The sequence below is a fragment of the Lissotriton vulgaris genome, chromosome 4_1 (assembly GCF_964263255.1).
Source record: "Lissotriton vulgaris chromosome 4_1, aLisVul1.2, whole genome shotgun sequence".
Classification (NCBI taxonomy): Eukaryota; Metazoa; Chordata; class Amphibia; order Caudata; family Salamandridae; genus Lissotriton; species Lissotriton vulgaris.
Genome location: NC_141691.1, coordinates 2,135,940,001 through 2,136,084,179, shown reverse-complemented (window position 1 = coordinate 2,136,084,179; position 144,179 = coordinate 2,135,940,001). Strand labels below are relative to the sequence as shown.

At 45.6% G+C, this 144,179-nt stretch overlaps 1 protein-coding gene across 1 annotated transcript; it reads right to left on the bottom strand.

Moving 5' to 3' along the window:
- Positions 1-24,421: 24,421 nt before the first annotated feature.
- On the bottom strand, positions 24,422-132,676 carry LOC147725229 (vomeronasal type-2 receptor 26-like). The gene is made up of 3 exons (XM_086918215.1): positions 132,467-132,676; positions 98,226-98,349; positions 24,422-25,323 (listed from the first exon to the last, which is right to left on the bottom strand). Exons 1-3 carry the CDS (start codon positions 132,674-132,676, stop codon positions 24,422-24,424), a joined length of 1,236 nt encoding a protein of 411 aa, XP_086774341.1.
- Positions 132,677-144,179: the final 11,503 nt, after the last annotated feature.

Genomic DNA, 144,179 nt, shown 5'->3' with positions numbered 1-144,179 from the left:
GCCCTGCGAAATGCTAGTAGATCCTCTAGAAGGCGGATTTCCAAAGGAAGCGAATTCCAGAGAGCCGCAGCTCTCACACGGAAGGAGCGGCCGCCCATCCGGCTAAGCCTGAAACGCGGGGTAACCACAAGGGATTGCCCTAGGGATCTGAGAGAGCGAGTCGGGACATAAGGGGATATAAGATTATTGAGGATCTCAGGAGCCGATCCTTTTAAAATTTTAAAAGCAAGGCTGAGTACCTTAAAATGGATTCGGCTTTTCACTGGTAACCAGTGTAGGGACCTCAGAGTGTTGGACGTGGGACATGACCTCGGCAGGCCCACCACAGCTCTCGCAGCCGCGTTCTGGACGCGCTGCAGGCGGACGATCTCAGCTTGGTTAGCTCCCAGCAGGAGCGAGCTGGCATAGTCCAGCCGGGAGATGATCGTCGCTTGGATGACCAACTGTCTCGTCGGGGCATCGAAAAATTTAAGCACCGGCCTCAGTCCGCGTAGGACACCAAAGCAGCAAGCTGCCACTCTCTTAGTGTGGGTGGTAAAACATAAGGTGTGGTCGAGCCATACTCCCAGGTTTCTGAGCTCCATCACCGGTATGGGGGCAGGCCCGAGCTCCTGTGGCCACCAATTGTCCCCCCAGCAGTCCGTTCCTCTTCCCACGATCATCACCTCGTTTTTTTTTGCGTTCAGCTGGAGACAGTTGTTATTCATCCAGCTGGCCACCTCTCTCAGCCCATCACGGAACCTGGGGGCATCTAGTTCGGCGTCCCCGCTGATCGTTACCGTGACCGCTAGCTAGCTTTTGCAAACTCGCTATAAGTGTACTGGGGATGCCCAGACGTGGGTCCCAGGCACTCCACACCACTGGAGTCAAGCTAGCCGGGCTGATGAGAGGTGTTACCTCGAAACCGGTCCGGTCCTCGGATGCTTGATTCCGTTCTGGGAAGGACATGGCTTTTGTAGTTCGGACTGGACTGTTCCCATGGGGCACAGGGTCAGAGCTGATTTGCATATCGCCATTGTCTAACCCAGGGTGGTGTGGAGTGCAAAAAAACGATGGATTAGGACCCAGATCTTTTGACTGGGTTGAATGTGTGACATTGATCCTCATTCGGTCCATCACCTGTTGTTTTTGCAAACTCGCTATAAGTGTACTGGGGATGCCCAGACGTGGGTCCCAGGAACTCCACACCACTGGAGTCAAGCTAGCCGGGCTGATGAGAGGTGTTACCTCGAAACCGGTCCGGTCCTCGGATGCTTGATTCCGTTCTGGGAAGGACATGGCTTTTGTAGTTCGGACTGGACTGTTCCCATGGGGCACAGGGTCAGAGCTGATTTGCATATCGCCATTGTCTAACCCAGGGTGGTGTGGAGTGCAAAAAAACGATGGATTAGGACCCAGATCTTTTGACTGGGTTGAATGTGTGACATTGATCCTCATTCGGTCCATCACCTGTTGTTTTTGCAAACTCGCTATAAGTGTACTGGGGATGCCCAGACGTGGGTCCCAGGCACTCCACACCACTGGAGTCAAGCTAGCCGGGCTGATGAGAGGTGTTACCTCGAAACCGGTCCGGTCCTCGGATGCTTGATTCCGTTCTGGGAAGGACATGGCTTTTGTAGTTCGGACTGGACTGTTCCCATGGGGCACAGGGTCAGAGCTGATTTGCATATTGCCATTGTCTAACCCAGGGTGGTGTGGAGTGCAAAAAAACGATGGATTAGGACCCAGATCTTTTGACTGGGTTGAATGTGTGACATTGATCCTCATTCGGTCCATCACCTGTTGTTTTTGCAAACTCGCTATAAGTGTACTGGGGATGCCCAGACGTGGGTCCCAGGCACTCCACACCACTGGAGTCAAGCTAGCCGGGCTGATGAGAGGTGTTACCTCGAAACCGGTCCGGTCCTCGGATGCTTGATTCCGTTCTGGGAAGGACATGGCTTTTGTAGTTCGGACTGGACTGTTCCCATAGGGGGACAGGGTCGGAGCTGATTTGCATATCGCCATTGTCTAACCCAGGGTGGTGTGGAGTGCAAAAAAATGATGGATTAGGACCCAGATCTTTTGACTGGGTTGAATGTGTGACATTGATCCTCATTCGGTCCATCACCTGTTGTTTTTGCAAACTCGCTATAAGTGTACTGGGGATGCCCAGACGTGGGTCCCAGGCACTCCACACCACTGGAGTCAAGCTAGCCGGGCTGATGAGAGGTGTTACCTCGAAACCGGTCCGGTCCTCGTATGCTTGATTCTGTTCTGGGAAGGACATGGCTTTTGTAGTTCGGACTGGACTGTTCCCATGGGGCACAGGGTCAGAGCTGATTTGCATATCGCCATTGTCTAACCCAGGGTGGTGTGGAGTGCAAAAAAACGATGGATTAGGACCCAGATCTTTTGACTGGGTTGAATGTGTGACATTGATCCTCATTCGGTCCATCACCTGTTGTTTTTGCAAACTCGCTATAAGTGTACTGGGGATGCCCAGACGTGGGTCCCAGGCACTCCACACCACTGGAGTCAAGCTAGCCGGGCTGATGAGAGGTGTTACCTCGAAACCGGTCCGGTCCTCGGATGCTTGATTCCGTTCTGGGAAGGACATGGCTTTTGTAGTTCGGACTGGACTGTTCCCATGGGGCACAGGGTCAGAGCTGATTTGCATATCGCCATTGTCTAACCCAGGGTGGTGTGGAGTGCAAAAAAACGATGGATTAGGACCCAGATCTTTTGACTGGGTTGAATGTGTGACATTGATCCTCATTCGGTCCATCACCTGTTGTTTTTGCAAACTCGCTATAAGTGTACTGGGGATGCCCAGACGTGGGTCCCAGGCACTCCACACCACTGGAATCAAGCTAGCCGGGCTGATGAGAGGTGTTACCTCGAAACCGGTCCGGTCCTCGGATGCTTGATTCCGTTCTGGGAAGGACATGGCTTTTGTAGTTCGGACTGGACTGTTCCCATGGGGCACAGGGTCAGAGCTGATTTGCATATCGCCATTGTCTAACCCAGGGTGGTGTGGAGTGCAAAAAAACGATGGATTAGGACCCAGATCTTTTGACTGGGTTGAATGTGTGACATTGATCCTCATTCGGTCCATCACCTGTTGTTTTTGCAAACTCGCTATAAGTGTACTGGGGATGCCCAGACGTGGGTCCAAGGCACTCCACACCACTGGAGTCAAGCTAGCCGGGCTGATGAGAGGTGTTACCTCGAAACCGGTCCGGTCCTCGGATGCTTGATTCCGTTCTGGGAAGGACATGGCTTTTGTAGTTTGGACTGGACTGTTCCCATGGGGCACAGGGTCAGAGCTGATTTGCATATCGCCATTGTCTAACCCAGGGTGGTGTGGAGTGCAAAAAAATGATGGATTAGGACCCAGATCTTTTGACTGGGTTGAATGTGTGACATTGATCCTCATTCGGTCCATCACCTGTTGTTTTTGCAAACTCGCTATAAGTGTACTGGGGATGCCCAGACGTGGGTCCCAGGCACTCCACACCACTGGAGTCAAGCTAGCCGGGCTGATGAGAGGTGTTACCTCGAAACCGGTCCGGTCCTCGGATGCTTGATTCCGTTCTGGGGAGGACATGGCTTTTGTAGTTCGGACTGGACTGTTCCCATGGGGCACAGGGTCAGAGCTGATTTGCATATCGCCATTGTCTAACCCAGGGTGGTGTGGAGTGCAAAAAAACGATGGATTAGGACCCAGATCTTTTGACTGGGTTGAATGTGTGACATTGATCCTCATTCGGTCCATCACCTGTTGTTTTTGCAAACTCGCTATAAGTGTACTGGGGATGCCCAGACGTGGGTCCCAGGCACTCCACACCACTGGAGTCAAGCTAGCCGGGCTGATGAGAGGTGTTACCTCGAAACCGGTCCGGTCCTCGGATGCTTGATTCTGTTCTGGGGAGGACATGGCTTTTGTAGTTCGGACTGGACTGTTCCCATGGGGCACAGGGTCAGAGCTGATTTGCATATCGCCATTGTCTAACCCAGGGTGGTGTGGAGTGCAAAAAAACGATGGATTAGGACCCAGATCTTTTGACTGGGTTGAATGTGTGACATTGATCCTCATTCGGTCCATCACCTGTTGTTTTTGCAAACTCGCTATAAGTGTACTGGGGATGCCCAGACGTGGGTCCCAGGCACTCCACACCACTGGAGTCAAGCTAGCCGGGCTGATGAGAGGTGTTACCTCGAAACCGGTCCGGTCCTCGGATGCTTGATTCCGTTCTGGGAAGGACATGGCTTTTGTAGTTCGGACTGGACTGTTCCCATGGGGCACAGGGTCAGAGCTGATTTGCATATCGCCATTGTCTAACCCAGGGTGGTGTGGAGTGCAAAAAAATGATGGATTAGGACCCAGATCTTTTGACTGGGTTGAATGTGTGACATTGATCCTCATTCGGTCCATCACCTGTTGTTTTTGCAAACTCGCTATAAGTGTACTGGGGATGCCCAGATGTGGGTCCCAGGCACTCCACACCACTGGAGTCAAGCTAGCCGGGCTGATGAGAGGTGTTACCTCGAAACCGGTCCGGTCCTCGGATGCTTGATTCCGTTCTGGGAAGGACATGGCTTTTGTTGTTCGGACTGGACTGTTCCCATGGGGCACAGGGTCAGAGCTGATTTGCATATCGCCATTGTCTAACCCAGGGTGGTGTGGAGTGCAAAAAAACGATGGACTAGGACCCAGATCTTTTGACTGGGTTGAATGTGTGACATTGATCCTCATTCGGTCCATCACCTGTTGTTTTTGCAAACTCGCTATAAGTGTACTGGGGATGCCCAGACGTGGGTCCCAGGCACTCCACACCACTGGAGTCAAGCTAGCCGGGCTGATGAGAGGTGTTACCTCGAAACCGGTCCGGTCCTCGGATGCTTGATTCCGTTCTGGGAAGGACATGGCTTTTGTAGTTCGGACTGGACTGTTCCCATGGGGCACAGGGTCAGAGCTGATTTGCATATCGCCATTGTCTAACCCAGGGTGGTGTGGAGTGCAAAAAAACGATGGATTAGGACCCAGATCTTTTGACTGGGTTGAATGTGTGACATTGATCCTCATTCGGTCCATCACCTGTTGTTTTTGCAAACTCGCTATAAGTGTACTGGGGATGCCCAGACGTGGGTCCCAGGCACTCCACACCACTGGAGTCAAGCTAGCCGGGCTGATGAGAGGTGTTACCTCGAAACCGGTCCGGTCCTCGGATGCTTGATTCCGTTCTGGGAAGGACATGGCTTTTGTAGTTCGGACTGGACTGTTCCCATGGGGCACAGGGTCAGAGCTGATTTGCATATCGCCATTGTCTAACCCAGGGTGGTGTGGTGTGCAAAAAAACGATGGACTAGGACCCAGATCTTTTGACTGGGTTGAATGTGTGACATTGATCCTCATTCGGTCCATCACCTGTTGTTTTTGCAAACTCGCTATAAGTGTACTGGGGATGCCCAGACGTGGGTCCCAGGCACTCCACACCACTGGAGTCAAGCTAGCCGGGCTGATGAGAGGTGTTACCTCGAAACCGGTCCGGTCCTCGGATGCTTGATTCCGTTCTGGGAAGGACATGGCTTTTGTAGTTCGGACTGGACTGTTCCCATGGGGCACAGGGTCAGAGCTGATTTGCATATCGCCATTGTCTAACCCAGGGTGGTGTGGAGTGCAAAAAAACGATGGATTAGGACCCAGATCTTTTGACTGGGTTGAATGTGTGACATTGATCCTCATTCGGTCCATCACCTGTTGTTTTTGCAAACTCGCTATAAGTGTACTGGGGATGCCCAGACGTGGGTCCCAGGCACTCCACACCACTGGAGTCAAGCTAGCCGGGCTGATGAGAGGTGTTACCTCGAAACCGGTCCGGTCCTCGGATGCTTGATTCCGTTCTGGGGAGGACATGGCTTTTGTAGTTCGGACTGGACTGTTCCCATGGGGCACAGGGTCAGAGCTGATTTGCATATCGCCATTGTCTAACCCAGGGTGGTGTGGAGTGCAAAAAAACGATGGATTAGGACCCAGATCTTTTGACTGGGTTGAATGTGTGACATTGATCCTCATTCGGTCCATCACCTGTTGTTTTTGCAAACTCGCTATAAGTGTACTGGGGATGCCCAGACGTGGGTCCCAGGCACTCCACACCACTGGAGTCAAGCTAGCCGGGCTGATGAGAGGTGTTACCTCGAAACCGGTCCGGTCCTCGGATGCTTGATTCCGTTCTGGGAAGGACATGGCTTTTGTAGTTCGGACTGGACTGTTCCCATGGGGCACAGGGTCAGAGCTGAATTGCATATCGCCATTGTCTAACCCAGGGTGGTGTGGAGTGCAAAAAAAACGATGGATTAGGACCCAGATCTTTTGACTGGGTTGAATGTGTGACATTGATCCTCATTCGGTCCATCACCTGTTGTTTTTGCAAACTCGCTATAAGTGTACTGGGGATGCCCAGACGTGGGTCCCAGGCACTCCACACCACTGGAGTCAAGCTAGCCGGGCTGATGAGAGGTGTTACCTCGAAACCGGTCCGGTCCTCGGATGCTTGATTCCGTTCTGAGAAGGACATGGCTTTTGTAGTTCGGACTGGACTGTTCCCATGGGGCACAGGGTCAGAGCTGATTTGCATATCTCCATTGTCTAACCCAGGGTGGTGTGGAGTGCAAAAAAACGATGGATTAGGACCCAGATCTTTTGACTGGGTTGAATGTGTGACATTGATCCTCATTCGGTCCATCACCTGTTGTTTTTGCAAACTCGCTATAAGTGTACTGGGGATGCCCAGACGTGGGTCCCAGGCACTCCACACCACTGGAGTCAAGCTAGCCGGGCTGATGAGAGGTGTTACCTCGAAACCGGTCCAGTCCTCGGATGCTTGATTCCGTTCTGGGAAGGACATGGCTTTTGTAGTTCGGACTGGACTGTTCCCATGGGGCACAGGGTCAGAGCTGATTTGCATATCGCCATTGTCTAACCCAGGGTGGTGTGGAGTGCAAAAAAACGATGGATTAGGACCCAGATCTTTTGACTGGGTTGAATGTGTGACATTGATCCTCATTCGGTCCATCACCTGTTGTTTTTGCAAACTCGCTATAAGTGTACTGGGGATGCCCAGACGTGGGTCCCAGGCACTCCACACCACTGGAGTCAAGCTAGCCGGGCTGATGAGAGGTGTTACCTCGAAACCGGTCCGGTCCTCGGATGCTTGATTCCGTTGTGGGAAGGACATGGCTTTTGTAGTTCGGACTGGACTGTTCCCATGGGGCACAGGGTCAGAGCTGATTTGCATATCGCCATTGCCTAACCCAGGGTGGTGTGGAGTGCAAAAAAACGATGGACTAGGACCCAGGTCTTTTGACTGGGTTGAATGTGTGACATTGATCCTCATTCGGTCCATCACCTGTTGTTTTTGCAAACTCGCTATAAGTGTACTGGGGATGCCCAGACGTGGGTCCCAGGCACTCCACACCACTGGAGTCAAGCTAGCCGGGCTGATGAGAGGTGTTACCTCGAAACCGGTCCGGTCCTCGGATGCTTGATTCCGTTCTGGGAAGGACATGGCTTTTGTAGTTCGGACTGGACTGTTCCCATGGGGCACAGGGTCAGAGCTGATTTGCATATCGCCATTGCCTAACCCAGGGTGGTGTGGAGTGCAAAAAAACGATGGACTAGGACCCAGATCTTTTGACTGGGTTGAATGTGTGACATTGATCCTCATTCGGTCCATCACCTGTTGTTTTTGCAAACTCGCTATAAGTGTACTGGGGATGCCCAGACGTGGGTCCCAGGCACTCCACACCACTGGAGTCAAGCTAGCCGGGCTGATGAGAGGTGTTACCTCGAAACCGGTCCGGTCCTCGGATGCTTGATTCCGTTCTGGGAAGGACATGGCTTTTGTAGTTCGGACTGGACTGTTCCCATGGGGCACAGGGTCAGAGCTGATTTGCATATCGCCATTGTCTAACCCAGGGTGGTGTGGAGTGCAAAAAAACGATGGATTAGGACCCAGATCTTTTGACTGGGTTGAATGTGTGACATTGATCCTCATTCGGTCCATCACCTGTTGTTTTTGCAAACTCGCTATAAGTGTACTGGGGATGCCCAGACGTGGGTCCCAGGCACTCCACACCACTGGAGTCAAGCTAGCCGGGCTGATGAGAGGTGTTACCTCGAAACCGGTCCGGTCCTCGTATGCTTGATTCCGTTCTGGGAAGGACATGGCTTTTGTAGTTCGGACTGGACTGTTCCCATGGGGCACAGGGTCAGAGCTGATTTGCATATCGCCATTGTCTAACCCAGGGTGGTGTGGAGTGCAAAAAAACGATGGATTAGGACCCAGATCTTTTGACTGGGTTGAATGTGTGACATTGATCCTCATTCGGTCCATCACCTGTTGTTTTTGCAAACTCGCTATAAGTGTACTGGGGATGCCCAGACGTGGGTCCCAGGCACTCCACACCACTGGAGTCAAGCTAGCCGGGCTGATGAGAGGTGTTACCTCGAAACCGGTCCGGTCCTCAGATGCTTGATTCCGTTCTGGGAAGGACATGGCTTTTGTAGTTCGGACTGGACTGTTCCCATGGGGCACAGGGTCAGAGCTGATTTGCATATCGCCATTGTCTAACCCAGGGTGGTGTGGAGTGCAAAAAAACGATGGATTAGGACCCAGATCTTTTGACTGGGTTGAATGTGTGACATTGATCCTCATTCGGTCCATCACCTGTTGTTTTTGCAAACTCGCTATAAGTGTACTGGGGATGCCCAGACGTGGGTCCCAGGCACTCCACACCACTGGAGTCAAGCTAGCCGGGCTGATGAGAGGTGTTACCTTGAAACCGGTCCGGTCCTCGGATGCTTGATTCCGTTCTGGGAAGGACATGGCTTTTGTAGTTCGGACTGGACTGTTCCCATGGGGCACAGGGTCAGAGCTGATTTGCATATCGCCATTGTCTAACCCAGGGTGGTGTGGAGTGCAAAAAAACGATGGATTAGGACCCAGATCTTTTGACTGGGTTGAATGTGTGACATTGATCCTCATTCGGTCCATCACCTGTTGTTTTTGCAAACTCGCTATAAGTGTACTGGGGATGCCCAGACGTGGGTCCCAGGCACTCCACACCACTGGAGTCAAGCTAGCCGGGCTGATGAGAGGTGTTACCTCGAAACCGGTCCGGTCCTCGGATGCTTGATTCCGTTCTGGGAAGGACATGGCTTTTGTAGTTCGGACTGGACTGTTCCCATGGGGCACAGGGTCAGAGCTGATTTGCATATCGCCATTGTCTAACCCAGGGTGGTGTGGAGTGCAAAAAAACGATGGATTAGGACCCAGATCTTTTGACTGGGTTGAATGTGTGACATTGATCCTCATTCGGTCCATCACCTGTTGTTTTTGCAAACTCGCTATAAGTGTACTTGGGATGCCCAGACGTGGGTCCCAGGCACTCCACACCACTGGAGTCAAGCTAGCCGGGCTGATGAGAGGTGTTACCTCGAAACCGGTCCGGTCCTCAGATGCTTGATTCCGTTCTGGGAAGGACATGGCTTTTGTAGTTCGGACTGGACTGTTCCCATGGGGCACAGGGTCAGAGCTGATTTGCATATCGCCATTGTCTAACCCAGGGTGGTGTGGAGTGCAAAAAAACGATGGATTAGGACCCAGATCTTTTGACTGGGTTGAATGTGTGACATTGATCCTCATTCGGTCCATCACCTGTTGTTTTTGCAAACTCGCTATAAGTGTACTGGGGATGCCCAGACGTGGGTCCCAGGCACTCCACACCACTGGAGTCAAGCTAGCCGGGCTGATGAGAGGTGTTACCTCGAAACCGGTCCGGTCCTCGGATGCTTGATTCCGTTCTGGGAAGGACATGGCTTTTGTAGTTCGGACTGGACTGTTCCCATGGGGCACAGGGTCAGAGCTGATTTGCATATCGCCATTGTCTAACCCAGGGTGGTGTGGAGTGCAAAAAAACGATGGATTAGGACCCAGATCTTTTGACTGGGTTGAATGTGTGACATTGATCCTCATTCGGTCCATCACCTGTTGTTTTTGCAAACTCGCTATAAGTGTACTTGGGATGCCCAGACGTGGGTCCCAGGCACTCCACACCACTGGAGTCAAGCTAGCCGGGCTGATGAGAGGTGTTACCTCGAAACCGGTCCGGTCCTCAGATGCTTGATTCCGTTCTGGGAAGGACATGGCTTTTGTAGTTCGGACTGGACTGTTCCCATGGGGCACAGGGTCAGAGCTGATTTGCATATCGCCATTGTCTAACCCAGGGTGGTGTGGAGTGCAAAAAAACGATGGATTAGGACCCAGATCTTTTGACTGGGTTGAATGTGTGACATTGATCCTCATTCGGTCCATCACCTGTTGTTTTTGCAAACTCGCTATAAGTGTACTGGGGATGCCCAGACGTGGGTCCCAGGCACTCCACACCACTGGAGTCAAGCTAGCCGGTCTGATGAGAGGTGTTACCTCGAAACCGGTCCGGTCCTCGGATGCTTGATTCCGTTCTGGGAAGGACATGGCTTTTGTAGTTCGGACTGGACTGTTCCCATGGGGCACAGGGTCAGAGCTGATTTGCATATCGCCATTGTCTAACCCAGGGTGGTGTGGAGTGCAAAAAAACGATGGATTAGGACCCAGATCTTTTGACTGGGTTGAATGTGTGACATTGATCCTCATTCGGTCCATCACCTGTTGTTTTTGCAAACTCAGTATTACAGACGTGGGCGCTGAGGCAAAGGAGCTCTCAGGAGGCACACTGACAGTGCACCTCCTGATGGCAGACCTCTGGAGGGGTAAATGGGAGTCCCATGGACCCCCAGACATCCCTTTGCAGGCAGGTACAGTCACTCACTGATCTCTATTCCCCCTTCAAACCCGACTGTACTTTGAAAACACAAAGTGACTTTGAAGCAGCCGCTCTGTTTTTCACATAAACATGAGTTCACGGCTGCCATGAGGGCAGTGCATTCACTCTAATACGGCACATTTTCAGTGTTTGTGCAGGGTGCACCTCTTATTAAGTGAGTCTGGCGCAGACAGTGAAAATGCGCCTTTAGTTTCATTCAGCCCAAAGAGTCATATAATCAAATTATATTATTAAAGAGCTCCTGGCTTCCGTTTGTTGCTCGCACTTGTGTCAATATGAGAAACACAATTTGTCTCTGTCTCTTCTTAGCCTTATTTCTTTGCCTTATTTTTATGAACTCTTCCCCCCACAGCTCACGAATAACCCGCTTAATTTAACCCACCTGCTATCTTGTTCTAAGTTTTTTATCATGTTATTGTCTCTCTCAGCCTGTCTCCTATACTGTCTCTCCTCCCTTTTAGTCACCTAACAGAGTTCTCCTATCGTTAATTGATCATCCTATAAATGTATCAAGTGTGGTTCCTTCGACTCTGAAGGGAAAAAATGTAGTCTGAAACCTTTCTGTAGAAATAGTGGAACCTGTAAGGACACTCCTGTGTCCTTACTGATGGACTGACTGACTCACTACATTTTTTTAATGTAGTGTGGCTCAATGGTTAGAAGAGGCAGACCATGAAGCAGAGGTCAGACCCGGGACCAGGGTTCAATTCCCGACGCGGCAGGGTCTTGACCCCAAAATGTCCACGGACTCGATAATTCTCGCTTCGGTGCCTGCTCGAATCACGGGTTCACACTCTGCAACTCTGGGCAATAGCTTGCTTAATCTCCACTATGGCCCCCGCAGGGGGATGCCTGGCTTTCACCTTGGGGGTGCCCAGTACGGGTTATCTCACAGGGAAAAACCAGGACGGGTTCCCAAAGCAAGCGCTTAGAGACCGTTGCTGATAATGCGCTATATAAATATAAATTACAATTACAATTACAACACACACAGCTGCTGAGGTGGCCTTCACACACCTTAGGTGGTAGAGCCTTCAGCGCCTTCTTTAAGGATGGCGTAGACAGCACTTGGATCAGTTTGATAGGAAGTGACACAGAAGCTGAGGAGCCCAGAGTAGAAGCAGCCCTGTCTTATTTTGAGATGAGCTAGCCCCGAGGCACTATGGGGAGCTCAGGATCTAAAGACCAATGATCCCTGCTTAGTACTGTGCAGTATATTTGCACCCTTGTAAATGTAGTTTAAATTGGTGCCACCTCTCCTGACGTGGCCTTTTTCATTAAAACCAGGACCATCCCCTGCTCTGGACTAAATATCGCCATCCCCACTGTTCCAAAGTCATCCTCAAGGACCAACCGACTACCCAGGAGTAGGCATCACGTAACAGACCTCAAGAACTTCAGACCGATCTTTCGTCTCCAATTTCCCGCCGAGGTCATAGAGAAGGCCATCAATGCCCAACTCTCTGAGTTTATCGAAGTGAACTACATTCTGGACACGTCCCAATCCAGCTTCCAAGGCAACCACAGCACAGAGACTGCACTCCTCGCTGCCACAGAAGACATTTTGCTCCATTCTTGACAGGTGTGAGACTGCAGCGCTCATCCTACTAGACCTCTCGGCCGCCTTCATCATTGTCTCCCACTGCACCCTATTCACAAGACTCGATGACTCCGGCATCCACAACAAGGCGTTGGAATGAATACAATCCTTCTTCACCAGCCGGACCCAGCGAGTAGGACTAACTCCATTCCTCTTAGAACCCACAGTGATCAGCTACGGAGTTCCAACCTCTTTCACATCCACATGGCCCCCTCGCAGCCATCTTCAGAAGCCACAATCTCAACATAATCTCCTATGTCCACGATACCCAGCTGATCCCTTCCCTCACCAATGAACCCACAACTGCCAGAACCAACCTCCACAGTGGAATGAAGACTGCTGCTACATGGTTGAAAGACAGCTGCCTCAAGCTCAAATCAGACAAGACCAAGTACTTTTCCTGGGATCCCACCTTCAGCCTTGGACAACTCCTTGTGGCCCGCCGCTCCGCGATCTCCCTCCACCCAAACGGATTCCGCTTTCAACCTCGGCATCATACTAGACTATCACTCTGAACCACTAAATCAACAGTTTCCTTAGCCTGCTTCTACACTCTCAGCCTGCTTTGAAAGAAATACAGATGGATCCCCACAGAATCCAGAAAGATGGTCACCCACGTAACCATCACCAGCAGACTCGACTAAGGCAACACTCTCTATGCCGGCATCACCCAGAAACATCTCAAGAAACTACAGAATATCCAAAATGCCACAGCCAGACCGGTCCGCTACATCCCCCGCCACAGCCACTTCACGCAACACCTCCAACAACTCCACTGGCTCCCAGTCAACAAGAGAGTTACTTTCAAGCCCTTGACTCACGTCTACAAAGTTCTATGTGACGAAGGACCAGTATACCCGAGCCACCGCCTCACATTGCACCTACTGGCAAGTCAACTCTGATCCTCTCAGCTCGCCCTCGCCTCCGTCCCCAGGATCCACAAGACCAGAACAAGAGGAAGGTCATTCTCCTACCTCGCCACCAAGACCTGGAACACCATGTCTCTGCACTTTAGGCAATCCGTATCGCTGACCCAATTCTTAAAGGACCTCAAGACCTGGCTCTTAGAATGATTATCCACCCAGACTGACTAGCAGCCCCTCCTCCAGCACCTTGAGATCCTCACCGGTGAGTAGACACACTTTACAAGTCCCTGATTGATTGGTTGATTGATTGATTGATTGTGTCTGCTGTGCTCTCAAAGCCAGTGTGGGCTTCTTCTGGCTGAAGTGATTCAGTGTTTTATTACCACAGGAACAATATGGTGCCTATCAATTTTCACTCACCTTATATCAAGCAGATGATAGACCCAGCTCCTTCTGCATTGCCTCCCTTGCTCTTAGGTATTAAAAGTCAGTTGTCTTCCAGCAGAACTCAGGTGTTCAACATAAGCAGTAAACAAGCGCTATGCATGGCATTATCTATGATGAGTTCTTATAGAAAATAGAAAGTGCTCGTGTTTCTCTGGGGCATCATAATATCAGTCTTTGGGCCCAACTTATACATAGATGCAAAGCTCAAGGGTCTGGCACAAGTAGCAACTTTTAAATTCAGGAGAAACAGATTCTGTTTATCTTATTTCTGAATTCTGAAGGGAAGGATCCATAAAAACATGTTTATAGTCTGTCTTTCAAACCTCCGAGGTGTTCAAAGTAAGACTGATGTGAAAACACTATAATGGGCACAGCAGACGCACCATCCCCAATCCCGAACCTAACATTATGTTGGTCTCGTAAACATCGTAGACAAGATCAATAAGGTTGTCTCAAGATAGGTTCAAATTACAGTCAGAAGCTTTCTTTGGGGCCAGCAATTTAACCTGTTAATAGATCTTTTAGGTCTCAGCTGCAGACAACGTTACCCAGCTGTTGTCAGACCTGTTGTTTCCAACACATCTCATATACTTACAGTGGGCTTTGGGTTACCCCTTGCTCATGATTAGATAGCTAAATTGTCTATCTGAGTTGTATACTCTTGATTCAATGTCTTTCTTCCCAATTCTTGTGTTTGTCCTATCCTCCACTAAAGACAGCTTTAGGTGTCTGTCTACAGTTTCCATTTTTTTTTTTTTTTCAAAGTTTTTAATTTGCATCAAAGGATCACATAGGCAATAAACATTTCATTTTTACAAAAAGAAACAAAAATATAACAGTACTCCATGGCTGCATTAAATAAATATATAACATTACTTAAACCGTGCCACACATATAATTAAGAACCGATAGACATAAATTTTAAGAAAAGATTACTAAGACATAAATAAACCCCATATTCTGTCAATTTTTCGTCTGGCCTGCAATCCCCTTGAATCTGCAATAGCGGTTTCCATACTATAAATCTCCTTAACTAAACTCCACCATTCTAAAACTATTGGTGGGTTCTTTTGGATCCATGCTCTGGCAATAGTTAACCTTGCACAAGTGATTAGGATATTCAAAAGATCTCTAAACCTTTCACCCCCATTGATGCCTACACAAACATCAATATTTGAGAGTAAGAAGGGTTGCTCAAGCCTCTCAGAGATAACCTTAGTTATTCCTTCCCAGTATTCATTAAGATGAGGGCAAGAAAAAAACATGTGGACAATATCCGCGCCACTCATATCACATTTAGGGCACTTCGTTCTATCAAAATAGTTATTGTTCGTTGCCCATTTGAGTATCCTTTCAGGCGTGTAATATAATTGACAGACAGTTTTAAACATTTGCAATTTTAGGCTGGAAGATTGAACTGATGGATTTAGGCTTTTAAGAGATGTGGTAATTAGATCTGTTGTGACACTCACTGCCAGTTTCCTATTCCATTTCTCTGTTAAAGTAGTAACATCGCCGGTCCTAAGATCAGAAAAGAGCTTATAACCCAAGCTTATGATAGATTTATCTACATCTCTATAGATACAGTCCCATATCTCAGATTCTGAGACTGCAGTGAGTTCTAATTTTTTCACCATACAATCTCTAATCTGATAGTATTTAAACCTTGCCATTTCAGGTAGATTATAGCAAAGTTTCATTTTATCAAATGCCATAAAACCATGATGATCATATAAATCCCCCAGAAATCTAATACCGGAGTTTAAAAACATTTGACAAGCTGGGTCATGAAAAATAGTTGGGAAACCGGGATTGCCCCATAAAGGTGTTATACTGTGAAAAAGAGAGGTATTGCATTTAGCCATAATAGATCGCCAGACACTCACAGTGTCCCGTATGGTCTTAAATGTAACCCTTTTAAAATAGTTGGGGTCATTTATCCTATACAGAAACATATTGACATCTAATCCTAGTAGGAACTTGTGAAAGTATAAACATTTGTCCATAACTGTCAAACTGCAGATCCGAGTCATAAATGCTGACCAGTAATAAAATTTAAAGTCCGGAAAAAGCAGTCCTCCTTGACTAAAGGGGAGTTTAAGCAGTGATACAGCGCGCCGGGCTTTTTTATAACCCCATACAAAACTGCCAATGATACCTTCTAGTCTGATGAAGAAGGAATTGTTGACCCGTAGAGGGATTGTTCGGAACAAATATAAAAATTTAGGCAAAATTTTCATTTTTATTAAATTTATTCGACCAATCATACTGATTGGAAGTTTATGCCATTTCTTAAGTTGCATGGCAGTTTCTTTTAGTAAAGGTTCGTAGTTTAATCCTATGATAGAATCAATATCCGAGCAGATTTTAACACCTAGATAGGTGGCTGCATTACTTATTCCAGGAACAGGAGTGGTTGGTTGATAATTCATGACGACTTGAGTTTTGGTGGTGTTGAGTCTGTAACCAGAGACAGAGCCATATGTGCCTGCTTCTATTAAAATACCTTTCATGGTTTTAACAACATCTGGCGAGAAAACAGCAATATCGTCAGCATATACAGTTATATCTAATTTATCTGATCCATTAAAAAAAGGGCAAATTAGCGTTTGGCGTTGTAGGGCAATTAAAAAAGGTTCTATTGCAAGAGCAAAAAGCAGTGGTGATAAAGGACACCCCTGCCTTGTCCCTCTTTTAATGGAAAACAGAGAAGAGCATTTCCCCATATATGAGATCTTACCCATAGGATTATCATATATTGATTGGATCCATCGTAAATGTTGTCCTTTAATACCAAATGCCTGTAGAGCTGCCCAAAGAAAACCCCACCCCACCCGGTCAAATGCTTTTTCAGCGTCTAATAAAATCATACCGAGTGGGGTGTGTTTAGTCCGTGCTGCATCAAAGGCTGATATAGCCATGTTAATATGCGCTGTGGTGTCACGCTTAGGAATGAATTCATGTTGTTGGGGAGAGACAAGTTGGGACATGTACGGAGCTAGTCTAGTAGCCAATATTTTGGCAAAGATTTTTGCATCACTATTAATAAGTGAAATAGGCCTGTAAGATCCCCTCTCTTGTGGTGCTTTACCTTTTTTTAAAAAGAAAATAATTTGGGTTAAGTTCCAGGATCTGGGTGCTTGTTGCCCTTTACCAATAGCACTAATCACATCAACAAATAGTGATATTAATTCTTCAATACAATATTTATACAGTTCCAGAGGAATAAGATCTTCCCCTACAGCTTTACCCATTGCTAAAGATTTAATTGCGCCCCTAATTTCTAAAGGCGTGATATCGGCCTCTAATTGAGCCGATTGTTCTGGCTCTAAATTATTGACTTTGTTAGCATTAATATATTTATTAATACAATCATCTGAAATAGCAGCTTCCGGTGTATAAAGGGTTTGATAGAAGGAAGCAAATTGTTGTAGAATCGATTTTGGATCATAAAATAATTGATTATTGTCCCCTTTAATTTCTTTAACCATATTATTAGAACGATCTTCCGCGACTTTGTAAGCCAAAAGTTTCCCACTTCTATCTCCATTTTCATACTGTTCTAGATGATATTTTTTAAGTTTATTAATACTTTTGTCCCTCAGAAGGTTTTTTATTGCGGCTTTAAGCTCAATTAGTTTGAATTTTAATTCTTCTAGATTTGGAGCACTATTACAGATAGCATCAGATATCTGGAGTTCAATATCTCTGATTTCATTTAGCCTTTGCTGATTTAAAGTTCGGAGTTCTTTGTTTTGTCGCCAGATGTATTGCTGGGTAAATCCACGTATGCTAGCCTTACAAGAGTCCCAAACTATCCATGGTAAGCTGGATTGTCTGTTGATATCAATGAATTCTTTTATATGCTCTTTAAGTTGGTTTATGAACATCGTATCAGAAAATAAGTAACGAGGAAAAGAGAAGGAGCGGATAGTAGTTTCCTCAGTTGTTAGTGTAAATGTTATAGAGATCGGGTTATGATCAGATGTCACCCTTGGATGTATATCCATTGAGCATTTGCCAAGAATCAAGTCTGAGGCCCATATCATGTCTATGCGTGAGCATACCTTATGTGCAGCAGAGTCAAAAGTATAACCAGCTTTATCAGGATTTAAAGATATCCATACATCTTTTAAAAGATGTATTGCTGCCAAATCCAAAATTGCAGCTCTAGTTTTCCTCATTCTTTGAAAGGCATTTTTTCTAGTGATATTCATTATACAATTAAAATCTCCTAACACAATATACTCTCCACCCCATCCAAGTAGTTCCATATTTATTTGATCAAAAATTATAGTCTCATCTTGATTGGAAGCATAAACTCGGCATATTGTAAGTTTAAAATGTCCTAACTTTATCTGCGCTGTCGCCCATCTGCCAGCTTTATCGGTTAGAGTCTTGATTATTTCACATTTCAGTCCTTTATGTTTTAGAATCGCTACTCCCCTAATTGAAGCATTAAATTCCGTGCAAACTAAGGGATCCTAATTGTTTGATCAGTTGTTTGTCTTTATAAGCAATATGTGTTTCAGTAAGAACTACTATTTGCAGGTTATACATCCTAAGCTCTTCATATACAAGACGACGTTTAATTTTATTGTTTAATCCTGAAACATTCCACGTTAAGCACTTTATTAAATGCATTTTAAATTGTATATTTCCTTATCCATGCAACCACTATAAACAATCATCATCAGTGCCTTGTAAAACTTCTTAGTTTTTTTTTTGTCATTTTTGTGTCCTTTGATGCAGTTTTTACCCCAAACCATAGCTTCTCTTAGCCCACCCCACACTCTGCTACTACCTCCCCCCACCCCGTGTTTACCTGTGGATCCCCCCTTTCTGTTGACTGCCGTTCACCTGGCAGTAGGTGAGCGGATAGAACGCTAATCGGGTCCAGGTATTTATAATTAGTCAATACGACACAGTGCTACACACTTTCTCATTATTTCAATTTTAACCTAATCATATAAGCAATCAACTAATATCCTGTGAAATTTTAGTGAGGCTGGGATCGGCTTCAACAGCAATCCGCTGGTTGGGTCTGCGTTCCCCCACGGCACCGGCTGCAGCCCAGCCAGAGAGAGCGAGAGAGAGCGAGCTTCAGCGGGATGGCGCCGAAACCTCCCACACGGACAACGCGCAACACAGCAGTGAGCGGGAGAGCAGGAGCCTCGGCAGTCTCGCTGTCTGTCACCGCAATAAACAAAATTTTGGCGAGTAAGAAACCTACCGTGGAAACGGCTCAGAGCACTGAACAGCAGATGCAGCAGATACAGCATGGAGCAAGCGGGAGAGCAGGAGCCCCAGCGGCAGCGGAGAATATTGCTGAGATTGCTTTGAAAGACAGGCAACTGCTGGACGGTGTATTCGAAGGAGGAAAAATCCCACCTCACTTGAAAGGTAACACAGATGATGGGGGTCAAATGGGAGGCAATGCTGCAAATGTAAAGGCTGCAAATGAAGGAGAGCAGAATAATTTAAAAGAGACTGTGAAGCAATTCCAAAATGTTGCTACCACAGCTACCACAGCTACCACAGCTCAGGATACTATTAATTTAGTGGCCTTAGAGACAGCTCAATTGGAAAAAGGAGCAAGTGATCTAACTCCTACCACTAATAGCACTAATAGCACTTTTGCCGATCACACTGATCCCCAAGAACTTCAATCTTCAATGCCGAATTCATCCAATATTGATACTAATGATAAGACTTCATATGCTGAATCTTCTAGCACTACTAGCTTGCCCCTAGACAAAGGGTGTGCTGTGGGGGTGAGAGAAACTGAAGGAGGTGAAAATGATGATAACCTAGACGTAGGTGAAACGGATGAAGAGTATGTGGATGTTAATGAACAGGGGAGTAACACGCCCTTAAGTATGATCAAAGACAAAAATAAAACTCTTCCCAAGAAATCGAAGGGCAAAAGTAAGAACAAGATGGTAAAAATGACGGGCAAAACTAAAACAAACGCCTTGAAGGCTATTGCTGAAAATAGCCCTATCAGACAATGGGTACAGGCTAAGGGTGGTGTAAAAACTATGGCGCTGCGACTTTCTGGTAATAGCCCCAATGATTTAACCACTATGCCCACAGACAAAAAAAAGACTGATGCTCCACTCAGCCCTACTCAACCCATCATTTCTGATAAATTAAAGGCTACTGGGGATAGTACATTGGATCAACTACATCCACACTCTTCTGCACCTACCCTGATACTTATTGGAGATAACCCTGCTTCTGCTTCTGTGTCAATTGACTGCAGCAATATCAGCAGTAACAGTGGTAATAATGGTAATGACAGTATAATCGAAGATATGTGTGACATTCCTAGGGCAACCACTCCGGAGGTATCAAGGACCCCATTAGGTGAGCCTATACAAGTAATGCACTTGGGAGATACTGCTTCATCTTCATCTATTGGGCCAACTGAGTGGATACCGCAAGGGGAATTGACTGCTTCTTTTCAGACAATCTTACACCTCTTAAATGAACAGAAACAAGAGGCCAAAACCCACTATCATCAAATGAGAGACAACAATAGAACTCAAATTTCTCTACAAGAGATGGCATGTAAATTGGGGGCAGTGTCACAGGACATAGAGGAATTGCAGCAGAGAGTGGTTGCTACAGAAGAAAAATCGAAAAGCTCTGAAGCTGAATTGAATAGGCACGCCTCACAAATACTCCAGATGCAAGCCAAACTGGAAGATTTGGAGAACAGGAATATAAGGCAGAATCTCTGTGTCTTTGGTATTGCTGAAGGAGCGGAGGGGCAGATCCGAGGGCATACATTACTCATTTGTTTCAAAAGGCTTTTCCTGACCTTTCAGACTGGGACTGGGATTCTCAGATCCAACGTGCGCATCGACTACCCCTATTCCAGAGAGATAAGAGTGGCAAATTTCCAAGACCTATTCTGATCTATATTGGCAACTATCTGCTCCGACAAGCCATTTCTTTAAAAGCGCGCCCTAACACACCAGTTACTATTGAGTCTATCACCTTTTTTGTGAGATCAGATCTAAGTAAACTGTCGCTAGAAAAGAGATGGAAACTAAAACAATTCATAGATCCGATCAAAGAACTCGGATTTCAAGCTTATTTGCAAGAACCTGCAAAGTTGAAAGTGATAAAAAATGGCCGCTCATATTTTTTTCTGGATGTAGATGAGGTCGAAAAAGCAATTATCTCCTGGAAAGCTGGGAAATGATTGAGCTAAGGACTAATGTCAAGTATATAGGGGTGCTATGTTTTTTCCGGTCTTACTGGTCTTACTGGATATATTGATGTTAATATCTTTTTCTCCTTGCTACTCACTAAAATTTCACAGGATATTAGTTGATTGCTTATATGATTAGGTTAAAATTGAAACGTCTGTCTACAGTTTCCAATGCAAATCATACACTTACAGTGGGCCGGGGCTCATCTCTTGCTCATGATTCGATAGCTAAGTTGTCTATTCAAGTTCAATTCTGTTCCTCCCTATTCTTGTGTTTGTTCAATCCTCTCCTAAAGATGGCTTTAGATGTCTGTTGAGAGACCTATTATTATTATATGCAAATCATATACTAACCGCGGCTTCTCTTTCTTTCCATGTGTTTGCTCCACATAGGAGCATTTGATTCTCAGAGTGTTCTAGCTGGAGGACTTGTGTCCTTGCTCTTTCCAATATCAGCACTCCCCTCCCACTGAAGGAGGCCAATGAAGAGAAGACTTGCCCCTCAGATAGAGGATCGGATAACCCCCTTTAGAAGGGGGAAGAGCTGAAGAGCATCATGAAAGGGATAGACCCTAAAGTCCCTCAACCAGGTCCAGCATACAAGGCACGGTGGAGGGTTCAGCAGGTGGTTCCAGCCCCAGGCAATGCTGGCCTGATGTGTTGTTCCAGGCCCTTGGTTATGTACCAGGTTAATGGGCCAGACAGGCTGATTTATTACAGGTGTTCCTGTTTATGATGTGACGTGATGCCCTAATGTTTTTCCCTTACAGGGGTTGGGTTGGCGTTATTCTGCATGATGTATCTCTATGCTAATGTAGAATTTTGCAATTACAGCCTACCCCAAAGGATGAGAGTCTGAGCTGGCCCCACCAGATTGGCCCCAGATCTAACGTCATTTTGATCCCATCCTTTTTCTTCCTTTCAGCATGGACTACTTCCTATGTAAATAATTCCCCCTTTTATTCACTTGGCTCTGGCGCCAATTGGCGTCCTGTTGTGACACTACTGTTGTGCATTCTTTTGCCTTGCAGGTTGGGAACACTAAACTACGTATCTTTTTCCAACTCAAACTGGTGTCCTGCCTCTTTTGTGGTGTGCCTGGTGTGTTGACTGTGGGTGCTGCGTGAATGCTTCACATGTCCTTGAAGTTTGGCCTGCCCGCTTGATGCCTTGCTACCCCTTTGGAGATTTGGGTAACCCCCATTTCTTACAGCCATCATGAATTTTCATTTTATAAATACATGATAGAACATGACATAAGTTGTGTGGCATGTGCGAAAAGCTTTCCTTTCATTAAACTTGTTTGTTCAGAGTGAATTAGGGAGGCGAATATTGAAACTAACCTGATAGCTAATGATTTATCATAAATTGTACAGTTTTGCTAGTATGAGCAATACTAGTTGATAATTAGAAATTGAAGTATGATTCATTTGGGAAGAACAGCAATAATCACTTATTTGAAAGAACCCTTAATAGTAGTACTAGATAAAAATCATGAAATAAAGAAAGAATGGACAATAGTTGTTTCTCAATGTTTTATGGAAATCAGCTGAAATACCACCTGGACCAGGTGTTTTTATTGAGTTTAGGGGTTTAATTGCTAAAGAGATTTACTGCAGACGAATAGGGTTTCCTAACGTACATCTATCTGCTGTAGTAATTTGAGGCAATTTACTCTATAAGAGGAATTTGTTAATATCATACTCCTAATAGACTATCAGACTCTCATGAAGGCTGGACTAAAATGATAAAAATTAATTTGCGATCTACTCTAAGTCAGGCCTTTTGTCTCCTAGGGAGCGATTATCATACGGCAAAGGCTCTGACCTCAGGGGCTGCGTCGTAATTTCCCGTCTGGTTTCCTTTCCCACTGCCTCATTATGTTGGAGGCGGTCAGAAAGGAAACTGGCCTGTCATTCCTGCAGGCTTCCGACAGGCCAGTGAGTTCTTCCACTAGTGGGAAGCTGGCAATTAATCTCAAGGACGGGTCTTTCTGCCCTTGAGATTATCCTTCACAGCTTACAACATGGTTTCCATGCCGGTCAGTCCAACATGGATATCATGTAAAGCGTGTTTGAGGGTCCCTAGCAGGTCCAACTTTATGCTCAGCCTCTTGTTAGAGGTCGAGGGGGCACCTATAGTGTCGCCCTGTTGATCCCTGCTCCTTGTAGCAGGCACCTTGAGGTACAGGGTACTGGAATGAGCAGCATCTCCCATTTCACTATGAGCGCATGCATTTCAGCCGGCTGTATGCTCCCATAGTAAAAATAGGAAGCATCATAATGAGCCCCTAAATGAGAGAAATGTGTAATGAAAGGTTTTATTTGACTGAGAAGAGGAGTCATTTTGCTGATTGCTGCTGCATTATCTCTGATTAGTATCTTATTATCAGGCACTTTCATGGAGAGAGTAGTAATTTCTCACAGAACCTGTGTAATATCGGAACATATCATATCAGTATTGTTATTGAATTGCTTTTATTTGCTCAAGATTGCAGTGCTGTCATACTTCTTGTGTTTCAATAACTTTGGATTTCAAAGGAGGTGTTCGGGCTACTTGTTTTCTTTTATTTGAAAGGAATGCTACTGATTTGGGCCATAATTCACATAAAAACACATTAATATTTGGTAATGTTTCTTGAGCCAGTAAAAATAATAATATAAAAGTATTATCACAAGCAGGTATATAATACCAAAGAAGGAAACTGTGAAGTCAAGGAAAATTCCTAAAAAGCATGTTAATAAATGAATCAGTCAAAAATATTATTTAAAGACAGAATAAAAGCCAGCAAAGTCAAAACATTGCAGCAGCAATACCTTTAGGAGGGGCAATGCATTGAAGAAGAACTGTAACAGAGAAGGACCTTAAAGACAACACTTTCACCAGTCCCACATCTTAGAAACTCCAAGTATCCTTGACACCTGAAAATACCTCAGGAAAGATCGCTCAGCAGAAGATTGAATGCAGTTTCACTGGACTTCCAGAAAGCTGCAGAAAAATATACCCAACCTTCACAAAAAGCAATCAATGATTGCAGGTATGGCGGAGAACTATACCTCAGAAGCCTTCTTGGTTCATATGCTCCCGCTATGCTCTTGAGCAGTTATGATGAAGAAGACTCAGCAGTATATGCAGAGTGAGATTTTCAGAACTAGGTATATCGCAGAGTATCTGTGTACATATTATTACATGTTATAGAATGACAGCTGAACCCTGCATGCCTTAACACGCAGGAAATTACAACAAGTATAAATTATGCAAGCATACATTTATAACAAATGTTATTTTGTTGTGAAGGCAAAAATAGTAAATGCATATTTGTTGTAAAAGGTTTAAAGGTAAGTATTAAGTGTCCATCTATATATCCCTTCATTCTGGTGTGGCTAGCAGCGCTAATCGACAATGTTTCGTCAGTGTTTATAAATTGCCTTTCAGAACTAAACGTTCTATGCTATTGCAATCCATCCTAAGAATGCTATAACATTTGGGAAAGAATATACAGCCCAGCAGTCCAGCGCTAGAAGCCAAGATGGCAAAGATCTCCACGGCCACCATGTTGCGGCCCTTAGTGCTGAGGTAGGCAGGAATGAAGGAGACCCAGACGCTGCAGAACACCAGCATGCTGAATGTGATGAGCTTGGCCTCGTTGAATCGGTCAGGGAGGTTCCTGGCGAGAAAAGCCACCATGAAGCTGGCAAAGGCCAAGAGTGCCATGTATCCAATCACACTGTAGAAGGCAGTGACAGAGCCCTGGTCACACTGCAGGATTATCTTCCCAGTCTCAGACTGCGTGTCAGTGCCAGGGTGAGGGGGAGAGGTGAGCAGCCAAGACAGACAGATTGTCACTTCTCCCAGTGTGGACAAGAGGACAATAGAGCCGGACACCCGTGATCCCAGCCATCTGCTTAATCTGCTCCCAGGCCTGGTGGCATTAAAGGCAATGACAACGGTGATGGTTTTTGCTAAAACACAAGACACAGCAATAGTAAAAACAATCCCAAATGCAGCTTGCTGGATCAGACAGGTCCATGTCATGGGTTGTCCAATAAATAGGAGGGAGCAGAGAAAGGCGAACATTAGGGTGGCAAGCAGTGTGTAGCTGAGATCCCGGTTATTGGCCTTAACTATGGGTGTGTCTCGGTGTTTAATAAAGATTCCCAGCACTGCAGCTGTGGCTATAGAGAAAGATACAGCTGTGAAGACCAAAACCTCACCAATGATATCGCTGTATGAGAGGAAAACAATGGTTTTGGGGATGCAGCCGTCCCTCCTGTCATTGGGCCACTTGTCCTCAGGGCACTTCTGGCAGTTTTCCATATCTAAATTGAAGCAGATAAAAATAGAAGCCATAAATGTTCCATCAATGCTAAATGCAGCAGTATGTTTACAACATTGTTAATGGCATGTTGATATGTAAAGAATAATTATATTGAAGGAGTTTTTCTTGTTGTGATTTATTTACATAATATTATGTGTTTGTGATGTCTCATGGCTTTTGAGACCTAAATTCAGATACTGAGGGACATAAATCCATTGGCCCTCTCTGTTTCTTTTTATTTAAACATCAATTTATTCATAGAGGATAAACAAACCTTAAGCATTCTAATTCTAATCCAATTCTAGTCAATAAGGCGTTAACAACCATGAGGCAAAGGTCAGATGATTTATAATTAGGCTGTCCAGTTTTAGGTTTAAACCTATAATAACTGACAAAACCCCACTGAAAGATAAATAGCCCACACCAGTACAAATATATAAACACTGAGAAAATGCCTGCACAACCACAAACTAAAAGCCATTCAAAGAAAGGAAGAAGGGAGTGAAAGAGTTATTTTTTCCTTTCTGAAGGGGCCAATACAATGTAACTTTGTTATACAAGCTAGCAGTAAGAAAGTGTGGGCTAATATTATTCTGCTTGAGTTGTGTTGTTTATAGATGCCTCTAAAATATTGTTAGTTCTTCCTTTTGTTTTTTTCAGTTCTGTGGTCTTTGGTCTAAAGATGCAGAGTTTAGAAGCATGTTTTAGGTCTTGTTTGATTATTGTATAAACTGTAGAGAATCGGGAAATATCAAAATCATATTTGATTCTGTCAGTGATAGATAAAATGGCTGGTTCCATAAGAATCTTTCCTAATGTGTCATCACAGTCACCCACAGAGAATGGGTTAAAACCCTTGATACATCAGCCACCAGTTTCTAGTGAGTCAGTATTGATAGTAGGTGAATTTCCAACACCTCAGGCTATAAACATTCAATGCAAGGTATAGTGACAAGTATATGTGAAAAGAGCGCTATCGCCAAACATCGGGGATAGTGGTTGTTGGAACTGGCCCTTCTTGCAGGGTTATCCCCAAACTTTTTGCTTCTCCCTCCCCTATTTTTCCTGACCCAAAGCTGTTGGCAATAGGACTCTGGGCACTTTACCACTGCTGATCAGTGCTAAAGTTCATATGCTCTCTGTGTAAATTGTTATTGTAATTGGTTACCCATGATTGGCATATTTGTATTACCAAGAAGTCTCTAGTAAAGTGCACTCAGTGTGCAAGGGCTGGTGATTCAAATGCTACTAGTGGGCCGGCAGCACTGGTTGTGCCACTCACAAGAGTAGCCCTAAAATGGTGTCTCAGGCCTGCCACCACAGTGCCCGTGTGCAGTCTGTGAACTGCCATGTCCTCCTGGTCAGTGCCCACACTGGCCAGGCCTTGCCCTTCCCTTTCTGTACACATTGGTCACCCCTATGGACGGCACAAGACACCCCCTTGGGCAGGGTGCAGTGTATGGGAAAGGTAGAGCATGTACTAGTGCAGGTGACAAGCTCTGGTAGTGAATTACATCCATTTTCATTTTCACTATTGTAAGGCTATCTTGCCCCATAGGCTATCTTGGGGGATACTGGCTACAGTGCTACCAGCATATCTTCCCATAGGAGCAAGATAGGACATAAAAGTCTGGTATCCCTAAACACAGAATTTAATAATTCTTCTTTTAGGAAAGGTAGTTTTTAAATCCTGTGTTTGAGAACAGCACTTTTAGAAAGTTGCTGTTCTTTTGTCTGACCTTTCTGTGTGCCTTGGCCTGTTTAGAATTGACTGTCTGGTTTGAGAGTGACAGGGCCTGGGAAGCCCCCAGGAGGCTGTCTGAGTCAGCCCTAGGCTGGATGACTGCATCTGCACCAGTGGTGGGTGGTGATCGCACCGGGACCTGAATAGGACTGTGCCTGCCCCCCACAGTGTTGGCTCCACCCCCTGTGGTGCATCTGATGGCTCTGCCCTGTACTGAGAAAGGAGAGAAGGAATCATGTCAATAAAGTGCTCCAGGGCTATGCTCTCCCTGCACAATGCTTTCTCCACCTCCTACTGGGTGGCTGACGACCCTGCCTCTCTCTATGAAAGGAAAGGAGAAGCCAGGAAAATAAAGTGCTCAAGGTACACCCAGAACTGGTTCAGACCGGGCTCGGAGCCCTCCTGCACAAAGGGAACAAATAATTTTAGGGTTATAAGTACAGGACCCCTGACTACGGAAAATTAGATCATCCTGGAATCAAGAAGGAACCTCTGCCAAGGATAAAACTGACACTGAAGAAGGAAGACTGTCTTGCTGTTGCTCTGCTGGACTGACCTGCTGTCGCTTTGCTGCCAAGGAGAGGGGAAGGACTTTGCTTTGTGCTGTGTCCCCTTGCTTGAAGGAATCTCCAAGAGCCTGAAAAGAGCTGGTTTCTGTTTTTTAAGTGCCCAGAAACAAAAGGACTTCACCCCCAGCTTCCCTGAGCTAAGCTGAGAGAGTTATTTCCTTCCTAGAGTGCTTGGGCCAGTTGTGGTGCCTCTGGAAGTTGTGCCTGTGTTGGGAAGCTGGAAACAAAGATTTGAGAAACTTGCTACAGAAAAGTTAGCGGATCGCTTGTTTGCGGAGCGCATCCCTGATAGTGCGAAGAAATTCCCGCTGCTATGGAGGTCGAGATCGTCGCAGCGCCTGTCGCCGCTGCCAGAGACGTCGCACCCTTCCTTTGTGGGATGCACCAGACCGGTGCGGAAATATTACCATCGCTGTGAGTGTTGTCACAGAGCCTGTCGTAGCTGGATGAGCTCATATCAATTCTTGCTTGCTGACCACATCACTTTGCTGGGTCGTTGCAGAAGCCATCGCATCGAGGAGCTGCAAGAGTGAGATCACCTCTGGTCCATGCATGGTCGCCCCGGAGATCATCGCAACCCCACAGATCATCACATCGTGCCTTTGCGAGAAAAAACTTCCTACGGAACCTACGCACCGGAATCCATACAAGTCAGCCTTCCTCCCCATACAGACCGGATTCACTGCAGCAGGGTTGTCACATTGCCTCCCCAGGGTCTCAGGAGCAACGCATCACTTGTTTTCCACTGCACCAGCTTCTGCTTTGGAACTTTGTCGCTTTTAAAAGGTACTGTGGGCAAACGTGACGCAACTGTGAACTTTTCACGCAACTGTGGATTATTTTATCGCAACCTTTAGAACTCTTTTGCAACCATATTCTTGAACTGTGTATGTTGGATTTTTGCCATTTGGTCTTGTGTAGTTTAGATTAAATACCTTTATTTTTCTAAACTGTTTTGGAGTCAGTTTGTGGTGTTTTCACTGTGTTACTGTGAGTGTTGGTACAAATACTTTACACATTGCTTTTGGATAAGCCTGAATGCTTGCGCCAAGCTACCAAGAGGGTGAGCAGAGTGTTTCCTCCTTACCCTGACAAGAAGCAAGGGTCCCTATGTGGACAGTGGTACCTACCTCTGCCAACTAGAGACCCCCACTTCTAACAGTGGTTAAATCATGACACCGGAGCTTTGGAAAACATGGAATGCAGTGTCACTTTGAATGATCTGCAAAAAAGGTTCTTTCAAGTTCAACAAAGATTGGAGTGATATTATTTGTATTTGCAGTGATTCAGCTACGTATATGAAAATGTTTTTTGATGACTTGTCAACATTGATACCTGAGCTGAAGTGCTTCCCTGTAAATGTGAGGATCTTTGGTCACATATTGATAGTGATGTGGAAAAAGTACACTGTACTGCATTTTCAGATTTTTACAGGAATATCTAAGAACTTGGGAGAAGGAAAAACCATTATCGAGACCTCCGTTAGCTCTCTAGAAGCAATGCTCTTTTTACTCACTATGGATATTAAGATGGGGTTTGAAGTATCAGAAGCAAATCAGAGGGAGATACGTGGCTTCTGTGAGGCCTTGGAAAAAAAGATGGACCCTCTGTCTGAAAAGACTCAAACACTTGAAACTACAGTGCAGGAATTGAAAAAATATGTAAATAATAGTAAAATGGAGCTTCAGGTGATGCGTTGGAATGAGCAGGGGCTGCAGGAGAAAGTGGAACAGCTGGAAAATAACTCCAGAAGGAACAACTTGCATTTTTTTCACAATCCTGAGGGGAAGGAGGGGGATAATTTGAAAACTTATGTAATGTCTTTGATAAAGGCTTTAGTTTAGATCAAATAATGTGAGGCTGACATTGCGAAAGACATTCAGAGAGTACACAGAGATCCCTTTAGCAAAAATCTAAATAGAGTCAAGCCAAGGAAAATCCTCATTAACTATGAGACACATGCCCTAAAGAAAAAATCCTCCAATGTGCAGTAAAATCGAAAACTCAAAGGGGGGTAGACTTTCCATTGGAAATTAGATCCGAGCTATCATGGGTGACCGTAGATTGCCAATGGGGGTTGGGAAAAGTTTGGATGAATTAAAAAAAGTAGGGGCAACTGAGAAGTTTAAATTCCCTGCATACCTAAAAGTAATGCAGAACAACAACATGCACAAGATAAGAAGTTCAAGGGAGGCAGACGATTTATTTAAAGCCATTAAGATGGGAGGAGTGGGAAGCTGAATGAGATGTATATAAAAGGAAGTTACAGTTTAGGATGATTTTCTTTGTAAGGCGTACACACATTCACATACAGAACACATATAGTGACATGTATAGACATATATGGACAGGCAATGGTCCTTGGTATTGGGTGCTTGCGGTGTGGGTGTAGAAGTTTGGGCTAAAATTAGGCCCAGGAAGAAGTATGGGTGGGTTTTCCAGGAAAGGGTGGACGGAGGGAGACGGGGGAGCAAATGGGAAAAATTTGAAACATTTCAACAAAAACCTCTGAAAGATATAAAATATTTAGAAGAGTAGGGCCATGTCTATTCAGATTTTAATGTGGAATGTTAATGGGCTACGCATGTAGGGAGGAGGTACAAGATATTACAATACCTTAGAGACTCTCCTTAGCAGATTCTGATTTTGCAAGAGACACATCTGGTAAAGAAGGAATGTGGGGAGTTATTTAAAAAACAAACATGGGTATAATAGATAATATGTACGTACCAGAGTGCAAACATAAGAGGGCTTGCAATAGTGGTGAAAACACAAGCAAAAATATGGATATCAGATATGAGAGCGGACATGGGGGTAGATGGATTTTAGCAAGCATAAAAATAAGGTATAGGCCACTAATTTTAGTAGGATATTATGGTCCAAATCACAATTACTACGAGCCACTGAAAAGTATGTTTTCAAAGTTGTTGGAGTTTTCAGACACGGTAATTGAGGCAGCAGACTTTAATGTGGTAATGGACCTAAAGTTGGATAAGTCAAATAAAAGTACAGCTGCACCTATGCTCGAATCACGAGCCTCTTCAAAGATATGATGAACCAACATGCTCTCTATGATCTCTGGAGAGAGAGAGTTGGAACTCTGCCGGGCACCACATGCCACAATAGGAAATACGGATGCAGATCAAGGATTGACTATTTTCTGGAAGATTTGAGTCTTAGAGAGGATATCCTCAATATTGGATATATGGCGGCCCATCTATCAGATCATTCGGCAAAATTAATGTTAATTAAAGATACTAGAAAGTTAATAGAAAAGAAGTGAACTCTAGATCGTACCATACTGGCAGAGATGGAAATAATTGAAAGTTTAATGGCAGAAGTTAGTGATTCCATTAAGACTATTAGTGGTTTTTCTCCGACTGTGAGTATCCGGGACACTTTAAAGGCATTTAATAGAGGTAACATTACGAGTGCAGCCTGTTACAGAAATACACGTTACTGAATGAAATCTCCCGGTTAGAGTATGAAATGCAAAAAATAGAAACTGAAATAGAAAGAACCCTAATAGATGATGCTAGGATTTTGTTAGAAGGAAAATTGCTTCTATTGAAGATCCAGGTGAGGAAATCCCCCAAACACGGTTTAAAAAACAGATGGGATGCTAGTAAATTAGCACAGTTCGAGTATGGGGAGGGCGCAGGGAAGCTTTAAGCTTGGAAAATCAAGATGGATCAGAATAGGAACTAGATTAAAGAGATCAGAGAGGAACAGTCTGGGGATATTCTGAGGAGTGAGGAGAAATTAACAGAAGTTTACTGGGTTTTATATACTGAGTTGGAGATAACATCAGAACAGGAGATTGAGGGATGGTAAGCAGACTCTATCCAATCCTTTCATATTAGTCAGCAAAAGATCTTAAACCAGGATATTACACAGGGAAAAGTCAGTATGGCGAGTCAGTCAAGCAAGGGGGGGTAAAGCTGCTGGGTCGATGTTATTCCAGTGGAGCTGTATAAAGTTTTATGGGAGGTGTTAAACCCATTCATGACAGGAATGATAGGAGAGATACTAGATCAAGGGGTGGAACTACCTAACCCTTGGAATGAGGCTATAATTACCCTCATCTTGAAACAAGGAAAGGGTCCTGCCAGTTGTGAAGCATATCTCTCCTGAATTCGGACTATAAAATCTTTACAAAAATCTTGGAGGGGAGACTAAGATAGTTGAAGATGTGATACACAAAGATCAGAAGGGCTTCTTAAAAGGAAGGTAACAACACAAGTTAACGGGTTCATAGAAGCTAATAATTTGGCAAGAACTTATGCAACCCCTTTAGCAATAACGACATTAGATGCCTCCAAAGCCTTTGATAGAGTTTTAGTGAATGGGAAGCCATCTTCATCTTTTAAAAAACTCAGAGGTACAAGACGGGGCTGTCCCCTTTCCCCCCTTTTGTTTTATTTCATATAGAGCCCTTTGAACATATACTTAGAATAACAACCAACATCCCTTCCTTTCTTCAGGGGGAATGGGGGAGAAAGGTAGCGTTATATGCGGATGACCTTATGGTTTTCTCTTCGGATCTTGAGGCAGCTCTGTCGGCTATTATACAGTTGGCTTTAAAATTTGTCAAGGTGTTGGGTTACCTAGTAAATGAGGACAACACAGAGGTTATGGTATGAAATCAAAGAAAGGAGAATCAGTTGATCAAGAAGGAAATGCGATACCTGGGGTTAAAAATTGATCAAGATATAAATGAAATCCTAGAAACTCCTAAATAACCCCTGCTGAACCCTGTGGTTATTTGGCAGTAGCAGGAAGGCTTATCTCAGAGGCAGTTTGTAAAGCATTTGTTAACACATACAGTAATACAGTGAAATCACTACATACGGATACCACACAGGTTTTATGATAATAAGTCATCTTTATATAGACTTAACACAAAACCCAAATGACACTCTTCTCCGATGATGCAACAGCAACAGCTGTCACGGCGTCGCGCTTCTTCTCATTGAGTCGCTCTTCCAGCTGCCAACAAATCGCAGGCTTCTCCAGACAGAATTCCCAGCAAGGGAATTTAGGGGGGAGCTTGTGGTGATGCCATGTATCCCTGAGACTTCAGCAGGAGGCAATCACAGTTCAGTTCAAGCCCTTGGAGATTCTTCTTCAACAGGGTGAAATTTCAATCAAAGTTCTTTCCCCTTTCCTTTGCAATTAAGTAACCACTGCAGGCCAACACCAGAAAATCATCGAACACTGGCACAGGGGCAGTCAAATCCTTCACCTTCCTTGGTTTCTTCTCCTTGGCAAAGGTCTGTCTTGATTGCCAGAAGATATCTAAAGTCTTGGGGTCTGGGCCCCAATATTTATACTAGTAAATCCTTTGCCCTCTGAGGGCAGAGGGTGCCTGTACCTAGCCGAAACCAGTTCTGTGCAGCTTCCTGGCAGGAGGTGGAGACAGCATTGTTGAAAGCAGACTTGGCCCAGGAAGCGGAAATGAAATGTCCTCCCCCTAATCTCTATTCTATGAGGGCTCAGGGGAGTGAAAGGAAATCTCAGCCCTCCACTCTCTATTCAGCCATGGTCCTATTCAGCCAAGCCCTGACTCATCAGACTGCTGGAGCTCAAGCCCTCCTGTCACTCACAAACCAGACATGCAATACACAACCTAGCAGAGGCAGGCTGGATGGTTAAGCAAGAGCATACCCACTTTCTAAAAGTAATATTTTCCAACGCAGAATATTAAAACCACTTGCACTAAAATGAGTATTTTATCATTCTGAGTTCAGGCCTACAAAATTTGTTTCTCTACCATGTTCCCTGGGTCAGTTACGATCATTAGATGTTATAATCAAACTGCCCATTCTGGCCTATAGGGACAGGTAGCCTTGCAATAGTGATAAACAAAATTGGCTGTAATTCACTATCAGGACATGTAACACATATCAGGACATGTCCTACCTTTTACTTACAATTCACCCTGCCCTTGGGCCTACCTTGGGGATGGATAACATGTAGAAAATGCAAGGTTTAGGGACTGGTAAATGGGTGAACTTACCAAGTTGACGTGACAGTACTAGACTGCACACAGGCTCTGCAATGGCAGGCCTGAAAAATACTTAGCAAGCTGCGTCTATGGGTGGCACAGCCAGTGCTGCAGGCCCACCAGCAACATTTGACTTACAAGCAACATTTGACTTACAGGCTCTGGGCACACATGGTGCACTGTACGAAGGTCTGACAAGTAAATCAAATGAGCCAGTCAAGGACTCACTAATCAATTACAATACTTTACAATAGAGAGCACTGTGTTACTGAATAGCAATGGCACAGTGCCCAAAGCATCTAAAACCTGAAAAACATTTCAAAAATAGGAAGACAACAGAAAAAAAATGGTACCAGGTCTAAAACTGTGGTTTAACCCGAAATGTATATGTTGGTGGCTGTGACAGCTCTGGGTCGAAATTTTAATAGAAAACTAGATTAAATGCGGCATCAGAGATAAAAAGATGATAGTGTAGTTCAGTATAGATCAGGCACTAGCTCCTTGGATTGTGAATTTCGGTGGAGAACCCGCCGTATTTCTACGGTTAATAGCCTGTATTCCCACGTACTCTAACTTTGTCACAAATGCCCAACTTATGCGATCTGGGCGGTATGTCCGCAGTTGGTCTGGTGTATGGATTAGATTAGCATTGAACTCACCTGTTAATATTATATCCCAGAGAGGATGCTTAACTCTGAGACTGTTGTTATTATTAATAAGTTAAGTACTTTTTTTCTTATTTGAACTTTGGTTCATGTAAACATCAATCAGCAATACTGATCTAGATTCAAGATTCCTCCTATACGTGAGTTTGATTAGTTGCAGGCTGGGTCTAGGGCTTTTAGTTGTTCGGATTTATGTTGAGTGTTGTTGACACATAGACAGCAAATTCCTCCTTTTGGGCATTCATTTTTGTTAGCTTCCACAAAATAATGAATAAAACCTTCCAGAGGCAGGTTATCCAAGGCAAATGTCTCCTTAATAATAATAATAATAATATAATAATAAAGGAGTTTGTAGAGTGCATGATGACGCCATCCTGGCGTGTCACCGCGCTGTGGAAAGAGAGGAAGCGGTGATCAAGGGACCAGAACTATAGGTTGTACAGGTAGGTCTTTAATAGTTTTCTAAACTTAGTTTCAGTATCTGCTAACCTGATGTTCACTGGAAGGAAGTTCCATTTGTTGGCCGCTAACACTATAAAAGAGCGGCCTCCCATTCTGGCCTTTTTTACACGAGGGATTTTAAGTAGGCCAGTTCCCCTAGAGCGGAGTGTTCTGCTAGGCTCACAGGTGAGGGCTAGGGCCGCCAGATAAAGAGGGGCTTTGTGCGATGTAATCCTGTAGCACATTAAGTGCGCTTTGAATAAGATCCTTTTTTTATAGGTAACCAATGTAGAGCAGATATCAACAAAAAGTGTACAGAGTTCCCCACATAGGGTAGATTAAAGTAACTCAAAGAATCCTCTCTCTCTTGGAGTGTACGTGGCAGGGAATGTAATGATCCCTTAGCGGAATTAAGGATGCCTCACACAATTCAAAGGTTGGACGGCTGTTGCCATCCCACCCGATGATCGTACCGTGTCATCATTGGCTTCCTGCTCCTGCGGCAGGCTGGCGATGCAATGCCTGTCGGGTAGCACTAGGTGCTACGCTTTGGCGGAGTTCTTTTATTCCTTAGCCAATGGGTGCATGTGTGTGAGGGGCCTAAGGGAAAAGTGCAGTAGTGAGCGTGAGTGAAGTTAAAAGAGGTCAGTGGAGTCCATTAAGAAAACTTTAATAACATGGCTCACTGCCTAATTAAAATTTGTGAAGTGAGGGGTACTGAGGCGTAACAGTTAGGGTGATCTGGCCTCATTCAACCCTCAATCAAGGTGTGGTCGACATGTTATGGACCAAATGTCATCAGGACCAAAGTGCTCATCAACTTGCTACAGATTCCCCCCAATTTAGAAGGAATCAAGTATACGACCTGTAGTGTGTCGTTTGATCAAACCCTTCGACGATTCCCACCCTAGGACTGGAAAAGGAAGGAAAGAAGGGCAAAGTCAATAATATGTCTGTTCTGAGTATACATTTGCAGGTAATAATCACATGCTTACAGAGATGTGGCTATGATGATCACAACTCCGGTTTAAGGGATAACACTCGTGTCAGAGAGGATTCTTAAACTAGGTGAAAAAAGAAGGAAGTTTGGTACTGCAACTACCATATGCGGTCAATAATGGGGATGCATTATTTCTATATATACATGTGGTAGGCCACATCATGCTAGCTCATGCGTGTGTGTCATGCAGTAAAAAGAAGAAGGTGTGCGCATTCACACACAATCAACATTGACAAAATTGCCATTTAGACAAACTTAATTACTTAGGAGCTGTGTATATCAAAGCTTGCACCCGTACTGCTTAGATTATCCTAATGTGAAGTATTTTGAACCGGATCAACCCGGGTAAGTGTCATCAAGAAGTTCTTACCCGTAGTCCCTGATCGATAGTTCTACAGACTGTCCTCGTGGGGCCAGAGCTATGTGAACGTCACCTAAAAGGAATCGGTGATACCGCCGGTTATGGTAGTGGTTAGAGGTACAGTTTGCGAGTGTTTAGGTACCAGCCGGTATAATACCATGGCGATCGTGGGCCGATGCCATTGGACAGATTCGCATCAGTACAGCGCACCTTCCTTGCTCGCTTCTGGCTTAGGGCACGTAACCACCTACCCAGCCCACAGCGGTAAACTTGCAGGACAGCCGGTCGATCCATTGTGTGACCCAGCAGCTTAAGTTACTGAATTACGCGGGCGCCGTGGTGGGCGTGTGCGGCGAGCGTTGCTAGGCAACATGATGCGGCAAGGTGTAGAAAGGCATGATTACCACGAGTCAGTGGCTGTGTATGGGCAGGTGCCATCTTTGAACGGGGTTAAAGGAGAATACTTCAGTGTTTTTCGGTGAATGTTAACTCGGACATGGTTGGGGAAGTCCGAAGTTTGGTTATCTGGCTAGCATAGTCCAGGGCACAGCATCATTCAGGCCGAGTTCATCAGCATGCAGGCGATGTACCCATCTTTGTTCCATTCTGAAGAGGGCCTGTTGATTAATGGAGGGGTGGCATTCGAGGATAGTCCATTGCATATTCTCTGCCAAGTGATTCTGTTCTCTACAGTGATCATATAGTCTTGTGTGGGTCTTTTTACAGCGGATGTTGCTGTTGTGCTCCATGATGCGTTGTTTCACTGGCCGCATCGTCATTCCGATGTAGATCATCCTGCAGGGGCATATTAGTACATAAATGCACCTAGAGCTATTGCAGTTAGTGTGTTTGTTGATGTTCCAGGTAAAGTCCCTTGGCAGTTCTATGGTTTTACCTTGGATAGTTTGAGGGCAGACCACACAGGATCCACAGCGGTAATGTCCCGTAACTGGTGGTAGGTCCCATAAGGTATTGACTGGGTGGGTACTTGATTTTTTGGGGCGGGTGTGGATTAAAGTATCTTTAAGATTCGCTGTCCTCTTGAATGCAAACCGAGGGCGAGGTAGTTCCATGCCCGCTGTGTTGAGAATACCCCAATGTGAACTCACAGTCTTCTTTATGAATGTAGAATTCCTAGTATAGGACGTCACACACGTGATCGTGTCGTCTTTTTCTTTGGTGTGGACTTCAAGCAACGAGTCCCTGTTGTTGTTAAGGGCTCTTTTTAGTGATGTCTTTAGGAGACGTGTTGGGTATCCCCTGTCCTGGAGCTTATGTTGCAGGATACTCGCTTCTTGTTTGTAGTCTTGTACTGAACTACAGTTTCTACGAAGCCGGAGAAATTGCCCAAATGGCAAGTTCTCCCTTAGAGATCTCGTGTGGTGACTATTATACATAAGTAGACTGTTCCTGTCGGTGTCCTTCTTGAACAGGGTTGTGGTGATCGTTGAGGGATCTAGCTGAATAGTCAGATCTAAGAAGGGTATTGAGGTTTCGGAGATTGTACCTGTGAACTTTAAGAATGGATCCTGCTGGTTGATCCAAGTGCAGAAGGCCTTGCAGCTAGTGCGATCACCTTTCCAGAAAACCAGAATATCGTCGATGTATCGACGCCAGAGTGTTAGGTTGTCTCGAAAGGGATTTTGTTCCGGAGGATAGATATGATTCCTTTCAAAGGTGGCCATATAAATACAGGCCAGGCTCGGTGCTAATGTCGAACCCATCGAGGTTCCGCGGACCTGGTGATACAGTTGCAGTTCGTATCTAAAGAAGTTTTCAGTCAGGGCTATGTGAGCTAGCTCCATGATGAAGGCTATCGGGGTTGGAGAGGTCCATTCTTCCTGTCGCATCAGTGAGTCCACAGCTTCTAATGTGGCTTGTTGTGGAATGTTGGTATACAACGCCTCTACGTCTAGGGTTAGGAGTAGATCGACGTCTTCTCTCCCATCAATGTCATTAATAAGACGGAGGACATATCTGGTGTCTTGTAAGTACGAGGGAATCTGCTTCACCAAGGGTTGGAAGAAGGCGTCACAAAATTGGGACAGAGGCTCCAATAGTGACCCAATGCCAGAGACAATAGGTCTCCCCGGGACTGGAGTGGTCCCCTTGTGAATCTTGGGGAGGGTGTAGAAATAAGGTATGATAGGGTCCGTTGTGGTCAGGAACTCAGCTTCCTTCTTACTGATCCACTCATTACTCTCGGCTTCAATTATGAGGCTGGTGATGGTTGTAGTCAGCCGTTTCGTGAGATCCTCCACGAGTGGTCTGTAGTGTGTGGTATTCGACAATTGTCGTCTGCATTCACGGTCGTAGTCCTCATAATCTTGTATAACCGTGGCTCCCTCTTTGTCTGCCTGTTTGATGACAATCGAATCATCCCTTCCCAGATCAATGGACGTATGTTTTTCTGCAGCTGTTAGGTTGTGGAAGGGTTTGATGTTTGGTTTATTCCGCAGGCTCGTCAAGACTGCTCGCTCAAAGGTTAAGACTTCAGGTGGAACCATCCCGTCCATTGGGGTGAAAGTAGAAGGTTTTCTCAAGCCAGTGTCTGGACTGGTAGGCTCAGGTTGATTATCGAAGAATGCTCGGAGGCGTATTTTCCTGAAGAATTGTTTCATCTCAATCATTTCTTGGAAACTATCAGGGGTCGGGGTGGGGAAAAACCCGAGACCTTTTTCCAAAATACTCTTCTCCGTCGGTGAGAGGGTTTTCTTGGACAGGTTGACGATCAGACTCGTCTCCCCCTGGATGTTGTGCTCCTGGTCTCCATTGTTGTTGACGTTGGCGGCTGATCTTGCCATTGTACTCCTTTCGGCCCGCCTCGCTTTCGCCCTCTTCCTCTGCCCCAACCTCTGACTTGAAAAGGTGGCGGATTGAGGGGGTAAAATTGCGGGGGGCCTTGTGGAAAAAATGGGTACTGCCACGGTGGTGCCATATGAGGTGGGCCATGGAATACTGGGCCTTGTTGGTAACCTTGTTGCCAAGTGCGTGGTGGGGCTCGTGAATTCCTGGCGGGATAGCCACCACTGGAGTCACTGCTTGTCGAACCCCGCCTGTTGTCACTATCTGAATTATCATCAGAAGAATAGTTATTCTTTTTCCCTTTGAAGCCGTCCTTAAGATAGGGGTAGACCTTCTCTTTCTCAAACTTGGCGATGTCTTTTTCAAGTTTTGTTGTCTTCTGTTTTAGTAAGAACTCATGGTGGTCAGACATCTCTTGATTGATCTTGGCTAGCTTTGTGGTGAAGGCTGTTTTGTTATTTTTGGAAATGGCGCTCTTCATTGTAGCCTCTAGGGCTGAGATCTTTTCTAACAAAGCGTCAGAGAGGCGCTTCGCTGTTTGTGAGATCAAAAATAGTAGATCTTTAGTACATTTCCAGGATACCTGGCACCAATCAACTTTAAATCGTTTGTCTTCCAGGAAGAGTCTAGGGATTATGTTGACAATAAGGCCTTGTGGGGCTATGTTGCTCCTCAGGTATTCCGTCATCATGATCCCGTGGATCGTAATCCTTATAAGTTCTTTTTTCATCTCCGTCAGGATTGTCCATTCATCGGAAGATGTACCCGATGTGGAGACAGGAGGGTTAGTCAGTATTGATGGTGTTGTTCTTAATGCCTCGGCTATGGTGTTCTCATCGAAGCTGAGACCAGGAACATCCTCCATGTTGGCAGTTGGATGTGCGGTGTATGGGAGAATGTGGCGCAAAGGACTATGCCAGCCAGAGCAGTACGAGTATGGTAGTAATTACTAGTCAGTAGTCACTGACTCAGGGTGGACCAAAATTGGTGGAAGATTCTTCACCGTTGGTGACCTCAAAAGTTCCCGTGCAGGGTGCACGCTAGGAATTGTAACAAAAAAGGGGGAACAGAAAACGGACAATATTTATCGGGGTCCAGTGTACATGTCCTGTAACGTAGATATCAACAAAAAGTGTACAGAGTTCCCCACATAGGGTAGATTAAAGTAACTCAAAGAATCCTCTCTCTCTTGGAGTGTACGTGGCAGGTAATGTAATGATCCCATAGCGGAATTAAGGATGCCTCACACAATTCAAAGGTTGGACGGCTGTTGCCATCCCACCCGATGATCGTACCGTGTCATCATTGGCTTCCTGCTCCTGCGGCAGGCTGGCGATGCAATATCTGTCGGGTAGCACTAGGTGCTACGCTTTGGCGGAGTTCTTTTATTCCTTAGCCAATGGGTGCATGTGTGTGAGGGGCCGAAGGGAAAAGTGCAGTAGTGAGCGTGAGTGAAGTTAAAAGAGGTCAGTGGAGTCCATTAAGAAAACTTTAATAACATGGCTCACTGCCTAATTAAAATTTGTGAAGTGAGGGGTACTGAGGCGTAACAGTTAGGGTGATCTGGCCTCATTCAACCCTCAATCAAGGTGTGGTCGACATGTTTCATGCCTCTCGGGCAATTCATCAGGACCAAAGTGCTCATCAACTTGCTACAGATTCCCCCCAATTTAGAAGGAATAAAGTATACGACCTGTAGTGTGTCGTTTGATCAAACCCTTCGTGGATTCCCACCCTAGGACTGGAAAAGGAAGGAAAGAAGGGCACAGTCAATAATATGTCTGTTCTGAGTATACATTTGCAGGTAATAATCACATGCTTACAGAGATGTGGCTATGATGATCACAACTCCGGTTTAAGGGATAACACTCGTGTCAGAGAGGATTCTTAAACTAGGTGAAAAAAGAAGGAAGTTTGGTACTGCAACTACCATATGCGGTCAATAATGGGGATGCATTATTTCTATATATACATGTGGTAGGCCACATCATGCTAGCTCATGCGTGTGTGTCATGCAGTGAAAAGAAGAAGGTGTGCGCATTCACACACAATCAACATTGACAAAATTGCCATTTAGACAAACTTAATTTCTTAGGAGCTGTGTATATCAAAGCTTGCACCCATACTGCTTAGATTATCCTAATGTGAAGTATTCCGAACCGGATCAACCCGGGTAAGTGTCATCAAGAAGTTCTTACCCGTAGTCCCTGATCGTTAGTTCTACAGACTGTCCTCGTGGGGCCAGAGCTATGTGAACGTCACCTAAAAGGAATCGGTGATACCGCCGGTTATGGTAGTGGTTAGAGGTACAGTTTGCGAGTGTTTAGGTACCAGCCGGTATAATACCATGGCGATCGTGGGCCGATGCCATTGGACAGATTCGCATCAGTACAGCGCACCTTACCTTGCTCGCTTCTAGCTTAGGGCACGTAACCACCTACCCAGCCCACAGCGGTAAACTTGCAGGACAGCCGGTCGATCCATTGTGTGACCCAGCAGCTTAAGTTACCGAATTACGCGGGCGCCGTGGTGGGCGTGTGCGGCGAGCGTTGCTATGCAACGTGATGCGGCAAGGTGTAGAAAGGAATGATTACCACGAGTCAGTGGGTGTGTATGGGCAGGCGCCATCTTTGAACGGGGTTAAAGGAGAATACTTCAGTGTTTTTCGGTGAATGTTAACTCGGACATGGTTGGGGAAGTCAGAAGTTTGGTTATATGGCTAGCATAGTCCAGGGCACAGCATCATTCAGGCCGAGTTCATCAGCATGCAGGCGATGTACCCATCTTTGTTCCATTCTGAAGAGGGCCTGTTGATTAATGGAGGGGTGGCATTCGAGGATAGTCCATTGCATATTCTCTGCCAAGTGATTCTGTTCTCTACAGTGATCATATAGTCTTGTGTGGGTCTTTTTACAGCGGATGTTGCTGTTGTGCTCCATGATGCGTTGTTTCACTGGCCGCATCGTCATTCCGATGTAGATCATCCTGCAGGGGCATATTAGTACATAAATGCACCTAGAGCTATTGCAGTTAGTGTGTTTGTTGATGTTCCAGGTAAAGTCCCTTGGCAGTTCTATGGTTTTACCTTGGATAGTTTGAGGGCAGACCACACAGGATCCACAGCGGTAATGTCCCGTAACTGGTGGTAGGTCCCATAAGGTATTGACTGGGCGGGTACTTGATTTTTTGGGGCGGGTGTGGATTAAAGTATCTTTAAGATTCGCTGTCCTCTTGAATGCAAACCGAGGGCGAGGTAGTTCCATGCCCGCTGTGTTGAGAATACCCCAATGTGAACTCACAGTCTTCTTTATGAATGTAGAATTCCTAGTATAGGACGTCACACACGTGATCGTGTCATCTTTTTCCTTGGTGTGGACTTCAAGCAACGAGTCCCTGTTGTTGTTAAGGGCTCTTTTTAGTGATGTCTTTAGGAGACGTGTTGGGTATCCCCTGTCCTGGAGCTTATGTTGCAGGATACTCGCTTCTTGTTTGTAGTCTTGTACTGAAATACAGTTTCTACGAAGCCGGAGAAATTGCCCAAATGGCAAGTTCTCCCTTAGAGATCTCGTGTGGTGACTATTATACATAAGTAGACTGTTCCTGTTGGTCTCCTTCTTGAACAGGGTTGTGGTGATCGTTGAGGGATCTAGCTGAATAGTCAGATCTAAGAAGGGTATTGAGGTTTCGGAGATTGTACCTGTGAACTTTAAGAATGGATCCTGCTGGTTGATCCACGTGCAGAAGGCCTCGCAGCTAGTGTGATCACCTTTCCAGAAAACCAGAATATCGTCGATGTATCGACGCCAGAGTGTTAGGTTGTCTCGAAAGGGATTTTGTTCCGGAGGATAGATATGATTCCTTTCAAAGGTGGCCATATAAATACAGGCCAGGCTCGGTGCGAATGTCGAATCCATCGAGGTTCCGCGGACCTGGTGATACAGTTGCAGTTCGTATCTAAAGAAGTTTTCAGTCAGGGCTATGTGAGCTAGCTCCGTGATGAAGGCTATCGGGGTTGGAGAGGTCCATTCTTCCTGTCGCATCAGTGAGTCCACAGCTTCTAATGTGGCTTGTTGCGGAATGTTGGTATACAACGTCTCTACGTCTACGGTTAGGAGTAGATCGACGTCTTCTCTCCCATCAATGTCATTAATAAGACGGAGGACATCTCTGGTGTCTTGTAAGTACGAGGGAATCTGCTTCACCAAGGGTTGGAAGAAGGCGTCAGAAAATTGGGACAGAGGCTCCAATAGTGAACCAATGCCAGAGACAATAGGTCTCCCCGGGACTGGAGTGGTCCCCTTGTGAATCTTGGGGAGGGTGTAGAAATAAGGTATGATAGGGTCCGTTGTGGTCAGGAACTCAGCTTCCTTCTTACTGATCCACTCGTTAGTCTCGGCTTCAATTATGAGGCTGGTGATGGTTGTAGTCAGCCGTTTCGTGGGATCCTCCACGAGTGGTCTGTAGTGTGTGGTATTCGACAATTGTCGTCTGCATTCACGGTCGTAGTCCTCATAATCTTGTATAACCGTGGCTCCCCTTTTGTCTGCCTGTTTGATGACAATCGAATCATCCCTTCCCAGATCAATGGATGCTGGATTCCGCCCAGGCGGACCATCTAGAGAGGGACATCCATGTTGAGGAAGTCATCTCCGCTATAGCGCGACTGAAGCACGGTAAAGCCCCGGGCCCGGATGGCTACACAGCTTTGTTTTATAAGACCTTCTGCACCGCTGTGGCCCCAATCCTGGCTCGACTGTTTAACTCCTTCTCCGAGCCTGGCGCTATCCCACCGGACCTCCTTAACGCTACGGTGTCAGTCATCCCGAAACCCGGAAGGACCGGGCCTTGTGTGGTTCGTACAGGCCCATCTCACTCTTAAATGTTGACCTCAAGCTATATACAGGGATTCTAGCATCCAGGCTTGGTCTACACCTACCGGGACTGGTGGAGGCGGACCAGGCTGGCTTTGTACCTGGTAGACAGACGGTAGACAACACCAAGAGAGTGACGCATGTACTAGAAAAGGCCTCGCGTATCCCGGGGGAGCGGATGTTGCTATCAGTTGATTCGGAGAAGGCCTTCGACAGAGTTCATTGGCCGTACCTTGAGCTGATTCTCGGGAAACTGGGTATCGGCGAGAAGTTCCGCACCATGGTCTTCAACTGTTATAAAAGTCCATCGGCGTCGGTGCGGGTCAATGGGTGTAGCTCCGGTAGTTTTGCCATCGAACGCGGTACGAGACAAGGTTGTCCCCTCTCGCCGCTTTTGTTCGCCCTCTACATGGAGCCGTTTGCTCAGAGGATTCGCAATAACCTTGACGCCATTGGGGTTAAGATGGGCCAATATGTCCACACAGTCAGCCTTTACGCGGACGATGTCCTGCTGACCCTAGACGACCCCAAGGGGTCACTCCCTGCTTGCGTCCAGGAACTGGACGCCTTTGCGCGTGTGGCCGGCTTCAAAATTAATATGAGCAAGTCGGTGGCGTTGGATGTGTCACTGGCCGCGGACACCAGGAGGGACCTTCAGCGTCTTTTTCCCATGCAGTGGTCCTCGTCTACGGTGCCTTACCTGGGGATCCTGCTAGCGCCCACACTGCCTGAGATGGTGACAGCCAATTACACTTCCCTCAGCAGGAAGATCAAGGAGGAACTTGGCCGCTGGAGCAAGGGCCTGCTGTCGTGGCTAGGTCGTATCGCGGCGGTTAAGATGACGGTGCTGCCCCAGATTCTGTACCTCTTTCGCGCTCTACCTCTCTAACCCCCTGTGGGCTGGATACAGCAAACGCAAGCTGACATCTCCCGCTTCGTTTGGCAAGGCTGCAAGCCGCGGATGAAGAGGGTCCTCTCCACGCTTGCTCCGGAGGCGGGGGGTCTTGGTATCCCGGACCTCCGGAAATACTTTTAGGCGGCGCAACTGCGATACTTGGTGGAGTGGAGCAGGTGGGAATCCGACAAACACTGGCTTTTTCAAGACCAGGCGGTGGCGGGCCGCACCCTCCAGGAGGTTCCGTTCTTGCGCCGCGCGCATCACCCTGCTAATCTCTACGCCTCTTTTGTTACGCGGGTCCCCCTGCGGGTGTGGGATGCGGTTTGCGAGGCTCGTGAACTGACCACCTTCCCCTCGCCGTTCACGCCCATAGTGGGTAACCCGGACTTTGTCCCAGGCCTGGAGCCGGGAGCGTTTTCCCATTGGGTGAGCGCGGGCTGTAGGGCGCTTTTCCAGATCTACGGGCCGGAGGGTGTGATTCCTTTCCAACAACTTCGACAGGAATTCGGCCTGACGGAGATGGACAGACTGCGCTATATGCAGGTCCGACACTGGGCTCTCCAACCCCAGGTGCGCGACACCGCAGCTCGCCAAATCACACCATATGAGCGGTGGTTGGTGACCCGGACCTCGGACGCCAAGCTAATTACCGATTTGTATAAATTCCTTCAACCCCTGACGTTCCACTATCATAACCCGGGTAGAGGGAGCGCTGGCACAGAGAATTGGGTAGGACACTTAGCCATAAGGAGTGGGACAAAATTGCATATCGGGCGAGGCACTCTGCATACCACACTGGACTTACGGAGACCTTCACTAAGGTGTCTACTTATTGGTATTACACCCCGGAGAGGCTATATGAAATGCATAAACACACTGACAAGGGGTGCTGGCGGGGTTGCGGACAGGAGGGTACCCTCTCACACATTCTTTGGGCTTGCCCGGTGCTGACTGCTTACTGGAAGGAGGTCTTGGATGAGGTAGATAGGCACTTTGAGATTGAGCTGCCGCGCTTCCCAGCGTATGTTTTGTTAGGCCTTCCCAACGATCTAATGTACCCGTTGAAGTCCCGCAGGGGTAGACAGATTGCTATTGCGCTAGGCTCAGCAATCCAGAATATTCTTGTCCACTGGCGCACCGCCACTGTCCCCTCCATTACTGGTTGGTTGCATAGACTCTGGCAGGTGTTGGGTATGGAGAAGATGTCGCTTACAGTGGCTGGGGATGTGGATCAATTTGAGGAGCTATGGCAACCCTTCCTAGCACTACTGTCTACGGAATTCCGGGAACTCACCTGCCCGAGGTACCTTCGACTTCTTAGGCTGATGCCACCGGCGACCCCGGTGGATTAGAATGCACAGAGGATAAGATCTTAGGGGATGGGGTGTGGGCTGTTTGGGGCGAGTTATCCTAATACAGGGCCATTGGACGGGGGAGTTGGGGTGTTGTTTCCTTTCTTTTTCCTTTATTGGGGGTGGGGGCTCGAAGGGACTGGGTTGTGCCTCGATGGATCGCTGATGGCTATTCGCGCTCGGCTTTGGGTGGGGTGTTGGGGTGCACGAGAGGGTTACACAAACTGCCTAATTGCCTTACATTTGTTGTATTTTCCTTCTGGACCACCGAACTACTTTTGGCCAACGCTCCTGAGATACGCTTCTTTCTCACTATACTGTATGTAACCTTAACCTCCTATTCCCCTACCCCATGTTTCTTTTGTCTTAATAAAAATGCTTTAAACCTAAAAATTAAAATCTGTGTAAGTTGTGTGGTGGGTAAAGTGTGAGTGTATAAGGCAGAAAGCAGGGACTGTGTGGGAAATCCTGTGACCTAGTAGCAGTTGTATTAGAGGAAAGGATCATGGACATGTTCTTTTCCCTTTTTATAGATGGATTGGTGGGTGTGGGTGGGGCTAATATTTGAAGTTTTGTTGGCCTAATTTGGTAGTGCCAATGCTTGTTTTGAATATTTTTATTAGTTTCTAATTATCATTTGTGCAACCAACCGACACAGTTCGTAAACTGTGTTGGGTGCATCGTCTTCTGTTCCCTGAAGTAAACAGAGTCTGATTTAATGCAAGAATGCTATTCTTCATCGTTACCGAACGAGTATTTCATATAAGGCTTATATCTGGATAATTCGGTCATGTGGATTGGTTTCCTACCAACTCAATGGGAGTTTAACATGCAATCGATCAGCAAGCTCATGGTCGAGTTGGTGGGAAACCATTCCGGAACCAAATCAGTAGGAATTTTATCCTAATGAGATATTAATCGGACCCTAAGACGTGATTCTTCAAAGAAGATCAATGACTACAACCTTGGCCTTTTGTCTATGTGGAAGGCAAACATGGACCATCAATTTGTTGCAGATTATTCAATAGCTAGAACTAGATATGTTACATCATATTTATAACGTCTGAAAAGGTAAAAATGAAAAAGGTTTTAGAAGATGTCTCTAGAACATTTTAAAACATAGTTGTACAGCTTCAGTTTAAAAATGCTTTCTCACTAGGAAATCGGATCTTTTGAAGCCTGTGATCAGTTGATCTGGTTTAAGGCTGGCTTGTACATGCAAGAGTGGTGATGTCTTTTCCAGGGACTGAGGGGCAGATTTACCAGCCCATTGTGTTATTTTTGCGCCGCCGTTGAATCATTTTTGAGACGCAGAGGTGGGGTAAACAATGAAGCCAATTTACAATGTGACGCATCCAGGGAGATGCATCACGTTGTAAAGCCCTGCATCACAACATACCTGCGTCAGGTTTAATGTATGCAGGGTGGGCATTACCATGCAGGAAGGCTTCATAGAAGTAATGCAGTGAAATCTACAAGACTTTTCTGCACCATTTCTAGGATGACACTGCCTCAAAACCTTACACATGTTTCAAGAATGGTTGGGCTACCTGGAGAGAAGAGTGTTGCACTGACTACAACTCCAAACAGGCACTTTCCTGTGTGTAGGAAAGAGCCTTATGGGAGTTTGTGTCATGGAAAACACTCTTACCCCCACCCAGCACAACCACTTCATTGGGGCCTCTGGGTATCTTACAGTGAGGGGATGTGTACTAGCAAGATGGCTGACACTGGGGACTGGAGTCTGAATCTTTCACAACTATCATATTTGCCTTTGTGCCATACACACCAGTCACCAGTGACAACCGTCTTGCAAGTACACTTACCAGCGTTGTCTGGATCACACTCCTCCTGATGGCATGGTTGGGCGGGGTGGGAGGAGGAGTGTAAGTCTACCAAATCGAGCCTAAGCAGGCAAACCTCCGTTCGTTAAAGTAGTCTGCCACAAAATGGACGAAAGCACAGTTTGTGATTTCATTTGACTATGAAGTAAGTGTAAAAATACATGATTGGTTTAGAAACAAAGCTAAGCAGCCACACATTTTGCTGACCACAACCATTCACTTGTGTATAATGACATGAAAACAACAAGTACATCAGCCACACTAATTCCACATATTACTGGGTTAATAAACAGATTTTGAGTGTGTAGACAGCCTAACACATGTGACTACCAAAGACATGGACTAAGCCCAGTACACAGGCTTAATAAATACCAACATTGGGAAATAAAAAATATGTGTGTCACAGTGAAAGTACAGATGTGTCATACACCAACCCAGCAGTGTCATTCACTGGGTGTCACAAACCAGTCAATGTCTTTTGACATGTAATGCAAAATAAACACCACATGCCCATGCATGCACATAGGTAGACATGTTCACCAATCCCCATCGTGTCAGAGCTACATTGTCCACCAAAGACATAGGCCAGCATCATGGCTGAAGGAGGACAATATATGTACATTCATTCATCATTAGGCTTAGTAGTGCATGTAATGGGTATGATTTGAGGGGCTGTGGACAGTCACATCAATCATTGTGTCTTTTACGTACCCACAGGGAGCGCTGGGAACATCTCCGGAACTAATAAGGACAGCCAGTCCCAGACCTCAGTCGACCACGAACTCTCTGGCATTGATGTCCCTCAACCATCCTGGGATGATGTAGAGCGACCTGGCACATCACTTTTGGGTAGGCCCGCAGCACCAGCAGCGGCTACAGCAGGATCCTCTGCAACCACTCCCAACTCAGCTGACAACACCCAGATGAACCCTACCCTGGCGGACACCGAAGCCCGAGTCACCACTGATAGCACAGCAACACAGAGCACTCTGGAGTTGGCGGATACTGGATAGCAACACCCTTGTCAATGAGGAAGGAGGCTCAGTGGTGAGTGTGCCACCAACAACTGGTCCTGCTCCGGTGGGTAGGGGTGGTGGGAGAGGCAGTGGAGACCTGGGCTGTCATGCAGCTGGTGCTGATGATGAGGAGCACCCAAACCTCTCCCGGATACTCAATGCATCTGATTGGGTGGATGTATTGTATTGCTACTTGGTGGATCAGCCATGTATTTTGACTTCATTTTCCAGTGTGGTTTCTACATATTGTTGGTTAATTTCAAGCTATACAGAGTAGATAATGTGTTTCTTGCTATGGTGTTGGGGAACTGGCAAGGTAGTTAGGATAAATGATATCACTTCGTGAAATATGACTTCCTATGACATGAGATGTTGTATTCTTTGTATGAGTTTCAGATATTCAGATTTTGCCAGTGCAAATAATGCATGTAGGTGTGGACACGGTGGAAGTGCAAATGTCTCTGTGGGCATACTTTTATAAGTACATTGAATTTCTGTTGCCCTGTGAGGTTTTGTTGTGTGCTGTAGTGTACTCATTCGTTCATTATGTTGTACATGCATATATGTAGCTATGAGCCTTCCTGTTCCATTATAAAATGTGTGTTTCTCCCTTGATTTGACTGTCAGACTGTAGATACCTGATGTTGACATTCCCTCATTCTCCATGCACAACATGCTACAGAAAGCCATTTTACATTTAGGAAACAATTAAAAACGGGCTCTTCCAGAAATTGCAGTTAGACCAGAAACGTCTTGTGGTTGCAACGAGCGCTGGGATACCTAAGAGTAGCCATGCGCTCTATCAAGAATGAATCAATAATAATAATAATAACACTTTCTACTGTACTGACTTTCGCTCGGTAGTTAAGTTAATCTGGAGGGGTATAGTAGAGGGATGACATGCACAATGGACTCTACAGCTGTACAGGATCAGTTGCAGGAAACATGTTGTGACAAGATTTGGAGTCGGAATACACCCTTCTACCTGCTCTGATGAGGTTGTTGGCCTGACAGAGTCAGCTTGTCAGAAGTATTCTTCCTAATAGAGCTGGTGGTTTCGGATTCGGAAGAGGCTCTGAAATGCTCCATTCGGTGTTTCCGATGGTTTCCCAGTCGGAATATTCAGTCGGATTTGGAGTAACCGAGTCAGTCGGTAAGCAATTGGTTTTGGTCATTATAATGTGCGGTCGGAACAACTGCATCTGAGGTCGGTCGGACGTTCCGCCTCAGTTCAGGCCCTCGGATGCCCTTCCACCAACATCGTAATCAGCCCCAGAATGTTAACAATTTGCCTGCCAATGGGGATCGCTCCACTTTTCCCTTGCTCTCACTGAACTACTAGCCCCCTATCTGAAAGCTAAGGAAAATTTCCTTTTACTTGGAGATTTCAATTTTCATAATGACATTTCTGACCATCAGGACACCAATACATTTCTTTCTGACCTCGCGTTGCTAGGTTTACACCCCAGAAATAGTGGCCCCACTCACTCTGGTGGTCACACATTAGACCTGGTCCTCACTACCCAACCCAACGTTCACTGTCATCCCCCTAAGCATATTAATTGGTCGGACCATAAACGTATTGATTTCTCCATACCTCACCTATCCAATTCCACTAACCGCCCGGCCACCCACTCTATTAAACGCAGGCCATGGCACAAAATCACTCTCCCCAAACTCACTCAAGTCTGGGAACAGCCTTCACTTACCAATTTCGATAATATTGATACTGCTCTCTCCATGTTTAACTCTACGCTAACAACAGCTATTGACTTTCTAGCTCCACAGAAAAATGCCAAAAAACCTACTATAGCGAAAAGGGACACATGGTATACGGAAGCTCTCAAAAATGAAAAGAAGAAATGTAGAAAAATGGAAAAATTGTGGAGACGTACAGGTAATAGGGAAGACAAGAGATGCTACCTGGAGGCTATGTCCTCCTACTACAAAAATGTCAAAAAAGCTAGGAAAATGAGTCTGGCTACTCAAATTACAGAAGCAGGCAATTCTACTAGAGAGTTATTTAAAATCGTTCAAACCTTCACTAGTACTTCACTGAAGTATGTGAAAGTCCAGACACCTTCACCCAAGAACTATGTGATGATATATCTCAGTTCTTTGAAGAAAAAATCGATGCAATATATTAAAAAATCACTACAGTCTCTGACACTCTGGGGACTGAGGCCCCTGAAACTGTTCCACAACTGACATCTGGTGAAACTCTTCTGGACATCCCCAAAATTACTACTAAGGACTTGACTACTCTCATTAATCAAACTAAATCTGGTTCTCCCTCTGATTTGATACCAGCTAAATTCATCCCTCCGCTAATCGAGATATTAGGTCCTCATATTCAGAACCTACTTAATTTGTCTTTTGCCAAAGGCCAACTTCCATCTGCCTGGAAGGAAGCGGTAGTGAACCCTATTCGCAAAAATTCCACCATGCCCTGGTCTACACTCTCCAACCTTCGCCCGATTTCTCTCCTCCCCTTTATCAGCAAACTGGCAGAGAAGCACGTCAACACCACCCTCTCCAGTTTCATCGAAGCGACAGGGGGCCTGGACCAATCCCAATCTGGGTTCAGGCCCAACCACAGCACTGAATCAGCCCTCCTCTCTGTGACAGATCAGATCAAAATGTCACAAGATAGAGGGGGCTCTATGATTCTAGTGCTGTTGGACCTGTCCGCAGCCTTCGATACCGTGTCTCATAACACCCTATTGAATCGGCTGCAGGGAGTAGGAATCGGAGGCGTTGCACTATCTTGGTTGAAGAGTTTCCTCGCCGGGAGATCACAATCTACCAGCCTGGGCCCCTTTCGTTCCATCTCAAGGGGGCTCACGAAGGGGGTGCCACAGGGCTCATGCCTTAGCCCTACATTGTTCAATGTCTATGTGGCCCCCCTTGCTGAGATTGTGCGAAAATATGGGTTCATACCGGTTTCCTACGCTGATGACACTCAGCTCCTCTACCCTTTCAGCTCCCTTGACCCTAAAATCAAGGGGAATTTTGCTGAGGGTATGAGAGCGGTGTCACACTGGATGGCGAGGAATTGCCTCCAGTGCAATGTAACAAAGACTGAGGTCTTGCTCTTTGGCAAAGCAAATATCCTCTGGACCCCTGACTGGTGGCCACTCGACCTTGGCCCAGTTCCGGTACCCAAAACACACGTTAAAAATCTTGGAGTGAAGTTTGACCAAAAACTGACCATGAAAGAACACACCAACTACATCGCGGGTCTGTGTTTTCACACCATTGGTTTACTCAGGCGTGTCTTTCCTCTCCTTCCTGCTACATGCAGAAAGACACTTGTACAGGCCTTGGTAACCAGCCGCCTGGACTACTGTAACGGCCTGCTGACATTAGCCAGTACGGATGCAGTTGGCCGTTTGCAGGTGGTCCAGAATACGGCAGCCAGACTGGTTATGGGTGCACCTGCCAGGACTCCTTCCAAGCCCTTGCTGAAAGAACTGCATTGGCTTCCCATATGACAGCGCATCCACTTTAAGATCTGCTGTACGGTACACAAATGTCTGTATGGAGTAAGCCCTAAATACCTAGCCCAGTCCCTTGAACTGTACCAGCCTTGCAGGTCCCTGCGCTCCTGCAACCAAGCCCTGTTAAAACCCCCCATTACAAAGAAGACTAGACAGGGTGACCGTGCCTTCTCCGCTGTTGGTCCTGCACTTTGGAACAACCTTCCCACTGACCTAAGAACCACCATAAACCACCTGTCCTTCAGAAAGGCATTAAAAATCCTCCTTTTCCAAGAAGCATTTCCACCTACATAAACCACTTAAAAAGCTGCTCTACCTAATAAACTGTCTTAGCTGGCAAAGCGCGGAGATACCCCTCTGGGATTGATTCCTGCGCTATACAAGAAATTAAAATAAATAAAATAAATAAAATAGAGGATTGTACCACCTGAGGTACAATTTCTGCCACTGTATGCATCAGAATTGATGGTACCCCATCAATAGCAGTTATACCTGAGATATTGAAGCAAATACAGAATGAGTACGGGGCAGAACCTACCTTGGACTTGGTGATGAAACTGATGGGCAGCTTAGCCCAAGCATCAGCAATCAAGTTAAGTATACAAGGGGAAGCAGGAGTGGTGGCTATACGCCAGCACTTAAGGGAATGAACTCCTGGACAACAGGAGCAAGCACTACCAATCATTATCAAAGAAAACTATGCTTCACTGCGTAGAGATAATTTGTGATCCAAATCTAGGAAACCACAAGGGGCATTAATTCTGAAAAGGTTAACTTGAAGCAGGCACCCAATTCTTGTAAGAAGAAATGGGATAATAAACAACAAAAAATAATAATAAACAAAGTTCACCAAGATCGCGGGGTGTGTCTCCTCAGCAGGAGCCCCCTGAGAAGAGGTATAACCTTAGGAACTCTGATAACATTAAAAAACCTGATATCAGGATATTGAAATACATTACTCTTGCTCCTTTCAGGGTTCATCAAAAAACTCAGAGAGAGAAGGACAGTTAGAACAGAGATCGGAGAGTAAGTCATATAGAAGATATAGGCACATCGCACTTCAGACTAACAAAGAAGAACGAAAAACGAGAACTATGCCACAATTTAAAAAGAAGAAGGTAGCAGGCCTTAAAATGAGACATGCCCAGACTACTGAGGACTACCTGATGGAAATTCTGGTGACAGCAGCGTTGAAGGAAAATATAACAGTGGAAACCCCTGATACAAGTGTAAGTGTCCCACATCGTTTACACAAAATTAAACTCCAAATATAGTGGAACGTACCCAGGAAATTGACACATCCTTTTGTCTGAAAGAGATTGGTCACCAAAGTTCATCATGGATTGCCCCAATGTTGAGGAAGTCATGTTACCAGCATTTTCCGACCTCATTCCAGAGTCCCTGAAACATTAATTCGCGCAGGAGTGGGCGTTAGCACTAGCTCCCGCACTCTACCCTAATCATGTAGAGTGGAATGCTGAATCACCTCATCATGAAATCTCATTAAAATCTACTTCAACTCCACAGAGGCAGTAGCCAAAAAACATGAAGCAAAGAAACAAGTCAGGGAGATCTTCGATCAACTTGAATACCAAGGTGTCAATGAAAACTGTGGGCATTATTTATGAGGCTTTGCAACAGTTTTGCACTGTTGTTGTGTCACTTTTTGTGAGACATTGGCGGCATAAAACATGCCCCCTGTTGTGCCCTAATTACAAAGTGAAGCATTCGCAGGGGGGTGTTTCCACGCAAGTAAGCCTTGTAGAAGTGATACACTGAAATCTATGAGATTTCAGTGCAAAGTATTGCACTGTGTAAAGTACTTGTACCAACACTCACAGTAACACAGTGAAAACACCACAAAGTGATTCCACAACAGTTAAGAAAAATAAAGGTGTATAATCTAAACTACACAAGACCAAAACGAAAAAAATCCAACATACACTGTTCAAGAAGATGGTTTCAAATAATTCTGAAGGTTGCGTTAAAATAATCCACAGTTGTGTCCCGTTTTAGCCAACAGTACCTTAAGATGCTGCAAAGTTCCAAGTGAAAAGCTGTAGAGGTGAAAAGCAAGCGATGCGTCACTCCTGAGACCCTGGGGCGGCTACGTGACAACCCCGCTCGATGTAGCAGGCGTGTTGCATTGACTCTGCTCTGTACGGGGAGGGATGCGATTGTAAAAGGGGCACTTTCAGTCAATAACTTGAGTATTGCCCGGCGTTAATTGCCTCTCACACCACTCGATAATTATCAAACAAAAGAGGCAGGCGCTGGACACTGGAAGGCAGGAAACAGGTTTATTCCGTCAGAGCAAAACACATCAGATCAGACAACAAGGTATCGTCTCGAGGTGCTCTAACCGCATCTCTGAGGCCTGGCCTCTTATACACAGGTTTATGGCTTTATTGCATGAAGCACATTCTTGTTAATACTTTGATGTACGGAAAGACATCCCCGGAATCCCCGCTTCAGGCCCGTTCCCACACATATCTACAGTAGAAGTCCCCACCCCAAACACAGTAGGTGACGGCTATCACGCAGCTGGACATTCCGCTGGTTCCCGGAATGCGTGTCACTGATCGGATCTCATGGGGTGGGGGACTTTGATCAATCGTAGCTCCTTGGAAGAGGGATGATTTCCTACAGTAGGGAGCAATAACTGCATCCGCAAGACTAGGTGATGGCCTGAGATCGGCTCGGACAATTGGGCACAGAGGAAGGGGGTCTTCAAAGGATTCGTGGTGATGAAAGGGATGGAGGGAGGCGTTAGCCGGGTACGGGATGTGGTTCAGAGGCAAAGTCGCACAGGAGGGGTGGTTTATGGCCCAAGCATGTGAGTGCGGGGGCTGTCAGTGCGCAGGGGATACTTGTGAGGTCAGAGAGACGCGCTGGCGATCGGCAATGAGCAGAGAGGCCATGGAACACAAAATGGCTGCTGCTTACGCACACGTATGAGCCTGGAAAAGGGACAAGATGGTGCCAATAATGTTTATGCTGCAACCTAGATTTTTAACAGTCCTCCTTTTTCAACATATCTAGCCAGCTTGTCAATCTATATCAATCCCCATTATGTTACAGATTTCCACTTCATATAAAGCTTTCATTCGTTCAGCTTCGAAGTCCAGAGTCTTAGGGCAGATACAGTTCGCAAAAAGTGAGCACAGAGGCGGCAAGCATTGAACACCCCGGCAGAATCCACATATTATTACAATCGGTATCAATATGATCATAAGCAACTTCCACCCCCAGTCTTTCACAGTACTCCAAAACTAGCTCCCAAACCACCATCCTGCTTGTTCCTGGTGAACCTCTGAGGAGAGTCTGTGGAGATGTTCAATGGCCTTGTAGACTGAGGGCGAATTGTCCGGCACGTAGGTGCAGCAGCTAGATCCGATGATGCAGCATGCTTCTCCACGATCCGCTAGAACCACATCTAGAACAAGGCGGTTCTGAAGAGCCACCAGGCGGACCGCCTGAAGCTTGGCTGTGTTGTTCGTGAGGATGCCAGCTGTTATGTTCATAGTCTTTTCAACGGCCTGGGCCAGATGTCGGATGGCGCGGGTGTTTGCCATCGGGCCACAAAATGGAACGAGTCCCTTTACTGCATCTAGGAACTGCGCTCCAGTGGAGTCTGCTTGTTCAATGTCCTTTGCTCACTTTTGTCGGTGATGATTTGCTGGTGCCACATATGTCGGAGGAAGGACAAAAGCGATGTAGCAGGTACCTTCCCAACCTCTTGGGAGCCAGGTGTAGGCTTTGGTTCCACAGACAAAGTACATATTCGGGGAGGCAACAAAAGAGGGTGGATCAGTTGTGTGCAAGATCTTGGTGATGAGGCAGGAGCTGTGACCAACTGGTTTTGTCCCATGACCTTCAATGCAAACAAGGCCTGAAACATTCACCACGGAGAGGGCCACTGTCAATGTGGCGGCAGTTCACTTCCGGAGATAAGAGAACGTGGGTCTGGCTGGATTGTTAAACACCTGCATTTCAATTTGTTCCTTTTCAGGGATGTTCAATTGAAAGGTAGTGTTGGATGTCAGTGGGCAAAAGGGAGCAGAAGTTTTTCCAGTCATGTTCAGCCAGAATTCATCGTAGAAGTACGAAATGGTTTCGCCAGACATTGCATTGTCCCTGTAACTCTCTTGCAAGAGTATCAGCCAGGCAAGGCAGGACCCATGAACGGAAAAAGGCGAGGGAATGAAAGGAATAGAATGTTCAGTTGCATGTGGCAGCAGCCTACAGATCCAGCAGTTCGTGGCATTGGTAGCAAGGTTATGTTGATGCAGTAACTGCACAAATGAATTGTTCCAGAATTCCTTGCGTCTTTCTCAGGGCTGGGGTGAAAATGAAATGAGGTAATGTTCTTACATAGTGGTAGGCTGTGCAGTGGTTAACAGTGTCTTATGAGCGGGTGCGTTTTCTTCTACAATCCAGAAGGTGGCCATGAGGAGGAGGCAAAAGGGAAGGGCGATGAAAAGGGCAATTGTCTTTGAGCTGTGTATTTTGTCAGTCTTTGGGTTTTTGTAGTGGATCTTCGGAGGTCCGGTTGCTTCCATCACCTTCGTATCGGGCGCTTCCATCATCTTCAAGGGGCTCGGTAGCTGGCAGAACCACAAACTTCGTTTAGCCTCTCTCCTGGTAGCCTTAGTAGGGTTAGGCTACCTTTCTGTGATTTGTAACTTAGTCAGTGGTCTGCTTAGCCGAAGCTCCCTCCTTTCGTCGCAGGTTATACCCTTCTCTGGATGGCACAGTGGGATCGGGAAACTTTGCCAATTCGAGTGTCTCTGTATCAGGATAACAGCTCAGGGATGGTCGGTCTTTGTTCAGGAGCTCCTCTTGGGTGGCAACGTCTTCAGTCATTGTCAGAGCCGAGGATATTTTCTTACAGTGGTGAGAATGGAGCCAGTTCCACTTCCCCTCCACTCGAAGAGCTGTTCGGGTGGGGATCAAGACTTGCCAGGGGCCCGTCCACCGGGGTTCCAGACTCTTTGCACGCTGGAAGTTCCGTATCAAAACAAAATCCCCTGGTTGGATGTCGTGTCCGGTGCCCCTGGAAGCATCGGGGATGGCCTGCAGCACCTGTTGATGGATAACAGACAGTGTTTTGGTCAAATTATACAGATAGTCAGATGTTAGGACATCCGGGACGTCGTGAATGGATGTCGGTTTTGGTGCGGGCCAAACGCTCATAGGTCGGCTGAAGACGACCTCGTAGGGGGTCAAGTGGTGTTTGGTGGGTGTGGAACGCATTGAAAGAAATGACAGAGGGAGAGCGTCTGGCCAGTTCAGTCCTGTGGTAGCCACTATCTTCGCTAGTTTTAGTTTCAGTGTGGCATTGTGTCTTTCAACCAAGCCTGCAGATTGGGGGTGAAAGACCGCATGAAACTTTTGTTTTACACACAACCCCTTCAAAATGAGTTGGATAACTTCGGCTACGAAGTGGGGGCCATTGTCACTCCACAAAATTCGACAAAGGCTGTAACGAGGGAAGAATTCTTTCAGTAGTACTTTCACAGTGGCAATGGCAGTAATGTCTCGGTTGGATAGGCTTCTACCCACTTGCTAAATGCGCATACGACCACAAGTACATACTTTAGACCTTGGCACCTTTCTAAATCTGTGGAGAAGTGTGGCTCACTGGTTAGAGCAGGCAGACCCTGAAGCAGAGATCAGACCCGTGACCAGGGTTCGATTCCCGACGCGGCAGGGTGTTGAGCTCAAATGTCCACGGACTCGATAATTCTCGCTTCGGTGCCTGACCTAATCATGGGTTCACACTCAGCAACTCTGGGCATTAAGCTTGCTTAATCTCCACAACGGCCCCCGCGGCAGGATGCCTGGCTTTCACCTTGGGGATGCCCTGTAGGGGCTATCTCACAGGGAAAAACCAGGACGGGTTCCCAAGGCAAGCGCGGAGATACCCCTTCGGGGGTCGATTCTGGCGCTATATAAGAAATGTAATAATAATAATAATAATAATAATAAATGGATGTAGTCCATCTGTAGGACTTCAAAGGGATGATCGGTGACCCCAAACCCTCCCAGTGGTACAACAGTTCCTTTCCCTGGGTTGTGCTGCAGACATATCAGACATTGTTGGACCAAACGCTTAGCTGAGTCTGTGATCTTGTCATTGTGCCAACCTCTGGAAACAAGTTCGGCCATGGGGGCAGATCCTATGTGTGCAGGGGAGTGTGCCATGGACAGTATGGGGATCAGGTACGAGTTGGGTAGCAACCATTTGTTCGTGTCTTTCGTCCGCCAGCAGCCTTCATCGTCTTTCAGTCCCACCCATGCCCATTCAGTCAATTCGTGTGGTGAGCTGGCCATTTGGATGTCTCTAATAGTTTCCCTAGCGTCCTTCCATTTGTTTTCTGCTTGTGACCTGATCACGTACATGCGTGTTGTTGTCCTATTTTCGGCTGTGGTCCGGGCAGTGATGTCTGCCAGTGCATTCCCCTGTCCAATGATGTCCGTCACGTTTTTGTGTGCCTGGCATTTGATTACAGCAAGTTGTTTGGGGAGGAGGACTGCTTCAGTAAGAGCCGAGACTAGATCTCCATGTAGGATGTGTGTGCCGTGTGAGGTCAGGAATCCCCTCTCCTTCCATAAGAGCCCAAAATGGTGAACCACCCCGAAGGCATACTGGTTGTCTGTGTATATATTTGCCGTCGTCCCTGCTGCTAGAATACACGCTCATGTGAGGGCAATCAGTTCCACCACCTGTGCGGATTGATGTGTGATGCGGGCTGTCTCAACTACAGTTCGGGCTGTGGTAACTGCATAAGCAGCTGAGCCTTCAGGGAGTTTGATGCAAGAGCCGTCTACCCATATCTCTCCGTCAGGGTCTGGGAAGGCGGTGTCTCAGAGGTCAACCCTGCTCCTAGTCTTTTCGTCCGTGAGGGTCACACAGTCATGTATAGGGGACACATTGGGGTTGTTTTCAGGTAGGGGTAACAGAGTGGCTGGATTCAGAGTGGTGCATCCTTTCAGGGTGATGTGGGGTGCAATCAGAGTCAGTTCGTACCCAGTCAGTCATGCACTTGTCAGATGTTGCGTCTTAGTCTGGTTCAGGAGGATGTCAACCGCCTGGGACACTAACACTGTAAGGGAGTTCGAGAGCACCATTCCCTCACTTTGTCGGATAGAGGCAGCAGCAGCAGCTACAGCTTGAAGGCAGGCAGGCAAGGCTCTGGCTAAGGGGTTCAAGAGTGGCAGAGAAGTAGGCACAAGGGCGTTGTTTGGGGCCGATGGACTGAGTCAAAACAGACTAAGTGCACCCCTCCCTTTCGTGAGTGAAGAGGGAGAAGGGCTTGGAGTAATCTGGGGTTCCTAGGACTGGTGCTGAGCAAAGGGCATCTCGTAACTCTTTGAAGGAATATTGGCATTCGTGGGTCCAAGGGAGTCGGAAGGGGACATCTTTAGCCAGCAGGGAAAGTAGTGGTTTTACAATAAGGCTGAAATTTGGCAACCATTGTCAGCAGAAGTAGGTGAGGACTACCAGAGAGCGGACTTGCTTCTGAGTCTTAGGGACAGGGGTTTCTAGAATGGTCTGAATTTGGTCGGGCGTAAGCTTCCTCCCGTCTTTGGACAAGAGATGGCCTAGGTAGGTCACTTGGGGTTGGCAGAATTGCAACTTCTTCTTTGAGACCTTCTGACCATTTTCCACGAGGAAGTGTAGGAGTTAGATGGTGCCTGTGACTGCAAGTGGAGTGGTGTCGGCCGCCAAAAGGATATCATCGACGTTCTGTATCAACACCACTCCATCCGGTAACTGGACTGCATCCAGCTGTCTCTTGAGGGCCTGGCTATAGATGCTGGGACTTTCAGTGTAGCCTTGGGGTGCTCTAAAAAATCTATATGAACAGGCTTTTAAGGTGAAGCCAAAGAGGTAGCGGCTGTCTGGGTGGATGGGGATGGAAAAGAATGCGTTCTTGAGGTCAATTACAGTGAAGGTGGTGGTAGTGGACGGAATCAAGGTCAGAATGGTGGTGATGTCTGAAACTACCGGGTACTGAGGTACAACTACTTTGTTAACCTCTCATAGGTCAATGATGAAACGGTACGCTTTCTCATCCCCCTCACCCTGCTTCTTTACAATAGATAGGATAGGGCTGTTGCAAACATTGCTAACTACTTCCTCTACCACTCCTGCATCCACTAGGGACTGGATAATCTTTACCAATGCCTTCTCGCCCTCGGGCGATATCCGATACTGGGGACGTTTTGGGAGCACTGTGTCCTGTCGAACAGTTATATGTACAGGATCAATCATCATGCGTCCTACGTCCGAATCAGTTTTGGCCCATAAGTACAGAGGCAGAGCGTCGAGTAGGGACAGGTCAGCATCAGTCATAGAAAATATGCGTCGTGTGGGACAGGGTCTGAGCAGATTTGGGTTGTCGTACAGAATGACTCGAACTCCGTCCTGTGAACATCTAATAGTAGCTCGGAAATGTTTCAATAAGTCAAGTCCCATGATGTTGTCGGGGATGTTAGAGGAGAGCATAAAGGTTGTGTCAGTGGTGTTATTCTCTAAGTCAAAGGAAATCGGTGTGGACAAGGGATTAGTGGAGGGCGTTCCATCAAAACCTATTGATGTTACGTGTGAGCCAGACAAAGGTGCCCTTGGAATCAGTCGTTTAGATAACGCACTACGTGTCGCTCCAGTGTCTACCAAAAAAGGAGACTTCATGCCTAGGACCTTAGCGGTGACGTAAGGTACTTGCTGGTCAACATAGAGCTTGACTGGATCCCTCCCTTGCCCTTGGCGGTCCTATGCAAAGTCATGGGTGTTTTCGCAGTCAGACTGTTGGTACTGGTTCTGTCGGGGACGGTCAAATATATTCGGTCTGCCTGACCTGTCGTTGTTGGTGTCGTTCGTGTACCCTCATCCCTGTCCTCTATTTCTTGGCCCGCCCGCTACATCTCTGGCTTCCCTATTTTTGTTCATTTCTAGCAGGACCGGACACTGGGACCTCCAATGACCGAACCCTTTACAAAACACACACTGGTTCTCATCTAAGTCTTTACGTTCAGCGTAGGGTGCGGATGTACCGTCTCTAGGGGGTGGATTTCTAGGAGCATTTGATTAATAACTTCCCTTGTACCGATCCTTTCCTATAGTCACCCCTTGCAACTGTGCGATCATCACCCTTCCCTTCAGGTCCTTTTTCTTTTTCTCAGACGCCCTATTGTTCTCGTTCTTTTGATGCTCATAGTACTGGGCCATCTGAAGGATAGCCGCAGGTTTGGAGGCCGCCCAACTACTCTCACTAGTCTGTCGTTTCTGTGAGACTTCCTGCGATAGACCTTTGACATAATTCTGGACAAACAGATGATGTCCGGTTGCAGTGGTCATGTCCTGGCCACTGTAATCGGAAAACACCGTCTCGAACCGAGAGAAGTATTCTGAGGTTTGTGGCAGCAGGCCGTTACTATCGACCAGTCCACCTTCTTTTCTGGGATCAGGGTATTCAATTTCTGGACGATCTTGTCCGGGAGTTCTAAAATGGCTTTTAAGGGTTTCTGTCCGGGCTCTTGTTGTCTATCTATGCCATCGAACTGTGACCAGGTATGTCCGAACAGCTCAAGGTGGTCGACTTTCCGGATTTGTTTCCACACAACAGCTGGCAGACATAGCCCGAAAAACAATTCGATGTCCGCTAGGGTCATAATCGTCGAACCCAAGGCTGTACCTAGTTCAGTATAAAAGGCAGTGGGGTTCTTTCGTAAATCGGGTAAGGATTTTCGGAAAGTCAGGATGTCTTGTCGATCCCATGGTTGGTAGACCCAGTTATAAACAACCCTTCCCCTCGCATCTTGGTGATTAATGTCATCATGTGTTCCCTGACCTCGTGGGGGAACCCAGTAGGGGGCGGCCTCCTTTATAGACATCATTGTGTCAGTTTTTTCTGCTCGGGGTTCAGTCGCTACTGGAGTTGTAGTCTTAGCTTCTAGCCTTTGTTCAGTGAGGTGGCGGAAGACTTTAAGCGTACCCGTGAAGAGGTCCATCACATCGCACTCGCCTCCGTCTCCGATGTCGACTTTCCTATATAGCGCCGCTAGGCTCTAAGGACCCTTATCCTGGTATCTGTCTTCATGGACATTGAGGGTGTGATAACAAAATCGCACAACAAAATGTCGTCTGTGGCTATCAGCATATGAATTGTACATATCCGTTACATATTCTTCGCTCTCCTTCCGTTCCACCAGTGTTTTCACTATCTTATCGATCCCTGCTCTTTCGTCTTTGCTCAACCAGTTCATTCTCGTGGAATCTTTCTTTCTAGTCTCAGGGTCATCTTATGTTACAGTTAGCGCTGAGTTCAGTACAAGGGGCTCGGCCGGCGCGGAGGCCGTGAGGACCGAGGTCCTGGTACTATTCTCACTTGCATTTGGGGGCTGTGAGTGCTGTACTAAAGGTTGGGAGGGAGCGTATGGAGGGGGCATATAGATGATGGGGGACCTAGTAATAAATCATCGTTCGCTCGTTGTTTTGAAGGTAACTCAGGGTCGAGCATAGGGGGTGTTCTAACGGTACACTGGCCTGATGTTTCCGACTCTTGTTTCTGTTTAGCTTCCTCTCTCTCCTTTATCTCTTCCTCTAACTTTTTGGCGGCAAGGTGAACTGCTTTTCGCAAATCTTTCTCTGCTCTTACTTCATCTCTCTTTTTCCGTTGCACTGCTTCTTTGCGCCACATGCCGATACTATCAAGCATGGTAGGCGTTGTCTTATTGTTACGAATGACTGTTTCTAGCACTTCTATTTTATTGTCATCAAAGGATCCTATCAGTGGCCACTGACTTTCCTGATCCTTTTTTGTATATTTATGCCATAGCTTACTATAGGCTACGGCGACTAATCCGTATTTAGTGAACATGTCCTTATTAGGGGTGCCTTCCAGTGGAGCTGGATGGTTCATCTCTAATAAGAGGTCCGGGCTGAACCAACTACCAATCAGTGGGGAGAAGATAGGCATGACAGATTACAAGGGGTGGACAAAGGTTCGCACTACCTATCCTTCACTACTTGCAAAGACTAGACAGAATATTTCTATTCTACGTTATTTGCAAACAGGGAATATCTCAAAAAGAACCAACTTCGAACAAACAATGTTCGGACAATCAATCAATCAGTGGGGAGAAAAATAGGCACGACAGATTACAAAGGGTGGACAAAGGTCTGCGTTACCTACCCTTCACTATCTGCAAAGGGAGAGATAATATTTTTATTCTTCCCTGTTTGCAGGCAGAGAATGTCTCAAAAAGCAACCAATGAACAATACTAGTATTTTTAGACAATCAAACAAACGTTTCGCAATTCGTCGTGTTACATGACCTTACCCGCATGAACAGTTTCTCATCTTCCGCTTCCAGTGCCCGATCGTCCTCTATTCTCTGTTGTTGCCGCGGCATTCCTGATGGTTCCCAGTCAGGACCGTAGATCACTTGAGAGAGGTCTGCTCGGAACCAGTGAAGTTCGGATGATCGGCTGCCAGACGAGGGTCTATCGGGCAGGAGCTCTTCCAATCGTTGCAGTCATTCACTCTGTCGTCAGGACCTCTCCCACTGGATCCACGTGTCGCTGATGGGCCCCACGCTTGGGACGCCAATTGTAAAAGGGGCACTTTCAGTCGATAACTTTTAAGTATTGCCCGGCGTTAATCGCCTCTCACACCACTCGATAATTATCAAAGAAAGAGGCAGGCGCTGGAGACTGGAAGGCAGGAAACAGAGGTTTATTCCGTTGGAGCAGAACACATCAGATCGGACAACAAGGTATTGTCTCGAGGTGCTCTAACCGCATCTCTGAGGCCTGGCCTCTTATACACAGGTTTATGGCTTTATTGCATGAAACATATTCTTGTTAATACTTTGATGTATGGAAAGACAACCCCGGAATCCCCGCTTCAGGCCCATTCCCACACATATCTACAGTAGAAGTCCCCACCCCAATCACAGTAGGTGACGGCTATCACGTAGCTGGACATTCCGCTGGTTCCCGGAATGCGTGTGACTGATCGGATCTCATGGGGTGGGGAGCTTTGATCAATCGTAGCTCCTTTGAAAAGGGGTGATTTCCTACAGTAGGGAGCAATAACCGCATCCGCAGGTCTAGGTGATGGCCTGGGATCGGCTCAGACAATCGGCCACAGAGGAAGGGGGTCTTCAAAGGATTCGTGGTGATGAAAGGGATGGAGCAAGGCGTTAGCCAGGTACAGGATGTGGTTCAGAGGCAAATTCGCACAGGAGGGGTGGTTTATGGCCCAAGCATGTGAGTGCAGGGGCTGTCAGTGCGTGGGGGATGCTTGTGAGGTCAGAGAGACTCGCTGGCAATCAGCAATGGGCAGAGAGGCCATGGTACACAAAATGGCTGCTGCTTACGCACACGTATGAGCCTGGAAAAGGGACAAGATGGCGCCGATAATGTTTATGCTGCAACCTAGATTTTTAACACGATACCTTGCGTGGATTCCGGTGCACAGGTTTTAGTGAAAGCGGCTCGCAAAAGGGGACAATGCGATGATCCTTGGGGCAGCGACAATCTCCGGTGTGGTAACGATGCGTGGCTCAGTGACGATCTTCGACTCTTGAGGCCCCTCAATGCAATGGCTCTGCGACGGCTCTCGCAGCGACATGATGCAGCCCACAAGCAAGCGGTGCGACGATCTCACCCAGTGACGGCAGGCGCTGCGATGATACTCGCAGCGATGGTAATCTTCCAGCACCGGACTGATGCGTCCCGCAAACGAAGGATGCAACAACTCTGGCAGTGGCAACAGGAGCTCCATCGATCTTGGCCTTCGTTGCGGCAGGAATTTACTTGCACTGACGGGGATGCGCTCCTCAAGCGAGTGATGCAATAAACTTTGCAGAAAGTTCTTTAAAGCTTAGTTTACAGCTTCCCAACACAGGTACATCTTCCAGAGGCACCACACATGGGGTAAGCACTCCAGGAAGGACAGAGTTCAGGGAAGTTGGAGGTGAAGTCCTTTTGTTCCTGGTACTTCTTAACAGGGAGCCAGCTCTTCTTCAGGCCCTTGGAGATTCCTTCAAGCCAGGGGACACAGCACAAAGCAAAGTCCTTCCCCTCTATTTGGCAGCAAAGCAACAGCAGGTCAGTCCAGCAGAGCAAAAGCAGGACAGTCTTCCTTCTTAAGTTTCAGCTTTTTCCTTGGCAGAGGTTCCTTCTTGATTCCAGGATGATCTAATTTTCTGTAGTCAGGGGTCCTGTTCTTATACCCCTAAAAGTCTTTGTCCCCTTTGTGCAGGAGGGCTCTGAGCCCGGCCTGAACCAGTTCTGGGTGTTTCTTGAGCACTTTGTTTTCTTGGCCTCTCCTTTCCTTTCAGAGAGAGGGGCAGGGTCATTAGCTGCCCAGCAGGAGGTGGAGCTAGCAGTGTGGAAGGCAGGCACAGCCCAATTCAGGCCCAGGTGCTACCCCCTCCCACCACTTTCGGTGCAGATGGAGCTATTCAGCCCAATGATGGCCCACTCAACCTCTGGGAGCCAACCAGCCACTGATACTCACAAACCAGACAGTCAATTCACAAACAGGCCAGGTACTAATAAAGGTCAGACAAGAGAACAGCAGCTTTCTAAAAGCGCTGTTCTCAAACACAGTATTTAAAAACAACCTTTCCAAAAAGATGTGTTATTAAATTCTGAGTTCAGGGATACCAGACTTTTATGTCCTATCTTGCTCCTATGGTAAGATATGCTGTTAGCCACTGTAGCCAGCATTCCCTATGATAGCATATGGGCCAAGATAGCCTTACAATAGTGAAAAACGAAAATGGCTGTAATTCACTACCAGATCATTTCACCCGCATTAGTACATGCTCTACATTTCACATACACTGCACCCTGCCCAAGGGGGTACCTTGGGCCTTCCAAAGGGGTGGCCAATGTGTACAGAAAGGGAAGGGTTAGTGGGGACACTGACCAGGAGGACATGGTAGTTCACAGACTGCACACAGGCACTGCGCTGGCAGGCCATAGACACAACATATTAGGGCTACTCATGTGGGTGGCAAAATCAGTGCTGCAGGCCCACTAGTAGCATTTGTCATCACCAGCCCTGGCACACCCAGTGCACTTTACTAAGGACTTCCTGGTGACACAAATATGCCAATCATGGATAACCAATCACAATAACAATTTACACAGGGAGCACTTGCACTTTGACCCTCATCAACATTGGCAAAGTGCCTAAAGCATCTATGCCAGCAAAAACAAAATCCAGCACAGCATCAAATATACAGGAGTTAGAGGCAAAAAGATTGGAGAAACCGCACCAAAGGTGCCAGGTCTAACACTTTCCCTCATAAAAAAATTTGGACTAGCTAGAATTTTGAAGTGCAAGTTTGAAGTACCGGGTTTTTAAGAACCCAGCGGTGCCAGGGAGAACACCCAAAGACTTCCAGTCCTTCCTGTTTCAGACTACAGAAACACAGAGTCCACTTGGTGAAGTCAAAGATCGTATTTATTGGCTGCAGCCAGTAACAGGTATCCTAGAAGTACAACAGCATGTATGTTCTCATGAGACTGCTCAAATTTACAAAGCCAGCCTTCTCTTTTTATACAAAATAATATGCTTCAGGCAAACATTCCATATTTTACAGTAGACCATTCACATATTTTCACTACAAAGAAAAAGCAGAGTCATGATGACAAGCCCACATTTCAGTTTGTCCAGTCCATAATCAATTACCCGGCAAGGCCCAGAACTTTCGTCAAATATCGACGGACCCCCAATAAAAACGGGCACCTCGTCCTGGTAAAGCAGGTCATAAAGAAGAAACAGGGACAGGTGTGTGTAAGATTAGACATGGTTTGTGTGCGATGAATGGTTTATGACATGTTGTGCCTTGATGCTAATCTCATTCGGCCACTGGGAAAGGAACAAGCCGAACAGGTTTGGCTCCGGGCAGTGGAGTCAGCTTGCCCAGGTCACAGAGGAGTCAGCAAAGGTGTACGTGTCCTTCAGATCGAATTCGGCCTTAGTTATTTGGCTATGTGAGGGCAATCACAAAATGGCTGCCTTTCACAAAATGGAACCCGAGGGTTCAGGACGAAAACTTCGATTTCAGGGTGATTTCGTCACTTGATCATGACGAAAATGCTTATGCATAGTATTCAAATCATTACCGGTCTGTTAGTTCCAAAATCGTCATGATACGACGATGTTTATGACATGGGTCCAGAATTTTCAGTACCACAGACCCTCCTTTTGCCCTTACATAGGCAATAACCTATACCCACGTTAATCTGAGTCCAGGTCTATATTCATAAAGCCATCGAGAGGTTGCTGTAGCATCATCCAATTACTTAGCGTGTTTCTTGATACAGGTTTCCTTACACATGATGTGACACAGAGGCCACATATTGCAGGAGCATACTGTACACACAGACAGAACAGGAAAAGAATGGCTAAGATCATCCCAATGACTATCAGAATCTTCCATCCCCAGGCAGATATCAGTTCCCAGAACCACCCCATCAATGACCAGTCTCCTTCATCCACGTGAATGGATTCAGAGATCTTATGCAGTTTGGAGATGGCCTGGTATACTGTTGGAGCGTTGTCTGGGATGAAAATGCAGCAACTTGATTGGATCACTTTACATACCCCACCTCGGTCTGCAAGTATGACATCTAACTCAACCCTGTTCTGAAGAGTCATAAGGCGATCCGACTGGAGCTCAGCAGTCAAATTACTAAGGGCACCGGCAGTTTCAACTACAGTGGATTCAACCACCCTTGTCAATTGCCTTATGTTCCTGCTGTTCACTATAGGCCCCCAAAACGGCAGAAAACCCTTTACAAAATCCCCGAATTCTTGTCCTGCAGTGTCTTCTTCACTGATGACACCTCTAACTATCCTTGTCCTATGGTAATCTGCTGCGGCCGTGTAGGTGGGAGGCAACAGGAACGAGACAAAACATGTGCCCGAGAAGTCAGGGGGCAACCATGTATAGGCCCTATCATGGCAGATGAAATAAGTAACCTTAGCTGCTCGGAACAAAGGGAAATTTCGAGATACAACAACATATGTTTCGGTGCAGACGCTCTTCCCCAACTGAGCTCTGGGATTTTTGCCATTACCTTGCAGACATAGGTGATGGGGTACAATCCAAATCGAGGAGGATTTCTTTGCTCGCTGGTTCTCACTCAAAGCAACTCCATATTACGTAAGCTTGCAACTCATCCCTAGGAATCGTTCTGTATGAGTCAAATGTTCTGCTCATATTTGTAATTCCTAATACCAATGCTTTGTTGCTTGAGTTACTTTTTGTGGAACGTGGGGGATATGGTTCGATGGCAAAGATAAACATCATCTGAAACGCCCACAAAGAACCATTGTAGCTAAATGGTAAGACCAAGTATGGGATACCCTTATCTGTCGAATGCGGCATAAGACCACACAGCCAGCAGTTAGTTGTGTTTACTACTAATTGGTGTTGGTGTAACAGTTGAACGAAAGAGTTATTAAAAATCTCTAATCTTCTGGAGGACTCATGCTCAGGCAGAGGGTGAAAAAAATGTGAGGAAACAGTAGGAGGAGGTATGGGCTGTGTCATGGGTGCAAATGTCACTTGAAAAGTGAATAAAACATATCCTATTAAAAACATCATTACACCAAGCAACATGAACATACAAAATATCAAAGATCTTTTCTTCGTCAACAATATACACATTTTGTCTTTAAAGTTAATTTGTTTGGCAGGTCTCTCCATCTTAAAAAACTCCATCCTCTCTAATTTGCTGCCCGCGGTGGTAGGGTGTTTCTGCTAAAGAATGCTTCTGTCAATTCAGTGCAACTCCCTTAGACCAACCTGAACTGTCGACCTAACTTCTTCAGCTGCACTCCAAAGACTTGGGCAACCGCGACCCTAGCAGCAGAACCGGATGGCGGTTCGAAAAAAACAAAAATAAGCAAGTTTCTTAGACGAGAGAGCTGCACAATCAAAAAGTAAAAATAAATATTTTATTTGTCCATAGTCATAGTTCTCGGCCTCAAATTGTAGCGGTTTCTTCCAGGTGCTGTCTGGTCTTGGAATAAGAGTTCAGGCTCTGTAGTGTTCAATCGAGTTGACGGTGGCACAGCCTCTTGTAAAATATTGTCGCTTTCCTGTTCAGAAATTGTTCCTTTTACACGTGCATCGCTAAAAGGTAGAAAACGAGGCACAGTCTCAGTTTCAGAGTCAGCGATCTCCTCCTGGACCCTACGGTCGTACGGGAGAGGCAGTGGGACCCTCTTACAATGAATTCCTTGGATCCAGTGTTTCTTTCCTTCCACTCGAACAGCTGATCTTGTTGAGAGGAGGACTAGATGAGGGCCGGTCCACCGGGGCTGGTCATTCTTTGTTCGCTGAAATTTTTTAATCAGCACTCTAGATCCAGGATTGATCGGATGTCCTGGAGCTTCAGAGGCCTGAGGCAGAGTGTTGTGGACCTGTTGGTGTAAAACACACACTTTAGCCGTCAATTCATACAAATAATCAAGCAGTACAGGGTGTTCTATCTCGCTATATTTGGTTGGCCTTGGCAGTCCCCATATGTTGGCCGGGCGGCCGAACACAATTTCATAAGGACTGAGTCCCACTCGTGAGTGGACAGTCATTCTCTTTCATAGGAGTGCCAAGGGCAGAGCGTCAGGGCATTTAAGACCATTGCTCGCTTGAATCTTGGCCAGTTTCAGTTTTAGCGTGCCATTATAGCATTCTACTAGTTCAGCTGATTGGGGTGATTTGCAGCGTGGAATTTTTGTTTAATGCCTAGCCCTTCACACACTTTCTTCATCACTCGACCCACAAATGAACTCCCATTATCACTCCAAACCATTCTCGGCATTCCAAATCTGGGAAAGAACTCTTTGACAAGGGCTTTAGCTGTGGACATGGCAGTATTGTCCTTTATGGGATATGCTTCTACCCATCTTGAAAAGGCACAAACAACAACGAGTATGTATTTCAAATTGTTGCACCTCTCCATGTGGATGAAATCTAGCTGCAAAACCTCGAACGGATACGTTGGAGGCGCAAAATGACCAGCTGGAGTTGGGGTTCCCCTACCAGGATTGTATTTCAGACACACCATACAATTCTTGACCACATTCTCTGCACACTTAGGAATTCCAGCCTTTCGCCATACTGGAGCCAACAACTTACAGATCCCTTTCACACTGATATGAGCCATTCCTTGAGCCATTGTCACCACTGCAAGCACATACGCATCGGGTAACAACCATCGCTGATGCCCTGACAATTCAACCCAACAACCAATTGCATCCAATTTACCCGTACTTTCTCTCCACACACTCAATTCTTTCTCTGTAGCTTCAGCTTGGATGGATTTCACGCTCTCAATCGTATCTTCACACATACCAACGTCACCAACCCATATTGCAGGGCCTGCAACATACATTCGACTCATTACATTCCTTGCAGTTTCTTTCGCAACTTCATCCGCAAACGCATTTCCGCGACCAACTTCATCAGTAACCTTATTGTGTGCACTGCATTTCACAATCGAGAAGCTCATTCACCAACTGACCATGCTGGATCTTAGCACCATGCGAAGTCAGGAACCCAAGTTCTTTCCACAATCGTCCAAATCTGTGAACCACACCAAATGCATACTGGCTGTCCGTGTACACATTCACTCGTTTTCCTTTTGCCAACACACACACTCTTGTAAGTGCAATCAACTCTGCTGCTTGCGCTGAATTGTGTGGGATACGTGCAGCTTCAACATCGTATGCAAAGTTGTCACAGCATATGCCGCAGTCGTATCACTATTCGGCAACTTGAAACACGAACCATCAACCCACAAAGTACCATCACATTCTGGAAGAGGAGTGTCCCTAAGATCTATCCTCCCTTTTGTCTCTTCTTCTGTCCGGAGACAGCAATCATGCTTTTCGACCTCATCTGACTCTACTGAAATCCGCAATAACGTGGCTGGATTCAACGTATTGCACCTCTTTATGTGCACATGACTCGCTAACAGTGTCAGCTCATAACCTGACAATCGAGCACTAGTTAAGTGCTGTGTCTTTGTTCTGTTTAACAGAATGTCCATTGCATGCGGGACCATCACAATTAACATGTTATTCATCACTAACCCAGCAGACGGTCGAATAGAAACAGCTGCTGCTGCAGTGGCTCTTAAGCAACTCGGCAACGCCTTAGCTACCGGGTATAAAGTCGACGAAAAATACGCGCATGGACGCTGTTTGTCCCCAAAAGACTGTGTCAGAACTGACAATGCACAACCTTCTTTCTCATGGACATACAATGTAAAGGGCTTACTGTAGTCGGGGGTACCCAACACAGGAGCCGAACACAATGCATCACGCAATTCGGAAAAACTTTTCTGACACTCTTCAGACCACGGAATGGGATTCGGTGTATCTTTACGAGTTAATGCCACCAAAGGTTTGGCCAATAAGGAAAAATTCGGTATTCATTGCCTAGAATATGATGTAATGCCCAAGAAAGCACGCACTTCTCTCTGTGTCCTTGGGACACTCAATTTTGCGATTGCCTGAATTCTTTCTGGGGTCAGTTTCCTTCCCTCCTTCGATAAGAGATGACCTAAGTAGGTCACTTCTTGTCGACAATATTGCAATTTTGAAAGAGAGACTTCGTGATGCAGATCACACAAATGACGCAACAACGACAATGTGGCTTCTTTACAAATCTCCTCAGTATCTGCAGCTATTAGCAAATCGTCAACGTACCGAATAAGGGTAGCGCCGTCAGGCAAAACAATTGTATATAGCTGTGTTTTTAAAGCCTGACTGTATATTGATGGACTTTCACAGTAGCCTTGAGGAGTGCGTTTGAAGCGGAAGCTTCGGCCTCCTAAACTGAAGCCAAAAATATCCCTGCTCTCCCCGGCAATCGGGATGCTGAAGAAAGCATTCTTCAAGTCAATCACCGAGAACCAAGTGGCTGAAGCTGGAATCATAGTCAATAGGACAGTGATATCAGGGAAGACTGGAAACTGTGGCACAACTATTTTATTGACCTCCCTGAGATCAATCACAAATCTGTAAACAGGTGGTTGAGAAGGATCAGTACGCTTCAAAACAGGCAGAACAGGACTATTACAAACGTTTCCTCTTGTCTCTTCAATTACATCTTTTTCAATCAGATCATAAATGATCGCTAACAACGCCTTTTCACCTTCACTAGAGATCTTGTATTGGGGAATACGTGGCATCTTAACATTGGCTTTCAATGTTACAACATATGGCGCTATTTCCAAGAGACCCACATCATTAGGACCAGTAGCCCAAAGAATATCCGGAAGAGAAGACAATTCTGTCGGAAGTTTATCCTTCGACAAATACATTGGAGAAACCACTTTCTTACCCAGTGTAAGTTGTACTCCCGAAGGAGAACAGTACAAAGTTGCATATGATCTTTTCAACAGATCCAATCCCAACAAGTTTTCACCACAACCTGTTGTAAGAATAAGGGGTGCTTCGAATTCACAAGGTCCAACAGAAATGGACATAGGACTAGAAATCGGATTCCTAACCGGGGCGCCAGACAAACCTACTGAAACGTTCATTTCGCCAGACAAAGGTGTGCCAGGGAGTTTTGAGTGCATAATAGAACTCTTTGAAGCACCAGTATCCAACAGAAAAGGCTCTGACACACCTGATGTAATCACCTCAACATAAGGTCCACTCTGATCTACTGGAACTGAAACAACCACCTCTCTTTGTCCATGGCTGTCCTAGCAATCATTACCTTCCATATTCTCATCTTCTGCATAGTAGTCATCAGCATAGTACTGTGCCATCCTACCAAACGCGTTATTCTGCTGGTCGAAACTATTCATCGAATTCTGAGGCGGGAAGAAACAAGCATTCTGGGGGAAATGTCCACGTCCCATACCTCTAGGAGTTTGTTGAACACCTCGACCTCTTGCACCAGAAGCACCATTCGTACGCTGTAACAAAACCAGACAACTACTCTTGAAATGACCCTCGGTAAACGTTGTTGAGAAGACTTGTTTCTTTGCGAGTTCCTCGAATATTGCTGAGGTTGCTGATAATTGTGCTGATTATTAGTACGTGGTGGGTAAGCTTGCTGTAGAAGAACTTTAGTCTTCAATTCCTTAGTCTTTTTATCCGCTTTCTCTAACTCATTTGTGCCCTTATTTTCATAGTACTAGGCCGTAGCTAAAATCTGTGCTGACGTGGAAACAGCCCAAGCACTCTCAGAATCCTTCAACTTATTACATAGTTCAGGAAGCAAATTATGTACAAATTTGTCAACAAACAATCTCTGACCACCCTCAGTAGCCATATCCTGACCATAATGATCTACGAAAGTCTCTTCAAACCGAGTGAAAAAGTCAGACACAGTCTCATCTTTCTTCTGTTTGCACGCAGACAACTTGTCCCAATTAACACACAATTCGGGCATTAAAGTCTTCATATACGTAATAATCCTTCCAGGAAGTTCTGCTACTAAAGGCTCAGGCTTAGCACCACCAACTTGTCTGCCATCAGCAGCAGTAATATTAACCCATGTGTCGCCAAACTCTTGATCATGATCCGCATGACAAATCTTTCCCCATAAAGGCTGTGGAACAACATTCACAAACAACATGTCTATATCGGCTAAATTCATGATGCAGGAGCCTGCAGTCTGTGATAATTCCTTGTAATATCCTGCAGGATTTTTACGAGGATCAGGCAATGTCTGTTTAAGAGCCAGAACTTCAGCTCGCTTCCATGGGACATGTACCCACACACGCTGACAATGTGGCGGAATGGCGGGTTTGGCATTTGCGTCCCCTTCCCTCCAAACTGGGGGAACCTCTCTCATGTGATATTGTCTCGCCTTCTTCTCAACAGAAGAATCAGACTCAAACAACGATTGGGAAATACTCTCACTCCTAAACGATAATAATTTCGCAACTACTTTCTTAACATCAGAACCTACAATGGTGCCTTTTGCAAACTCGAACCATACACGATACAACTCAGACATATTGGATTCCAAATTATTTTCTTCCAATTCCTCACAAAGAAAAACACACATTTTCCCAAAAACGTATCTCTGTTTCGATGCTTCCCACTGATGGAAGGTATCCATAATAGATTCTAGCTCATATTGTATCGGGTCTGTAACCCATTTATCTGCCAAACGATCCAATATCTCCCGCTCTCTAGAATCAGGCAATTGACTGCGTGACTGTCTACGCTCTGTAACAGGGGAAATACCCAATTGTCCCAACCAAGGAGAAAAGAAACCAAAAAAGGCAGCAGTCATTCGCTGTCTAGTAGAGGGAGAAGAAGAAAGAATAAGGGAAGACGGAACAACAGTAGAAGAATCCAGAGTCGGAGCAGGGGGAGCATTAAGAACAGGCGTAGCAGTAGCAGACAAAGGCAAATTGGCGGCCCCTGAGGAAGCTGCACCAAAGGAACGGTAGGCAACGGAAATGGAGCTGGTTGTGGAGGAATCAAAGGTGGCACAACAATCGGAGGTTGTACGGCCACAACTGGTAGCGGTGGTGCCATAGCATTCTGTGCATAAGGGGGTGGCGAGCTCCACAAGTGTGACATTAAAGGATCTTTTTCAAGTTTTTTGCTGCATCTTGCTGAAGAGGCGGCAAAACTGGATAACATTTATCAAATCGCCAGTTTACGTTGCCTGTGCAACTGCTCACTTGCCTGTTCTTCTTCATTATCCTTAAACTGGGTAGCAGCTTGCATTATCGAGATACCCCTTTCTCTCTAATTTCTCTTTGCTAATTTATTTCCTTCTGTTTGGCTTCCTTACGCCATAAGCGGAAAGAGTCAAACATCGCCGGCCGGGCTTTCTTCTTAAAAAGTGTAACCTCTAGATTATCCAAATTCTCTGTGTCAAAACTACCATATTGGGGCCATTTTAAAACACCATCCTTTCTGGTGTATCGGATCCATACTTCGTTATATGTGATAGGGCCTACGCCATGTTTCACATACAATTCATAGGTCGGAGTTCCAATCGGAGGAACCGGACACAAGTCCTCCAACCGGGAATCCCTATTACAACCAAGACAAAACAAATTTTCAAGTCTGCTAAGACCAGGCATCTTCGCTCTCTAGTCTAGTTTCAAACTTCAAAGGACTATCGAATACGATAGTCTCGTGAATACACGAGTCCTTCGGCTTTGGCACTTGCAAGTTCCAAATCAAAGCGATCCCAAGGGGATACCAAACTAAGAACCAAACTAAGGACTGGGAGACGCTCCACTTATACTTAACTGAGGTATCGATGACGTCACCAGAAGACTTGTCTATCGTTTCGCTCCACCAATCATCAAGGGTCCAAAACAGGGCGATAGTCAGGGCAGCAGTCCTTCGTAGCCCTCGGGACGCGGGGAACCTCGCAGCAAAGACTTTCGGACCACGTCAACATACAGGGGTCGATGAAGTGGCTGGACTTCCTCCAGAATTTTCACACGAAGCTCCTCACAATCCTCTGTCTTGGACCGGTACCGCTGATACCGCCCTACGTTGGGCGCCAACTGAAGTACCGGGTTTTTAAGAACCCAGCGGTGCCAGGGAGAACACCCAAAGACTTCAAGTCCTTCCTGTTTAAGACTACAGAAACACAGAGTCTTCTTGGTGAAGTCAAAGATCGTATTTATTGGCTGCAGCCAGTAACAGGTATCCTAGAAGTACAACAGCATGTATGTTCTCAGGAGACTGCTCACATTTACAAAGCCAGCCTTCTCTTTTTATACAAAATAATATGCTTCAGGCAAACATTCCTTATTTTACAGTAGACCATTCACATATTTTCACTACAAAGAAAAAGCAGAGTCATGATGACAAGCCCACATTTCAGTTTGTCCAGTCCATAATCAATTACCCGGCAAGGCCCAGAACTTTCATCAGATATCGACGGACCTCCAATAAAAACGGGCACCTCCTCCTCGTAAAGCAGGTCATAAAGAAGAAACAGGGACAGGTGTATGTAAGATTAGACATGGTTTGTGTGCGATGAACTGTTTATGACATGTTGTGCCTTGATGCTAATCTCATTCGGCCACTGGGAAAGGAGCGAGCCGAACAGGTTTGGCTCCGGGCAGTGGAGTCACAGAGGAGTCTGCAAAGGTGTACGTGTCCTTCAGATCGAATTCGGCCTTAGTTATTTGGCTATGTGAGGGAAATCACAAAATGGCTGCCGTTCACAAAATGGAACCCAAGGGTTCAGGACGAAAACTTCGATTTCAGGGTGATTTCGTCACTCGATCATGACGAAAATGCTTATGCATAGTATTCAAATCATTACCGGTCTGTTAGTACCAAAATCGTCATGATACGACCATGTTTATGACACGGGTCCAGAATTTTCAGTACCACAAGTTTGCTGCTAATATTCTGAGTTATCTTGGTCATGAGATCAGCGCTGTTGACTTTCATCCTATAGTGTAGTGTAGTTCCTATTTTCCCTTTAGGCCCTGCGCATTGGAATAACATAAACAGCAGTGTAGAAGTAGGACTGCGGACTTCTAGGTCTCTACTGACTATGTTAGACTTAATTGGGTTTGTACCAGCTAGCTCAGAGGTCACTGGAAACTTTCTTAACTGAATAGGAAGTGAACAGCTTCCCTGGCTTAGACAAGAAGGGATTCAGTTTTCCAACAACCGCATTACCATGACAACTTTGCTCCTCAGAATAAGAGTCAATCTCTAGAGTCGTGTGAAACAATAGACAGCTATTTCACTCAGTCAGTTGTGCAGAATTACTTTCACCAGTATGCAGAGAATAGAGAGACAGGCGTTTTCAATAAAAGGTATTATTTATCATGCAAGAGAAATGAATTGCCACAATTGCAAGACTTGTTATTATAAAAAGTGCGTACAGTAAAAGTAGTATTACGAAATAATACTGTAAAAGCATTGATATGGTTTCTTAGCCATACGATAGTTAAAATGAATAAAATATATACATTCATATATACATTTGGCTAACGTCCTCAACTGGTGCTTCTAACTACGCCTACCCCGGTGTACCTGACCTAAGCCTAATACATGGGAGGGAGTAAGTAAGTAGCAGATTAAGTTAAGTTGGTTTTGCCAAGGGTTTGCTTCAAGAATTCTCTCTAAGGGTTTAGTCAGCAGCGTACCTCTGGAATAGAATGTTGAAGGTGTGGTATCTCCTCTCAGCTCTCGATATTCCAGTTACCCGCAAGGGTAGGCTGGAAACGCCGGCGCTGGATTTTCTCGGCAGGAGAAATGACAGCGTCTTTCTCAGCGCATCAAGGAGGAGGAGGGGCAGCGTCTGTGGGCTTCTCGCATCTGCTGGGCTCTCTGCAAGGGACAGCTGTTCTGCTCCAGTATTCATCACCACCGTTGTGTTTGCTTAAGGCAACGTTGGTATATTTATACCTGAAAGGTGCCCAGTTTGATGTAGGTTTTTGGACATAAGACGTCAATAAAGATGTCACTAAGAACTGGTCTTTCTTACAGTGCTCCCAGGAGTTCTATTACTAATCAAAACAAAGCAAGTGGGGCTTTCCCAGGTTGTGGGGGGTTTGAGCTGTCGAAAGAACTCGTGTGTTATCTAGGAATCTAAGGAAGTGGCTTCTGCTGTGTCATGTACTGTAATGAGCTGCAGAGACGAGTTACTGAAATATGCCATTATAGGGATATGTATTGATTATAGCCGTATAAGGGCATGAGGTCACAATATTGATCGGGGTCCTAGATAGAACACAACAATAGCTAAACTGGTTTCTGCCATTACTGATGCCCCCAGCCCCAAAAATAATGACACAGTTAAATCCTTTTTGGGACTTGTTGAGTTCTTTTCTAAGTTTGCACAAAACCTTTTAAGCAGAACTTTTCATATTAGGAAACTACTTAAGCTCAAGTCTGATTTTGTGCGGTATGGTTTGTGTCAAGAGGAATTTTCTGACATTAAAAACGCCAAATCTTCAGCTACTGCCCTCCAAGGTTTTGACCCTTGTGGAAAAAATATAATCACCACTGACGCCAGTGATACTTGTATTGGTGCTGTTCTTTCACAGGTTAATGAAAGGGTTATAAATCCATTGTTGCATATGCGTCTAGGTCCTTGTCTCCTGCGGAGTGCAAATACTCTGTTACTGAACATGATGCAATCGATTGTGCTTGGCCTTTAGAGCATTTTTGCACCTTTGTTTGGGGCAATGAAGTTACCATTAAATGTGATCACAAACCTTTAGTTACAATTTTGCCCAATGTTGGTATGGTCAACATTTCTGCGAGATTAGCACTTACATCCATGCGGTTATTAAATTTTCTCATCAAAGTGGAATACTTACCTGGTAAGAAGAACACAATTGCTGATTTTCTTTCTCATTTGTGTGTCCAGATGGTCAAGAACCAGGATAATCTCATGACTAGTGTTCAGGTTGCCGTGGTTGTGGGACCATGGTATAGATTCTTTTCATAAGGAAGAGTGGAATGAGTCTTTGACCAAAGACGAGTGTTTAAAGAACGTTTTTAAGAATTTGTGTGCAATAGTTGGCCTTGCAAAATGGATTTTTAAGATTTAGAAGCTTTTTGGGAGATCAGGGACGAGTTATCAGATGTGATAACAGATCAGGTGGCGAAGCTGGAAGGTGGCTTGCCACTGGCTCATGTAATTCACACATTGAGTCATTAGTGTGTTCGGGTGCACGTTGAAGGAAATTTATTGGCTGATGAAGCAAAGTGCGAACTGCTGCTATTGCTGCAATCACTCGTTCTACCACAAGGATAGTTGGAGCAATCATGATAGCTGTCAACGCCTCGTATAACAGATCTGCATTGCCCACTGTTTTCCACTCAAGTACGCCTACAAGTGAGATGTATGAGTTTTTCTGTAAGCTTAACCCCTTAAGTGCTGCTGACGGCCAATGGTCGTCAGCAGCGCTACCTCCCCAGTGCTGCGCACGACCATTGAATGTCCATTCAGCACTAGTTCTAATGGACAGCGCAGCACTGGGGAGAAATGTTTACACGCAGCTAAGGTGTTAAATTCCAGGAGTGGGGATACATTAATACCAAAAATGGATTGCAGATTAGGATTAATTCTAGCTGCACATGAGGGTTTGCATTCTCGGCACGCAGGGATCGCTGCAATGATTTCACAATTTAAGCAGTGCTATTGGTGACCAGGTCTCTCAAAAAAGACCAAGAACTTTGTTCTCAAGTGTGACATCTGTCATCAGATGAAAGGATCCACCACGGCACGTCCAACTCAAACACCACTACTTATATCAGACAGACCTCTTGCTTGTGTCTATTTGGATCACTGCGGTCCCTACAATATGACAGGGCTTACAAGTACATCTTGGTGGCAGTTGATTCAAGCTCTAGATTCTTGTGGGTTTGGCCCTAGCGCTCCACTGGTGCCTGAACTGTTATAAATGATTTGTGAGTCCTCATTGGGACTTACACAATTGACACACTACATTCCGACGGTGGTCCTGTATTTAGCTCTCGGGCTTACAAAGAAGCCAAGGGAAGATTGGGTATGGCCTTGGGGTACTCCTCCCTGTATCATCCCAAGGGAAATTTGTTTGTTGAGAGGAAGACCCGTGACTTAAAGCAATCCTTCACAGCTAAGGTCTTAGGCTTGGGTGGCAGTTGGGTCAATCACCTATATGGGGTCCAGAGGGCACTAAACAACATGCCAAGAGAATCCCTAAAGAGCGTACCCTATATGAGGTCCTGTTTGGGATAAGAACATGGGTACCTCACCTCGATAGCGGCCGCACTGTGCAGATGAAAAAGCATTTGACATCAGTGATCATTTGATTGTTTTACAGGACCTCAATGACTACTGGGCATTACAAACCAATGTCCAAATGAAATGCATCACCACTGGAGAAGTGAAAGTTGTTCCAGCAAGACCTGCCTGGGTCCTGAGGATTAGTGACCTGGTCAGAGAAAAGACTATGGACAAAAAATTGGGCCATCTTACCTGTGCTGGGTGTCAAAGGAAAAAGAATAGTACTTCTTCTGCCCTTGCCGGCAAGAAAGAAAAGAGATTCCTCTCAATTCATCAGATCAAACCCCACTGTTGCCACTTCTCAAGAGTAGGCCACTTTGCCTCCCAGGTAGTAGTTGCTCTCTTCTTGCTACCATACTGGAAGTTCATATGGAAAGACTAATAACGTTTGAAAACTCAAATATACAAAGTGAAGGAGTAACCAAGAATGGAATGCAACTTCTACCTGTTGAAATGAAACAACATCAAGCCACAAATGAAACACAGATTTTAATTTGGCCAAATACCTATGTGAATATGTGTTGAAGCAAGTAATCGGCCAGTTTCACATAAGCTGCTGAGCTACCAAAGATAGATCGGACTGTGTCTGGCTACTTCTTTGACTTTGACAATTTCTCATCAGATCCAAGTGAACCTGAGACACGGCCACCACCTCTTCACCACAAACAAAAAATTTGGGAGTACTACCTTTGGCTGAAAAATACTTATTTTGCTTATTCCTGGCTTCAGCTATGGCTTGCAATTGGTCTATTTTTCCTAATAATTTGGATTGGTACAGTTATTGTCTTTTTCTTGCTCATAAATTGGCATTAAAGCCCAGAACGCTCTACAGTGGAATATATGAACTTGGTCTTGAAACCGCATCCATCATCACACCGTGAACAAAGAAACCTGTCCTTAATGAACATTACAGCAGTTCCAGTGCATGGAGGAATAGGTTGGGATAGGGTTCCCTATGAAGTGTATGGTCCTACTGCACTTTTAAAAATCCCACAGTTGTTTAAATTTCTTTGAATTCTTTCATCACCTCTAGTACTGTCTCTGATGAATGGGACATTGAAACTGTGCCTACTACAATGTATGATTTAGAACAATCTACTGCATGTTGACAGGATGAATTGTATGATAACATCTAATTTTGATACCTGTTTTGTTACCAACAATATGGTCACCATCTTTTGCACAAAGCTTGTATCCCACATAAAGTTTTCACTTACCATCATTGCTTATTTTTCTGGGTTTAGGACTTCAGTCCATGCCTCCTATTACTATAGGCTTGCACCAACATCTGCAAAGAAAAACATGCTCACTAACAATAAGCTGAAAAACTCTGCTTCCTCTATTTCCCAACTGTCTTTACAAGCTTTCGACTTTGGAAGGGACACCACTACATTTAGTAGTAGTAACGTTAGGAATCCTAACATTACTACTACTAAATGCCTTTTGTGAATAACAAAAGTCGTAAAGTTAAGATTTTGTCTCAGTTTTGTAGTAGTAAAGTTAGGAATCCAAACTTTACTACTACTAAATGCCTTTTGGGAATACGAAAAGTAAAGTTAGGATTTTGTCTCAGATTACTTTCAGGCCTATAATCTGTCTCGGGGACGAAAGATTGACTGGTTGAAGGATGTGAAGCCTAATTTAGAGCATGCCTCATTCCAAATCAGATAATTTCCCTGACCTAGACTGTGCAACTCTATTTTTGTCTTGGCTTAGCCAGGATTAAGGATTTGAACAAACCTCTGATTATCTCACCCACTCACTTGAGGAATGGCAAAATTATATGATACACAGCCAGGTTACATTAGACACGTTGATGCATAATGGCTTTTACAATTTATCAGACCTCGATTGGAAGGGATGGCTGGTCTAGCCTATCGAAAAAAATAAGTGTCAGTCAAGATTTAGGGGTACCACCGAAGGGTTTAGTAACCATGACCCATGCTAAGTACAATCAGAACACTTAGGGATGTGAAATCGTACAGTGTCCGGAAGTTATGCCTAGAGTGGCTAAAACCTTGACATTGTCTCAGGTGAAACAACACTTGTCCCTTCTACCATACGGCATGGATCTCAGGGATTTTTTTGGTAGGTCCCCAGAACCCATGTCGTAAGCGCTTCGTGTATGTGGTACTCTCCAGTCCCGTCTTCGGATTGAGAGACAAGAAAAGTATATTACAAATCCTGAAATAAGTAAAATACTCTGCTGGGTTGGCACCAGAAGATTGCGGCCCTGATATTGTTTAGAATTTTTTTTGTATCCAAGATATCTCTTACACAATAGTGCTCCATTGCGGTTAATCACACATAATCTGCAGCCACAAGAGGGATATGTTTGTATATAATATTTATGCCATAATATTTATGTTAGCAGGGCATAGGTGTATCCAAGGCTGCAGCATGTATTGTGCCACCCCTGGCCTGGCCCCCATATTTGGCATAACTGTCTGATCACTCAGCAGGGGTAAGTGGGTGTAATCACCTCTAACTTAGATATAGTATCCCTAACTGGACACATGTTAACCTATAAGCCACTCCTATGGAAGGCCTCAGCAATCCTGGAGGCAGAGTGCTTGGTTTCATGTGAGATGGTGCTCTGGGACGAGCTGAGCCCATCTGCAGCTGTCTGGAACAACTCCCTTAGTTGTTCTGGGATATTGCCATACCATAAACTCTTAAATGCAATATAATCCTCGCGGTTATATGCTAACTTTGGTTTGGCTTTATTAAAACATGTCGAGTAAGGTGTCATATGATTTGGAATACTATCCCCTCGACAGTCCTGTCGACGGGGATAGCATTCCACCCTTCTAGAGGGACACGACATGTACATAACCTAAACCCCGGTTAAAGTTAAACTCGAGCCTCAGCATCACAAAATGGATGCTGCCACCACAGACACAAGTCTGACCTCCTGCTGCTGGGAGTCTTTCCAGCGAGGGAGGCTTGGACAAAGGGTTTCCTGCCTTGGGAGGTGCGAGCACCACCCCAAACAGGATTTTGTGTATTGGGTAGGACAGGGCTGAATAGATTGAGACATGCCTGGGGCACACAAGGTGTCCCCGTGCATAAGCCAGTCCAAACCGACAGTGGACAAAGGAAAGGGGGATTAACCGCCCCCTTCCTGGTCCCACCCAGAGGACGGACCTAGCAGGTGATCCACCCCTCAGATTGGGAATAAGAGTGGGAGCAGTGCCATAGCACTTCAGATCATCCTGAATCAACTTGAAATAAATAAGAAGACTGGACTTCGACATTCTGCTGCACAGAAGACTGAAGAGCATCTCCCTTGTGGCCTAGGAGTGGCCACCCTGTGAACACAGGCACCATCCAGCAACTTGATGTCTGCTTTGCTGCCGCCTCCTGCCGGAGCCCGAGCCCAGAGCCCAGAGCCCGACGAGACCCAGACTTCCAGACATCTCAAAGCCGGATCCACGGTCCCTGCAAAAAAGAGACCTGTGGAGGCACCGAGAGACGTTGGACCGGACATCTTGAAAGACCCCCCAGAAGCTGACTGCGCAGCACCCTAGGCATCCTCGATGCTGTGCTTCGCGCTTTGAGAAGCCCCACTACCGAGCAGCAGTTGCACAGAAGTTCAGCCCCCAGCATCTCCACGATCTGCGTGGGGCCCTTTTGCACTTTGCCACTTGATGCACCATCCCAGCCACTTGCCACGTGGCTAGCGGCCATCTTGGCGTCAAAACCTACAATCAACACTGTGGGTCTGGTTGCTCCAGACTTGCCCTCGCTCCTGTTAAAAGGAACACCCGCTCTGACCTTGCTGGTTCGAGTGATAAGAATTCTTCACTTCCTGCAAGCCTTGCATTTGCCAAGGCCTGTTTCCTCCAATTAAGTTGCCGACAGCGCCATCAGCTAGAGCCTTTGTGGGACAGTTTGTGACCGACTCCTGGAAGTCCTTGACTTCTTCGTGTCCACGTGGCTGAGGAGACAAGCTGCACCTCATCGCCTGTTTGTACCCAACATCGCCTGGTTCCATCCTGGTTTCCTTGGTAGTCACTGGCTAGTGACTTTGAACATTGTCCCCTCTGCTTTCAGGTCTTCATCACTTCAGATCCACCCTTGGATCCACCGGAACTCTCCTCGATGACCCGCCTGCAGCATCTCCATCTTCAGGCACCATCGACCTGCGTGCTGTAACCCGACACTACTTTGCACCTGTGCACCTGCTTCCTGTGGGTGAGGTAACTCAGGAACGCCAGTGTTCCTACACTGGTACACACCTCTAGTGTCTAGGTCCTAAGTTTTGTCCTTTTAGGTCAGTCGGAAGGTTCCTTAAACACTAACTTTGTAACTTTTACGCACTATTGACATTGCATTGGTGTATGCGTGCACTTTAAGCGCTGTACCCGTGTCCCTCGGGCCTTTCCCTACTTCTTCACTGTTAGTCCCGAACAGCTCCAGCGATTCCCCAGGTCCTAGGCCTACTTCCTTTCAGCTAGGTGGTTCTTATACCACTATTTTAGTATATGGTTTAGGTGGCCCCTAGGGCTCATCCATATTGTGCAACTTTCATATATTTAAACTGTGTTTTGTTTTAACGCATTTGCTTCTGTGCTCATAAAGAGTATATGGGATATTTGTAGTAAATAAATATTCTATATTTTCAATATATATCTGTTTGGTGTCCTTTCATTTGGTATTCAAGGGGATTGTGTATGGTAAAACAGCTTGTTTCACATGCATTTACAGAGTTTAGCCTAAGACTGCTTTGTCCACGCTACTAGGATAGCTAGTCTATAAGGTTGACTTACAACCAATCATCATAAGGGTTGCTAGGCATGGTACAAGGGGATCACTAGAACTAGATAGCATCATATACCAGGCCAACTTCTCACATTGGTGAGCTTGCTGTTGTTTTACCATTACAATCTTTGAGAGTATAATTTGAAAGATCATACAGGTACCTGCTAGGTACATATAAAACAAGACTAGTATACTTAAGTTCTACTGAACGTAGTTGTTGTAGAGGATGGGGAGTAACACACCCTGACTACAACTACTAGATAGGTTTAGTAGGTAAACACCAGTGTAGGTAGATTGCAGCATATCCACCCACAGTAGAGCAATGCCTGGAGCAGAGGGGTCCACTGGGAGTGTCCCTGTTGAGAGTGACCCTACAAGGGCACCATCAAACATTGCTATGCTTAGTTTTAAAGAACTGAGGCAGATCTGTACCTTAAGAGGTCTCAAGACGGGTCTAGACCCTACCACAGATCACCCCAGAGAGCTTTTAGACCAGTCTGAAGCTCTAAAGACCTCTAAAGCAGACACCACAGGGAATGCTGATGGAGGCTCTCCCACTGAAGATGGTAATACTGACTCCCCTGTCCCTCTAGTCCAGATAGATTAGGATGACCAATTCACTGGAGATACTCAGCCTGAGGAGGAGGAGGAAGAAGAGGAGACAGAAGGGGAGAGCAGTAATTCTGATGATGGCAGACTTAGTCAGGTGCCAGCCAGCAGGCTCAGCCAGGCTAACATAAGTGTATTTGGGACTGAGCTAAGGATGACCTTACCCATACCCCCAAGTGGACTTAACCAGGAGCATAGGAGGAGGAGGAATCACTCAGGTGAATCCAATACCTCCCAGGCTTCTAGAGGTTCTCATGGTCACTCAAGAAGGGGGATGACTAGCCCTCAGAGAAGGGAACATGAGGCAAAAATGAGAGAGGCTGAGCTTAGGATCCAGAAGCATGAATTAGAAGTTGCCCTGGCCCAAGAGAAACTTGCTAGAGCAAGACAGCCTAGAGAGAGTGGATTAGGATCCACTGGTGGCAGCATTATCCCAAAGGATAAAGACAGGTCCTATGACAATAGAAACCTGAGTAAGATTGTGCCCCCCTACAAAGCTGGGGATAATATCCACACATGGATGACTGTCCTTGAGAGAGCCTGCAGTGTACAGCAGATCCTTCAGGAGCAGTGGGCAGCAATCTTGTGGCTCTCCTTTGAAGGTAGAGGCCGAGACAGACTCCTCACAGTTAGTGATGGGGATTCTAGAAACTACCTGGTCCGGAAGAATGCTCTGATTGATGGTTTAGGCTTAACCACTGAAGAGTACAGGTAAATGTTCGGAGAGTCCCAGAAGACACAGACTCAGGACTGGTCTGAATTTGTTGAAAGTGCCACTAAGGCTCTGGAGGGATGGTTGCTGGGAAGTAAGGTTACAGACTATGACGGATTGTATAATTTAATTATGAGAGAACAAATCTTAAATAATTGTCAGAACCAGCAGTTGCATCAACACCTGATCTGACCTCTCCCCAAGAATTGGGCAAGAAGGCAGACAAATGGGTTAGAACCAGGGTTAAGCAAAAGAACCAGACCCAGAACCAGGGTGGTGACCAGAAGAAAAGAGACCAGAAGGGTGGGGAGCAGAAAGCTAAAGATCAGAAGTCTTCAACAGGGCCCCAAACTAATACTGAAGGTGGGTCCCAAACTTCCAAGAAGAAGAAGAGAGAAGGTCAAAGAAAACCCTGGTGTAGTAGATGTAAAAACACCTCTCAATGGACAAGTCAGCGTAAAAAGGGTGGAGCCCCCTACACTGCAGCCCCTAAGGCACCTGCACCCACTAGTACAGTTGGCAGTGTTGGACCACAAACTAAGGGGGTAGTGGGTATCACCTTGGGAACTGAGGGAGATTCTGGCCTAGTCAGAACCTCTACACAGGCTGTTCTCATTTGTGATGGGGACATTGATGTGACCCCTACTATAAGTCCCAGTAATCTGGGCAAGTACAGACAGACACCTTTGATTAATGAAAAAGTGGCTCAAGCATACAGCGACACATGTGCCAGGGTCACTATGGTGACACCTAGCTTTGTGGACCCTGGACAATACCTGGAAAATTACCTGGTGACCAATGCCAGCAATGTCACTACTACACATAGTGTGGCAATTGTTAATTTCTCCTGGGGAGGGGTAACTGGACTGAAAAGAGTTGTGGTTAGTGCTGATCTCTCAGTTGAATGTTTGTTGGGCAATGCCCTGGAGAGCTCTCTATGGTCAGAAGTTGAGTACAGGACTCATGCAGAGATGTTAGGGATATCATCACATGTCCTTGCTGTGACCAGGTCACAGGCCAAAAAGTGCCTCTCTGAACCTCAGGTCTTGGATCCCGAAACAATGGACCAAGCACCTTCCGAGAAGAAGAACAGGAGGGTAAAGGATGTGCCTTCCCAACTGCCTACAAGTGAGGATCAGCCTTCACTGGAAGATGATCTTGAGACCCCTGAAGGAACTGTCCCTGAAGAACTTGAACATGAACAGGTTGAGTTTCTGGGGACAAGGGGACCTTCTAAGGCAGACTTGGGGCAGGCTCAGTTAACCTGTCCTTCTCTTGAACCCCTCAGACAGCAGGCTGCTGCTGAGGCTGCTGGGAATGCTCAAGGTACCCATAAAGTATATTGGGATGATAGGCTCCTTTATTCAGAGGGTAGAGACCCCAAGCCTGGTACAACCAGGAGGTTGGTTATACCTCTGCAATTTAGGGGCTTCCTTCTTACCTTGGCCCATGATATTCCCTTAGCAGGACACCTAGGCCAGAATAAGACTTGGGACAGGCTTGTCCCTCACTTTCACTGGCCTCACATGTCTGAAGACACCAAGGAGTTTTGTCGCTCCTGTGTAACCTGCCAAGCCAATGGTAAAGCAGGTGGTACAACAAAGGCCCCCCTGATTCCACTACCGGTGGTGGGGGTTCCCTTTGAAAGAGTGGGGATTGATATTGTAGGTCCAATGGATCCCCCTACAGTAACTGGGCACAGATTCATACTGGTGGTGGTGGACCATGCCACCACTTACCCAGCGGCAATTCCCCTTAGGACCACAACAGCTCCTGTTGTGGGCAGTGCCCTACTGAGAGTTTTCTGCAGAGTGGGGTTTCCTAAGGAGGTAGTATCTGATAGAGGTGCCAACTTCATGTCAGGATACTTAACAGCAATGTGGAAGGAATGTGGTGTCAACTACAAGTTCACCACTCCTTATCATCCACAGTGTAATGGGCTTTTTGAAAGATTTAACAAGACCCTAAAGGGTATGATCAAAGGATTACCAGAAAAGCTCAGGCGGAGATGGGTCATCCTTCTACCCTGCCTTCTGTTTGCTTACAGAGAGGTCCCACAAAAGGGGGTTGGCTTCAGCCCCTTTGAATTGTTGTTTGGGCACCCTGTAAGAGGACCCCTATGTCTGGTGAAGGAAGGATGGGAATGACCTCTCAAAAAGCCTAAACAAGACATAGTGGACTATGTACTTGGTCTCCGCTCCAGGATGGCTGAGTATATGGAGAAGGCATCCAAAAACCTTGAGGCTAGCCAAGAAGTACAGAAAGCTTGGCATGACCAAAAGGCTGTCTTGACTGAGTATCAGCATGGACAGAAAGTATGGGTGTTGGAGCCAGTGACCGCTGCGCCTCTCACCAGGCCGGGTCACCCCCTTGCTCCTCCTGCTGCCTCCTGCTCCTGCCTAGCCAGCCTTTGCTGCCTTTTTCTGCCGCCGACGCCCCCTTGCCCCCGAGCGGCCCAGCCACAGCTGAGCCGCCCGCTCGCCAGTTTTCCCGCCGCTGCTCTCCACAGGCCCCGCCCACCACCGGCCCATTGGCCGAACCGCTCCCTCCGCACAGCTGACCCACCCTCTCATCCCCCTTCTTATGACGCCCCCAGAGCGACCCCGCAGTGGATGCGCACAGCGGGAGCGCCGACTGAGCGCTGAAGGTGCGCCAAAGGTAAGCCCGTCTGTGCCTGTCTGCGCCTGGACCGCGCCCAGTGCCAGGACCCCTGGCCCCCGCAGAAACCAGCCCACCCGCCGGACCTACGACCCCACCGAACTCAACGAACTCAACGCCAGCCGAATCCAGGGCTGCTACCGAGCCACCCCGAGACGCACCCACGGACCCTTCTGCTGCCACTCCTGCAAGTTCACCTGCATCATGACCTGCGCTACTCCAGCACCGACCAAGACCAAGACGAGCAACAGCAGCAGCCACCTGAAATGCATCCTGCTCAACACCCGCTCCGTCCACAGACACGCCGTCGAGCTCTGGAACCTGCTCGACACAACATCACCAAACTTGGTTGCACCGTTTTCAAATCTCTTTTCGTTTCTGCTCCTGCTTTTATTTCTTCCTGTCTACACTCTTACACTCCTTCCCGACACCTCAGATCCTCTGCCCACAATCTGCTGGTCATTCCTAGGTTTCGACGTAAGAAGCACGGTGGTGCTGGCTTCTCCTTCCTTGCCCCATTCACTTGGAACTCCCTTCCCCTCCCTATTCGGCTCACTCCTGACTACCCCACTTTTCGCAAATCTTTAAAAACTCATTTGTTCCGTCTTGCTCACGGTTAGCTGTTCACATCCCCCGTGCCCTATTCCCACTGTCTTCGAGCGCCAAGAAACCAATTGGTGTATGAGCGCGGTATTAAAATTTTTGTAACATAACATAACATAACGTTGCCTTCCTCACGGAAACCTGGATGAACGCCTCTTCAGCGCCCGACATCGCCATCGCCATCCCAGACGGCTACAAGATCATCCGAAGGGACCATATCAACCAGACCGGAGGAGGCATCGCCATCATCCACAAGAACACCATCCGCATCACGACCAACACCGACGACACCCTCGCACCCGCCGAGCCCCTGCATTTCCAGGTCCACATCAACCCCAAGACCACCCTCAGAGGCACCCTCATCTACAGACCCCTGGGACCACGCACACAATTCAGCAAAGACATCGCCGACTTCATCAGCCCGCACGCCCTCCTCTCCGCTGACTACATCCTCCTCGGGGACCTCAACTTCCACCTGGAGAACAACAACGACCGCAACACCACCACCCTGCTGGACAACCTCGCAAACCTGGGACTCAAGCAGCTGGTGACCACCCCCACCCACTACGCCGGACACACACTCGACCCCGTCTTCTCATCCAATAAGGACATCACCTTCAGCCACGCCACCGGACTCCACTGGACGGACCACAGCTGCGTCCACTTCAGCTTCAGAAGGACCACAACCCACCACCACCAGCAACAGGTTGCACGCAGAAGCTGGAACAAGATCACAGCCGACCAGCTCGCGACTTCCCTGAGCAAGAACCCACCCACCAGCGCAACGAACCCCAGCCAAGCGGCCACCAACCTCACAAAGTGGATCAGTGACTGCGCAGATGACCTCGCCCCCCTGAGGACCCCGCCTAGCAGACCCAGTAGCAAGAAAGCCCCATGGTTCACCGACGAACTCAAGAGCTCCAAGAAAAACTGCCGAGCCCTCGAGAGAACCTGGCGCAGAGACCCAACACCGGACAACATGACTGCCCTCAAGCTCGCCACCCGAAAACACCACCAACTCATCCACGCCACCAAGAAAACTGCATTCAAGGAACGACTGGACAACAACGCACACAACAGCAAGGAACTCTTCAACATTGTGAAGGAGCTCTCCAAACCCAACGCCGGAAACAACGACATCACCCCTTCGCAAGACCTCCGCAACTCCCTCGCCTCCTACTTTCACAACAAGATCTCGGACATACACAACAGCTTCAGCACTCAAACGACGCACGCCACGACCGAACCACCGCCCCCCACCACCACCCTCCGCACCTGGACCCCGATCAGCACCGAAGACACCGTCCGCACGATGAACTCCATCCACTCCGGATCTCCTACCGACCCCTGCCCTCACCACGTCTTCAACAAGGCCGACGCTGTCATCACATCCCACCTGCGGGACATCATCAACACCTCCTTCGACACTGCTACATTCCCAGAGAGCTGGAAGCACGCCGAACTCAGCGCTCTACTAAAGAAGCCATCAGCCGACCCCACCGACCTCAAGAACTACCGCCCCATCTCGCTGCTCCCGTTCCCTGCAAAAGTCATCGAGAAGACCATCAACAAGCAGCTGGCCGCCTTCCTCGAGACGAACGGATTCCTCGACCTCTCGCAGTTTGGCTTCCGGGCCAACCACAGCACCAAGACCGCCCTGATTGCAGCCACAGATGACATCCGAGCACTGCTTGACAACGGAGAAACAACAGCCTTCATCCTCCTAGACCTCTCCGCGGCCTTCGACACTGTCTGCCACCGTACACTTGTGCAGCGACTCAGCAACGTCGGAATCCAGGAGAAGGCACTGGAGTGGATCATCTCCTTCCTAGCCGGAAGGACACAGAGAGTCCGCCTCCCCCCGTTCAGATCTGAAGCCACCGAAGTCATCTGCGGCGTTCCTCAAGGCTCCTCGCTCAGTCCAACCCTCTTCAACGTCTACATGAGCCCCCTCGCAGACATCGCACGCCATCACAACCTCAACATCATCTCCTACGCAGACGACACCCAGCTGATCCTCTCCCTCACCAACAACCCCGCCACCGCCAGAGCCAACCTCCACGAAGGGATTAAAGAGGTAGCCGAATGGATGAAGAACAGCCGCCTGAAACTGAACTCGGACAAGACGGAAGTCCTCATCCTGGGATCCTCACCCTCCGCCTGGGACGACTCCTGGTGGCCCCCCGCCCTAGGCAGCACACCCAAACCAACAGACCACGCACGCAACCTGGGCTTCATCCTGGACTCCTCCCTCTCTATGACCAGTCAAGTCAACGCCGTCTCCTTGTCGTGCTTCAACATCCTGCGCATGCTACGTAAGATCTTCCGGTGGATCCCCACCGAGACCAGGAAGATGGTCACCCAGGCCCTCGTCACCTGGCAACTCCCTCTACCCCGGAACCACCGCCAAACTCCAGAAGAGACTCCAGCGGATCCAGAATGCCTCAGCACGACTCATCCTGGACATCCCCCGTGGCAGCCACATCTCCGGACACCTGAGAGACCTGCACTGGCTCCCGGTCAACAAGAGAATCAACTTCTGACTCCTCACCCACGTACACAAAGCCCTACACAACCAAGGCCCAAGATACCTCAACAGCCACCTCAACTTCTACGCTCCCAAACGCCAGCTACGATTGACCGGCCACGCCCTCGCCACCGTCACCCGCATCTGAAGAGCCACCACAAGGGGACGGTCCTTCTCCTACCTCGCCGCCAAGACATGGAACTCCCTCCCGACCCACCTCCGCCTGACTCAGGACCACCTCGCCTTCAGGAAGCAACTCAAGACCTGGCTGTTCGAGCAGTAGCGGACCCCCATCCCCTAGCGCCTTGAGACCCTCTGGGTGAGTAGTGCGCTATATAAATGCTTTGATTGATTGATTGAGTGGCCCATGCAGCACTCCAAGACAAATGGTCTGGACCCCATACAATTGTTGAGAAAAAGTGAGAGGTTACCTACTTGGTGGACCTAGGAACTCCCAGGAGCCCCCACAGGGTTCTCCATGTCAACAGACTGAAGGCGTATGTTGACAGGGCAGACATGGGCTTGCTCATGGCTACAGATTAGGGGCAGGGGGAAGAGAGTGACCCTCTCCCAGACCTGTTAACTCAGATCCTTGAAGATGACTCAGTTGATGGTGTGGCCTTAGATGGCAGCCTCACTGAACATCAGCAACATGACTGTAGACAAGTTTTCCAGTCATACAGACGTATGTTCTCATTGACACCCAGTCAGACTAACTGGTGTACCCGTGTGGTGGACACTGGTGACAGTCTTCCTGTAAAAAGCAAGATCTACAGGCAACCTGACCACGTCAGGGACTGTATAAGACTGAGGTGCAAAAGATGCTGGAATTAGGTGTTATTGAGCCTTCAGAGAGCCCCTGGGCTAGCCCAGTGGTTCTGGTCCCCAAACATCACACCAAAGATGGCAAGAGAGAGATGAGGTTCTGTGTGGATTACAGAGAACTCAATGCTGTCACTAGGACAGATGCACACCCTATTCCAAGGGCAGATGAGCTCATTGACAAGTTGGCTTCTGCCAAATATTTGAGCACATTTGATTTGACAGCTGGCTATTGGCAAATCAGATTATCTGAGGACTCCAAAGCCAAGACCGCATTTTCTTCCCCAGGAGGACATTACCATTTTGTGGTGATGCCCTTTGGTTTGAAAAATGCACCTGCCACCTTCCAAAGGTTGGTGAATCAAGTCCTTACTGGGTTGGATGACTTTTGCGCAGCATATCTGGATGATATTGCTGTCTTCAGCTCCACCTGGGAGGATCACCTGGTCCACCTGAAGGAAGTGCTAGAGGCTCTGCAAAAGGCAGGCCTCACTATCAAGGCCGCAAAGTGCCAGATAAGGCAGAGTAAGGTTTTGTACTTGGGCCACCTTGTAGGTGGAGGCCAAGTTAAGCCACTGGAGAGTAAGATCCAGACCATAAAGGACTGGTCCCCTCCAACTACCCAGACTCAGGTCATAGCTTTCTTGGGCCTGACTGGGTACTACAGGAAGTTTGTTAAGAACTATGGGTCCATTGTGACTCCTCTTAATGATCTAACATCCAAGAAGATGCCCAAAAAGGTTCAGTGGACAGTAAACTGTCAAAAGGCATTTGATGACCTGAAGAAGGCCATGTGCTCTGCACCTATCCTGAAGAGTCCTGACTACTCAAGAGAGTTCATTTTCCAAACAGATGCTTCTGAGTTGGGAGTGGGAGCTGTGCTTTCACAACTTAATGTAGATGGTCAAGACCAGCCCATTGCTTTTATTAGCAGAAGGCTGACTCCCAGGGAGAAACGTTGGTCAGCTATTGAGAGGGAGGCCTTTGCTGTGGTGTGGGCCCTGAAGAGGTTAAGACCATACTTGTTTGGCAATCACTTCAAGATTCAGACCAACCATAAGCCCCTCTTATGGCTTAATCAGATGAAGGGTGAAAACCCCAAACTACTCAGGTGGTCCATTTTCCTACAGGGGATGGACTTTACAGTGGAGCACCGCCCAGGGACTGACCAAGGCAACGCAGATGGTCTGTCCAGGTACTTCCACTTGGAACATGAAGACACAACTGGTCAAGGTTTGTCTAATGTCCCTGCTTTTGGGGGTGTGTGTGTAGGAGAGTAGGGTCTGCTATTCTATGGTCACCCCAAATTTATGCTTTTTGCTTCACTGGTTTATGACTTAATGTGGCTGTGGGCCTGCTAATCAGACCCACAGCCTGCTGTTCTCTCTCTAAATTAATGCCAATGCACTCTAGGTGCATTACGAATTGGAACTAGTTCACCTTATAGGCCCCTGTAACAGTGTACTCCAGGTACCCAGGGCATAGGTGTATCCAAGGCCTACCAGGGGCTGCAGCATGTATTGTGCCACCCCTGGCCTGGCCTCCATATTAGACACAACTGGCTGATCATTCAGCTGGGGTAAGTTGGTGTAATCACCTCTTACTTAGATATAGTATCCCTATATCTAACCCTAACTGGACACATGTTAACCTATAAGCCACTCCTATGGAAGGCCTCAGCAATCCTGGAGGCAGAGTGCTTGGTTTCAAAGTAGGGCTGCAAAGATTTTTGATCGAACATCGAGATACACAAAAGACAATCAAATGGTAATAAATGAGGCAAAGACAAAAATATTGGTAGTTACAAAGAATAGAAAACAAAAAAATAAATGGATGCTGGAGAAAAATGAGCTAGAGCAGGTTGACAATTATCGGTATCTCGGCGTTTTATTCAACAATAGTGGTAGTTTTCTCCCACAGAGGAAAGATATCACTAGGAAAGCAAACAGTTTGGTTACAGCATTCAGAACCATACAAAAGAAGTTAACTACACGGTCATATGGTCCTCTACTAAAGATTATATCTGCAAAACTATTACCAACCTTGACATATGGCTCTGAAGTTTTAAATGGTAAAGATGTACAGATAATCAACAACGCAGTGGCGAAAACTTACAAGATTTTATTCCACCTACCAGAAAATGCCTCACAAGCACAGGTAAGGTTGGAGTTTGGGATAAACAACCAACAATATGCCCGGAAAGGTCAAATTCTGAAAGTCTGGTATCGTATAAAAAATAATGACGACAATCAATTATCTCAAACATTATGGGAAGAAGTGAAAGCCAACCGGAAACTGCAAGCTTGGGCTTTTTTAAATGAAGCAAAAGATGAATTTGGAATAACACCAATTTGGGAGAACACAATTACCCAGGAAAGTTTTAAAAGAACAATTAACAAGTTGACTATTCATCTGTCTCTGGTAAAAGACAAGGAACTATTGGTAAAAAGAAGGCACGCATGGCCAATTATAAACGGATACAAAAAAAGCAAGTTCAAAAATATCTTGAAACTCCTTGGTCACAGCTAAGTAAACAAACTTTTATAAGAGTTCGTTTTGGTCTTTGGCCAGGCATGTGCCATCGGCCAGTATGGAAAACTATTGAGGACAATACGATATGTAGACTATGTAAAGGTGGTCAAGAAGAAATCTTGCATCTGCTATGTCTGTGCCCTGCAATAGAGGCGGAAAGGAAAGCTATCCTTTAGAGACTATTTAATGCTCGAGGAGTAAGAACATGCAGACAAGCACTAATGGCATGTCTAAACCCGAATGATGTATTAATGAATTCTGCCTTTGTAAAATTTCTATCTGTGATTGACAAAAACCTTAAAGAAAACATACATTAGGTTTTTTTATTTTTATTGTTAATTATACGATATTAGAATAACTATGTCCATGGCGGTTTACGCATTTTACTGTCAATGATAATTTTAAAATGTACTTTTGTAAGATTTTAATTATTCAAACAAATAAACATGACTATGACTATGACTATGACACTCCTATGGAAGGCCTCAGCAATCCTGGAGGCAGAGTGCTTGGTTTCATGTGAGATGGTGCTCTAGCATGAGCTGAGCCTGTCTGCAGCTGTCGGGAACAACTCCCTTAGCTCCCAGTGAACGCTTCTCCAGCACAAGTAAGGATGGAGTTTGGCCTAACAAATCAACACGTTGCAAGGCAAGGCCACTTTATTAAAGTTTGGAACAGTTACAAAGTGATCACTAGAACTAGTGAGCATCATATACCAGGCCAACTTCTCACAGTAAAGTTAGAAATCCAAACTTTGCTACTATTTATTTATTTATGTATTTATTTTATTTTTGATATTTGTAAAGCGCATACAAAGGCCCATGGGCGTCTCGGCGCTAAGTATCTGAGTATTTACCCTGAGGAAACTGTAGATGATCTATTGATTAAAAAGCCAAGTCTTGAGTTGTTTACGAAAAGACCATAAAGACGGACTGGCTTTAATCGTTGGTGGCAAGGTGTTCCACAACTTGGGGGCTGATACCAGGAATCTTCTATCGCCCCATAAGACTGTTTTTGTTCGGGGTATAACAAGATCTCCTGAACAGGATGAACGTAGTGTTCTGAGCGGACGATATGGAGTCAAATTGCGGATGAGGTGTGCTGGTCCTTGGTTGTGCAACGCTTTATATACAATGCACAGGTTCTTGAACTTTATCATGTTTTTAATGGATAACCAATGCAGCTCTTTGATGGTTTTGGAGGCAGAGTAGTGTTTAGGGATATTTCCCAAAAGCCTCGCAGCAGAGTTTTGTATTGTTTGTAGTTTATTCAAGACTCCTTCCTGTGAGTCGAGGAACAGGGCATTGCAGTAGTCCAAGGTGGACAGCACAAGAGAGGTTACAAGGGTTTTACCAGCTTTGTCAGGTAGAAAAGGGAGAATTTTTTTGATAACTTTCGGGTTAAAAAAAGCTGAAGAGGTGATCTGGTTGGCGTGTGGATGGAACGTGAGGCGGTCATCAAAGATGATTCCCAGATTCCTCACTTTGCTAACAGGCTCGGGGGGGGGGAGCCCAAGGAAGAGGGCCACCAAATTGGATGACCGCTCAGGTGTTAGTTGTCCAAAGATAACTACCTCAGTTTTATCTGAGTTTAACTTTAAGCAATTGGAGGCCATCCAACTCCCTATTGACATCATACCAGCCCTGAGGTCATCCGCCACTTTATAGCCATTGTTCTTGATGGCTAGAACCAGCTAAATGCCTTTTGGGAATACCAGTTAGGATTTTGTCTCAGATTACTTTCAGGCCTATAATCTGTCTCGGGGACTAAAGATTGACTGGTTGAAGGATGTGAAGCCTTGTTTAGAGCATGCCTCATTCCAAAATCAGATAATTTCCCTGACCTAGACTGTGCAACTATATTTTTGTCTTGGCTTAACCAGGATTAAGGATTTGAACATACCTCTGATTATCCTACCCACTCACTTGAGGAATGGCAAGATTATATGATACACAGCCAGGTTACATTAGACACGTTGATGCATAATGGCTTTTACAATTTATCAGACCTCAATTGGAAGGGATGGCTGGTCTAGCCTATCGACAAAAATAAGTGTCAGTCAAGATTTAGGGGTACCATCGAAGGGTTTAGTAACCATGACCCACGCTAAGTCCAATCAGAACACTTGGGGATGTGAAATCGTACAGTGTCGGGAAGTTATGCCTAGAGTGGCTAAAACCTTGACATTGTCTCAGGTGAAACAACACTTGTCCCTTCTACCATACGGCATGGATCAAAGGGATTTTTTTGGTAGGTCCCCAGAACCCATGTCGTAAGCGCTTCGTGTATGTGGTACTCTCCAGTCCCGTCTTCGGATTGAGAGACAAGAAAAGTATATTACAAATCCTGAAATAAGTAAAATACTCTGCTGGTTTGGCACCAGAAGATTGTGGCCCTGATATTGTTTAGAATTTTTTTTGAATTCAAGATATCTCTTGCACAATAGTGCTCCATTGCGGTTAATCACACATAATCTACAGCCACAAGAGGGATATGTTTGTATATAATATTTATGCCACAATATTTATGTTAGATGATATTATCAGGCATGGATTTCCCTTAGACAACACGCCCACTTCAACTCCTACTAAATAATATTGACACAAGAGCTAGAAAAATAACTATCTACTAAGTCCATTTGTTAAGAATTCTAACAGCTAAATTTGTACTTGCATGTGTTCCTTCTACTGTGTCAGTATTTTTGAGATATTCTTCCAAGTGCTAAACAATACATTTTTTGATAATATAGCTGCTCATATGTGTACTTTGCACAACTGTGCTCAAGTCTGTAAGAAGTATAAAGTATTGTCTCACCAGTCCTGTTTGAAAACTCCCCTTCAGCACATGGCACACAGTTGAAACAGCAGATGGGTCTCCCTTCTATTGCAGCCTTTCGGTACCCAGGGAGACAGCTCTGAGTACAGACAGAGCGAGGAACCTGTAGGGAAAGAGAAAATAAAAGAAGAGATGAGATTTGATGAAAAATCTGAGCTGAAGGCCCAGGAGTGGCTCTGACTGAAGACAGAGTGTGGAATCTGTGAAGAAAAGGGGAATACATGAAGAGATTAGATGTTAAGTCTGAACTGAGGGCCAAATGAAAGCTTTTACTGTTAACAGATCAAGGAATCTGTGGGGAGAGAGGGAAGTCTGAGCTGAGGGCCCAGGGGGCAGCACTCACTGTAGATAGAGTGAGGAATCTTTGAAGGAAGAAGGAAAAGGGGACTGTGTTATATTTCATATCGGTACCCTCTTATAGGTCCAGGGAACATCGTACACATTCCCTACATCAGCTCCTGTTATATGATATGTTTGAGCCTTATAAGGACATAACTCCAAATAAGGACAGAATGCCTTACAAGGGCATCACGCCTTATAAGGTCTGCTACCTTTTATGGACTAAACCTTTCACCTAGTCTATAACTAGGGTGAGTTCTGCCGATCAATCCTTAGCACAAATTAATAATTGATGAGTACACTCTCCAGAAGGTGTACTTCACCACTCCCATCGACGCACAAGGTTTAATACCCAACTTCATCCTCATACTGAACAATGGGCAACATACACACATGGACTGTATAAATACTGCATTTCTTCCTATCAGTAGGCAGGAGGCAATCAAGAATTCATGGCCGACACACTTACCAGAGACGCTGTGGCTCCGGCATGCCATCGCTCCAGCTGACAATGGTCTGACGATCCCTTCTGGGGTGTCCAGCTCAATTCCAGGACGAAGTTCCACACTCTCACTATTCAGGTATGGGGGTTTGACTAAAGCCTAGCAAGATTCTTGGCTCTTAGGTGCTTAGGCTTTCAGGCTCTATAGCACCTACTCACATGCTAGGTACACTTAGGTACATCTAGCAGGCATCTTGGGAGTACGCACTTTATTTCATAAATGCATTTTATATTCATCTATGTGTTCATGTCTATTGCAAAATTGTACAACAATACTATTTATTTTTGTTCACGGTACTGCTGGTTCTATATCTCTGCTACTGTGCCACAGTTGTAGCAGCGCACTTATTTTACATGAGAAGAACAACGGTACAATACATTCTTATTGTAAACACGCCAGACTGTTTCTTCTGTGTATCTCTCAGAGAGCAAAACAAGCAAGCACGAGTGACTGGGTGAAAAGTAGTATATTGTTTTCACAAGTCTGAGGTTATTGTGTTCTAAAGTTGCCAAAAACGAATCTCTCTGATAACAGGATATTCTAGTAACACTGCGAGCTAGCTAATACAAAAACATAAGCTGACATATTCGATGGGGGTTACCACCAAGCCCACAGTATATGTTATCTGTAAACAGAGTAGGTCCTGCATGAAATGGTACTATTGGAACTAAACTACAACTGAGATTAGATGTAAAAACTGAGCCGAGGGCCGAGAGTCTCCAACACTTACGAAGTCAGGACACTTCAAATCTCACAGAATGAACAGGTTTCATTGTGTTCCTTTATAAGTTGTTAGCTGAATGCACCAAGTGTTGAGAAGCAATATTACCATGTACAAAACATGGAATGAGGATGATAATATATCCCTGTATCACAGTTTCTGTTCAGGAAAAAGGTAAACTGAACAAGCATTTATCGGAATGATTCAGAGAACTCTTGAATGTGATCTGTGGGCTATTTAAAGGTTGGATTGACAAGTGAGTATCTATTTTTGTGAAGACCACATCCTCAGTGCTATATGAATACTAAGGATGTGATCTTCATGCCCTGGTACCTACTGTGGAGCTAAGCCCAGATACCATGCTCCCTCCACACACATGAATCTTTGACCAGCAGCAAAATCTCATCCAAAGCAGGAAAAAGGTTTTGAATTTGTATGATGTCAGTGTTTATCCCAAAATCCAATCCACACACTGAACATGTTGAATTACAAGAGAATGAATAGTTCCCCAAGAACAAGGTGGGACAGTTAGCACGCCTGGGAGACAGAGATGTAGGCTTTAAACTCTACTTCATACTCTGTCACTGAGGTTGGTAGGGAAAGCCTGCTTGGTACCGGAGATGCTACTGAAGGAGGCGGTGGATCACAGGAATAGAGACTCATGTGTCCCCAGGACAAGCAACAGCTTCATTCTACAGAGGCCCACAACAAACGTTGTTGCCCTGCTACTGTCACTTCCTTAGTTGTTAAATTTCTAGACAGTGCACGCCATGTTCTTTTGTCGCTGACCCTCAGGATAGAGCATAGTCACGTCAAGTCAAGTCAGAAAATTTATATAGCGCACTACATACCCAGAGGGTCTCAAGGCATACTGTCATCTCTTTGTTTACTTGGGTCTCAGCAGCAATAAGAGCCTCCAGTTGTGACTCACAGCTGAGGGTCTATGTTCCCGCTCTGGGAGCAGTGTGTGTGATTCTTCTATCTGGTCTAACACATATTGTCTAGAACAAGATACTCTCCATCTCAAAGATGAGACAACTCATTTTCAATCCCAAGGAAGTGTGGTGGACTACATACCATAATGTGTGGTACTCTATCCTGTTCTGATCCAACCCCGCTTGCCTTTTGTTCCCTATATTTGTGTTTCAGCTGCAGATGGCATAGAGTCAACAAACTAAGGTCTTGCAGACCTCCTGTCCTATGCTCAGCTGGTCGAGTCATTGGTTGTTTAGACAGTGTGTTAACTGTGTTGTTTTTTCCAGATCTCGGTCATGCACCACCCACCTAAAACCCTTCCCGTTTCAGAACCATCACCTGAATAGTTAGTCAGTGCAAAGAGGTCTGTATTTATACATGTGCACTTGGGTAGTCAAAAGGAAGCAGCGCTCTGTACAGAGACAACAGCATAATGCAGTCAAAAAGTGATAGTTTAGTGTTTCCTAAATTAGAGCAGTGTTGTGGAGCAGCTCCTGGGTGTATAGATGGAAAAGGTTGGTATACTGTCCCTCACTCAAACTTTACATACACGGATCAATGACTGTAAAACCTATGGTTTAGCATGTAGGTATGTCTATGGTGTTTATCTAATACAAACCTAGCAAGATGACAGCATCTAAGACAATCATGAAGTCAATGATGGACAGGAAGCCAGTTGATGGATGGCTAATGCATTGTGATGTAGTATTCTTTAAAGAGGGTTGTATTAACCCTTTCTAGCAACGTTGGGATGGTACTTAAGAATATTGGGATACTGTTCTAGATGCTGTGTGCACAGACACAACATGACTGCTTCCATATTTTAAACATTTTTAATCTTCTTAGTCTGTGATGTAATTGTATGCTGGCTGTGAGTGTGTCAAGATTGACCAGAGATTGTGAGCTTCAAGAAAAGCAGGGGTGCTGGTTGTGAAGGCATCAGAAATGATTCAGATTTTTTGGTTGAAGATTGTTCAAAGAGACAAGGGGAAGCAGTGGGGTTCATCGAGAATGGGACTGATCATATTTCTTCATATTTCTGCATGCCCTGGATAAGCTGTGCTGCGAGGTGTAGGACGTCCTTAAGGGGTGCCCGTGTGGAGTCTGAGAGGTCTCAAGCATGGTGTTGGCCTGCTCCAGATGTGTGCGAGGGCTTGAACAACAATTTTAAAGTAACTGCAATTTCTTTAGAACAGAGAGCTGGTACCAAAACATGTTTTTTTGGAATGTGATCCTTGAGCGAGAAGTTGGTGTTTAGGGAGCATCTAAGTTACTTGCCATTCTGTAAAAATTGGGGTTCAAAGTCATCAGGGTTCTTGTCCATGTTCATGTCATGGAGCCAGGGACTGCTTCATGTGTGTAATTCTTTGTAAATAACAGAACCTCTGTCAGGGATGGGTTGATCGACTGGTAGGGGCTGGACATTCATGTCTTGATGATGTGAAGCCATTATTTGACATATTGGTTGTCTAAAGAAGTGGAAACATTCAAGTAGATTTGGTTTGAAAGGGAGGGGAGGAGTCAAGATGGCGGGCTGAAGCCGCCAGGTGAAGGCTGCTACATGGAACTGCTCCGCCGCGACTCGGATACGTTATGTTGAAAACTTACTCAATTTGGCTGACTAAGATAGCCGTTGAAGGGAGAGGAGAGAAGGCGCACTGGGAATAGCGGCGCCATTTCGAAACTCACCACCGCAACTTTGCTCGCTCGCTGAGAGGGGCTTTACCACCTCACGGCAAGATCCAATGTTCCTGACTGTGCTTCGCCAAAGCAGGGGTTTTCTCCGCTCCTGGACACTCGCCAGAGCTTGCTTCACTCGCACGCCGAAGAGGCTGCTCAGTGGGGCGGGTCTCGGATCCTGTTTGTCCCCCCTGCAGCTGCGTGCATGCCTGACGCCGCGCTCTGTGCTACAGGCGCCGAATAGCTCGGAGCTCGTGGAGCCGATGTCATTGAGGCAGACGCGCTCTACAAGAAGCCGGAAAGTTGGTAAAACGGCGAAACAAGGAAATACAGGTACGATGACAGCATTGGTGCCAGGCGGTTCCAAAACGCCACTAGTAGAGCACTCGGCGAAGCTTAAATCAATCACGTGTGTTAGTGATATTGGTAAAAATAAAAATGAAAAACAAAAAAATTCTGACATGCTAGACCGAGAAGTAAACAGTGAACATGAAACAATGCCTGTGCAGGACAAGAATGGAGGGACCACTCTAACGGGACAAAAAGCGCATAAAGAGTCTGAGATAGAAGTAGAGGTGGAGGCATAAGAGCAGGCAGAAATAAACAAAAACTCAGTTAATAGCGCGAATGACGCTCAGATGGCAACGGCTATAGCAGAGAAAGTGGAAAACAGGAGTAGAAACAAGGGCTCTGATAAACTTTCTAGAGTAAATAAAGCAGTACTTTCTTTAGAAAACCAATCAAATATTGAAGATGTTACAACAAACGAAACTCAAACCGGTATGGAGACGACATGCGAAGAAGGGACCTTTGCTGGAAACACTAGCCCAAAAAAAACGCAAGATATCATGCCTAAAAAAGATGGGGACGTAGTGGAACTAAACACTAAAACCTACTCACAAACGGATAAGTGTAAAATGGGGGGAAAAAAAGTAGGAGATGGTTCAATTCAAGAAAATATCGAGCTAGCAGATGAGGACTCCAACCTGGAATATGAGGAAATAACAGACAAGGAAGAAACATACGACACCCCTAATATTAACCCTTTCGATGCTGATGACGAGCTGGGCTCGTCATGGTGCACGGTGGTCGTGTGCTGATGACGAGCCCAGCTCGTCATGAGCCCCACCCTCGGGGGAAGCGCTGGCGCTCCCCCAAGGTTCTCTGATCTTCGTTGTTTTGCTGGGGGCGGCAGCGGAAGAGCTTCCGCTGCCGCCACCGCCCCCCCTGGGAATCCCTGATGACGTCAGCGCGCACAGCGCACGCTGACATCATCATGGATTCCCTGCGCTCGGGAAGCCATTTGCTTCCTGCGCGCCAAGGAGAAAGGTGAGTTTCTGGTGTCCAGCGGGGGTTTGGGGCCGCAAAGAGGCATCAGGGGAGAGGAAAGAGATTTTCCTTTCCCCTGAAGTCTCTTTGCAGGGCATTTCTGCCTCACGATCGCGCACAGCGTCGCGATCGTGTGGCGGAAATGCCCCCACTAGCACCAGGGATTGAACATTTAGCTTTTCGGAAGCGACCCCTTGGGCAAGGGTCGCTTCCAGGTGGGCAGCCATTTTCTTGCTGATTTTCTGCCCCCCCTGGGGGCAAATCAGCCCCTTATTTCGGCCGTTTTGCCCCCAGGGGGGGCAGAAATAAACCACTGGCACCAGGGATTATTTGTTTTGGCAATGTTTGTTTTTGGAAGCGACCCCTTGGGTAAGGGTCGCTTCCTGGGGGCCTTTATTTTGGCGTTTATTTTCTGCTGCCCCTGGGGGCAAATCGGCCCGTTATTTTGGCCGTTTTGCCCCCGGGGGGGGCACAAATAAACCACTGGCACCAGGGATTTTTTATTAGGGCAATGTTTGTTTTGGGAAGCAACCCCTTGGGTAAGGGTCGCTTCCAGGGGGCCTTGATTTTGTTGTTTATTTTCTGTCCCCCCCCTTGGGGCAAATAGGGCCGGTTTTTTTGCATTTTACCCCCCGGGGGGGCAGAAAATGCCCACTAGCACCAGGGATCTTGAAATTTAGCTTTTAGGAAGCGACCCCTTGGCAAGGGTCGCTTCCAGGTGGGCTGTGATAATCTTTTTGTTTTTCTGCCCCCCCCCTGGGGGGCAAATCGGCCCGTTTTTTTAGTTGCTTTGCCCCCAGGTGGGGGCAGAAATTCCCCACTGGCAGCAGGGATCTGTTTTGGGGCAATATATATGTTTTGGAAGCGACCCCTTGGGCTAGGGTCTCTTCCTGGTGGCAAGTAATTGTTTTTGAATTTCTGCCCCCCCTTGGGGCAAATTGGAGTGGTGTTTGCCTGGCGGTGTGTGTAGTGGTGCTTGGCTGGATGATGTGCGTGGAGTGGTACTTGGCTGTCTGTGCACGGAGTGCTGCTTGGCTGGCGGTGTGTGTGGAGTGGCGCATGGCTGGATGGTGTGCGTGGAGCGGTACTTGGCTGTCTGTGCACGGAGTGGTGCTTTGCTTGCGGTGTGCGTGGAGTGGCGCTATGCTTGCGGTGTGCATGGAGTGGTGCTTGGCTGGTGGTGTGCGTGGAGTGGCGCTTGCGGTGTGCGTGGAGTGGTGCTTGGCTGGTGGTGTGCGTGGAGTGGTACTTGGCTGTCTGTGCGTGGAGTGGTGCTTGGCTGGCGGTGTGTGTGGAGTGGTGCTTGGCTTGCGGTGTGGTGCTTGGCTGGCGGTTTGTGTGGAGTGGCGCTTGGCTGGATGGTGTGCGTGGAGTGGCGCTTGGCTGGATGGTGTGCGTGGAGTGGCGCTTGGCTGGATGGTGTGCGTAGAGTGGTGCTTGGCTTGCGGTGTGCGTGGAGTGGTGCTTGGCTTGCGGTGTGCGTGGAGTGGTGCTTGGCTTGCGGTGTGCGTGGAGTGGCGCTTGGCTTGCGGTGTGCGTGGAGTGGCGCTTGGCGTGCGGTGTGCGTGGAGTGGTGCTTGGCTTGCGGTGTGCATGGAGTGGCGCTTGGCTTGCGGTGTGCGTGGAGTGGCGCTTGGCTTGCGGTGTGTTGCTTGGCTGGTGGTGTGTGTGGAGTGGCGCATGGCTGGATGGTGTGCGTGGAGTAGTACTTGGCTGTCTGTGCACGGAGTACTGCTTGGCTGGCGGTGTGTGTGGAGTGGCGCATGGCTGGTGGTGTGTTTGGAGTAGTACTTGGCTGTCTGTGCACGGAGTGGTGCTTGGCTGGCGGTGGGTGTGGAGTGGCGCTTGGCTGGATGGTGTGCGTGGAGTGGCGCTTGGCTTGCGGTGTGCGTGGAGTGGCGCTTGGCGTGCGGTGTGCGTGGAGTGGTGCTTGGCTTGCGGTGTGCATGGAGTGGCGCTTGGCTTGCGGTGTGCGTGGAGTGGCGCTTGGCTTGCGGTGTGTTGCTTGGCTGGCGGTGTGTGTGGAGTGGCGCATGGCTGGATGGTGTGCGTGGAGTAGTACTTGGCTGTCTGTGCACGGAGTGGTGCTTGGCTGGCAGTGTGTGTGGAGTGGCACTTGGCTGGATGGTGTGCGTGGAGTGGCGCTTGGCTGGATGGTGTGCGTGGAGTGGCGCTTGGCTGGATGGTGTGCGTGGAGTGGTGCTTGGCTTGCGGTGTGCGTGGAGTGGTGCTTGGCTTGCGGTGTGCGTGGAGTGGTGCTTGGCTTGCGGTGTGCGTGGAGTGGTGCTTGGCTTGCGGTGTGCGTGGAGTGGCGCTTGGCTTGCGGTGTGCGTGGAGTGGTGCTTGGCTTGCGGTGTGCGTGGAGTGGTGCTTGGCTTGCGGTGTGCATGGAGTGGCGCTTGGCTTGCGGTGTGCGTGGAGTGGTGCTTGGCTTGCGGTGTGGTGCTTGGCTGGTGGTGTGTGTGGAGTGGCGCATGGCTGGATGGTGTGCGTGGAGTAGTACTTGGCTGTCTGTGCACGGAGTGGTGCTTGGCTGGCGGTGTGTGTGGAGTGGCGCTTGGCTGGATGGTGTGCGTGGAGTGGCGCTTGGCTGGATGGTGTGCGTGGAGTGGTGCTTGGCTTGCGGTGTGCGTGGAGTGGTGCTTGGCTTGCGGTGTGCGTGGAGTGGCGCTTGGCTTGCAGTGTGCGTGGAGTGGCGCTTGGCTTACGGTGTGCGTGGAGTGGTGCTTGGCTTGTGGTGTGCATGGAGTGGCGCTTGGCTTGCGGTGTTCGTGATGTGGCGCTTGGCATGCGGTGTGTGTGGAGTGGCGCTTGGCTGGATGGTGTGCGTGGAGGGGTACTTGGCTGTCTGTGCATGGAGAGGTACTTGGCTGTCTGTGCATGGAGTGGTGCTTGGCTGGTGGTGTGTGTGGAGTGGTGTTTGGCTGGCGGTGTGTGTGGAGTGGCACTTGGCTGGATGGTGTGCGTGGAGTGGTTCGTGGCTGTCTGTGCATGGAGTGATGCTTGGCTGGCTGTTTGTGCACGGAGTGCTGCTTGTCTGGCGGTGTGTGTGGAGTGGTGCTTGGCTGGCGGTGTGCGTGGAGTGGTGCTTGGCTTGCGGTGTGGTGCTTGGCTGGCGGTGTGTGTGGAGTGGCGCATGGCTGGATGGTGTGCATGGAGTGGTACTTGGCTGTCTGTGCATGGAGTACTGCTTGGCTGGCGGTGTGTGTGGAGTGGCGCATGGCTGGTGGTGTGTTTGGAGTAGTACTTGGCTGTCTGTGCACGGAGTGGTGCTTGGCTGGTGGTGGGTGTGGAGTGGCGCTTGGCTGGATGGTGTGCGTGGAGTGGCGCTTGGCTTGCGGTGTGCGTGGAGTGGCGCTTGGCTTGCGGTGTGCGTGGAGTGGTGTGTGGCTGGCGGTGTGTGTGGATTGGCGCATGGCTGGATGGTGTGCGTGGAGTGGTACTTGGCTGTCTGTGCACGGAGTCGTGCTTGGCTGGCGGTGTGTGTGGAGTGGTTCTTGGCTGTCGGTGTGCGCTGAGTGGTGTTTGTCTGGCAGTGTGCATGGCCTGTCGCTTGGATGGTGGTGTGGGTGGACTGGCGCTTGGCTGGCGGTGTGTGAGTACCTACTTTCTGTTGGTCACTACACACACTGCTAGTTGAGTGACACTCTACGCAGTCCATCATTTTGTGTAGTTGCTGTGGCAGATATATGGGCGTGTGAAAGTGATGGGCCCTTGAATGGCGCTGTCTGCTGGTGTGAGTGTTGTAATGTGATGGGTCTGCGGCTGGTGGTGTGAATGTTTTGTATGTGTCACACGTACGAAAGGTGTATGAATGTCCTTACTGCCCCCGTGTGATGGGGGTACTGGTAGGAGCAGAAGACTGACTGGCACCAAAGGGGTTAGGCAGTAAAATAAATTCAAAAAATGAACCAGTGTCTTGATGTTAAACCTCATCTAATCCCAATTGTTCTTTGCCCTATTTGATGGCCCCTTTGGGGGGCAAATTTGTGTGTGGTTTTTTCAATTGTTATATTGTTTGTGAAATGTGGTAGTAATTTTTTTATCTTCTCCATTTTTGCCTTGTTCCAGGCTTTTGCTGTTTGGATTGTTGTAGGTTGCGGGTCCGTCACTGTTGGTTTTGCAGCTTGTGTAGTTGCTTGTGCTTGGTAAGTGAATGTATTTTGTACTACTTTCCCTTGATGTTTGTCTTTTTGAAAAAGGTTGTACTTATATCAGTTTGTGTGGCTCTGTTTCTTTTTTTCTTCAGCATTAGTGTTTGATGTGCACTTTGATTTCTAATTTGTTTTTTTTTCTTTTCTTTCTAGTGGGATATCATTTCTTTTTGCTGTGTCTCAGCAGAGTAGGTGCTGGTGAGTGTAGCTGTATTTGGTAAGAGTGAAATTGTTTTGGATTGTATTGATCTTTGTGTGAAACCCTTACCTTGTTTACTTCTTACTTTGCACAGTGTAGGTTGTTGTTCACTTGTGTCTGCTGTCTTCTTTCTTTGTAAGGATAATGGCTAGTCGCAGGATTACTGCTCAGCAGGTTCTTAGTTTGCTTTTTGAGTCTTCCTCTGACCATGGTTCAGAGACTGACTCTGATTCGGATTTGGAGGTTGGTGGAGAAGATTCAGGCAGTAAGTTTTCTCTTTGCCTGGATTCATCATCATCGGATGAAGAATCTTCTTCTAGTGCTGATGAAGTGTCTATGGTAGCGGAGGACATTGTTGCGCCGGTAGTGGACCAAGAGGCAGCTGTGCTACTTCCTAGGGCTGCAAGGTATCCTTTCTTTTTACGTCGGCATGAGGCAGGTGGGCTGCAGCCTGCGCCCAAAAGGCTTCACATTGCTGTGGTGCGCCAAGAGGCATCTGGTGCTGTTAGGCCTCCTATTGTTGTAGAGCGGCAAGGTGCATCAGGGTCTGATTTGTTTTCCGGTGGTGTGGTGCAGCAAGAAGCTTCTCAGGCTGCTGGGCTTCCCGTTGGTGAAGTGCTGCAAGAGGCATCTGGGGCTGTTAGGCTTCCCATTGTTGTAGAGCAGCAAGATGCATCTGGACCTGCTTTGTTTCCCGGTGGTGTAGTGCAGCAAGAGCCTTCTGGGGATGCTATGTTTTCTGTTGGTGATGTGCAGCCAGAAGTATCTGTGGATGTTAGGCTTCCCGTACGTGTACAGCAACAAGTGGCTTCTGGTCTGCAGGCTGAGGTGGCTGCTCCCCCCGTTCATGGGGATGGCCTCTGGGTTCCCCCTGGCATGGTGCAGCCGGCATTGTCAGAGTTCACTGGTGTTCCTGGGTGTAGAGTGAATACTGAGAATTTTCAGCCAATACATTTTTTTCAGTTGTTTTTTGACGATGTGTTTTTGCAAGATTGTTGATCAAACCAATTTGTATGCGGAACAGTTTTTGAGGGACAACAGTGCCAGTCTTAAGCCCCATTCTAGAGCTACTCTGTGGACTCCCACAAATGTTGAAGAGATGAAGAAGTTTTTGGGATTAACTTTTTTGATGGGCTTGCTAAGGAAGCCATCAATGTCTTCATATTGGTCCACTAGTCCCTTGATGACAACAGCTATATTTCCAGCAGTCATAAGTCGTGATCGGTTTTTGCTTCTTCTTGGGATGATGCATTTTGTTGATAATGGTTTAGCCTTGGCACGCGATCACCCTGATTGTGACCGTCTGTTTAAAATTCGGCCTGTCCTTGATCACTTTGTTGATCGTTTTTCTGAGATCTTTGCTCCTGGAAAAGAAATTGCAGTGGATGAGTCTTTGCTATTGTTCAAGGGCCGCTTGGTTTTTAGGCAGTACATTCCTAGTAAGAGGGCACGCTATGGAATCAAACTGTATATGTTGTGTGACAGTGAGACTGGATATGTCTACAATTTCAGGGTGTACACTGGTAAGGAGTCCAGCATTAACCCTCCTGGTTGTCCTTCCACTTTTGGAGTGACTGAGAAGATTGTATGGGAACTAGGTAGAGGATTATTTCACAAAGGTCAGTATTTGTATGTAGATAACTTCTACACTGGTGTGCGGTTGTTCAAGGAGTTGGCCAAAGTGGGCACTGTTGCTTGTGGCACAATGCGCAGTAACCGGAAAGGTTTCCCAAAGGAACTTGTTTGCAAAAGGCTTGTGAGGGGACAGTCTACTGCATTGCGATGTGGGGAGCTTCTGGCTGTGAAGTTTTCAGACAAGAGAGATGTGTACATGCTGACTACTATCCATGACGAAAGTACTGTACCTCTGCCTGTTTGGGGTCAGGTTGCTGAAGTGCGCAAACCTGTGTGCATTGTAGAGTACAATAAGTACATGGGTGGTGTTGACAGAGTAGATCAGAGGTTGGAACCTTATGATGCTATTCGAAAGGCTTGCGTTTGGTACAAGAAGTAGGCTATTCATCTTTTCCATTTGGCATCCTCCAATGCTTTTGTTGTGTTCCAGAAGTCTTGTCCTCAGTCGAAGATGCCTTTTGTTAAGTTTCAGGAGTCTGTAATAGCCAGCCTTGTACTAGTGGAGCAGGCAAGTGTTCCTAGATTTGGAGTGGTGGAGGATGTGGCTAGATTGAAAGAATTCATTCCTCCCACTACCGCAAAAGACTTTCCGACTAGAAGATGCAGAGTCTGTTGGCGTTGAGGCGTGCGGAAGGAGTCTCGTATGTACTGCCCTGACTGTCCTTCTAAGCCTGGATTGTGTCTGTCAGCTTGTTTTAAATCATACCACACGAAAAAGAAGTATTGGGAGTTTTAATGAGCTGTGAAGTGAATTGCCTGGTCTGTATTCTGTAAAAAAATTTGGTTTGTTTCAAGGTTTGGCTTTAGTGCAATGTGTTTAGTTTTAGAATTTGTGTGAGTTGATTTGTATGTATTTCCATTTGTTTAGTGTTTTTTTGAAAAGAATAATTCTAAATGTGATTGTGGTGTGTGCAGGCTGGTGCTTGGATGGCGGTGTGCGTGGACTGGCGCTTGGCTGGAGGTGTGTGTGGATTGGTGCCTCCCTGGCAGAGTGCATGGTTTGGTGTTTTGCGGGTGGTGTGTGTGGATTTTTGTTTGGCAGGCGGAGTGCATGGTTAGGTGCTTGGCTGGCAGTGTGAGTGTATGGTGCTTGGCTGGTGGAGTGCAATGGTGCTTGGCTGGTGGTGTGTGCACTGGTGGTTGGCTGGTGGGCTGCGTGGACTGGTGCTTGGCTGATGGTGTGTGTGGAGTGGTGTTTGGCTGGCGGTGTGTGTGGAGTGGCGCTTGGCTGGATGGTGTGCGTGGAGTGGCGCTTGGCTGGATAGTGTGCGTGGAGTGGTGCTTGGCTTGCGGTGTGCGTGGAGTGGTGCTTGGCTTGCGGTGTGCGTGGAGTGGTGCTTGGCTTGCGGTGTGCATGGAGTGGTGCTTGGCTTGCGGTGTGCATGGAGTGGCGCTTGGCTTGCGGTGTGCGTGGAGTGGCGCTTGGCTTGCGGTGTGGTGCTTGGCTGGCGGTGTGTGTGGAGTGGCGCATGGCTGGATGGTGTGCGTGGAGTAGTACTTGGCTGTCTGTGCACGGAGTGGTGCTTGGCTGGCGGTGTGTGTGGAGTGGCGCTTGGCTGGATGGTGTGCGTGGAGTGGCGCTTGGCTGGATGGTGTGCGTGGAGTGGTGCTTGGCTTGGGGTGTGCATGGAGTGGCGCTTGGCTTGCGGTGTGCGTGGAGTGGTGCTTGGCTTGCGGTGTTTGTGGACTGGCGCTTGGCTTGCGGTGTGTGTGGAGTGGCGCTTGGCTTGCGGTGTGTGTGGAATGGCGCTTGGCTGGATGGTGTGCGTGGAGTGGCGCTTGGCTGGATGGTGTGCGTGGAGTGGTACTTGGCTGTCTGTGCATGGAGTGGTACTTGGCTGTCTGTGCATGGAGTGGTGCTTGGCTGGCGGTGTGTGTGGAGTGGTGCTTGGCTGGATGGTGTGCGTGGAGTGGTTTGTGGCTGTCTGTGCACGGAGTGCTGCTTGGCTGGCTGTTTGTGCACGGAGTGCTGCTTGTCTGGCGGTGTGCGTGGAGTGGTACTTGGCTGGCGGTGTGCGTGGAGTGGTACTTGGCTGTCTGTGTGCGCTGAGTGATGTTTGGCTGGCGGTGTGCATGGTTTGGTGCTTGGATGGTGGTGTGGGTGGTCTGGCGCTCAGCTGGCGGTGTGTGAGTACTAACTTTCTGTTGGTCACTACATACACTGCTAGTTGAGTGACACTCTACGCAGTCCATCATTTTGTGTAGTTGCTGTGGCAGATACGTGGGCATGTGAAAGTGATGGGCCCTTGAATGGCGCTGTCTGCTGGTGTGAGTGTTGTAATGTGATGGGTCCGCGGCTGGCGGCGTGAATGTTTTGTATGTGTCACACGTACGAAAGGTGTATGAATGGCCTGTAAAGAGGTTGGTGCCTTGACGTGGATTTACAGCTCACGAGCTGTGAGTCAGTGGTTCAGTTTATCATACTTTCAATTATACGCAGTGTATTTCATTTTTGTGAAATTACTTGCAAATACAATTGTATGTACTGAATCATCACTCATCCTCGTGCCAAATCCAACCAGTATGTGTGTGTGTTTGCGGTTTAAATGGCTGTCCAGTAATATTTGTTTTTGTTTTCCCTTTTAGAAGTAGGGTGTACCTTGTCCCTTTTTAGGGCGAGCTGACGTAGCTTGCAATGCGAAGCATTGCAAGCTGTCAGCGAAGACAACTAATGTTGCCCGTATATGGGAGAGTGGACACGAGAGGGGCACGAGCGCAGACGCGGATTTCACCTCGTGGGCGCGCACGTCGCCTTGCCCCTCTCGTGTCTCATTCCCTTGCGCAAACACACTCCACAGTCACGCATGCGCACACACACTGCATACACACACTGCATACACACAGCAGACTCACGCGCACACACGCAGACCCACGTGCACACACACACACATTCGAACAGACACACACACGTACACCCCCCTCCCCTCCCCTCCCCTCCCACTCACCGGGCTCTTTCGGCGTGTTCCGTGTCTCCTCTGCAGCGCTGGTCGGAGTCGGCCGGCTTCACTGCTTCATCGGCGGCGGCGGGCGGAACTTCCTGCTGGATTGCAGGCCCCGCCCCCGTCTCGGCCAAAAGTGCCTGACTTTTAGTTCTAGGTCTCCGTCTACCAGCTATTTAGACGTGATAGAGCAAACGTGGTTAAAGGATAGACCAAGAACTAAACAGTGCGATGTAATGACTGGGAGTATTGGTGGGCGAAATTGGTATTTCTAATTCGATCTGCAGGTGGTTGTCTAGGCTGACGAAGGAGGGCGGATATTCTATGCCTTATTGGTGTCTCCTGGAATTCAAATAGTAATTGATTCCCATCAGAGAGGAGGCGTTCATTCACGTCATACTTTCACTTTGAATTCAACGGACGTGAGTCGGTTTTGGGAAGGCAATAATCGTATACAACATTTGTCCAGTCAGCAAGTTGCTTTACTCAAGGTATGCGGTATCAACCTCCGAACTGATGTAAATCAGATGAAATCGCGAGTTTTAGGTGATGCTTCATGAACGCTTTGATGGTTCCAGCGATGTGCAAAACCCACCTGCGCATGGCTCTTTGGAAATGCCCAGGCTTCCTGTACCGCATCTTGAAGGTTTTTTTCAGTCGGGGAATACAAATCCGTTTCTGAGGCCAGTCTGTATTGGTAGTCTGTCACTCTTAATGGTGTGCGAAGGGATGACTTCTAATGGACAGTCTCACGTGTACATTAGTGTTTGTTACTTAGTTCAGGAGCATCATCTGCCCATGATTACTTTTTAATCTAGTATTTTACCAGATGTGCGAAGTAAGAACGTGACCGTTTTTGTTCCCATGATGTAAAAACGAGGCTGCTGTTTGACTCACAAGCATGTATTTGCATCCTTGGATAACTTTGTGATATGAATCTTGTTTTAAAATGCATATTCGTTTAGTGCGTCTTGAGGGTTCACTTACAGCCTCAGAGTGAACTTGCATTGCCTTTTTTTCGCGTTTGAAGTTCATCATAGAATAATTTCCCTAGCATTCATGCATATTGTTTAAAGTAGTAATCACGTAAAATCATTACTTAATTGAATCGCCTCGCAACTTTTGTTGTCTAATCTGTTAACATAAAAAAATATATAAACGTTATAGTTAAGCCTTCTAAACACTTCCTTGCACCCTTTCTCATTTGGTACACAAAGGCAACTTTGTTCGGCTCCTATGTGAAAAACATTTCAGCATATTACCGAAAAACCTATTTGAGGTTTTTTTTGCGGTAGTTTTAGTTTATAGACCCACCTCAGCTACCAGTGAATCCAGTAATCTTTCCGTAAGGTTGACAACAGCTAGTAATTCTGACACACTTAGTATTACTTGGAGACCTTAATATTAACTTTGATTCTGTTGGTCCTTTTAAATTTCATGCCTAGTCTCCCACTACCAACCTAAATGAAAGGCAACGCTTTTGATGTATTTGTTACTACTGATTGCCAAGCCTCTCAACCATGTCCTTTAAGGTGGCCAGTCCGCTTTTGCTCACTTTTCACCTGCTTTTTTAGCAGACAGATAAAAAATGTGACTGCTTCCGCACACTCAAAAGTACAGTGGTTAGAATCAAATTTTGGAGTAATGCACTAGTACCGCTAAAGTTGATTGAAGATGGACTCATACAATTTTGCTATAGCCAACTATGTGCATCTGCGGTCTATATAGCCAGTGGGTCTCCAGCACTTTTCTATAGTTCGAGCTGCTACTGCTCAAGAAAAATCCTGTAGCGTGAATAGCAAATTTAATGGCTGTAAAAGTAGCGTCTTTTTACGTTAATCTAGCGATCAGTTTAAGGAGTATTATCAGCAGTAACCACTCAAGCTGTTCAGGTGACTAAGCGCTTCAAAGGAATTTAGCAAACACTACCTTTTGTTTTAGTCAGCCTATTACCTCCACTAGTGCGTGGAATCATCTCCTTTACTGCTTTCAAAAAGAAAGTAAAAAGACTACTAATGAACAAATTCATGTCCTAAGTTTTAATTATTGGATGTCACTGAGTGTAAGACTTTTTATCAAAGCCCTTTTTGCTCTACATTTGTATGCAGCCTAATGCTTAGTTGGCTGTGGGTCCGCCTGATCATTTATACTTTTTATATATCTACTTTTAATTGTTATAAGTTATAATATGTATGTTTTATAGCACAATCTCTTAACGTTCAGTAACTGTCTAGTGTACAACGTCCTGCAGAATCTCGGTCCTTTGTTTTTATGCATATATTTTATATTGCTATTTTACAAATTGCAAATTTGAATGTGTCCATTCCACCTCATCCATTTATGTTTTTATTGTAAAGCGCTCTGATACTCATGGGTCACGTTCCCGCTATATAAAACTCTATAAATATTGGTTTCTGGAAAGTATATGGAAAATGCAAGTTTTTCTTTCCAATGCAATTTCCCTTGTTGAGGACAAGAAAAGTATACATTCCAGATGAAAAACGCTTTTCGGGTGAAACACTTTTTTTCTTTTTCAAAGTATCAGTTTTAACTTTTAGAAAGTGCAGTCCCAAAAAACCTTGGCTTGCTGTCAGTAAAACACTTTTGTTTGGTCACTAGGACCATAAAAGCGTTATACATTGAATACATATTTACAAATCGACAACAACTCTAAACTTGCAAGGTTAAAACTGCGAGAATTATGAATAAAAAGCACAGCACAACCCTCTCCAAAGCAGTGTACAGCAAGTTACTTACAAGGCTCCCTATACAATCTAAGTGCATACCCAACGAAATGTCCCCGGTCAGCCGTATTACTGAAGTACAACATAATATAAGCAGGGGACCAGGCAGATATGATCACAACAGTTTGCAGCAAGTCGGGAAACGTACATGCATAAATACTAAAACCAATTCTCCTGGCTGCATCCAGACTACCCAGCCTAAGATGATAAAGGGCTGCAGATTCACTAAATGCTGCGTGTCCTGGGCACAAATCTGCTAAAGCGGAAGGCCTATATGTTTCCTTATCACTTCTACTGCTAACAAAATCTACTCAAGCAAAAGAAGCATTTGCAATGCAATAGGTGTCGCAGTTACGCGAGTTTAAGCTATTGACATTGTAAATTACAATGCCTTTTATTTATGTTTTTAAAAAGAAAGCAAGAATTAAACGCATTGGTATTTGCAATGCCAATAGCTCAAACTTGCGTCAATGCGAGACCTATTGCATTGTAAATGCTTGTTTGTGAATGTTGTAATGTGTTGCTTTTCCTTCCGGATGGTGTCAATGGTCTGGTGTGTAACAGGTATGAAAGGTGCGTGAATGGCCTGTAAAATGGTTGGTGCCTTGTCGTGGCTTTACAGCTCACGAGTTGGGAGTCACTGGTTTGGTTTTTATGCATTTATTTATTGACAGAGCATTTCATTTTTTGAAATATCTTGTTAATAAAATTTTATGTACTGAACCATCACACTCGCCCTCGTGCCAAATCCAACCTGTATGTGTGTGTCTTTGAGGAATAGTTAGCCGTGCTTGAATGTTTGACTTTTGAGTAACTCTGTTACGGTGTTCATTATAGCTATAAATAACTTACTAAATTTAGATTTTATTGTTAAACCATGGAAGTATATGGTCATGTCTTTCTGGTGAATTTTATTGATTTTTTTCCACAATCTCCTGCAAACTTGAAATTGTCTGTCACAGTTTCCTTGAATCACACGCTCTCAAATTGAAAACTTAATTCGCCACTGTACAATTTGGACCTTTTCCTGTTGCAGCCACTATGCCTACCCACGCAAGTGAGGTACCATTTTTATCGGGAGACCTGGGGGAACGCTGGGTGGGAGGAAATTTGTGTGAGCCCAGTGATGCCACGCTTTCCCACGCAAAAAAAGTGTATAAAAAATGATTTTTCCAACAAAAAATATATTATAAATTTAGGTTAAAAAAACAGTTTTCCATACATTTTTGCGTGGGATCGCTGTGTCGCCACACAAGTGAGGTATCCTTTTACTCGGGAGAACAGGGGGAGCACTGGGTGGTGGGACATTTTTGCTGGCACGGTGTTCAATGTCAATACCACCAGCTTTTGCAAGAGGGGTTACCTGGGTTTTTGGCCCCGTGCGAGGCGGCCATGTAGGGAAACCTACCAAACCCACACATTTCTGACAAGTATACACCCGGGGGCTTCCAAGGAGGTATGGCTTGCGTGGATCCTCCAACGTTCCTTTACCCAGAATCCCTTGCAAACCTCAATTTTTGATGGAAAAATCATTTTTTGGACACTTTTTTTGCATGGGAAAGCGTGGCGTCACTGGGCTCACACAAATTTCCTCCCACCCAACGTTCCCCCAGGTCTCCCGATAAAAATGGTACCTCACTTGCATGGGTAGGCATAGTGGCGGCAACAGGAAAAGGTCCAAATCTTTCGGTGGAGACATTACAATAACCAATAGCAAGATTACCTTCTTTTTTTAGGGGGGGGGACTGAGTTTTTGGACCGGGGCTCGGCGGGCATCTTTGGTAACTACCAAACCCAAACATTTCTGAAAACTAGACACCCTGGGGAGTCTGGGGAGGTATGGCATGCGTTGGTCCCTCAATGTTTTCCTACCCAGAAATCCCTGCAAACCATAAATTTAGGTTAAAAAAACAGTTTTCCATACATTTTTGCGTGGGATCGCCGTGTCGGCACAAATGTCCTACCACCATGCGTTCCCCTTGTTCTCCCGAGTAAAATGATACCTCACTTGTGTGGGTGGGCCAAAGGCCTGTGACTAAGGCAGGGGGGCTTAATTTGCAACACTGAAATACTACTTTTTTCAACATTCATTTTTGGCCTGTTCTGATTTGGGGCACCCACACAAGTGAGGTATCCTTTTACTCGGGAGAACATACTCCCTGGACTCCCCCGGGGGTCTACTTTTCAGATCAGATCTGTTTGGGTTTGGTACTTTCCAAAGAATACCACCGAGCCCCGGGCCAAAAACTCAGGTGCCCCCCCCCCAAAAATGAAGGTTGTTTTGCAATTTGGTATTGTAAATTCACCACCATACAATTTGAACCATTTCCTTTCACAGCCACTATACCTACCCACGCAAGTGAGGTACCATTTTTCTTGGGAGACCTGGGGGAACGCAGGGTTGGTGGAAATTTGTTGATCCACGCAGATTCCGGAACTTTCCACCACAGAAATGTGAGTAAAATGCGTTTTCTTTCCCAATTTCTTAGATTTGCAAGGGATTCTGGGTAAGAGAACCTTGGGGTAGGCAGTCGATTCACCCCATCCTGAATTCCCCCGGGTGTCTACTTTTCAAAAATATATAGGTTTGCTAGGTTTCCTTGGGTGCCGGCAGAGCTAGAGTTCAAAAACAAAAGGTAGTCTCTTTGCCCAAAAAGGCCACAATTTCACAGAAAAATTGAGTTGTGACCATGTTGCATTTTGCGCTGTTTCCTGTCGCAGCCACTATGCCTACCCACGCAAGTGAGATACCATTTTTCTCGGGAGACCTGGGGGAACGCTGGGTGGGTGGACATTTGTTGATCCACGCAGATTCCGGAACTTTCCACCACAGAAATGTGAGGAAAATGCATTTTTTTCCCAATTTCTTAGCTTTACAAGGGATTCTGGGTAAGAGAACCTGGGGGTAGGCAGTCGAGTCACCCCATCCTGAATTCCCCTGGGTATCTACTTTTCAAAAATATATAGGTTTGCTAGGTTTCCCTAGGTGCCGGCAGAGCTAGGGTTCAAAAACAAAAGGTAGTCTCTTTGCCCAAAAAGGCCACAATTTCACAGAAAAATTGAGTTGTGACCACGTTGCCTTTTGCGCTGTTTCCTGTCGCAGCCACTATGCCTACCCACGCAAGTGAGATACCATTTTTCTCGGGAGACCTGGGGGAACACTGGGTGGGTGGAAATATGTTGATCCACGCAGATTCCGGAACTTTCCACCACAGAAATGTGAGGAAAATGCGTTTTGTTTCCCAATTTCTTAGCTTTACAAGGGATTCTGGGTAAGAGAACCTGGGGGTAAGCAGTCGAGTCACCCCATCCTAAATTCCCCTGGGTGTCTACCTTTCAAAAATATATAGGTTTGCTAGGTTTCCCTAGGTGCCGGCAGAGCTAGGGTTCAAAAACAAAAGGTAGTCTCTTTGCCCAAAAAAACACAATTTCACAGAAAAATTGAGTTGTGACCACGTTGCCTTTTGTGCTGTTTCCTGTCGCAGCCACTATGCCTACCCACGCAAGTGAGATACCATTTTTCTAGGGAGACCTGGGGGAACGCTGGGTGGGTGGAAATTTGTTGATCCACGCAGATTCCGGAACTTTCCACCACAGAAATGTGAGGAAAATGCGTTTTGTTTCCCAATTTCTTAGCTTTGCAAGGGATTCTGGGTAAGAGAACCTGGGGGTAAGCAGTCGAGTCACCCCATCCTGAATTCCCCTGGGTGTCTACCTTTCAAAAATATATAGGTTTGCTAGGTTTCCCTAGGTGCCGGCAGAGCTAGGGTTCAAAAACAAAAGGTAGTCTCTTTGCCCAAAAAGGCCACAATTTCACAGAAAAATTGAGTTGTGACCACGTTGCCTTTTGCGCTGTTTCCTGTCGCAGCCACTATGCCTACCCACGCAAGTGAGATACCATTTTTCTCGGGAGACCTGGGGGAACGCTGGGTGGGTGGAAATTTGTTGATCCACGCAGATTCCAGAACTTTACACTACAGAAATGTGAGGAAAATGTGTTTTTTTTGTCAAATTCTAAACTTTGCAAGGGATTCTGGGTAACAAAGCCTGGTGGTAGGCAGTCGAGTCACCCCATCCTGAATTCCCCAGGGTGTCTACTTTCTAAAAATGTATAGGTTTGCTAGGTTTCCCTAGGTGCCGGCAGAGCTAGGGTGCAAAAACTACAGGTAGGCACTTTGCCAAAAAAGGGTCAATTTGTAACTGCAAAATTGAGGTGTGACCACGTTGCATTTTGCGCCGTTTCCTATCGCAGGCACAAGGCCGACCCACACAAGTGAGGTACCGTTTTTATCGGGAGACTTCGGGTAATTCAGATTTGTAAATCAACTGTTATTACCAAATGAGCTTTCTAGCATTTCTCCCTTTCAATGACAGACATTGTGTAAAAATGTTTTTGAAAAATGACCAATAATTCTCAAGCTAGTATGGGTATTCCCAATTTTGAAAATGTGCAATTATATACTGTTTCTGAACTCTATATTTTGTACCCAATTCAGAAATACATAGGTGTCTTTCATACAGATTTTTCCATGTATACATTTTCTAAGACAAAGTGCTCTATACCCAGTAAAAGAAAAAAAAACATTGCAAGTTGCTGCTCAGTTTTTGGATCTGGGTTCGTTGGGTTCTTGGTGAAACTACAAGTCCTATATATCCCCACAACCAGGAAGGTCTAACGGATGTAACAGTATATTGCTATCCAAGAGCTGTCAAGATTAGAAAAAGTTATAGGTGAAAACGTTGAGACAAAAGGCTGTTTTTTTCAACACATTTTCTATTATTCCAAGATTTAGCTGGTAGTTTCGATAAAGAATCCTTCATGGATTTAGACAAATGACCCCTTTCTGAATTCAGAATTGTGTTTACTTTTCGAAAATGTACAGCTTTCTAGGATATATTATTGCTTTCAAACTCTTTTCTACCATTAACTGGAAGGAGGTGGAAAGCTCTAAAAATAGCAAAAATAGGCTATGTCCCAGAAAAATGCCAAAACTGTGTAAAAAATGTTGGTTCCCTGACAAAAGACTGTCATTCCCTGAAAGCTGAGAAAACGGAAATTTCAGACCCATAAACCCTTTTTTGATACCATTTTCAGGGAAAAACCCAGAGGCTTTCATTTGCAGCCCGTTTTTCCCATTTTTCTGAAAAAAAAAAATCACTATATTTTGGTTAATTTCTGTGACCCCTCCAAGGGAATCCACAAACCCTGGGCGCCTTTGGAATCCACATGATGTTGGAAGAAAAGGACGCAAATTTGGCGTGGATAGCTTATGTGGTCAAAATGTTACAGGGGCCTAAGCGCGCACTACCCCAAATAGCCAAAAAAGGGCTGAGCACAGGAGGGGAAAATGCCTAGCAGCGAAGGGGTTAAAACTAACTCTAGCAAAACAATTGGTTCAAGAAAAACCAAAATGAAGGTTAAAAACAAACAAAAAAATATAACCCTCAAACCACTAACTAGAGGACCAGCCGGCAATAAGAAAAATGGCTTAATTGATGATAGTCCGTTAAGAAGATGGATCGAAGCAAAGGGTGGAGTAAAGAATATGGCTCTAAGACTCTCTGGTACAAGCCCCGTAGAAGAGCACAACTCTCAGGGGTGCAATAAAGCATGCATAATGGAATCCATAAAGAAATCAACATTCACGAACCATGAATCAACAACTCCCCCAGGCGAAACTAGCGCTAACACAAATAATGAAAATAGTGATGGTGCTTCCTCGACGATTACCTCCACCTCTACTGATAACATTAAATTAGATGAATCTGTGGACATCAACCCTCAAGATACAACATCCAACTTTAATATGACTAGGGGGGACCCGGATTATATACTATCAAGTTTAAAATCAACTAAAACAATGTCAGTGGATAACTCAGTGGGACAACCTGACATGGTAAACAATGCGACTGAGGAAACAGACATGAGTACCTCTCCTTTGGACGTTAATAAAACGCTGGCAAAGACAACCCATATGGACCTTCTCAATCCAACTCCATCTCAGGGTCAAACACATGCACAAGACACAATACCATTACAAGACCTCTCAAAAACTTCATCAAATACTATATCCATGGAATCAATTATGCAAACTCTTCTTGCACTAAGAACGGAGAGTCAACAGCAATATTTACAGCTAAGAGAAGATAACACTCAGATACAAGTCTGTATGAGAGAAATTTGTCAAAGTCTTGGTGGGGTCACAAAAGAAATAGAGGACTTAAAACAACGTATAGTAGAAGTGGAAGAAGGTGCCAGTAGAACAGAATCAACTGCAAAACAGAACACCTCAAGGGTCTCTAAACTGGAAACTAAAGTAGAGGATTTGGAGAATCGTGCTCGGAGACAAAACCTTAGACTTTTTGCAATTCCTGAAGGAATGGAGGGGGCCGACCCAAGATCTTTTCTAGTGAAACTATTTCAAAGAGCTTTTAGTGATCTATCCGATTGGGACTGGGATTCCCAACTACAGAGAGTACATAGACTGCCTTTGTTTCAAAAAAACAAAAATAGTAAATTCCCTAGACCATTTTTGATTTACTTTGGGAATTTTCTACTGAGGCAAGCTGTCTCACTCAAAGTCAGACCCAATAACCCAGTATCTATTGACAACTTAACCTTTTTCGTGAAGTCAGACCTAAGCAAAGGTACAATGGATAGACGATGGGAACTTCGGAAAATGATTGACTCTTTCAAAGACATAGGGTGCATGGCCTACCTTCAAGAACCTGCATGTCTCAAAGTTATACGTAACGGACAAGTTATATTCTTTACGGAACCCGAAGAGGCAGGCCAGGCTCTAGAAAAAATCACTTTGGAAAAGCAAAAAGAGGACAATTGAACTAGAACCTAAAATCTATTAATAGCGACATTATCTCTTTTGCCTGGCCACATTGTTGATATAATACTCAAATAACCCTTGGCCTATCTTACTTTCCTATTTCACTCATTTACCTTTCTCCTTTCTTTTTTTCTATTTTTTGGTGTCTGCTTATACTTTTTTTATTATGTGGCCAAATACAGATACACTTATGAAGCGGTAGGGGCAGTTTTCATGTAAGCTCCTTCACTATGCTGCCTACACAGCGGCAGCAGGAGATAGAGGGGTGCTCCCCCCTAAGGGACGTGAGGGTGCGAGGGTGGTGGGGGGGTGCTGACAAGGGAGGGGGTGGGAAAAGGTGGGGGTTAAAAAGGAGGAAAAAGTTTATTGCAAGAAATGAATTTGTTTTAAAGAACATTAGAAAATATTTGGTTAAAAAAAGGTATCAGCAGAGGGAAACTAATCACACGGGAGAGATTATAAATTATAAAAATGCTTAAACTAAGACTATTAAGTTGGAATGTAGATGGTCTAAATAGTAAAATAAAAAGGAGCTTAGTACAATAAGAGATTAAAATTTATAATCCAGATTTTGTGCTACTTTCAAAAACTCACATTAAGTACAAGGACAGAAAATTGCTGTCCCAGATGGGTTACCAATTGGTTGTTTGCTCTACTTTAAATGCGACTATTAGAGGGGTAGCCTTTTTAAAACAAAGAGGAAGTCGGTTTGAAACAAGTAAAACAGCTTCAGACGCTCGGGGTAGGTGGGCAATTGCCCAGATACAATGCGATAACAAAAAATTTGTATTATGTGTGATGTATGGACCCAATATCGATGACCCCAAAGTATTTGAAGAGTTAAGTATAGAGCTATTAGAATGGGAGGGAGAATGTATAACTGCGGGGGATTTTAATTGTGTCATTAATTACAAAATAGATTCCACAGGGCAAAGTAACCCTAACAGGATGCACAATGTTAGATCAGCAATATTAGAACTAGCAACATTAAACAACCTGAAAGATATATGGCGTTCTAAATACCCTCTGATAGCAGGTTACACTTACTACTCTGCGCCGCATAGATCCTGCTCTAGAATAGATATGATATGGGCATCATACCAGATAGCAGATAACTGTGAAATGGAAATATGCCCAAAAATTACATCAGATCACAACCCTCTGCTACTTGAATTTGTAATAAGAGATCAAAAGAAAGAAACACAAAACTTTACATTCCCAAGATACTTATTGGCCGATGCTAGGTTTATAACACTATTGAAAAAACATATACAAGAGTTCATATTACTTAATATTAATACTGCCAATATAAACACAGTATGGGATACTTGTAAATGTAGCATCAGGGGGTTTGGCCAACAATATATATTGACATCAAATGCCCAGAACCGCCGTGCTAGCAAGAGAATCACCTCTAACATATTACAAATCGAACAACAACTTGCCGACGCTACGCAACACTCACAAACTGATATTGATGAGATTAGAATAAAACTAGTTCAATTACAGTCTTGTATAAAAAAAACTTTAAGAGAAAGATATAGCGCAAAAATCCATAAATATAAACTAGCTCAGTATGAAGGTGGTGATCGTATAGGCAAAGTACTTGCATATAAGACTGCGGATAAAAAAGCTAAAACTAAAATCAAGGCAATAATAGGGTTAGATCAAGGGATGTATGATGTTACAACGCGTACTTTTAGCACGCATACCATTACCACGGATTTTTTACAATGCAGGTAATTTTACAACGGATACCTTTACAACGCAATACACTACAACGCAGATACTATTACAACGCATACCATTACAACGTAAGTATAATTATAGGTAAGTATATAATATTAATATAAAATGTAAATAATTATTTTTGAATTATTATATTTAATTATTTATTTAATTAATAAAAAAAAATTAAAACAAATAATTGTCATTTTTAAATTTGTAAATATATATTAAAAATACCCCTGTACCCCAAAACCCAAACCCAGCCCTAAAACCTAAAAATACCCCTTTACCCCAAAACCCAAACCCAGCCCTAAAACCTAAAAATACCCCTGTACCCCAAAACCCAAACCCAGCCCTAAAACCTAAAAATACCCCTGTACCTCAAAGACCCAAACCCAGCCCTAAAACCTAAAAATACCCCTGTAGCCCAAAACCCAAACCCAGCCCTAAAACCTACAAATACCCCTGTACCCCAAAACCAAAACCCAGCCCTAAAACCTAAAAATACCCCTGTACCCCAAAACCCAAACCCAGCCCTAAAACCTAAAAATACCCCTGTACCCCAAAACCCAAACCCAGCCCTAAAACCTAAAAATACCCCTGTACCCCAAAACCCAAACCCAGCCCTAAAACCTAAAAATACCCATGTATCCCAAAACCCAAACCCAGCCCTAAAACCTAAAAATACCCCTGTACCCTAAACCCAAACCCAGCCCTAAAACCTAAAAATACCCCTGTACCTCAAAACCCAAACCCAGCCCTAAAACCTAAAAATACCCCTGTACCCCAAAACCCAAACCCAGCCCTAAAACCTAAAAATACCCCTGTACCCCGAAACCCAAACCCAGCCCTAAAACCTAAAAATACCCCTGTACCCCAAAATCCAAACCCAGCCCTAAAACCTAAAAATACCCATGTACCCCAAAACCCAAACCCAGCCCTAAAACCTACAAATACACCTGTACTCCAAAACCCAAACCCAGCCCATAAACCTAAAAATACCCCTGTACCCCAAAACCCAAACCCAGCCCTAAAACCTAAAAATACCCCTGTACCCCAAAACCCAAACCCAGCCCTAAAACCTAAAAATACCCCTGTATCCCAAAACCCAAACCCAGCCCTAAAACCTAAAAATACCCCTGTACCCCAAACCCAAACCCAGCCCTAAAACCTAAAAATACCCCTGTACCTCAAAACCCAAACTCAGCCCTAAAACCTAAAAATACCCCTGTACCTCAAAACCCAAACCCAGCCCTAAAACCTAAAAATACCCCTGTACTCCAAAACCCAAACCCAGCCCTAAAACCTAAAAATACCCCTGTACCCCAAAACCCAAACCCAATCCTAAAACCTAAAAATACCCCTGTACCCCAAAACCCAAACCCAGCCCTAAAACCTAAAAATACCCCTGTACCCCAAAACCCAAACCCAGCCCTAAAACCTAAAAATACCCCTGTACCCCAAAACCCAAACCCAGCCCTCAAACCTAAAAATACCCCTGTACCCCAAAACCCAAACCCAGCCCTAAAACCTAAAAATACCCCTGTATCCCAAAACCCAAACCCAGCCCTAAAACCTAAAAATACCCCTGTACCCCAAACCCAAACCCAGCCCTAAAACCTAAAAATACCCCTGTACCTCAAAACCCAAACCCAGCCCTAAAACCTAAAAATACCCCTGTACCCCAAAACCCAAACCCAGCCCTAAAACCTAAAAATACCCCTGTACCCCAAAACCCAAACCCAGCCCTAAAACCTAAAAATACCCCTGTACCTCAAAACCCAAACCCAGCCCTAAAACCTAAAAATACCCCTGTATCCCAAAACCCAAACCCAGCCCTAAAACCTAAAAATACCCCTGTACTCCAAAACCCAAACCCAGCCCTAAAACCTAAAAATACCCCTGTACCCCGAAACCCAAACCCAGCCCTAAAACCTAAAAATACCCCTGTACCCCAAAACCCAAACCCAATCCTAAAACCTAAAAATACCCCTGTACCCCAAAACCCAAACCCAGCCCTAAAACCTAAAAATACCCCTGTACCCCAAAACCCAAACCCAGCCCTAAAACCTAAAAATACCCCTGTACCCCAAAACCCAAACCCAGCCCTCAAACCTAAAAATACCCCTGTACCCCAAAACCCAAACCCAGCCCTAAAACCTAAAAATACCCCTGTATCCCAAAACCCAAACCCAGCCCTAAAACCTAAAAATACCCCTGTACCCCAAACCCAAACCCAGCCCTAAAACCTAAAAATACCCCTGTACCTCAAAACCCAAACCCAGCCCTAAAACCTAAAAATACCCCTGTACCCCAAAACCCAAACCCAGCCCTAAAACCTAAAAATACCCCTGTACCCCAAAACCCAAACCCAGCCCTAAAACCTAAAAATACCCCTGTACCTCAAAACCCAAACCCAGCCCTAAAACCTAAAAATACCCCAGTACCCCAAACTTACCTATAATTATACTTACGATGTAATGGTATGCGTTGTAATAGTATCTGCGTTGTAGTGTATTGCGTTGTAAAGGTATCCGTTGTAAAATGACCTGCGTTGTAAAAAATCCGTGGTAATGGAATCCGTTGTAAAAAATCTGTGGTAACAGTTACATACCTAGATCAAGGCATCTATGAACAAGCAGACCAAATATTAAATCAATTTGCTAATTATTACCAAAACCTATACACTTCAGACAATATACCTTCCAAAAGCACAATAACACAATACCTCAATAAATATTTAGCAACACAAAGGGTTCTAAATATAGAAGTTCTTCAACAATTAAACTCAAAAATAACACTATTTGAAATAAAACGCGCAATTGACGCTCTACCGCTAGGAAAGGCAGTTGGTGAGGACTGTTTGCCTTTGGAAATATACAAAACTTGTGCCCAAGAACTATTACCACTTTTGGAAAATGTGATAAACTCAATGCTCACATCTAAGAAAGCACCACCATCTTGGAAAATTGCCAAAATAATTTTTTTCCTCAAAAAAGGCAAACCTGAAAAAGAGTGCGGTTCATACCGCCCAATCTCTTTGCTCAACTCAGACGCTAAGATTTTCTCTAAGATTTTAGCCAATCGCCTTGCTCCTATTATGCCTGAATTGGTTAATTCATAACAACATGGTTTCGTAACGGGTAGAGACACTATCGCCCACGCAAACATGGCAATCACAGCTTTTGATGTTGCTGAGACTATTCACACCCCACTCGGTATGATCATGTTAGATGCGGGAAAGGCATTCGACCGAGTGGGGTGGGAATACATGTGGGAAGTACTAAAGAAAATGGGAATATCCGGACCATATCTGGATTGGGCTTGCTCATTATATGATGAACCACTGGCCAAGATTAGTTATGGGGGTAAAGACTCAGCTAACTTCAAGATAGGAAGAGGAACAAGGCAAGGTTGCCCTCTCTCCCCATTACTTTTTGCTTTATCTCTTGAACCCTTTTTGAATGCACTAAACGAGCAGGTTAACATCATTCCGGTAAACCACGGCGAAAAAACTCTCAAATTAACAGCTTTTGCTGATGATATTGTAATTTATACAACAGACATAAATAAAGCAATGCCTGAGAATATTGGTGAAGCGACAAAATTTGGTAATGTATCTGGATACGAACTAAATGTGAGTAAAACACAAATCCTTGCTAATTATACCCCAGAAGAACCTATATATGATATATGCCAAAATGCTATATATTTAGGAATTAAATTAGCTGCGAATGTGGAAAACATATTAAACATGAATTATGAAGCTTTCCTAAAAGAAACTGCTCTAAGTCTTAAAAAATGGCACAAGATACCACTTAGTTTAATAGGATGACTTTATTTGATAAAAATGAAAATATTACCCAAATTACTTTACTTATTTAGGGCTATACCACTACAACCTAATAAACTTTTTTTTAAAAAACTAGATGGCATATGTAGCAGTTTTTTATGGGGGTATAAAAAAGCACGAAGGGCTATCAAGTTTCTGGAATTGCCAATATCAAAAGGTGGTCTCACATTTCCTGATTTTAATTAGTACTTTCTAGCAACCTTTTTTTGTCGAATTAGGAGCTTAATGAAGAATGAAAATCCACTATTTTTCCATCATTACATGCTAGGGCCTGCTAGTAAACAATTCTTATTTCGCGCACACGACCCGAATTATTTCAAACGTGTCAAATTTAAGACGGCTAAGCACATTAAAAAAATCTGGGACCAAATCTTGTCCATTGACAAAAGTTCATTTTTTAATGCTGAACTTAGACTCTGGAACAATCCAGGTCTTCCTGGTATTTTCTCTGATGGGACAGGAAACCGATGGATCTGACATGGAATTAACACACTGGGAGACCTCTATGGATCAAAAGGTATCTTAGATTTTGAAAGACTGAAATTAACAAATGGTCTACCAAACGATATGTATTTTAAGTACAGACAAATAGGAGACTTCCTTTTTTGCAAAATGAAAATAATGGAAATAACCCAATTGGACGTACTTGAGTGTTTATACTCTGATAAAACAAAATCATTAATAAGATTGGGTTATCAACACTTAGCTAAAGGCAAGGGCGACGACACGATCAAAATTGCAACAAAATGGTCTGGTAGACTTAACATGGATATCAATCCTACACAGATTGCAACGGCACTATCCCATTTAAATAGTATAGTACATTCTTCCAATCTTAGATTACAATCCTACAGAACAATTACACAACTTTATTATACCCCACAAAGAATATCTACTTGGACACAGGGGAATTCAATAACAGATAAAACTAAATGTCCAAAATGTGACACACATGCAGCTGGAATAGAACATATGCTGTTTTCTTGTCCTAAATTATCTATATATTGGAATGGAATAATGGAAGTCCTAAAACACAAAAAGATAACAACTCCGGTGCTCTCTGCACATTTAGTTCTATTAGATCTACAAGAAACTAACTGTCTCAATAAGGATCTCATAACTATACTCTTTGCATGTGCAAGATTAGCTATAGCTAGAACATGGATATCTAAGGATCCCCCTAATGTTTCAGAATGGTGTGCTTTGGTTAGCGAAATAAGAATTATGGAACTTACATTAGCTAAACATAGAGGCCCAAAAGCCTTTAAAAAAAAGAAAAGATTTTTAAACATTTTTTTGAACTTTAAAAGTTGGAATTTCTTACTTGTGACAATCTACTATTATTTGGGCACTATATTTAACTTGCTAAAATGTACTCTGTAACTTTTCCTTTTGCTTTCCCATCTCTCTGTTGTTCTTTTTACAGTGTAAAATGTAATTCAAGCTAATATTATGTCACTTTACTGCTACATGAATCGATGTATTTTTTCTTTTTTCTTATCTTACAATAATAAACATATTTAAAAAAAAAAAAAAAGTAGATTTGGTTCACAATCCTCTATTGTAAAACCTCTGAACCGCATTTATGGTGATCACTTTCAAATGTATGCCTTTGAGGGATGCGCACTCAAAATATTGACCTACAGTAAAATTGAGTTTTTAAAATCAGGGGAACAGAATATCGAAGTCAAGAATATCGTTGACCAGAATATCTGCACTGAGGTAAGTAATATTGATTTTTTTAATATCGAAGTAAGTAAAATCAAAGTAAATATTATTATTAACAAAAATATAGTTGTATATAATATCAATTTTTTTAGTGTTATGTATTTTAGTATTTTAGCATGTATTTTGTATGTATGTTTAAAATGTTTTCATTATTTTTAAATATTTGTATTAAATGTCTAAAAAATTGTGTTTTAGTATCAGAGCGGATTGTGGGTTTATATGGGAATAGTTTTGTTTGTAGTAATTTGTTTATCATTAATTAATTAATATGTTTTTATTTATTGTTATTGATTGTTAATTTATTGATAATTATTGGTAATTAATTTTTATTAATTGGTTAATTTATAAGTATAATAATTATAATTAATGTATTATTAATATACATTTCTATTTATTGTTGTGGATAATAATTTATTGTAAAATAATTATTTAATTGATTGATTGGTAATTAAATGAAATATGTTATTTTTAATATATAGCAGGTTGTGGGTGTATAGCAGGAAGGGTGGAAAGTATTTTAAATATATTTAATTAGTTAATATGTGTTTATTTATTTTTATTTTTTAATAATGTATTGTTAATTAATTATTAATTTGTAAGCAATGTTTATTAATTGGTTACTTAACAATTATATTGATGATAATTACTATTATTATTTGTTATTTATTGTTATTGTTAATTAATTCATATAGTTAATTGTGTTATTTTTTATGTGTAGCGCGTTGTGTGTTTATAGGTGATTAGGATGGGCACGTTTACATAAATTGCGTTCAACAGTAGCAATTTGGGAAGCAATTAGGTGGCGCATCTGATTTATAGGGTAATAACCAACACGAAAGCTGTTTGACTATAGTGAGAGAACATCGGCAAAACAAACAAGTTATAGAGCACTACAACGAAGTGTTAAACTTCTGATAGTAGGAGGGTTGCATACGAACTAATCTAGAAAGCTAGAATGCATAGCTACAGATGAAAGTAGCAAGCGCGTAAATTGGTTATTTTGATTTAAACAAAGATATACAGAGTATTTGGTATTAATTATGCTTAAATGCATTGGAACAACAAGGAATGTTTGTAACGGATTATAATATGTGATTGAAAACATATGTGGAAGAAAACAATGAAATCGAATCGCACAATAAAAACATGAATTGCACAAAGGAATCTTTTCACGTTAATTCTTGCTGAATATTTTTCAGCACCAATCGCAGTGCCAAGGGTGAGAGGCCTATGGATCAGTAGGTCAGCTACATTTAGAAGTATTCAATTACACCCCAGGAGGAGAGTGATACCCTCGAGCACGCCCAAAAGACAGCAATCAACTTAAGGCGGTGCACATCCCGATACTTAAAGCCAAATTAGGTATCAATTTTACCCACACAATTCGGGCAGACTTGAGTAATTTATAGCATCCTCAAAGTCAGTCTTTCAAAAATTCCAAAGTATAGGATCTGAGAATGTAAAATCAAATTGTTTCTCAAGAAAAGTCATTTTCAATCGTTTGGAATATCGGTGTTTGGGCAGATATGACCCACGGACACAGTTTATGACTTTTCCTGAGAAACATTTGGATTTGGATTATCATGTCCTATACTTCTGAATTTTTGAAAGACTGACTTTGAGGATGGTATAAATTACTCAAGTCCTTGGATGCTGCTGGGAACGCGCCCAGCAACACCCTTTGCACGCCCCTTTAACGCAGGACACTGGCTTAGTCCTGCCTGATAAATATCACTCAGTCTTCTGCGCCATCGGAACATCACCAAAAGTGACGTTCCGGAGGCGCAAGGGGCTCGTAAGTAAGGCCCCATAGGTTTCACACTTGTTATAGTAAGGAATTAGCATTTAAAAAACCTTTGAAATTCACTGAAAAAACCATAGGTTTCACACCAGTTACAGTTAGCTGGACATTTTACTCATACAAACCATTGAAATTCCCCCTTTATAGTTAGTTGTACTCACTATATCTCGCGCACCCGCAATCAACTTCTTCAATGCAAAGTAGTGTATTTATAATACATATTTAAATATCAAAGCAAACCACATTCACTGGATGATGTCATCAGTGATGTCATTTGAGATGTCATCAGTGATGTCATCAGTGATGTCACTGACCATGTCATAAATGATGTAATATGTGACATCATCAGCAGTGGATTGCGGGCGCGCAAGTTATAGTGAGTACAACGAACATTTACATGGGAATTTCAATATTTTTGTATGAGTAAAATGTCCAGCTAACTATAACTGGTGTGAAACCTATGGTTTTTTCAGTAAATGTATATATATATTACATTTTATATATATATCTATATGTTTAACTTTTTTTAAGGTACATTTATTTAGTATAATTGTTAACATTCACAAATAAACTTAAATAACGTTTTTTAAGTTACATTTATTATTTATTTTACATAATTTTTTTATATAAAAAATGATATGTTCTTCATTGATATTTTTGACAACAATATTTTTTTCTTGACATTTTCGTACTTACCACTATGGAGATAGGAAGTCGATATTATTGAGAACGATATTTTTGATCCAATACTTTGGTAACTCAATATTGTGGTTGTCTATATTCTATCAGTGATCCACTTACCTTATCAATATTCATGAGGTAGGTGTCAAATTGGGACTGACTGTAATTGGATGCCTTTACAGGGATGGAGGCCTGCTGGGACAGCAGACCACAACGTCTTTGGTCACTTCTTCTTAAGTGCATCCCATTTTTCTTAAAATGAAAGAGGGCTACTTGTATTTCTTTATTTACATTTCTTCTAAAGGTAGCAGTGGCTCAATGGACCTCTGCTTTCTCCCAAACTCACTTTTTTTCAAAAATCTCACTCACCTGTTGCTGGTTTGGCCCCTCAGAGTGCCATATGATGGAGCTTTGGGTGATTGAAAGTTGGTGACCTGGTGGGGCTAAAAGGTCAAAGCTTCCAACCTTGATGCCAGCTATTGATCCGTTGGGAAATTTAACCCAGTTTAGAATGTCATACTGTGCAGGCATGTCAAAGGATATGTTCTCCCCAGTCGGTGTCTTAAAGCGTGTCTTCATAAGGAACTTGTTCAGCTGTTCAAAGAACAAAATACTCATCAATTAGAGAAGGTGTAGAATCATTGGTTGAAGTAGCTTGTATGTGCAGGAAGGAAGGTGCAGGGTTGACACTCATATAGTTTATCTCAGTAATCACATGCGATGAAAGACATTTCTATTCAAGCTCTATCTCTTCTCAATACAATGAATCTTCTCGAAATAATCTTAAAGTATGTGACATTTAAAGAAATCAACTCTAATGGAAACACAAACTTGCAAGCACCTTCTAGGGTGCGATATGACCCCACGTGCTTTTGTGCTATAATTTACTGCTGATAACCCCTGATGTCTAGTATCATCCTCCAGCCAATGGAAGTGAGGTACCAGCAGAGGGGTAACAATGTACCCCAAGGTGCAATTGTATGTATGCGCTGTGGGGTTTGCCCTCTGAGGGTTTGATCACAACAAAGAAACCAGACCTGGAGCAAGGATGAGAGAGTCTTTGAGGTGTAGGGCCCATGGACCACTGCAAGAGAAGAAATCAGACTTGCCATACCTGGATGCAAGGAAGCATGAGTCACTGTGTGATGGACAACACACACCAACACAGATACAGGGCACATACTCAGGGGACAGAGAAGGAAACCAGTTATATATATATGTTCATATGCAAGTGTGTGTACATGCATGCATGTAGTATTTAAATAGGATGAACTGAAGGGCAATAGAGCCCTGACAGAGTGAACCATAGATGTGCTTTCATGGAGGGCTGAACAGATTTTAATTGAGCAGCAGGAAAAATCCTGCTGAGTCCCTGATTTACAAACTGAAGGACTGGGTTATTTAGAACCCAGCGGTGCCAGGGCACAACACCTGAAACCTTCGTGGGTAACCTGCTCCGGCGTACGAATCACAGAGACACGGGACACTTCCTTCGGCGTCAAAGATTCAAGGTTTATTTGCTGCAGGGAAACACAGAAATCACGGAAGTACAACAAGTGTAGTTCAGAGCGTCTGCTTCAAATTGGTCCTGCGGATCGCTCCTTTTATACATGGTTATCCCATTGAGTTACATTGGACACAAAAGTTTATGACCCGGTTCCCATAATTATCCCCCAGAGGGGTCGCTTTGGTCACTTTGATACACATAAGGCCCGGAACATAAGTGCGGAAACATTTGGCGGTTCCCAACTGTAAAAACCCATCTTCCCAACATTAGTGCATTCCAATCGGCAATAAAACAGATCGAAATAGGAACAAGAACAGGTGTAGAGGAAGACGGAGACAGTGGGGAAATCGGAAAGGGTGTAAAAAGGGAGGTATCGAGAGACACGAGATACAGGCATCAAAGGGACGTGCCTAATGAGATGCACGGCTAAGACAATAAACCGGCATGGCGAGATGAGCCTCGAGCGGGGCCATCTGCCTTACAGTATCATCCCCCTCATCATAAAGACACTTACAAAAGACATGTGTCTTCCGCAAATATCTTGGGAGTCCCAGGGTCGCGAAGCGGACATCGTCCGTTCGCTGGCTACTTGAGGGCAAGAGACAAAATGGATGCCGTATCTAAGATGGAACCCGTGGGTACAGATGAAAAACCCACATAACAAACGAACGGTTCGAGTTAGTACAGCGAAACTGCGCACACTTACTAAACTCGTCATTTGCGGTTCATAGATACCAGACTCGATCATATTCGTGCGAGTCGAAAACACCACTTACAATTGTCACGGAACCTCAGCCCCCACCCATGGCTGCCACTTTTATGCCCATGCCGTAGTGTGTGCGGTTCTAAGCCATCCTCCAGTTTACTTTTGGTCACTTTGACTGCACCCCTAGAGACTGGAGCTCCACTGTGGAATGAATAACCAACATACAGCAGCATTAGTAGATAAAAGATGATCAGTTCACTAGCGGATAAGCACATGATCAGCAGACAGGTGATAAGGAAGATTGGTGTAGAGCAGTGGTTCCCAAACTTTCGACTCCTGGGGACCCCCACTGGAAGCCGGAGACTCCCAAGCAGCTTGTAGGATTTAAATTTCAAACATTAAAACAGTAAATCAAAAAAAATAACACATGTGTGCACACATAACAAATACTCAAATTACTAAGTAGTTTAGGGGCATATTTACTAACCCTATCACCATCGGAACATCACATTTTTTCGATGTTCCCGTGGTGATAGGGGCTTCACCTTATTTACAAGTCAGCATTAAGCCACTTAACATGGCTTAACGCTGCCTTGTAAATAAGACCCCCTTTCACCCAATGCTTAGCGAGAAAGGGGTGGGCGGTGGGTGTTGCAGTGGGCGTTTCCCCAAATTTACCGCAGCAGCATAAATGGGAGGCAGCTCCAAAAGTAAGACCTGGTCTTAACTTGGCGAAACAAGGAGGAATGCTTCATTTCTCCTTCTTTTGCAAAACGCCGTGGATTGTTTATGTTCAGGAAGGTGACCCTTCCTGCACATCAACAATCTTTAAAATGACATTTTGTAACTTCCATGTGTGCTGCGTTAAGAAGCACACATAGAAGTGACAAAACAACATTTCAAGATTTTTTATGTGCTGAAAGGGGGACATTTCTGTACATAAACAATCTTTCCCTGTTAAGTGTAGCGCCTGCGCAGGGGAAACGCAGGGCTGCACCATTTTCTTGTAAATATGGTGCAGCTCTGCGTTTCTGAAGTCACGGAGTGTGCTGTTAAGCCAAAGAGGATAACAACACTCTCAACCACTTTTGTTGTATTTATATATTGAAAGAAGTTTCAAGAAAACAAAAAAAGTTAATGGAAAGGTTGGCGTTGCATCTCGGTGATTAACTGTTCAATGGTTGGTTTTATTTCGCAGAACGAGGCTCCGGCTCCTTCCAGGGCCAGACTGGAAACCCAAAGCAGCCCTGGCAAATGATTTCAAAACAGTCCCCATACGGTGCATACAAAGTCCAGTGAGTGAGCCTGACCACTACGAAGGGGGCTGTGGGAGGCTCTCCCACCAAAACATTTAGGAAACAATGGTGCAGTCTACAACACATTCATAATTATATATTGAATTGTATTAGCTTTTAAAGAATAGTAGATGAAGACCTGACTATGCACCAGAGTACGACAATTTTACTGGGGGTTCTTCAATGATTCCCCCAGTATCACCCTCCAACAGTGCCTCTCATCTCTCCTTAGCCCCTCTCTCACATGTATTTCATTCTTTAAAGAATCTCTCATAATATTGTAGAATGTCAGAGCACTTTACACCACACACATATAGAGATAGTGAATCATACATGTAAATCAGTGTGAAGTGATTGCTGATGCATGAACAATATTTTCATGTAAATCAGTGTGAAGTGATTGCTGATGCACAAACAATATTTCTAAAAACTGATGCAATTTTAACCTGTATGGTCGCGCAATTTTAATAATAGAAATCAATTACTCACTCACTCTCACGGACTACTCAGGTGCCTTTAGGGGTGTTTTGGGGCCCAGTAATTGTGAGGGAAGTCTGTGCTCGATCTCTAGCCTGCCCGCCTTGGTCCGACTCGGTGATTACCACCGTTGAGCGGAGGGCGGACAGGCAGAGCCAGACACTTCCGCCTGCAAGAGCAGTCAGCGCTCTAGCTTTTCCAACTGCGAGTGCTACATAGGCAGCGAGGAGCGGCGGGCCCATTACGGTAAGGGACGACGGTGACAGAGTCTCCCCTGACCAGCTTTGACACCAGCAAGCGCTGTTGAAGGCAAGACTTTGTCGAAGTGATTGCTGATGCACGAACAATATTTTTAAAAACTGATGCAATTTTAACCTGTATGGTCGCGCAATTTTAATAATAGAAATCATTTACTCACTCACTCTCACGGACTACTCAGGTGCCTTAAGGGGTGTTTTGTGGCCTAGTAATAGTGAGGGAAGTCTGCGCTCGATCTATAGCCTGCCCACCTCAGTCCTACTCGGTGATTACCACCGTTGAGCGAAGGGCAGACAGGCAGAGCCAGACACTTCTGTCTGCAAGAGCGGTCAGGGCTCTAGCTTTTGCAACTGCGAGGGCTACATAGCCCTCTCGTCGCTCTGAGCGTGCAGTGGTTGCGCACAGGGGTGCGCCTAAGGACGCGCCTAAGACAAGCCAAAGAGAAGCCCGTCTGCGCCCGTCCGTGACAAGACAGGGCCAGGGGCCATGGCTTTTACATCTGCTGACCCTGGCTGCTATGCCACCACTCGAGTAAGCTATTCATCACGAGAACTTTTAGGCTTATGGACGCCCTCTCAGCTGGGCTGTTCAGAAGAGGTGGAAGCTCCCCCGGAGGGCCCTTTTTCATGTCAAAACTGTCACTTCCAGGCTCTATATGATAGAAAACTGTCTGACCATCATTATGTACCCACATACTAGGCTGTAAGAACCTGTTGTGCAATATCAGATCATTACCTAAACATTACCCTGAAGTCTGGGAATTTATTTCATCGCTACAACCATACCTATGTTTTCTAACCGACCTATGGCTAAAACCCCATTCAGTCCCAGCTATCACCTTAGGGATTCCAAATGGCTATAAAATAGTCAGGTTAGATCACCCAGTTTAAACCTGGGGAGGTATAGCCATTGTTTAAATGAGTGACCTATCGGTCTCTATCTTAGAGGAATGTAGCACCCCTGAGTTGGAACTACTGATTGTTAAGATTAGCATTTCGACGAAGGACAGCCGTAAAGGGGCCCTAGTTTACCGCCCCCCCCCCCCCTTGTGCTAATTTTTCCATCTCGCTGTTGGAGGCACTGGCTGGACATGTTAACCCGGAAAGCGAATTCATACTCCTCGGAGACTTTAATGTTCATAGCGAGCTGAAGGAGTGTTTACTGGAGGCACAGTCTCTACTGACTGATCTTTCATTACTCGGCCTAACGCAGATGAATATTGGTCCCTCACATCAGACAGGGCATACCCTGGGCCTAATCTTTTCAGATACACCCAAAATCAATTGTTTTCCCCGTACACAGGTAAATTGGAGAGACCACTTTATCCTAGAATTTTACACACCTAATCTAGGTAAACCTCCGTCACAACCACTAGCATTGCCCAGTAGACGGAGGCAATGGCATAAGGTGACCCCTGAAGACTTTCAGGAGAGGTTTGTTGAGCCCCTCATTAGCCCTACGGAGGGAGTTTGTTATGGCCCTAGCCAAATACGATCAAACTATCCACGTAGTGGTGGATGTTATCGCTCCTTTGAAAGTGTTCAAACCACGTACTACACACAAGCAGGAATTGTGGTTTTCTGAACATTTACGGTCCCTAAAAATGTCTGCCAGAAAGCTGGAAAAAGTCTGGAGAGCAACCCACAGAGAGGACGATAAGAACCACTACTGGTCGACCCTCACTATCTACCATAAGGCCATTCGAGTAGCACGCAAGAACCACATTGCGTCCCTTCTTTCAGCAGCAGGCAATGCTCCCAGGGCTCTTTACCAAATCCTGCAGTCTTTTGTGAAACCAGTAGCGCGTGAGAGTCCTGAACTATCTTCACAGCAACTGTGCGATGAAATATCGCAGTTCTTCACAAATAAGATAGATAAGATCTATGATACCATTACCAATGTCAATCTGTCTTCCATAGGAGTTGTACCATTGCCCCTGGTTGAAGACGAAACATGCTTGACCACCTTTAGCATATAACCCCATATCTCTCTGTAAGAGGTAGAATGCTTTGTGAGTCAAATTAGGAGTGGCAGTCCTTCAGATACCATTCCAGCTAGAATAATGCCGGTGGTGGGAAATACGCTGGGCCCAGGAATTCAGTGCCTTGTGAATCTATCACTGACCGAAGGCGGGGTTCCCGTGGCATGGAAAAAGGTATCATTAAGACCCATTAGGAAGAATTCCACAATCCCTTGGACGGATCTGTCTAATCTCAGACCGATATCCTTGCTCCCATTTATAGGAAAACTCACAGAAAAGCATCTGAGTAGGCACTTATCGAGCTTTATCGAACAGACCGGCAGTCTAGATCACTCTCAATTTGGCTTTAGGCCTAAACAAAGTACCAAGTCAACATTACTGTCAGTGACAGATGATTTACACATGTACCAGGACAGGGGTCATTCTGTTGTCCTGGTGCTGCTAGACTTATCGGCTGCGTTCGATACGGTATACCACAACATCTTGCTCGGATGGCTTGCTGGGATCGTCCTAGAGAGTACGGCACTAGCTGGGTTAAGAAGTTTTCTATCCAATCGGACCCAATCGGTCAGCAAAGGCACATTTCATTCGGTGGAGACTGAGATCACCAAGGGGGTGCCACAGGGCTCTTGTTTGAGCCCAACTCTTTTTAGCATCATCTAATTTCCTCCAATGTAACGTAGGCAAGATGAAGGTAATGCTCTTTGGGGAGGCGAGGATCCTGTGGACCCCAGATTGGTGGCCGCAGGATCTTGCCCGGTGCCAGAACCTAAGCAGGTCATAAAAAAGCTGGGGGTGCTCCTGGATCGAGAACTCTCCCTTAAGCAGCATGGCAACTTTGTTGTGGGCTCCTGCTTTCATGTCATTGGCCTTTTGCGGAAAGTCTTCCCCTTGCTGCCAGATTTTACCAGAAAAACCTTGGTGCAGGCTCTGATACTTAGTCGTTTTGACTATTGTAACGGGCTCCTGTTGTCGGCCAATGATGGAGTATTGGCCAAACTCCAGGTGGTCCACAATTTGACAGCCAGGCTGGTGTTAAACTTCCCCCCAGGATGCTGTCAGAACCCCTTCTGTATAAATTGCATTGGCTCTCAGGTCGCAATAGGGTACAGTTTAAAACCTGCTGCCTAATTCACAAGAGCTTAAATGGATTAGGGCTGTCACACTGGACAGATAAATTTACACCGTACAATACTGTTCGGTCTCTTAGGTCCAGCAATCAGCTTCTCCTGAGAGTGCCAGCTGTAAGAAAGGTCAGACAGGGTGGCAAGGCTCTGTCCATAGTCGGTCCGACTTTATGGAACAAGCTCCCTCTGACGCTTAGGCAATGTCCAGAACATTTCAGTTTCAGGAAAAAGCTTAAAACGTTTTTGTTTCACAACAAATTCACTTCTCTACCGACTGCTTTGACCATGCTTCTGGTGTTTTTGGGCGCAGAGATACTCCTTGTGCTAGATTGATGATTGTCATTTATGAACCGCAGAGTAACAAAAGAATGTCTCTGACAAAAGCAATGACCCACTCACCCATGCATATAAAATACTGTTTTTTAAAATGCATGGTACACGTTCTTGGCAGTAGGCATATTAACCCTCTGTGCTACATTAGATAAGTCAAAGCTGCCACTGGACAAAACTCTCATCTCTCTCCAGCAGGGAGCAGGGATATCTGGCGTTATCTTGACACTTTTATTGTACTTTGAAAACTGCTAATTATACAAGATACTTTGCAGTGCTTTGAAAACTGCTGCCTGCGGACCCCCTGGGAATGTGTCAGGGACCCATGGGGTCCGCGGACCACAGTTTGGGAAACACTGGTGTAGAGGAGGCACCACTGGTGGCTTTGAAGTGAAGTCCTTATGTCTTTACCAAAGCCTCTCCGGGCAGGCAGGTGGCTTGGATTTGGCTTTAGAGGTCCTTAGTTTCCTGACTTTCCAGGACAATTGGGGAACGTTTCCCCTCATTCATTAAATTACAATCTCAAACAGCTGCGTATTGCAAGAGACGATGTAGCAAGATGGCCATCTGTAATTTTTTTTTATTATTACAATTTTTATTTGAACAGGTCAACAGTCATAAAAGCTCATCAAACCGGAAGCTATAATTATTAAGGTGGTTCACCTTGATGATATACAAGCAGAAGGAGGCTGCAATATCCAAACTGAGCACAAATAAGCCAAGATAGAAATACAGACAATACCTTATTTTACATTGCGCACGCCCCAATGTTTCCCTTTTAGTTTGACCTTAGCTGAAATACTTTTCTCCAAATGCCTCCGAAAGTCTATGACACTTTGTGTAAGATCTCAATCGTGATATATGTCTTTTTTCAGGTTCCTTGGTTCTATATAATTTGGCCACCATTGCTGGAAAGTTGGGATTACTTCCAAATGCAAGTTTTGAAGGAATATTGATCTAGCAATTAAAACAATTATATATACTTTTTTCTGTGCAAGGGACCTATATTAATACTGGGTGCATACCCAAACACCGTTGTCTGGGCCCCTATAGGTTGCGTCAGTTCTAAGGTATGTCAATAGTACTGCTCAATCTCAGCCCACAATTGCTTTATTCTTGAGAAACTCCAGATGACATGGAACCAAGAAGCCTCACCTTCCATCAAACGCCTAAAGCAATTTTCTGGGATTTGGGGGTTCATTATATGTAGAATAGCTGGAGGTATGTACACCAGCCACTTGACATAAAATTGCATCTGCCTGAAGTTTATCTCTTTCATTAAAGTAAAATTAAATTTGCTAATCTTATTCCTGGCAGTAATCCAATCCTGGATATTTTCTTTGGAGTGTCACTTATCACAAAGCTTCTCATACACTGTTTTAGCCTCATTTTGTCTGTGGATTAAGACCAAGCAACTAATAGATCTACACGTCCTGGGTTCTACCAAGCCCTCTACTAATTCTAGACTTGACTGGATTCTACTAAGTTCTAATTCAAATAAAATCATCTGATCTCAATGAAGGGCCATTGTAAAGTGTTTTTAAATTTCCCAATCCTAGGTTCAATGGCACGCCAGACTTTCCAAACTTCCTCATTGATAAATCAGTGATCCTGCGGAAACCGCTACTCTCCCAATTTAAGACAACATTCTTCCCTAAAAGGGGTTGATCCCCAATATAGATATCGGCCGAATGAGTAACTCCATTAATCATGGGAATATCAAAGTATTTGAATGACTATTCTTTGCTATTTAAATGCCACTTTAAGGTCATATATCTTCCCATTTTAGTCACACTGGTGAGGCGTAAAACCTCCATAATATGGTATCCTGGAGAAACAATTTTAGGAAACCCATTCACTTTTGAGGATTCAAAAAATCTGAATGTGCTATGTTCAAAGTTTGAATAGTAATATTCTCTCAGATCGGGGAGAGTCAGCCTCCCCACTTTATGTGACCGATATACTGTGTCTGCCGAAATTTGAGGCGATTTACTAGCCCAAGTAAAGACTGAAAACATTCTCTTTATCAGCTAAAGGGCCTATGGAGTAGCAGCAAACAGACGTTTACACAGAGGAAAAACTGACACTGAAATAACATAATATGGCCAAATATGGCAAGAGGTAGCGTATCCCATTTTGGAAATAGAACCTTAACCTTAATTGATTAAAGCAGTATAATTCAATATGAATAAGTCATTCACACTTTCTGAGAAATAAACTCCTAAATTGCACTGAGGCCTAGAATAAACTGGAGGATGAAACACATAAAGTAAAGTGTCAAGTGCGCAGTTGCATAAAAAAATCTCTGTTTTTAATGTATTAATCTTAAAGCCACCCAAAGTTTGATATGTTTAATAGATTGCGAAAAGTCACTTCCAGTTCTCCATTTCATATTTTAAAAACTCACAATGCTATCCACATATAACTTTATATAAGTCATACCGCTTATAGGTGTACTGTGTGTAAATTTTTCTGCATGGCAATAGCTAACGGTTCTATTAACGCCTTAACCGCAGCGGTTTTTCTGCCGCGGTGAAGGCGTTCTAAAGGATGGGCGGGCTGCATCGGGCGTTGGCCGACGGCAGTACTGGGGAGCACGGAAGGGGTTAAAAGAGCAAAACAAATATGCAAAAAGCAACAAATTCTGCCTCACCCCCCTAGTCACCCCACAAGTCCTGATATTTCTGGAATTTATAATTGTTTGCTCTCTAGCACCTTTATATCAACTGGATATTACCTGGACCAATCTGGTAGGGACTCCAAACTTCTTAAGAAAAACAAAGAGGCTCTCCCAACAAACCAGGTCAAAACCTTTTTGCTCATCTATAATTGTGATAAACAATACTGAAGATATTGTGTCAAGAATATCAGAACATCAAAAATAGTGTCAACATGGATATCGAAGGTAAAAATATTGTTTTAGTGTTGGTTTTAGTATCATTATAAAATATATTGTTGCGGAAAAAATGGTTTTATTTAATATTATTTGTAAGCGTCAATAAGTATGTACTTGATTGTTTTGTGTTTTATTCTATCTGTTTATATATTTTAGATTAGTGTTTCTAGTAAGCTACATTTTTACTTAGCAAATTGTTAATATTTATAGATGTTGCTGTATTAACATACTTCAAAGGTCAATTTGCTAAGGATTTAGGAGTTCAGGACACCTTTGTTGTGCCATCGCTCGCTCCCTCCCCCAGTATTACCGTCAAAGAAGAAGAATATGCCCTCCTTCAGGTTCCTAAAGGTAGGGCTCCTGGTCTTGACTGCATTCCTGTAGACCTCTTTGTACAAGACTTGGCATCCTGGGCAACTTACATCCAACTTTTAATGAATATCATCGATGAAGGAGCAGCGATTCCCAGTTCCTGGGCAGGTGCAGTTATCCTTCTCATTTTTAAAAAGGGGGATCGCACCCTACCAGGAAATTATAGGCCTATAAGCCTTATTGATTGCATTCAGAAGGTCGTGGCTAGAGTGATTTTAGGTAGAATACAGGTATGGATAGACGATTGTCACATCCTCTCTGACCTACAAGCAGGTTTCCGAAGATGTATCAGTATAGTGGACCAGGTGCTAAGGTTTATCCTCATTTACTGGCGAACTGTTACTCTGGGGCGAGGTTCCATCTATGCAGCTTTCGTGGAACTCAGGTCTGCATTCAACCTAGTTCCGTGTTCTAATCTGTGGACAGACTTCTAAAGTTGGGCATGCCATTGGAAATCTTGGCTTTTGTTGTCAAATTGTACACAAACAACTTTGCCCAGGTACGGTGGGACAAGGCAGGCCATACCGCCGAAAATGTTTTGGTTGAGAAGGGGGTAAGGCAGTGGCGCGTAAGCATGGGCGGAAAATCCGTTACGCTCGAGGATTTTGCGGATTTTTGGGAAATTCGCAATCCGCGAGATTTGCGAATTTCCCGCAAAATCCGCAAATTCGCACGCAGCGGATTTTTTTTGCGGCGCGCGGCGTTGGTGATACAATTTTTGCGGCGCGCGGCGTTTATCATCGTTTGCCGAGTTGTTTTTCTCGATAGTTTGCGAGTGCTGCGCCATTTTGGATCTTGCTGTGTGATCCCGCGGGAATTGGCGAGCGCGATTACGTCATCGCGGCTTGCCAGCGATAGTTTGTCAACGCGAGTACGGCGAGATCACGTCTCGCTGTACTTCGCAATTGCGAGATTTGAGATGCGGCGAGCGAAAATATAAAATTTGCAATTCTGCACAAGAAATCCACCAGCAAGCAGCATAAACCTTCTAGAAATGATGATTTTTATCTGAATAACTCCTTAGTTTGACATTTGCCTGCACTTTTTTAGCGAGGAGTCCATTTTGGGGAGGGGGGCAGGGGGGTGGGAGGAAGGAAGTGCCCCACAGTCTTCAACTTCCTGTTCCTGTTCAG

What these genes read in the sequence shown, in the direction of transcription:
- LOC147725229 (XM_086918215.1), bottom strand. Translation starts at nt 132,676, where the DNA reads ATGAAGACACGCTTTAAGACACCGACTGGGGAGAACATATCCTTTGAC. An exon ending in AGGGGCCAAACCAGCAACAG is followed by an intron (nt 98,350 to 132,466) that starts GTGAGTGAGATT and finishes CTTTCCCTACAG; the next exon opens with GTTCCTCGCTCTGTCTGTAC. An exon ending in GGAGTTTTCAAACAGGACTG is followed by an intron (nt 25,324 to 98,225) that starts GTGAGACAATAC and finishes GCTTCAATTTAG; the next exon opens with ATATGGAAAACTGCCAGAAG.